Source organism: Pelmatolapia mariae, linkage group LG1 (genome assembly GCF_036321145.2).
Source record: "Pelmatolapia mariae isolate MD_Pm_ZW linkage group LG1, Pm_UMD_F_2, whole genome shotgun sequence".
Classification (NCBI taxonomy): Eukaryota; Metazoa; Chordata; class Actinopteri; order Cichliformes; family Cichlidae; genus Pelmatolapia; species Pelmatolapia mariae.
In genome coordinates, this window is record NC_086227.1 from 34864494 (window position 1) to 35007757 (window position 143264).

The 143264-nt window shown below is 39.2% G+C and overlaps 6 protein-coding genes across 19 annotated transcripts; 4 read left to right on the forward strand and 2 right to left on the reverse strand.

Moving 5' to 3' along the window:
• Positions 1-6776: 6776 nt before the first annotated feature.
• On the forward strand, positions 6777-55841 carry kif13ba (kinesin family member 13Ba). 6 transcript variants are annotated; one of them, XM_063479779.1, is made up of 39 exons: positions 6777-7007; positions 7116-7472; positions 13342-13435; positions 26000-26012; positions 26454-26514; positions 26642-26734; positions 27271-27451; positions 28736-28823; positions 29527-29661; positions 34326-34438; positions 34659-34770; positions 34874-35086; positions 35169-35279; positions 35437-35571; positions 36095-36225; positions 37446-37532; positions 37673-37863; positions 37947-38226; positions 38348-38510; positions 38596-38751; positions 38871-39020; positions 39522-39647; positions 39768-39941; positions 40087-40244; positions 40324-40456; positions 40589-40744; positions 40859-40958; positions 41106-41232; positions 41640-41695; positions 41785-41909; positions 41990-42265; positions 42349-42501; positions 42655-42732; positions 42842-42892; positions 43817-43973; positions 44793-44923; positions 46892-46954; positions 49121-49700; positions 49785-55841. In XM_063479779.1, exons 2-39 carry the CDS (start codon positions 7403-7405, stop codon positions 49988-49990), a joined length of 5427 nt encoding a protein of 1808 aa, XP_063335849.1. In that variant the 5' UTR covers positions 6777-7007; positions 7116-7402; the 3' UTR covers positions 49991-55841. The 6 variants fall into 6 exon arrangements, with proteins under 6 accessions (XP_063335849.1, XP_063335839.1, XP_063335875.1 ...); XM_063479769.1 differs by having other exon boundaries at positions 6777-6887; XM_063479805.1 differs by having other exon boundaries at positions 6777-6887; positions 49397-49700.
• Positions 55842-58205: 2364 nt separating this feature from the next.
• LOC134631460 (homeobox-containing protein 1-like) lies at positions 58206-77283 on the reverse strand. Of its 6 annotated transcripts, none has more exons than XM_063479847.1 (10): positions 77111-77283; positions 71340-71831; positions 69541-69626; positions 69328-69438; positions 66923-67079; positions 66754-66836; positions 66237-66332; positions 65717-65805; positions 64679-64762; positions 58206-64578 (listed from the first exon to the last, which is right to left on the reverse strand). In XM_063479847.1, exons 2-10 carry the CDS (start codon positions 71828-71830, stop codon positions 64246-64248), a joined length of 1530 nt encoding a protein of 509 aa, XP_063335917.1. In that variant the 5' UTR covers position 71831; positions 77111-77283; the 3' UTR covers positions 58206-64245. The 6 variants fall into 6 exon arrangements, with proteins under 6 accessions (XP_063335917.1, XP_063335907.1, XP_063335898.1 ...); XM_063479837.1 differs by having other exon boundaries at positions 65717-65808; XM_063479828.1 differs by having other exon boundaries at positions 65717-65811.
• Positions 77284-79474: 2191 nt separating this feature from the next.
• Positions 79475-90562, reverse strand: tdp1 (tyrosyl-DNA phosphodiesterase 1). Its single transcript, XM_063468498.1, has 16 exons — positions 90435-90562; positions 87829-88422; positions 86922-86965; positions 85482-85537; positions 85180-85276; positions 85019-85053; positions 84188-84280; positions 83727-83897; positions 83187-83265; positions 82815-82991; positions 82349-82397; positions 82120-82186; positions 80846-80953; positions 80391-80493; positions 80180-80285; positions 79475-79921 (listed from the first exon to the last, which is right to left on the reverse strand). Exons 2-16 carry the CDS (start codon positions 88418-88420, stop codon positions 79848-79850), a joined length of 1851 nt encoding a protein of 616 aa, XP_063324568.1. The 5' UTR covers positions 88421-88422; positions 90435-90562; the 3' UTR covers positions 79475-79847.
• A 1194-nt stretch (positions 90563-91756) lies between these two features.
• Positions 91757-112952, forward strand: eprs1 (glutamyl-prolyl-tRNA synthetase 1). 3 transcript variants are annotated; one of them, XM_063479886.1, is made up of 36 exons: positions 91757-91933; positions 94303-94387; positions 94506-94605; positions 94686-94842; positions 94955-95091; positions 95352-95446; positions 95529-95655; positions 95777-95969; positions 96072-96243; positions 97440-97673; positions 97761-97845; positions 97971-98030; positions 100343-100363; positions 101752-101862; positions 102250-102386; positions 102477-102684; positions 102757-102869; positions 102971-103088; positions 103923-104108; positions 104287-104454; positions 104722-104949; positions 105849-106052; positions 106159-106395; positions 106474-106733; positions 108678-108729; positions 108814-109023; positions 109704-109776; positions 109893-109972; positions 110065-110166; positions 110263-110418; positions 110505-110702; positions 110860-111033; positions 111163-111323; positions 111589-111667; positions 111765-111829; positions 111949-112952. In XM_063479886.1, the coding sequence occupies exons 1-36, from the start codon at positions 91891-91893 to the stop codon at positions 112097-112099; spliced, it is 4980 nt and encodes a 1659-aa protein (XP_063335956.1). In that variant the 5' UTR covers positions 91757-91890; the 3' UTR covers positions 112100-112952. The 3 variants fall into 3 exon arrangements, with proteins under 3 accessions (XP_063335956.1, XP_063335970.1, XP_063335964.1); XM_063479900.1 differs by lacking the exon at positions 104722-104949; XM_063479894.1 differs by lacking the exon at positions 100343-100363.
• A 1171-nt stretch (positions 112953-114123) lies between these two features.
• Positions 114124-118973, forward strand: glo1 (glyoxalase 1). Its single transcript, XM_063468577.1, has 6 exons — positions 114124-114271; positions 117332-117414; positions 117592-117732; positions 117934-118001; positions 118115-118204; positions 118539-118973. Exons 1-6 carry the CDS (start codon positions 114203-114205, stop codon positions 118628-118630), a joined length of 543 nt encoding a protein of 180 aa, XP_063324647.1. The 5' UTR covers positions 114124-114202; the 3' UTR covers positions 118631-118973.
• A 17716-nt stretch (positions 118974-136689) lies between these two features.
• LOC134631504 (putative gonadotropin-releasing hormone II receptor) lies at positions 136690-142550 on the forward strand. Of its 2 annotated transcripts, none has more exons than XM_063479911.1 (4): positions 136690-136878; positions 137428-138035; positions 139966-140170; positions 141151-142550. In XM_063479911.1, exons 2-4 carry the CDS (start codon positions 137487-137489, stop codon positions 141597-141599), a joined length of 1203 nt encoding a protein of 400 aa, XP_063335981.1. In that variant the 5' UTR covers positions 136690-136878; positions 137428-137486; the 3' UTR covers positions 141600-142550. The 2 variants fall into 2 exon arrangements, with proteins under 2 accessions (XP_063335981.1, XP_063335988.1); XM_063479918.1 differs by having other exon boundaries at positions 136690-136818.
• The last annotated feature ends 714 nt before the right edge of the window (positions 142551-143264 follow it).

Genomic DNA, 143264 nt, shown 5'->3' on the forward strand with positions numbered 1-143264 from the left:
CCGAAAAGGTACATAAATATACCGATGTGCAGGGTTGAACCTTCATTTGCTTTCAGAACTGCCTTATTTATTTGTGGCATAGATGCAATAAGATGCTTGAAACATTCCTCGGATATTTTGATCCATATTAACATGATTGCTGCTGACTTGTTGACTCCACATTTATGATGCAAATCTCCCGTTCCACCTCATCCAAAAGTTCCTCTATCATACTGAGAATTTGTGACTGTGAAAGGCCATTTGAGGACACTGGATTCACTGTCATGTTTAACAAACGAGTTTGAGATGATTTGTACTTTTTGACATGGCAGGTTATCCTGCAGCCATCAGAAGATGGGTGCACTGAGGTCGTCAGAGGATGGACTTGATCACCAACAATACTCGGGCTACTCAGGTAGGCTGCGGTATTTAAATGATCAGTTGGTACTAAGAAGCCCAGTGTGTGCCAAGAAAATATCTCCATAAATACACTGGGTTCCTGACATGTGATTGGCTGCTTAAATATTTGTGTTAACAAACAACAGAACAGGTGTACCTAACAAAGTGGCTGGTAACTGTATGTTCCCAAACAGGTGAACTGTTTCTTCTTGATTCTGAGGTGCTATATCAGAACACAACACTCAAAAAATAACTTTTGAATGAACATTAAAAAAAAATCATGGAATGGATTTCCATACAATTAAATTGCTTTATTTTAGCATTATGCAGATCTGTTATTTCAACTTATTGTACTGGAGTTGGAGCTGATCCAACCCATGCAAATTACATTAGTCCAATAAAAATACTTAATGCTAATAGAAAGTCATTTATTAATGTGGAAATCCTTTCCATTATTATTTTAAGTTCAGGTTTTTTTTTTTTGAGTTTTCAATAAAATCTGGTTAACATAAAACTTTAATAGATTTATAACAACTTTCACATAGTTGTCACTCCAACCATCCTCTTGTCTTTATCAAGGTTGTTTGTGGTTTAACCTCATCTTTGGCAGGTTAAACCACAATAAATAGCAATAGTATACACATGTGTATGCTTTTCTGCCTCTTATATCCCCAGTGATTCTGCTGTGGTTTGAAATCTCACGTGATCTTAGACTCTCACGAGTCCAGGCAACCACTCTAACCACTCTTGCTACATTGTATCATGTAATCTCAAAAAGAATAAATAAAGATAGGTTGTTTAATTTCATGCAGATCCTACATGATTTAATTACGTTCACCATAGAAACATGAAATTATTTTTGTTCAAATTACTAGTTAGAGTCTTGTAAATGTAACAACCACCCATTTTTTGAGTGTAGGCCAAGCACACTTGGACTAATTCATAAACCATTTAAAAACATTTAAATGTTAAAAACAAAAAAAAAGGAGCTTTTTTAAAACATAAATAAAAGAACAGTGTTCACCACAATTCAGTGCTACTCCCAATAAGGTACAAAACATAAGAATAAAAATGCCTAATACTGATGTACCCTTAAATGTACAAAAACTACTTTATTTATTATTATTGTACAATTGGAAATCATGACCCAATCAGGTTCCTCGAGTACCTATTGTGTACGCCAAAATACAACAGGTATGCTTGTGAGAATCTCCAACACCCATCTCTCAACTAATCATCACGCACAATGAAAACACACACAAAGCAAGAACATACAAACAAACACACACACAAACCATCTCCTGCACTGGCCTGATTAGTGGCCGGAACAATTACTGTAATCATGTCATCTTAACAAAGGAACAGATAAGGAGTCAGTCCTTCCCCCTCCACCCTCCTCTCTTATCACTCAAATCACCACGCTCATGTTTACCCAGGCACACACACACACAAAGCCAAAGAAACACTGGTGAAAGCATCATTTCCTACAGATGTCCATCATCCTTTTCAGGTAGGTTTGGACATTTCAAGCGATTTCACCTAAAGCTGGGAGAAGAAACAATGAAACAGTTTGACAAAATTGACCTCACACAGTGAATTAATGCAGGACACAAATGTATCAATCTAATATTTGTAGTCCCAAGATGATACTGTACTTCCTGTTGATGATAGGTGGCTGACTTCTTCTGTAGCATTTGTTTTGGTGATATATGACAGACTGGTGTGAAAGTTACTTGAGACATTCATATCGTTCTCAGCAATAAAAGAAACAAGATTACTGTGAAAAAGCTTGTGTTTAGGTTACAACAGGAGTGTGACTGTGTAGCCTACAGTTTCAGAGTTGATAACATCTTGGATGTTATAGTTAACATTTTGCCCTTAATAACTCTGTCACTTTGTACCGGGTTTACAGAAAAAGGTTATAACTACAGTAAATGCTAAAAGAAGTGAGACAACACGAAACACAAAGGAAGCTTATAAGTAAATTTCAAGGGAGACAGGAAAGCTCAAAAACTACATACAGTATGCAGCCATAATTTCTGCTGTGAACTTTGACTAGCTTGCCTTAAGAGCCTTTTCTTTATTGAAGAACCAGCAGTAGAGGGGTGCAACATGCAATAAAGGAGTCTGACCAGAATCAAGCATAGGGCATGAAGCCGGTTTTTGGTTATTTCAAAATTTTTCAGGCGTATTCATTCAGAGATAAAGGGAATAAAAATCAAGTGACCATGCATAGTAATAATAAACAACTGTTTAAGAAGTAACCAAACAAACCTCTGAAAACTCCGTTATAAAATGTGAATGATTGTTCTCTGTGGTCTCTTCCCAGCTGCCAGGAAGTCAGCTGACTCCCGACCTTTCATTCCTCATTGCCCTAAATGGAAGGTGTTGATTTGAACTGAAAAATGTAGACAGTAGGAGTGTTTTAATAATCTTTAAAACTCCTGCCCTTTGCCTAGGAAAACCCCTTGGTGGTCTTAATCATTCTTGGCCCTCCTAGTTTCTTTCTGTAAAAATAAGTAAGTAAATAAGTAAATAGACGGGTAGGACATTAAGTAGGGTGGTTTTTTGTTTTGTTTTTTTAAATCCAGTCTCTTGTGACAGCTGTGACATCCTTGTCTCCTCTTCTCCTCTGACTCCCACCTCTTCTGTTTCAGTCTGCTATTTCCAGTTCTCCTACGTATAAGAGGAGGGGTTTGTTTCGGTAATCATTTGACATCTACTCAGTCACTCCTGCTTAGCATTTACGTAGGCACATACGTCATATGAGTGGCAAAGTGAACGGACGGAATTGTGAAGCAGAGTACTAAAAATGAAACATATGCACACCTTTAACTGAGAATAATAAACAATAAGTCCTGTGTTTTCTTGTACTTATTTATCAATTGATTTCCTGTTATACATCACAATTATATAAGGTCACAATGAATTCTGTGTAACGCATGCTTCCTGGGCTAGCATGTTGTTGGAGAGTCAATTAAATGATGACAGAGGGATTCAGAAAAACTGCAGAGAGATGAAAAATGATGAGACAGTGAAGCAAAACAATTACAAATGGACATAAAGAGACCACCATAACATTAACAATTACAAAGAAGCGCAAAACAACTACAAAAGATTAGACAATGATGAGACACAAGAAAAGGAAAAAAGAAACACAAAATTGCCAAAGACAATAAAAAAAACAATTAAAAAGAAACACAAAATTACCACAGTTATAAAAACACAACAAATAAAGCCGAATAATCAAACAACTACAAATTAAGATGGTTATGCAGACAAAATATTACTAGAGAAAAACAGAGAAGAGACATAAAAATACCAAAGACATACAAAAATCAATAACAGACAAAAAAAGAGGATTAAAAAAAAAAACCTTAAAATACAAAAAAAAGAAGCAAAACAACCTTTTTGTATGAATTTGTGTTCATTGTTGTGTTAGGATTCATATGATTTATAAAACATAATGAAACCTCAGGCAGCAAATGAGAAAGAGGGGAGAGAGGAGATCATCATCAGAAGGTCATATATATGCCCTTCTGCAAGTTTCCCATTTTACCAGTCTGATCACACAACTTTGGCTTTGCTGAGTTTTATGGTAGTTGGTGTAATAAAAATGTTTCCTGTACATCTGATTTATTTCATTATGATTAAAGTGTTACAAGTGTCAAAATGATCATAGTGGTTGTCAATCAATATAACATTTCAGCCTCATGGCCTTCATCAGAGCATAAGACAAGTTGGGGGTCCTGTCACTTCCATGCACTTACTTACATTTGACAGGTAGTTGGCTGAAAGAGTCACCTGGTAATTCACAATCTTTGAGAACTCAGCATTGGAGTTACATAATCTCCATTTAGCACAGCATCTTTTTCACAGATTTAGTTTCTAAATCTCATTTTTAGTGATGCTTTAGGTGTGTGTTTCCTTCAGCACCATGTTACATGTATTCTATGAGGCATTAACAACAAGGAAAAAAGAAAAGTCTTTGAGATGCTAGTAACGACAAAAGATGATGGATGTCCTAGTAAATATTGTCAGTATTGCTACTTACAATTTTGCGTTTACTCTGACCTTCTGGTAGCTGCAGACCGACAGATCTTGTTAGTTTATTCTGATTGTGAAGGTCATATAATTTGAAAATTTTCTCATACAAAGTTAGAGTTAGTAAAGACAAAAGAAACCATAAAATCAGCTCAGCAAGGTCTTCTCTGTTCTCCAGTGCCTCACCTTTAGTGCTGCCACATCTTGAGGCAGGGCATCCTCTAGTGGTCTGAACCATACACCACTGATTTATGTTCAACGACCATAAACAAGAAATGAAACCCCAGACTTCACTTTTTGTTGTTGTTGTTTGTTTGTTGTTGTTTTCTTGTTTGTTTTTGTCATTAAAAGGCATGAAGACTGAGCCATATTAAGCTACTTTTAAAATATATAATAAGGCAGACACATTGTGAGAAATTTGGTTGGAGCAAGAACATTTGATGATACAGCTTTCTTTCCAAAAAGTAAAATGATTGTTCTTAGGAAGGCTCAAATCCAGAATTGTATTTAAAAGTCTTTTACAGTCCTCACTATAACCGATGTCCTTTATCTCATTTTGCAAACTTTAGCTCCACCTAGCTTCAACTCCAGAAACTTCCTAGCAGCCACAGTGGAAGCAGATCAACCAAAGTCCTTTTTATAAACACATCTCACCCTTTGGCAGCCATGTTCAAACGACCATTCTATAATAGTGTGATCCCAAACAGAATGGGGACACACAATCACCCCCACTCTAAGTTATATTTCTACCACTGTCTTTGCTGTTCCACATTTCTCCCTCAAATTCAGTATTAATTTAAGCGCCTTATGATGTCTCTGGATCAAAGGTTTCAACTTTATCCTTTCAGTTTCACAGACCCAATGTAAAAATGAAATTATTCACTTACAGGATGATGTAATATAGTGTCATATTATTCATATCATTGTACAGTAATGAAACTATGGTGTCATGAATAAACAAATAGCTGTTGTTAATATAATTTTGACTTTATCCTGCTCCACACACGAATTATTATTACCAACAGTTCAGGCGTCTTTTTTTGCTTGCAGCTCCACCTGTGGCCACTAGGTGTCAGAAATCTTCCAGCACGTTCAAAATCAAAACTGACAGTCCTTTGTTTCATTTAAGGATGTGAACTGACTTCCGTTACAAGTTTTTAAAATTAATAGTCAGTCAACCTCGTTTTTTGTTTTTTTTTTTGTTGTTTTTTTGCAGATTTTTTCTTGAGGCATTAAACACTAATAATATGCATAGGTCTTTCTGTATATCTAATATAAACTGTTCACGCTGATGAAATTTGTTGCTTGTTACTGGTCCTGCCTGTTCAGTATTTTCCACGGACGTACTCAGATAATTACCATCGAATTATTTAATTATGAAGTGCTGTTTGCTCAGTGTTTGGACAGGCCATCTATTGAGTAGGTAGGTTCTTACAGAAAAGCTGATCGCTACACTGATGTTTGGGTACAACTGTAAAATTATTAACTGTACTGCATAGCTAATATTTGAAGACATATTGCTTTCTGTGTTAGCTCTTAAATGTTAACTGTATTTATTGATTTTGCTTTGTTTATTTGTCGCGCCTGAATTTCGAGTTTGATTTTGTAACGTTATGTTATGATGTGACTTAGGAACATAACCCGAAATTGCAATGAGTGTCTTTTGGATCACTATTAGTGTGAGTCAAAAGGAGTTGTCGTGTTTTATTTTGGAAAAAAAATATCGGAAGTATCACGTATGCTGCCTTTAACTTGACGGTGATCACCGGAAGTGTCGCGTGACTGACTGAGTTGCCGGGGTCTTGAACAGTTTTGGTAAAAGAGTACTTTTTTGTCAACACTTTATCCAAAAGATTGTGGCATTTGCTGATATCTACTATATTCACGCTGGTTATAATTTAAAGTTATAAGTTAGTATCTTAAGAAGGGAGCTTGTTGTGTGGCTAGCGTGCTGTTAACGGACCCGGCTGGGCGTGTTGATGACGTACTGATAGCTGAGCGAGGAATGAACTTTAAATGATGAATAAAATTAAATTGAAGCCCACTGATGAATTTGTTAAAATCCGGTGCAACTAAAATGAGTTTTTAAAGTTTATGCGTAAAGGTAATTGGTATAAAATCATGAAAGCAGGCGTAAAGTGAAGCAGCTGAATTTTAGTTAGTTGTCAACGTGTTGGGTATTTTTCCTTATTTGACCTTTACTGTCAGTTCGTTATTTTAAGATAATTCGGTGTACTTAGTCGATGTTTGATAGCGGCGGGATAGAACAACACTGTGGGGCTTTTATTATGAAGGGAAAATAATTAAGCGGAAGGGCGGATGCTGCTCGGTGTTTGCAACTCGACGCAAAGGGAGGACAGCGGATTCCGTTGGGAAGCTGCATATCATCGGCAGGCAGTTGTCATCGGATCATTTCGCTTTTACTGACAGGTTAACGGTGTCACATCTGGGATGAATTCCATTAGGTGTGTAGCTCGTAGACTGGGTGTTGTTTTAGCATGTTATGGAGTAAAATGGTAGGAAAGATTCAAAACTTGCTCTTTTCCTGCCGCTGCTCCCCTTCAGTTTGCCTGGCAAATTAGCTGGTTAGCCCCCCTTTTTTTCTGGCTTTGGAGATAGCATATGTTTGCTCAGTCACAAACCCCAGCTACTGTAATATCTTGCTTGATTTACATTTCTCCTTCCTCTCCCAGCCTCCACGCCCCGGCGGATTTAAATTAGCCTGGAATATGAACAGAAGAAGAAAATAAGCAGCAGCGGCGGTGGTGGTAGTGGAGGTGGCTGTCTTCCTGCAGGATTTCACCCAGGCTTTTTGTTTTTTTCCCGTGGACATGCCTGGTCTGTGGAGCAAAGCTGAGAGAGGCTAGCCGGCCCAGAGTCCGGCTAGCGGAGCATTTCCCGAGTTTTGGATGATTGTTCAGCTGAAAGGCGGATTTATTTTGGACAAGCGCTGCTTTCCCTCCCCGGGTAAAGAGACAGCATGGGGGAGCCGAGCCTGGACGACTCCAATGTCAAGGTGGCTGTTCGTGTACGGCCCATGAACAGGAGAGGTGAGAGGGTGGCTTCAGTCTGCTATGACTGGGGTTGATATCCATACAAAAAACTTTTATTTCATTTCTCACATTGTTGTCCATCCCAGAGATATAATCAGTTGTTCCAGTGTTTCTAGAAAGAGTGGGTAGAATCAGTTGGCTGACACATCAATTTCAAACATTTGGTGTGCACTTGTGTCTTTAAGGCTTGATCAGAATCCTGAATGCATCTCTGTGTGCCACCTGAGTCTTTGTCAGCTGCAACACATGTTCTCTAAAAGGAGGGCTTTTGACATCATCTGTACACATACAGCATGGTTGCTTGTGCAGAGAAATTAAAACACTGGCACTGCACATCATTCCTAGTTCTTCTCGACATACAGTAATGTCATGTTGGCAGTCTCACACTTTTATGCTGTATGGATTATTCACAGGAGCTGACTTAACTGTTCCCCTTTTCTTTTCTTTTTTTATTTCTTAGGAGTAGGATGGCAGTCAGAGATTAGCACCCATTAGTGAAATGAGCTGGATGGCACATGTTTGTACAGTGCTGCCATAGGGCTTCCCTGATGGCTGCCTGCCATCCAGCCAGATTTAAAGCTGAGCTGCTGTGTGAAGATCTACTGTTTGGAAGTCTAGACGCTTTGTCTCCTTTACTGGCTGATACAGATGTCCGTAGCTTTTTGGCTTCAACTGTCACATGCTGAGGAGGCATATTTTTGGTTCATTTAATGTAAAGAAACCCAAGAAGGCTGACCTAATGATGTTGGAGCACAAATTTAGGCTTTTGTCTTTGCATCTCCCACAGTCTCTCCTGGGCTGCTAACATCTTAACATCTACACGTTGTTACATCTCTAATTTTAGAAAAGCCTGGATAACAAAAGCACAGTATTGCACGCTCGAATGCGCCGGTCAATTGCATTCCAGATTTTTTTTTTTCCCTGCACTACAGGAAGGAAGACACAGATGACATTTCCTGGTCAATTTCCAAGTTGTGTTTGTGCCGTGGGATACCATGTGTCCCATAAAAGGAGGAGAAAGAGGAAAGCTGCTGAGGCAGAGTGGTTGACCAACAACCGGCAAAATGAATCACGTGTGTCCCCCCCCCCCCCCCTTGAACTGGAGATGTCGGTCACAAGATCAAGGCAGTGGATCACCACACTGTTCTCACTGTGAACTCTAATGTAGAGTAAACTCTGCAGGGAGAAAGATGATTTTTTTTTTTCTTTTCCAGTGATGGCTCTCTGTAAAATTAGAAGTAAGTTTTCCACTTTAAAAAGTCCAGTTTTTCACCAACAGCTGCAAGGTAGTTGACAGGGAGTGATGGGAATTTACTTGAAGTACATTTGTCCTGTTTTGTCTTAGATTTCTTCAGTTTGTCCTCATTCAGTTATCCCTTTTCAGTGTGATATCTGACCTAACGGGTACAGCTGATATCTATGAGGGGATTTTATTGATACTTGGAGCACAGTCTTTAATGCTCTTATTATTGATTCCATAAATAATAAAGGCTTGTGCAGCATTTTGCTGAGAATGCAGAAAGGCTTGCATGTGAGTCAGGTGTGGAAAAAACAAACATAGTTTCTAAAGTCACAGTTACTTTACATGATTGCTTGTAGACTTGTGGATTTGTTACACTTAACAAGGTGAATTTTAATTCAGTGGATTTCCTTGAACTTTAACAACATGCCCATCAGCCACAGCCACTTTAGATACACCTGTTCAGTTGGTGGTTAACATAAATAACTAATCAGCCAGCCAAGACAGCAGAAGATTGGAAAAAGATTCCCTGGTCTGATGAGACTTAGTGTCTGTGGTGACATTTGCATGGTAGGCTCATAATTTGGCATACACAACATGAACATGGAAGCATGGCTCCATCCCGAGTCATGTTAATGGTTCAGACTGGTGGTTGTGGCTGCTTCCAGCTGGATAATGTAATGTGCCAGGTCATAAAGCTTAAATGATCTCAAATTAGTTTCTTGAACATAACAATGAGTTCACTATACTCAAATGGGCTTATATTTTCAAACCACTAAAAGCAACTTTCAGATTTAAAACTAGATCAAAGCCAGCATCCAGGTCTCGTAGTTAGTTAATGTTGTACATAAACCAGTTCCTGTATTCATCCTCTATCTTCCAGCAAGTTGAACCAATTATTATTTTGGCAAAAAAAGGAACAGGCAGGAAAATTGAAAGTTTGCTAAATGCAGTGGGAATAGGTTTGGAACCGGCAGTGCCACGTTTCCATAAGGGCCTTTTTGATGGTTTCTCTGTCTGAATGGAGTTTCTGTTCACATCTACCAGCATTCAAGTAGTATTTTTTTTGATTTCATAAAAAGCAGTGGGCAAGAGTCACTCCAGGAGAAGTGCACTCACAAATCCTCTCAGATCTCAGAAAAATTGCTCTGTGTGGTTTTCCAGTTCACACATTCGCACCTTTGATCTGTTCAGCCACAGCTCTTACTCTGTTCTCCACCATCACACAGCTGTTTCAGGAAACAGTCATGGTAGTTAAGGGAGAGCACTTTCCTCTCAGATTTCCCTAGCTGGTGTGGTGATTCAGAGTCTGAAATAATAAGCAGGCCCCTTTAACCCGAGGCCACTGTCCCCATGTATCCCAGGTTGAGGAGGAGAGGTGGTGTAGCTGCCTAGCTGGACAAAGGCAGGAAGGGAGTGAGTCTGAATGAGTATTTGCTAACGTTGCATAATCCTGCATGTTCCCATGGCTGTGGACTTCGAAGAACAGAGCAACCTCAGGCGTAGCAACGGCAACACCGCGGCCAATCAGCTTCCTGGCTGATGTCAGTGCTGTGGTGCCAAACCTCAGCACCGGTAGCCCAGGGAAGGCCAGTGGAAAGTGGGAGCTGGTTATGGAGCAACGAGAGGCAGATAACAATGGGTACATTTATCCTCTCCATCATGCTACATCACACTTTCCTTTCTGCTGAGCAGAAAGTACAGCTGCTGCACATGGGGCACATGGGTAATGTAGGCTGCAGCAACAGAAGGAAAAAGTAGAACAGAAAGTTTGCATACTAAAAGCTGTATGTCTGTGTCAGCCCCCTTGTTTAACGTTTGCTCTTTCTGTCTGTTATGGGCTCTCTGTTGAATCAACCTGTTTTTTTTCCTTGCTTTCCCTTTTTTTTGCTTTGTACTGCCCTTGACAGCAGAAGAATTGGAGCGTGATTCAGGTTCTCTGACCTTTGACATTAAGTTTCCATGGCTCTACCCTCATGCCTGAAACAGTAGTGCAAGCTCCACGAAGCAGACAGTTCAGCTTAAAATACATAATATTTCTAATTTGAATGACCACACTTGGCCTCCCCATCGGACGTCAGTTTTTCCAGCATACAGTAAATTTTGGTGCCGACCAGACAAGTTTTGCCCTTCCACCCACGGAAAATCACAAGGCCTTTGATTTTGAACATCTTTGTAAGTTAGACTGATTTTGCTCAAGCATAAAGTACATGTTATTTGTCAAATTAACAAAAATTTCCATAAAATGCACTGACTTCTTTTAAGTCGAGCAATACAGCCTTCTTGTGCCAACTATATGTGGTCCAATCATGCTTGCGTGCATAACCCTGTCCACTTTAAGCCAGAAAAGCCCGAAGATGTACAACTACACACATTGGGATTCCCATTTGTATCGTATGTAAGAAATTGTACCAGCTAGATAAAGTGACTATTTGCATCTTGTTTGTTAGGCAAAGGCAGCTATGCTAATAATTCAGCATGTAAAACCACATACAACCTATTCACCAGCTGCACAGCAATTGGGAATGCCCTTTGCTAAAGCGTGTTTTTATTGCTTTATTTAACTATAAAGCTAACTTTTCATACTTGGTCACCAAACCATGAGAAAGGCTACCACTGTCTTCTGTGCACTAGGGTTATAAATATTCTGAAACTGGTTTACCCTCCCAGCTTTTAATCCTGTGAAATTAATTAATGTTTAAAGGTCATTCAGGTACCAATTTACCTAGAAATGTATTAGAATAAGCAAGTTTATTGCTTTGTGATCCTATCAAGTGGATTAATTAATTGCAACTGTGGTTCAAAAATTATTGTATGGAATTTTGGATTTGGAAGATATTGTTGCACTCCTCTCATAGTGATATTGAATTGTTGGTTGTGAAGCTATGATTTGGCACATGGTGAGCGAGTGTATGCGTCACCCTGGCTTGTTGATTATACCAGCAGTCATGCCTTGGTTACAAAAAAAAAGAAACGACTGAAGAAACAGCACTTCTGTAACGCTGCTTTAGACAGTTCTTGTTGCAGAAAGGAATTGAAACCACAAACTGTTTTTCCTGTCCTAACACATTTGCTGATGATCGAAACATCCCTACATGTTCTTGCAAGCCTACTGCACAGTTGAGAGGTTATTGACAGTCGTCTATTTCATAGAATGTTTGTTTAATAAAAAGTCTAACAGCCCATATCTAAAGATTTGGCTGAAGTATTTACTGAATATGGTGGTAATTTGCACAGCAACTCTGTAATAAAACTGCTACTCTATCATGCATATGTACGCATGGCCTGAGCAAGGTCATATGGTGGTGGTGGAAGGATGGTATTTATTATCAATAAAAATGACCTTGAGCAAATACTGATTTGCATTTTAAGGAGCCCCGTTGTGACCTCTGATCACAGGGTAATTTTATTGATACTTTAAAGAGGATATCCTTACCAGGGAGAACACAATTCCCAGCCATATATTTATGGTCTTAACAAATATGCTTCCTGCTGACACAGAAAGACATCCTATTGATGTGGTATGTAGCTGTGTTATTATTATGATTAAACATGAATTTATAACAAACTGATTAATTATGTTTATTCAGTATTTTGTGGCATTTAACCACAGTCTTAACTATAGTAATAATTTGTAATTGTACACAGTGGTATTTTTTTTTTTTTTTTTTTAAGTTCCAGTGACTCTAATGAAACTGTTATATTCTCTTATGAGTACATGTTTTTTAATTCAAATAAACAAGCAGTTCTGTCAGATGTTGGATGCCCAGGATATGCTGGCAGCACCTACTATGCGAGTATGCAGACAACTATTATTAGGTCTCCTAAGGACGGCAGATGAATGGAGAGACATACCAGTCTCATTGTATTTATTGTTATTTTCCAGTGTGGTTACTTTTACAGCTAGCTTTTTTTTTTTTTAATGAAAAAGGCATCAAGACCAGTCCCTATGCATGATTTTGATTTAATCTATATAGTGTCAACTCATAACAAGTCCCCTCAAGTTGCTTTATATTATAAAGTTATGGATCTTACAATAATAGCGAGACAATCAAACGCCAAGAATCGATCCATCCTAACTATAGTGTGTCATCTGATCTAGATTTAAGTATAGCCTTTATCAAACATTTTAAGCCTAATCTTAAAAATAGAGAGTGTCTGTCTCCCGACAGACATGCTGAGTTGGAAGTGGTCAGTGGGTGGTCTGAAGGCCAAGTGTTACGTCACTGCACGAACAGGCCACGGTCAGAATGGAATGTCCTTAGTTCTGTATGTGTTTGTGTGCCCAAAATAACCAGGGTATTGATTAGCCAAATGGTTACTCTAAGGTAAAAGGTCATTTTTTCTGAGTCTGTGATTGCTTTCCTGCACACACAATTGTTTAAACATAACGTTTGTTCCACAGGAAATTACGGCTAATATCTGATGCAGTTTAACTCCTGCTTGTTATGCAGAGAGGACGTGGCCATCAGAGCAGTGTTAGTAAAAGTTACTTGGTGTCAGCCATGTATATAACACTAAGGATTTTGGGTCCAAATATTATGTTTGTTTGTGAATGGTTGCATTGACTGGGATGTGTGAGGTTTTGAGCTTCAGTAATAACACTTTGTGTTCTCTGATCCACAGAAAAGGAATTAAACACTAAATGTGTTGTGGAAATGGTGAAAAACCAGACGATCCTCCATCCTGCAGGAGGTAACCTTGGAAAAGGAGACTCTAGGTAAGTCTGTTTAGAGTGTGACTCATGTCAACAGCTGATGTATTTTCTTCACTGGCACTTAATTCCTTCCCTTTCCCCCCCCTTTTTTCTTTCTCAATGAGGGCTGCAATGCATGTCTTGTGCAGCAGTGAATGAAAACAGTCATTTCACATTGTTGTTTGTTGACACATGAGGATGTGGGTGGAACAGACTTGAGAAATTCTCAGAAAATTTTCTGAGGACATTACCTACTATTTTGATTTTAGTAATCAATGGGAAAAAGATGGCTCTTACAACTCTAGAACCTGCCTGAGAATACCCCTATTTGACTTTTATTCTGCCAAAACTATCCAGGGGTATTTAAGAAAAAGGAGCAATTTTTAGCCTGGATTTTTACCAAGAAGTGAAACTTTTTTGAGTGTCCTAGGCCAAAATAGGCAGCGTGTGTGTGTGTGTGTGTGTGTGTGTGTGTGTGTGTGTGTGTGTGTGTGTGTGTGTGTGTGTGTGTGTGTGTGTGTGTGTGTGTGTGTGTGTGTGTGTGTGTGTGTGTGTGTGTTTGTTTCGTTTTTTTGGGGTATTGTGGCAGAGAGTGAAACTCCCAAAGAAATCCCGTACAGGCATAATGTAAACTCCACTCCAGTGGTGTCACATATGTGACCTAGTCATTACCTACTGTAAATTCATCAGATAAAGTGCAGTATCATGCCTTTTATGGTGATGTCAGCCTTACTAAATATGTTTAGATCTAGAAAAGTTTAAATCATTAACACTTAAAAACTATTGGTATTTAGGGTATAGGTTTCAGCACTCACACCAGAGACCCAAGTTCAAGTCATACACTTTATTTGTCATTTTAGAAGGTTTCAAGCTCTGCTGTCTTGACCGCAACAGCTACATGTCCACACTTTGTCTATTCTAAACAAAATACATGTTGCGGACATGAAATTTAAATACCTCCGTTACAAAATTGCACGAACTGTAATGAATAACTGTAATTTAGTGTTTATTCACTTGAACAGATTGTTGTTTTGTGATATTTATTTTCTCTCTTCTTTATAAGTGAGTTAACTCTACACAGAAGGGTCCTGGCTGTATTTGAACCTTTAGCTATGAGGCAACATTGATAACCATTGAGACACCATGCTGATACGGGCTGAATAGACATACTTTTAATGGTTAAGCTTTGCCAAATTGTAAGAAAATAAAGGATAAAATAATATTGATGTGCTTTCAGTGTCTTACTTTTAACGGCCTTAATAGTCACACATCTAATGAGCTGCCAGTAGCCCTCTTCTATTGCCCTCATACAGATTTATAGTTGGCTTTTTTCTTATTCTTTTTTTGCCCTTTACCTTTTGTCTTCTGAGAGGCTTGCAGTGCTTTGGGAATTTTCTTATATCCTCCCTCTAATTGCTGTTTCTCAAGAGGTCTTGTCTCAGATTTGTCTGGAATGTCCTCATGATGTAGTTTTTGGCAGGAAGCAGACCAGCCACCTGTTGGGCCTCCTCAAGGCAGGTGGATTTTAACTCACACCACTTGTCACTTGTTTTCCACTCTTGGCTTGCCCTCTGCCTCATCTTGTTAACCAGCTGCCGTTGGTGGTAATGGCATAACTGTGCTCGGGGTGTCTGAGTTCCTGTACTGAAAGAATTAAGATGTGTTAGATTTGGTTGTAAAACACAGAACAGGATTGTGTGTGCGCTGTGAATTTGTGTCCAAGTTGTTCCAGACTAATGGTGAGATCGCTCAAACTGCGTCTCAAATTGATGGGAAGTAAGCGATTTTAATTAACCTTTTTTCGTCTAGTCTGATGGTTTGAGATCATCTATTAATCATTCTTGACTATGGATTCTGACTACTGACCATACTGGTGGAAGCCAGCTGTGTCAGAAGAAAGACCTCCTTGTGACTGCTGAAGCCGACTGCAGACTGCCAGATCAGACGCAGTGAATAATGGCTTCAGGCTGACGTTCATGAGCAGACAGCAGCACTGTGTGTGTGTGTGTGTGTGCGCACATGTGCGTGTGCACGTGTGCGTGTGTGTGTGTGTGCGCACATGTGCGTGTGCACGTGTGCGCGTGTGTGTGTGTGTGTGTATGAGAGAGAGAGAGAGAGATATGCCTAGAAGAAAGACTGCACCATCGAGATGCACGCAGACAGAGAGAGTTATATATATATATATATATATATATATATATATATATATATATATATATATATATATATATATATATATATATATATATATATATATATATATATATATATATATATATATATATATATATATATATATATATATATATATAAAAAGACAGACTTGACTCCTGCTCAACTCCTTGTGCCTGGGCTTCCTCCCTTTTTCTCAACTCTTCTGTTTCCTTAGCAACGCACGAGGAGGTTAACTCTGGGTCACTGCCAGTGACCGTGAAGCCCCTTCCTTGATTGAGGAGAAGATGGAAGAGGGGGGAAAAGCCTCATTTACACGAGCATCTGTCGCCCATAAACTTCCTAGAGGTGACTTTTATAGTGGCCTGAACAAGAGCAGCGCTGCCGCTTCTCCCACTGTCTGTCAGTGACAGAAGGATGGGCTGACTGAGTGTTGTTTACAGATGCTGTTTTTATTTTGTTTGCTTGGGTCCAGGTTTCATTGACATGGTGTTTACATTTGAGGATTATCTTTTACTCACCAAGTTTCCTGGTTGTTAAGGTTTCGAAAGACTGGAGTGGGTGCAATAAAGGTTAGGGTGTTGCAGGTGCGCACTATTTGTTTAAGTTACTGAGTTATAAAGGTCCTCTGTTTAAAGCTGGGCAGAAGATAACGTCATCTTTACTGATAGCTTTATCTGCACAAGCTAGCTTTATTATTATTATTATTATTATTATTATTATTATTAGACTCTCATTTAAATTTATTTACTTTAATTGGCATTATTACTGCACTTGTTAATATAATTCAAACAATAATAACAATGTTAAACAAACCACTACAGACTGTCAGAACTGTGGCTTAGACTGTAAAAGCACTTAGTGTGGAACAATAGGCAGCTTGAAAATTGGACAGGACATTTGCTATACAAATGAGCTCAAGGAAGGAAGTTTTAAGTCAGAGGTCATGTGACATGTGGCCTTCACAAAAGGATTGGGATCATTTTGCTGGGCATCTACAGAGCAGTGACAGGTTTATTTAACTTTAGGGTATCTCAATATGTATTTATATACAGCCCACTAGTACAGTATATTATCAACATAGTGTTGGTGGGCTGAAGGATGAAGGCTGGTGTATATTCTCATTTAAAGATTTATTCTCAGTTTCCTTAACCTAAGGCTGCTTTCTGACATACCATTAGCTGTGCACGAAAACACACTGCCTTGTTATTAATTAAAAAAGAAGCTGAAAACTTCACCTGTGGAAATGTTCGCCTTCTAATGTAGTAGACCCCTAATCTCTGCCGTGAGACAGTTTTCAGAAACGTCTCCAGCAGTGTTTTTGTGGGGGTTTGTTGCCGAAACTCAGGATTAGATCTGTTTAAATACAAATGAAGGATTTTCTTCTCTTAGGTTGTCAGGACCTGTGTTTCTAACCAGGCAGACAGGGGAAAGTCATGGCCACTGATCTGATTACTTGATCTGATATCTAATGGTAGCTTGGGAGCACAACTTCCATTTAAAAGGTATCTGCTCTCAAGCTTACTCCTGATTAGTAAATGCTTGCATCCAGATGGACTTGGTGCTGAATGCCTTACAGTTGATGCACAAGCACCTAGGGCTGTTCGATATAACGATATATATCGGATGACGATATAAAAACGTCTATCGTTTCATTTTACGCTATCGTTTGTTTCGTGGTGTCGCAAAATAAACTGTTTACGGCAATATTTTTTCATCATTTTGATGGTCACTGTAGCAGCTATATTAATTTCTTAAAGTTCTCTCTTTCTCTTATATTTAATATAACCACACTACAGACAGACAAGCACTTGTTTTTATGCTTTGTCGTTAGCAACAACGACGGTAAAACCACGGCGTGTCCGCTTGTTTATTTTCCACATAAACCTTTCACAATAAAGCTCAAGATCCTGTTGAGACTTTTCAAAATAAACTGAATCACGTGAAAGATGCAGAGTGTTTACGGATGAGAAGCAAAAAAGAGCCATCAGGTGCTAAAAAAATAAACCTTAGACTCAAACGTTAGAACAGACTTTTCCCCGCAGCACGCCGTGTAATAAATACTCAGCCGTTACAACCTATGTCTAAAAATGTATTGTTTCATGCATCAGTTAATACACTTGACTCCAGGTCCATGACGCCCAGCTGGAAACACTTCACGCAAGTCGAGCTGCCCGAGATTCACAGAATTTACAGAAAATGTTGCATTTTTGTGAGTTATATCCTTATCGGACGATAGATGTCTTAATATCGGGATATGAGATTTTGGTCATATCGCACAGCCCTACAAGCACCTGTCGGTTGTTTCAGTTTAGACATATACCTCCAGTTTAATGTGGGTCAAAGCAGAGGACACTTTTTTTCAAGGCTAAATGGCGATTACTTTTTGAAGACTTCAGCATATAGAAATATAAGGATTAGGACTTTTCCAAATGTAACTTATGTTCTCATACCTGACTTTCTTGTTTAATGTGGAAGGAAAGAAAGGCAGCCAGCAGACGAGGTTGTGTACAGGATGGGTTAATAATAATAATAATGGATTGCATTTATATAGCGCTTTTCGAGACCCTCAAAGCGCTTTACAATTCCACTATTCATTCACTCTCACATTCACATACTGGTGGAGGCAAGCTACAGTTGTAGCCACAGCTGCCCTGGGGCAGAATGACAGAAGCGAGGCTGCCATATCGTGCCATCGGCCCCTCTGGCCGTCACCAGTAGGCGGTAGGTGAAGTGTCTTGCCCAAGGACACAATGACCGAGACTGTCCGAGCCAGGGCTCGAACCGACAACCTTCCGATTACAAGACGAACTGCCAAATCTTGAGCCACGATCGCCCTAAACCTTAAACAAAATTAACACAACAGAGCTTGTCCTTTCTGTTTAGGCTTACTTGCAGCCACTTTACGACAGCCTGTACTACAATAAAATTATTAAAGCACAAGTTTTCTCTGCTAGCCGTTTTTCAACATTGGACTGAAAGACGGTTCATTTACAGGGTGTTCACTTACCTGTTAATGACTATGTATTGTAATTATTATTATTATTTTAAGTTAAAAATATTTTATTACACTACTGGTGATTTTCTTTCTCCCCTGGGTAAAACCTTTGAGGGAGGCAACAAAAACAACTAACAAAAATAACCAAAAAACAACTTTGTAGTGCGGATACCAACTACAAGTATTTGAAAGGACTCAGCAGGCATTTCCTTATTTTTTCCCTTTCAGTTGTGTGTCCTGTGTGTGGTTCTGATTCAGTTTTTCCTGGGCAGACCACAATTTAGTTGTTCAGGGGACCACTCTGTGACTCACTACAATGGTGATACATTTTTGATTGAAGTCAGAAATTTCTTGACCATCAAAGATACATTAATGATGTGATTATCTACCTCCCTATTCACTCTGTCAACCAAGGTTAATGAGTTTTTTTGTGGGGGATTTTTTGGCCTTGTTTCGTCTTATATTAAATCTCTCATTAAACTTAGTATCCTTAGTGTTTTTCCATGTGTCCTTTCTCACCAGAGATGTCCTTACCTCCAGGATCTGCATTGCTTTGCCAGGGTACTTTGCACTTGTGTGTCTGATAAGCAGGCAGCTAACTGCCCTACAGCCATGTCATCAGTCACTGCGGTTTGCATGATGACCTGAGGCTGTTTGCTTTGGACTCGTGAAGCTGAATGTTGACACACTCTGACAAAGATCTGTCTCCCATCAGATGTCAGCGAGGCAAATACAGGCGGCTTGGTTTCCAAGGCGATACACAAAAGTGGCTATGTGGCCCCTTATCTTGAATTGATGCTGGATGAGGTGTGTGTAACACCATATGTCTGAGGGCAGTATAAATTGTGCTTGTAAGAGTGGTTTTATTGTGCTCGCTAAGATTTGTGTTGGGAGTGAATGCTCTACAGTGTTTGTGTTAATGTAGAAAAGATGGCACTTGAATGTAAAGTAAGGGGTGTGAACCAACCATGTGTTGGGGGTCCACTAATAAAATGTCTGCATTAGAATTAAGATGAAAAAGACTGGCACACTGGCTTATGACTCCACATTATTCCTGCTCTTGCAAGTAGAGGTGATACTGATGCATTGGCTTTGTGAATTGGAAGGAAAATGTTATGTAGTGTTCATTTTTATTTTCCAAATAACAATCTAAAAAGTGTGGCGTATTCAACCCCCTTTACTCAGACAACCCTAAATAAAATCCAGTGCAACCAGTTGCCTTCAGAAGTCACCTGTTTAGTAAATAGAGTCCACCTGTCATACTTGAATCTCAGTATAAATACAGCTGTTCTGTGACAGCCTCAGAGGTTTGTTTGAGAATTCAGAATTGATTCAATTTTTCATTTATATAGCACCAAATCACAACAACAGTTGCCTCAAGGCTCTTTATTTTGTAAGTTAAAGACCCTTCAATAATACAGACAAAAGCCAACAATCTGATGATCCCCTATGAGCGAGCACTTGGCAACAGTGGGAAGGAAAAACTCCCTTTTTAACAGAAGGAAGCCTCTGACAGAACCAGACTCAGAAAGGGGCAGCCATCTGCTGCAACTGGATGGGGGTGATGTGTGGAAGGCTGGACAAAAGGCATGCTGTGGGGGAACCCCCCCCCCCCAAAAAAAAGAAGATTAATAATAACTAATGATTAATAGCAAATGGCATCATGAAGACCAAGTAACACACCAGACAGTTCAGGGATGAAGTTGTGGAGGTTTTAAAAATGTATTCCAAGCTTTGAGAATCTCGCAGAGCATTGTGCAGTCCATTAAAGCAAACCTACCAAGATATGGTCATCCACCTAAACTGACAGTCCAGGCAAGGAGCACAAAGTAGAATTTCCAGTAGTTCAACCACACCAAACCTACAGTCAGAACTACAATGTTGCGTATTACAAGCATATTTGTGTTAGAATGGCCCAAAGTCCAATAAATCCTATTGAGAATCTGTGGCAAGACTTGAAAATGGCTTTTCACAGACGCTGTCCCTCCAATCTGACTGCACTAGAGCTATTTTCAAAAGGAGAATTTGGGGTGGAGCTTGTGTTGTTGTTGTTGTTGTTGTTGTTGTTGTTATTTTGTTTTGGTTTTTTTGGTTTTATAGGAGGGACAATGTACATTAATAAACATTGCTGTAAATTTATCAGATTTAGCCATACACTAATTTTTATCTATTGTCACTGCCCAAATCTTAAAAGTAGATACTTGGCAGTTGAGAACTACCCCCAAAAGACTTGTAATTGCCAAAAATTAAAGGTTCAAAAAAGAATTGACTCAGGAGGGCTAAATACAAAAAATTAATTTTCTTTCCACTTCAGTTATGGGCTACTTTGTGTCTATCACATAAAATACATCTGTTTGTGGATGTAACAAGAGAAAATTTAGAAATGTTCATCATCACTTTATTTCCAAAGCACTTTAAAAACAACATAACAACTGACCAAACTGTCAATGTAACAATTAATCAGCTATAACTTAATTCATAGAAGATGGGGAACATTTGAAATGGTAACGGTACATACAAAGGGTAAAAATTTAAGACGGATAACAACTTACTCTAGGTTGAAAGCCAAGGAGAAAAGGTGTGTTTTTCAATAGGTTTTAAAAGCAGCAAGAGAAGGAACCTGTCTGACCTCCAATGGCAGGCCATTCCACATCTTAGGAGCCAAAACTGCAAAGACTGTCTCACTGGATGTATAAAATATCTTTGGGACAGTCAAAATCATCTAGTTAGCTGAACTAAGAGCATGGGATGGTGTGCAAGGGTGAAGCAACTCAGAGAAATAACAAAGGGCAAGACCATTAAGGGACTTAAAAAAAATTATGAGGTCAAAGCTTCATCTCATTGGAGATTTATACTCCTATCAGATCATTTTAGTCATCTTTTGCAGTTAAGTGAAAACCTTTACCAAACACACAAACAAAAGGTGTTGGTAAAGGTGGTGTTAAATACCTCCAAACTGTTTCTGCTTCACTGTTAGCTTCCTACATTAGCTCTCCTGCTAGCTCCTGCTGTCACATGTAATATAAAAACAGAATACGTCAGTGCAAAAATAAGTGCATTGTGACCAGTATTCCATCAGGCTACTTTTGAATTTGGGTCGAGCTGATCTTTTATCCGAATGTCAGATAGGATTTAAACAATAACAGCGAAGTTCAAGCTAACATGTTCATTTGCTTTTAGCTTTAATATTTGAGAATACAGAGTTAGGTCCACAGCAATCTTTAATCCATAAGTTTTGTTGTCTGAAAGTGACAGCCATAAAAACTAAAATTAAAATGTGTGAGAAATTGAATTGTTTTGGTGTACTGTGAGCAGTCGATTGAATATTTGACTTTTCCATCAACATCTTGGAGATAAATGGACTTTGTTTGGCCTGTAGTGCACCGATAAGAAGAGAGCTTAAATGTAAGCACATCAATAAATTGAGCATACTTTACCTGCTTAGCACCAGAGGGAAGCAGGAGAGCACTGGCTGATCCCACAAATATATAAATAGACTGCCACCTTTACTATATCCTCTCCCAGCTGTGGATTTTAGTAGTAGTAGTAAACTAACCCTGAGTGTATGAGATGGTGGAACTTAGTTATTATTCCTGTCCTAAACATCAAACAATCTGCAGCCGTAATTTCAGTGTTCATATCAAAGCCAAGCTGCATAAACAGCTTTGTCTGTCTTATTTGTGTACAAATTGCTCCACTGTTCAGTTGCCTGATAATACAAATGCTGCAATCTATTTATATTTTGTAGGTCAAGTTTTCTGTCATATTGCTGCAAAGGGTTGAATGCAGGCAGGGAAAGTACCCATCCAGAACTCCGCTAAAAGTGCATCACAGGGATTGAGAAACTGAACTAGATATACTTGGGCTTCAATTTGGTTTTGGGGCTTAATGTCAGCAGTACTTACATGATCACTGCAGACACACTTAAACTACAGTGAGTCATGAATGTATGCATTTTCAGAAGGTTTTTTTTTCTGGCTTTGTTTTTTTGGGGGGGCTTGATTCAGCTAACTGGTTAATTAATTACTCATTCAGAACATCGAGCAGTAAGAACTAGGATGGAAACAGCATATAGTATTTGACTTTTGCTCATCTCAAGAATAGCAGCTTGCTGTTGCACATATACAGTGAATGTGCAGAGGTTTAAAATGTGCTATGTATAAAACATTGTATGCTGTCTGGAGAGTACAGTTTGTTAATATAGGAGGATAAATTCAGGTCACTTAATCATTTACACACCATGTGAGGTCCAGTTGTTCTATAACATACCAACCTGTGTAAACTTTACTAAAACTGTTGTCATGTGCCATCAGTATGTGCCGTGTTGCTCTTATGTTCTTTGTGCTTCAGCTTAACATTCCAGTCTCAGACTCAGGCTCTTTCCTCCTTAAACCCCTTGGCTACCTTCAGCCTTCTTTCCATCATCCACTCCTGTTCCTCCCTACATCGCCATGGATGGTACAGTCCGAGAGAGAGAGTGAGAGAGAGAAGGAATGCAAGAACAGAAGAGAGAGAGAAAGGAGCGGGGGAAAGCAGCCATGCATTAAGTTATTTTTTAAATGACGGCGATCAGAGCAGAGGAGTAGGCCGAAGCAGGGAGGGACTAATAGAAGTGCACGAGGCGGGTTCACAGCTCTCCTGACTGCTTCATTCTCCTCGCTCATTGGTCAGGGGGGGTCCCTAGCTTCATATCACGCAAAACATGGGTGACCCTTCTTGCCAGCAGCCTTTGAAGCAATTGTGACAGCTGTCATCACTGTGTATGTCAAAACCTGTCACGTTAGCTTCATCCTTGAATTGGAGATGCATCTGCAGGGAGACTTTTTAAAAGCCCCCCAAGAATAGGATTTAAAAGAAAAAAAGATCTGAAAATAAGGGTGTGGATGACAACTATAGTGTATAAAATTACTCCTACCTCATCCCCTTTTTTGTGCTTTAAGAGAGTAAATGTTATTAATGAAGTTTAACTTGGCAACTTAAATAAACTTCACTTTTTAGCATTAACAAACCCTCTAAAACATTTGTAGGAAGTCCTGATTGGATACTTATTGAAGAATAGCTACTGGTATCAATTACACAGCAGATAGGAATCGGTCTGCGTGCATCTGCTCTCTGAATGCAACACATCAGCAGTGGAACGTCTGTGAAATATGAAGTGTTACAGATTGCTGGCTGGTTTGTGCAAGAACTGCAGCTATAGTGGTTTATAAAGAATGTGCATGGGTAAAAGGAAGCAGGTGTGAGGATGTCTTTGTTCAAGTGTGTTTTCTCGTGATGCCATCTTTATGAGGGCCTAAATGTGTTTCAGATATTTAGACAAAGGATTAATGCTAATGGGAACAGTTCGGTTAAGCAAGGCTTTCATTGCCGAATGTTAGGCTGTACAGTAATGTGTTTTAGAAGGAAGCCGGTGAAAGGTTGTAGGCCTTGGTGGCAGAAGTATTTCTGAGTGTGGGTTTTTAAACCGCTAGAAATCTCTTTCCTCAAGCCATCGAGTCAGATGATGATCTGACTTGATGCAGCTCTTTGGCTGACAGCTGCCCTCACCCTTTGGGCAGCACCACCACTGCACTAATGGAGGAAGAAGGTGACAGGAGAGGAGAGTTAAGATGAATAGAATAAAGGACAACAGACAAAACCTTATTGTATTTGAAGTGAATATGAACTATGGTAGAAGTACTCACAGGCACTGCCAGAGACTCCCTCTCTCAGGGAACACCAATCTAATCAGTGCTTGTGGCTTCACACTGAACAATCTTGATCTTGAAAATGGCAAAAAAAATCTGCAGGCCTGGGTCACACTAGTATGCTTTGAGAGTTCGGCCTAACCACAGATTGGTAGTCCTGTGTAGCACTGTGAGAGGTTCAGGGTAGGACATGTTAATAGATAAATCCTGGGACAAAATTCAGACAGTGTCAAATTTAGGATGACTGTCTCATGCTGTGAGCCCTGGTTTGACCCGTGTCTACTAACAAACCAATAGGAATGCAGCGTGAAGTGCAATGCTGATCAAAAGAGATTGGCACTTAGAATGGGTGCGAGTAAACCATATAAAACAAAATGATTGCGATTCCTCCAGAGTAGAAAATCCAGTTGAGTTGCTGCAGTAGAATGTTTTGTGTATGGCCTCCAGCTCTTTTTCTTTCTCACTAAGTAATAACGGCGTCTTGGCACCACTTCAGTAAATGCGTCAAATGCGATCGCTTGCCTAAGTTTAAATGATCCATCTTGTAAAATGTGGCCTGAAGTGAACTTGCATAATTATTGTGCTTAAGTACCTTAGGAGATTTGACAGTTAAGCTGGCTGCTAGTAACCTTACACCAGGCTTGATTTACCAGTATTCAGTCATACTAATGACAATTCTAAAATGATTGGTTTTCTCTGCACGCTCAGATTCACACATTTTGTTGTGTTTTTTGTGGGAAGTAAGAATGATTGAACAGTCTACTTTTACTCCAAGATGTGGAAACTGGAATCACATGCACATATTTACAGACACATACTCATTTACTTCATGCATATAATAATGTAAAACCATGCTCTAATTTATGTATTTCTTATAATCTCTGGAGCAGGTTGATGTCAAATGTTTATGCTTCTGTAACTTAGAGTTATTGATTTGCCAGCTTAAGAGCTTATAATTCATTTTCAGCACATACTATTTAAAATTAGGTTAGCCTGTACTGACATTTCCTCATATGCAGAGAAAACCAGATGGAGTTCCCGTCTGTTTACTGGAGGAAACCATTTTGAAGGACATAGCTGTTGGCTAAAAGCTCATGATGTCTGTTGTGTGTATGACTGAGGCTGCTTGTGTTTATATTTCCTTAGTTTTTCTGTAAAAGCTTGCACAGATATACAGAGCTGTTACACTTCTTTTTAAAGGTTACCGTTTTTTCATTATTTTTCCCACGTGCCACCTTTAATATCTGCTTATGACCTCAGCCCAGTAACTGTTCCACATCTGAATGCAATAGACAATGTCAACACTCTGCCAGCTTCAGTACCCCTCTATCTCACACATCCAGTGCTATTCTCACACACGCATTCCTGAAACGATTTACTACGCCCTCAGAGATGGATGCAGCGCCCACCCTAACACCCAGAGACACACCCAAATCCCCCGAGAGGCTGTTTTTGACATGTGACACAGAAGCTGTAAACAACTACAACAATGGCTATGTTTTAAAGTAAATGTTAAAACAAGGAAAGCCTAAAGCAAATGACTCTAATCCAGTCTGCCTGTCTGTCCACCCACATATAAATTTCTTTCTCTTTTTATCTCTGCATACTACACATTAGGGTCAAAATTAGCCTTGAAAGCCCATCCTACTGCATCCTTTTAATTTGCACTAAATGCCGTCTTTCTGTCTTTCCACATGTTCCTGTTGACCTCGATCCTCCCAACATCATCAGGAGTCAGTCCAAGGTAACGGCACACAAATACACACACAGACATTTTCAACACTGAGCTAATTCCATGGTTGTGAATCATCTGTTTTAAACAAAGGCACCGCTGTACTACTTCAGCTCAGTTTCTGAGCTGTGTGCAACCATACAGGCAGCGATACAAAGTAATGATTTGTAAAACCATTATTGCCAAAATGGTTTGTTTAATTTATGAACCTTTATTTTAATCCTGAGGCAATACTTGTTCCCTAGGAACTGAATGTTTTTTCCCACTGGTTCTCTTTGCTGTATGTGATTATTTTCCATTGTCGTTTGAGACTTGATGGTTGCTATGATTACACAATTTGAGCATTTGATCATTTAAAAACATAATATGCACCTTTTTATTGTGGTGGCTTGTGCGACTACATATTCCAGTATAACATCTCATGGTGGTGCTGTTTTGTCTGTGTGTTTACAGGTTTTTGCCTACGATTATTGTTTCTGGTCCATGGATGAGACGGATAAGGAAAAATTTGCAGGTATGTAAATTTTTATTTTAATCATTCAAAAAGAAATTGCATTAAAATATCACTACCAGATGTGTTAACTAAATATATACTTCAGTTATACCGACTGACTATGTCTGTTTGTGCCACTTAACTGCAGGTCAGGAGGTGGTGTTCCAGTGCCTTGGGGAAAGTCTTCTCCACAATGCCTTCCAGGGCTACAATGCCTGTATATTTGCCTATGGACAAACTGGTAATTTACACTTAGACAACTCACATATTTATGGTGAATCTTATTTTATGACAGAGCTTCTAACTTAACAACAGGGGTTGGTTACAGTATGTGGCAGATTTCTATCTATCTTTTATTGCCTTAAAGCTTTTTTAGGAGTGTCTTTGTGGACTACCACTTGTACCGACTTGCATTTCTTCAGTACAAATAAGACACAGAAGTTAAAATACATGCACATGTTTCAGATATCTCATGTCCCATAATGTGTAGAGCACTTATCATACTCTTACTTTACATATAATCTTGACCCTGTGACAGCAAGTTGGAGCTCATAAATTGATCCACTGTCTACATATGAGTCATAATGAGTCGAACCCTTTACTTGTTTGTCAGGTGAAATCATTCTTTAATAATTTCACAGTCGTACCATCATTACTTTGTGCGTTAGTGGCAGTGTTTTGTATCAGCTGCCAGAAAGACAGGAAATTATTTTACATTTAACTATACCTGCTGCAGTCAGTCTCCTTAAATTGGAGTATTTGTCTCCGTGTTTGCAGGCTCGGGAAAGTCGTACACTATGATGGGCTCAGTGGATCAGCCAGGGCTGATACCTCGACTGTGCAGTGCTTTGTTTGAACGGACACAGAAGGAACAGCGGGAGGAGGAGAGTTTCACTGTTGAGGTCTCCTACATGGAGATCTACAATGAGAAGGTCCGAGATCTGCTCGATCCCAAAGGGTATGATTTCATTCCTCAATCAGCCCTTTTACAAATGTGTGGGTGGTTTCGTTTTTCATTTGAAAGGTGTGGCAGCTCTGATAAATCCTAAACAATTCAGTAGTTGCCTTTGGTTGAGTTCCCTTCCATGAGCCAAATTTAAATCAATAGAGTATTAGATTTACAGAATGTTTTTCTTTCGTTTCATATCCTTATAATGCAGATTCTGCCTTTCTAATATTAGTATCCTGTTAAACTAGATTCGGCATCTTAGAGCTGACTCACTGTAAAACCCACAAAGGTTGTAACAGCACCAGCAGATGTAGAATTACATCAGTCTTAGGTGTATTTTCAAATGCAAACTCATTTTTACATATTTAAAAGAATGTAAACACAGGCACTGAAGAATTAGAACACATTTTAATTTACTGTTCAGTTTATTAATAAGTTGATTCTTAGAAAATGCATGTGAAACTGTTTTGAAAGTCTAGAATTGTTCAAGGCATTCTTCAAGCAAAAATGATTGAAGATATTCTGTATTTAACATTATTGTATATTGAATATCTGGAGAGTTTGACCTGCATGTCAGGCACAACCCCTGAAATTGTTCTTGGAGAAACATTGATAGAAAATGTTTTATATTTCTAATATTTTAGATGCTAAACGTTTTATTTCCAAATAATTTGAAAAAAAAATGCACATTAATAATGATAATGACAATTCCAATAAACTAAAATACATCTGCTGTAAGTCTACTTTTCTGGTAAATGACCAGCTTGCAGCTCTGCTCTAACATAAACTCAGATTAGCTGATAAATCAGTGAAAGTCTGTCGTTTGTTCTGGATCCACCAGCTGCTGTGGTCAGTGCATAAAAAGATTAGCATTCTGCCCTGCAGTCACTGTTTTTGTCCAGTTCGTGTCCAGCAGGTCAGCTGTAAATCAGGACCCCAGGCCTGTGCCTGCTGTCCCAGACACTATAACCTTTGACCTTCACTCACTGCATGACCTTTAACCTCAATAAAACGGACCAAAGACTAGCAGACCATCTGACTGCCATATGCGCTCTGCTGTGGGTCAGATAATGATGAAGTTCTTAGATCTGCGGCAAGTTAGAATTGGGGTCAGAGAACCAAGTGCTCACAAAGTGTGAACTGTGCACTGTGGACTTCTATTGGTTACCAGAGCAAGCCTAGCCTCTACTGCCTCCCCTGCTTGGACATCATTGTTCAAGCATTGGATGTAACTGGTCATGAGTGACCATGTTGCATGTCTTTGTTTTAAACCTCATTTTCTTCTATGCCCAGGGGTAGGCAAACACTGCGGGTGAGAGAACATAAAGTTTTGGGTCCATACGTGGATGGCCTGTCTCGACTAGCGGTGGCCAGCTACAAGGTAAAAACAATTCACTGAACAAAAAAACCTTTCATGCATTTATGTCACCTACTACCCCAAACATCCAGCATGCAGCACTGCACCACACATCCTGTCTGATCAGTTCTTCAGATTTTCTGTGACACTTGAACAGAGTTTCTTACTGCCATTTCCTCTCATCGTCCTCTTTGAGTATTTATATCACTTGAAGTACCAAATGTTAGTAGTCTCACCAACCAAATCAAAAATGGTGATAACATTTTGTTGTTTTATATTGTGATTTTCAGGCGATTCAACCGCACTAGTTATAAATTATAATCATTATAAAATATAGAAATAGGCGAAGACTGTGCCGTGTAATTTATGGCCATGTTGACAACTATTCTTTGGAGTGAGGTAAAGCAAGTTCAAATAAAAGTGAAACAAACAATTTTATAATTTACAGCTAAATGTCATGGTTACAGTATCTCTGCATCCATCCATCCTCACTCATGAACTTGTCACTGCATAAGTATTAAAGGTTGGAATTTGAGCTTTGTAATGATGCTTGTCACATTTTCTCTTTTATGTGACAAAATAGTGATTTTTATGAAGGCATGGCAAAATATTTTAGCATTTTCTTTTTTAGTAAAATACTGTCATGTAATCTGTTTTTGAAATTAAAGCAAAATGGGAAAATATGAAAATGATTGTATTGTTTGTTTATTGTCTCTTCTTCCGTCAGGACATTGAGTCTCTAATGTCAGAGGGCAATAAGTCACGCACTGTCGCTGCTACCAACATGAATGAGGAGAGCAGTCGATCGCATGCGGTCTTCAACATTATTCTCACACACACACTCAAAGATTTAAAGTCTGGGGTAAGATATAACAACACAAACACACACATGCTCACACAGAACTGATCTGTTATTTATAAAGATGACTAGTTAACATCTGTTCCAACTTGGATTCATACCATGTTCCCTCAGTCCCCGTGCCATAATCTCATCCGTGCACCATCAAGCTGCTGCATCATCCACCCACTTCTGAGCTCTCAAATATGCTCTACACTGTCTAGCCACATCAATCACACATAGATTTTCTTCAAAAGGCCTGCAAGGATTTGCCGGGCACGAGAAATCTAAAGCTTTAGAAATGATTGAGACTTTACTTTTTAATCATTATGATTGCTGAACTTTTTTAGGGGTGTGATAATGTTTCTGCTATTTTTAATAATAACTAAACCACAAGAAAAAAGAAAACTACCAAAAGGGATGATGTCAGCTCCGCCATGTGACCAGGCACTCTAAGAAAAGACTTAAATGACTAATTCTCCGTCCTGACTGACCCACTTAGTCTCTCCTGATCCTTGCTCTTATTTCCAGCCAGAGTTGCTACCAGCAAGTCCTGTTAATAATTCACAGACATGACTGTGAGTTTGTCAGTTGATACAGCCTGCTCTCCTTTCAAGTCACGCCCAGAGTCAGTCACTGAGTTGGCCAGACAATTCGCCGGTAGGTTCATCAAGCTGAACAAAGTCTAACAGACAGCAAACGCATAAACTGTGTAGTCAGTGAGTGAATCACTTAGCTGACACATCCATCTGCTACTTTTAACACTATATTTTATTGTCCCGTCATAAGTGAACATCAGATTAAAAATCTCTATTGGTTTGTGTTATTCCAAAGAACACAATTTTGACCATTCAGTGTAATTTGAGTAATTTTGTTTCTGTTTTTGCAGTGCTGACTGCAATATTTAGGTTGGTTTTTATGTTCCCGTCTTGTTGCTTTGTGATCCTCTGACTAGCAGAGCATTAGTCATTAGGGGTGTTGGACTCGTTTCATGGCACTGAAACCCTGTTAGGCAGTGGTAAGCAGTATTTCTGAGACCCTGAGAACACCATTTAAGGTAGTCAACTTCAATATTCAACACGTATTTAAGCTTCCAAGTTTCTTCAGGCTAAAGATATAATCTGTCCCCAGTTTTAAAGAAATAGTGACCGTTGATCTTTGAATTGGAGCTCATCTCCACCCTCAAATGACGCAGCCTGTGTTGGGGGCAGGTTAATAAGAGGCAACCTTTGACAAGTAGCAGAATCACCTGTTGCTGGATGAGTCATTCTGACACTCAGAATTTTGTCACTGGTTTTCCTTTCAGTATCCTGTCCTGTTTGGACTTTTCAGCCACGCTTTCAACTCAAAGGTCAAATTTGGTTGCGCTTTGGCCATATGTACCTGTCTATATCTCTATGGTTTCCTGATGTTTCTCTGTGTCATAAAATACTTTGCAGGCTGTATAGTATAATGCAGAGTTTTTAAAATGTATTCTAGCAGTTGTTTTTGAACTGCAGAGTTGACCCTATTTCTTACCATGTGTATCTGTGTGTTGACGCCCCGACACTTGTTTTATGAGCAGATACATTACAGCATTACATTTGTTACTGACTCGAGTATCAACTCCCCTGCTTTAATAATAAAGTATTTCCCTCTTTTTACTATTCGAATAGCTAGTTAGATGTTAAGACTCGAACAAGACAAAAGTGTCAGGGTACTGTAGACTTTTGATAGAGAATGGTTTTTATCTCCAAGTCTTATATTTCCAGGCTACAGATCCTATCGTTGATGTAGTAAGGAGCTAAAATTACTGAATTACAAAAGGTTGTGGCTTCTCATGTGGTAGTGCTGTTCAGTCATCAGCTTTGCCTCCCCGCTCTCTGTAGCTGTCTAACATGACTTCTCAGTTCAGGGCATTATTTAAAAAAGGTCTAGTTTTCTGTTCCGGATAAACATCTCTTGTTTGTTTAACAATTTGCTCAGTCCTGGGGGATCTACACTTGTGCTGGTGTGAGGCTGATCTGTATCACTTGTCCCTGAGGGTGAGCTTTATCTCATAAGCGTGTCTTTTCAGAATTCAAGTTTGAGTTTGTTTTACCTGAGATTTCAAGGTGACAATGCAGTGAAGCCATTTAAGATTTAAGATTGAACTTATCCGCTTCTCAAGATAAGGTTCTTTGCTTTCCAAGCACAATGAAAACCCCTTTAAGTAATGTTTATTTTATAGTAACACATACACATTCTCACAACTACAAACAAACTGCTGCAAAATGTAGTGTAGAAAAGCTTTCTGTATGTAATAAAAGAACACATGTAACAGAACACATGGCTAAAGTTAGCTTATTATGATTTTCCTTATTTTCTTTCATTTATATATCCTGATAAAATAGGTTACAATAGTGTATTCTCATATGAGTCATGGTTCTTTTTCTAACCATGACATCACTTTATGTGCTCGAAATCCTTCTTAGCCGAGAGCTCAAATTTCAGATTGCCCTAAACTCTGTTTCAGAGGGTTTTTTCCTGCTCAGGTGTAACTTGGCCAGTGAGCATAGCAGCCCCTACGGCAGGGGTGGGCAACTCCAGGCCTCAAGGGCTGGTGTCCTGCAGGTTTTAGATGTCCTTGATCCAACACAGCTGATTTAAATGGCTTGAAGTTCTCCAGAGGCCTTGTAATGAACTAATCATTTGATTCAGGTGTGTTGACCCAGGGTGAGATCTAAAACCTGCAGGACACCGGCCCTTGAGGTCTGGAGTTGCCCACCCCTGCCCTACGGCCTATTGTTCAGATTTTGGTTGGGTTTTTTTTGTTTTGTTTTGGTTTTTTTGAGGGTCAGCCATTCAGAAAAAACACAGAAACACAAATAACAATATTGGTAATACTGTCAGATATATAGAGCATCAGTTTTTTGTTTTTCAGCTTCTAAGTTGCTTCTAATGGCTTAAAGCAGCGGTCCCCAACCCCCGGGCCACGGACCGGTACTGGTCCGTGAGTCGTTTGGTACCGGGCCGCGAGATTTGGGGCTCGGGTGTGAAATTTATGGTTTTCAAGATTGGAAAAAAATAATGCTAAAAAACAATAACAATCTTTTTTATCATTAACTCTGTTTCCTTGGGTCTTTTCCCATATGATATGAATAAATCTTTGTTTTGGCACCGGTACTGGTTTTAGTTTGTTTTATTTATCCGCGACACCTTAAAGGCCTTTCTGTGAAAATATTGTCAGATATAAACCGGTCCGTGGCGCAAAAAAGGTTGGGGACTGCTGGCTTAAAGGATGCTAAAGTCGCTTGTTTCAGACAGTAGGCGAACCAGATTCAATAAATCTCCAAGAATAAAAGCTAAAAATCCTCATAGTAGGTCAGCTTTAAGTCTCAATAGTCAAGCTTGTTGAAATGTTGAACAACTTGTAAAGATTTTGATGAAAGTTTAGAATCAGAAAAAATGATGAATATACACTAAAAAGAGAGAGCTTGTTTTTGTTTTCATCAAAACCAGTGATGTCAAAGAATAGTTAGGATGGTGTTAGCTGAAATTTTGCTTTGCAGTCCAGAAGAGCCTAAAGGTCACAAGACTGAAACTAAAGCAGTAGAAGGTTAAATATATTCGGCTTCACCCGTAGCACAGTGTGAATCATGTAATGAATTTGGCGTTTTGTGTACTGGGGTTACTCTTCTGGTAAGGGAGCAGGTAGTCTCATCTTGTGAAGTTGGCTTGTTGAGTCTGCAAGGCTGCAACTGAAGTGGAGCAGTGTGGACTTGATAGAGATTTATGGAGTTATGTGGGAGTGGGAGTGAACCAGTTCTTTTACAAGAATACCATTATCATTGTATCTGTGTGCACATTCAGCCAAAACCTTTTGGAGGCTTGACATAAGAACACCTGGTAGAGTTCAGACATGTCACACCAGAGATCATCAGCCGCTTAGCTGATCAGTAATTGCATGACATTGTATGTGACTTTGTTAAAACATTGATGTGTGCAGAAAAGCAAGGTGCTTGACAAATGCACAGTTGACACACACGGAGGACTGCATCTGCTGATATTTAGCTGATGGGCTGCTTTGGCTTGTCAGCAGGTGTTGATCAGGTGTTAGATTCAGCCTTGTCAGCTGCTGACCTGTCACATTCAGGAGTGGATGTGGCATACAGATAGAGATGTGATATCCACCTCTTCAACAGCCCTTGGGAAGACACAGAGGGGAAACTGTCATCAAGACACTGAAAGATAACGGTGTGCTCTGGTTGGTAGAATTACAAGAATCAGAAGTATAGAAGACAAGAAATGATATTGCTCAGTTACACTTAAAAGCATGCAAAAATGTGCCCAGGTAAAAGCTGCTTAAAAATCAGCCTCCTTAGTAAATTAAGGGTTATTAGAGATTTGTCAGACCCCTTGTGGGTCAGTGTTACTGCTTTCTGAAGTAAGTGAAGTTAATTCAGATGTGCCTAATCATCTTTACTACAGCCTGGGAACACCATGGCTTTTTGTTCCATTGCTTGTTACGCTGGGGGAAAAAAACATAAGTGGAAAGTCAGAAGAAGGAAGGGGAAAAAACTGAATACATTTTACATGGACAGAAACACCAACGTGGGTTGCAGGACCCTGCTAGAGCATCTCTAGTGCATAAGGCATCATGAATGCAGCAACAAATGGGACAATAATCAGACTTTCTTTTTCTTTTTGCTCTTTCCGTATCTCTGTAGACGAGTGGGGAAAAGGTGAGTCGGCTGAGCCTAGTAGACTTGGCTGGAAGTGAGCGAGCAGCAAAGACTGGAGCAGCAGGAGAGCGCCTGAAAGAAGGAAGCAACATCAACAAGTAATGAAAGCAATTAAAACATGGATACAGAGAAACAGTACATAAACAGTTTTTTAAATGTTTTCCCAATAAAGGTTAAAAATATTTTTTCCAAGGTCATTCAAGCTTGACGTTAAAGTATCTCAACACACAAGCAGACAGAGAGCTACATGATTGCTATCAGTCCATCAGCTGGTAAATTATAGGAAATAAAGTGTTTGTTTCTCTTTGTGTTTGCAAGGTCCCTCACTACTCTGGGTCTAGTGATCTCAGCTCTGGCTGAACAAGGAACTGCCAAGAACAAGACCAAGTTTGTTCCTTACAGAGACTCTGTTTTGACATGGTTACTGAAGGTATGATAAACATAAACGACCACCTGAGCAAAACACATTTTATGGCATTTTTTCCCTATATTTTACTTTTTTTTTGTCCCTTATGAATTCTGTTTATCTCCAGGACTGCCTGGGAGGTAACAGTCGGACAGCAATGGTTGCTACTGTGAGTCCAGCGGCAGACAACTACGAGGAGACGCTGTCAACACTACGGTATGCCGACCGAGCGAAGAACATAGTTAACCATGCTGTTGTTAATGAAGATCCCAACGCTCGCATCATCAGGGAGCTCCGAGAGGAAGTCGAAAAACTACGAGTACAACTGACACAGGCAGAGGTGAGAGATCTTCACAATCTAAGCAATCACCGTGTTGAAGTATTTGCCTCACCTGCTTCTCCTGTGCTTTTTTTATCACCAGTCTTTGAAAGCTCCAGAGCTGAAAGACCGTCTGGAGGAGTCCGAAAAGTTGATTCAAGAGATGACGGTCACATGGGAGGAGAAGCTTCGCAAAACTGAGGAGATTGCACAGGTGAGACGCACAAGAAACATCAAATGTAATTGATTTTTTTTATTCATTGCAATAATTACAGTGCACAGTGTCTTTATTTTCTCAAACTGCGTCATTTAGATACTTTAGAAGCTGAAAGTGTGATGTTTTTTGTTTTGTTTTTTTTGTGTGTGTGCAGGAGCGTCAGAAGCAGTTGGAGAGTCTGGGTATTTCTCTTCAGTCTTCAGGGATTAAAGTTGGAGACGATAAGAGTTTTCTTGTCAACCTTAATGCTGATCCTGCACTCAATGAACTACTTGTGTACTACCTGAAGGTTTGCATGAACACACACACACACACACACACACAGTCCCCATCATGCTTTACCTAATGCCTTCTAAAGTATTATGCCTGACTTTTTTTTATTTTTTTAAACTGCACTTTAATGAGCGATCAGTCTTTGTCCTCTAAACACTAAATTTGATCAGATGTGTCAGAGATTTTTTGTTTTATTTTTTTTACACAGTTTGAATCATAGAAACTGAAGTTTAATTTTCCTTAATAGCAAGCTGAAGAAGAATCAGTTGTCATGTGACTTGCACTGGGTTCTTGAAAACGCTTAAGAGGAAATTGAATTCATTTATACGAAACGTGAAAGGCAATGTCATGGAAACATAATAATGTTGCTGTTTGATGGGCTTGATTAGAATAGATAAAGTTTAAGGAGTAAAATTTAGATCAGTTGTGATTGTAATTATAACTGGAACATCCCATAGATTTGTGACATGTTCCTCTAGACAGGCTCTTTATTCCCCTTTTGTTTGGGTCAGCTGATTGTAACATGTTGAACATCTCAGGAACACACAAAAGTGGGCTCAGCAGACTCCCAGGACATTCAGCTGTGCGGGATGGGTATCCAGGCAGAGCACTGTGTCATTGACATCACAGCAGAGGCAGCTGTGATTCTCGCCCCCTACCGCAACGCTAGGTAAGGAACGCAAACGTAACACAACAAAAGTTCAGAGAATTATACTGCAAGGTTTTAATTGGGTAACTTTGGATTAAAACCAGGGGTTTTAAAGTTCTAAAGGTGTTTTATTTCTCACTGGGACTTTATCACCGTAGTAACTTAATGCCACACACCTAATGTCCTCCAGAGCAGGTTATATTCAAGATAAGAGATCAGCACATACAAAACCACTGTCCACTGACCAGCTGGATTCTCCCTCCAGCCTCAGTGCACAGAGAGAGAGTCAGTAGTTTTCAGCAATCATTCTAAACCTTGTGTTTTTCCCTTATTAACTTGTGACCAGTGGAGTGAAATTTATATCCTGATTCTTTTTTCCCCTTCCTGCTGGCTACAGAAACAAATAGTCCTTTTTCTGGTTGACCTTTATGTGGAATTTACAGGTCAGCCTACTTACCTGTTGCTCTCAAATAGTTCGGCACCATCAGTTAGGAAAAGGTGCTAAAAGTGTTCTAAATTGCATAAGGATATCTTTATGCTACACAAACCCATATACATACTTTTTTTCTCCTGTCTCACACTGACTGCTTTATATCTAGTAAGACTGCAGCAAATATGTTGCTAAACTGCTTGTAATATGCATTTGGCTTCTTTTTATTTTACTGAAGTTATAGCTGTCTTTTCTAAAATATACAATTTGTCACCCTTGTGCAAAAATGCCTAGTTTATGTGAACACACTTGTAACTACACTGGGAAACATTAGGTTGACTTACTTAGTTAATAAACGCCTTCGTGTGAGCGTTGCTTATGTTAGAGTAGTTAAGTTTAGTTTTACTCTGTATTTGTCAGGGACTGTTCACAAAAACATTCTCATGAGAGAAACAATCCCTTGTGCTAGATTTAGCTACTACCTAATTGTATGTGCAGTCCCTGGCTGGTACATCGGTGTTAAATAAGCTATAAAATACAAATACATGTCCAACATGTAAGATTACAAAGTAAAGCCAGATAAGGAAAAGATGTCCTGGTTATTTGGAACTTGCTACATTATACAGGCCCTATGCTGATGAGGCTAAACAGAGTGTAGTTAACCCCACCAGGGTTAAAGTCCTCTTACCAAAAGAGATGTTTTCTTCAGTCGGTTACTTCAGCTTCTGTTTGAGGTTCTTTAAAAATATAAATGCAACTCCCAACTATTGTCACCCCTTTTTTTTTTTTTTTTTTTTTTTTTTTTAAACAGGACATGTGTTAATGGCTCTCCAGTAACCAGTGCTCTGCAACTCCACCATGGGGACCGAATCCTCTGGGGAAACAACCACTTCTTTAGGTAACTGCTGTTCTTTTTATTTAATTTATATTTTAAGTCTTTAAAAAAGAAAAAACCTCCCATCAATCGGTTTGGGCTATTTGTTAAAGTTACATAAAATATTTTTGAGTCATGGATGAATGCATTTAACTCACTTTCAGGATCAATCTGCCTAAGCGGCGCTCTCGGGCTGCTGATGATGAAGAGGGTGAAGGTGGCGTGATGAAGAACAGTGGTAGCAGTGAGCAGCTGGATGCAGATGGTGATACAGCCAGTGAAGTGTCCAGTGAAGTCAGCTTCTCGTATGAGTTTGCCCAGACAGAGGTCATGATGAAAGCCCTGGGCAGCAATGGTAAGATGTGTTAGGACACTATTATGGAAAACAGCATGTCTTTTTCACTTCCTGTCTGACTTCTCAATGTTGTGTCAATTCAGACCCCATGCAGGCAGTCCTCCAGTCTCTGGAGAGGCAGCACGAAGAGGAGAAGCGGTCTGCTTTGGAGCGACAGAGGCAGATGTACGAGCAGGAACTCCAGCAGTTGCGTAAGAAGCTCAACCCAGAACGCCTGTCCACAGGTCAGTCTGGAGGGCCAACAATTGGGCAGCAAGGTCCAGGACAGCAATCTCACTATCGCAGCATGGAGAGGCTCAGTATAGGAGGGATGAGCCATTCAAGCAGTGCTCAGAGCAGACTGAGGCAGTGGAGTGAGGACAGGTGAGTGTCTTTGAATTTTAGGAACATGCATAATGTGCTGATTAATACCAACTTGGTTTTCCTAATCCATCCGTTCGCCTTTCTCCTCTCATGTTGTTTGCCACCTCTTGTCCTTCTGCAGGGAGGCTGTGTTGGTGAGGAGTCTTCGGAGGTTGAGGGAGCAGATAGTCAGGGCGAACCTCCTGGTACAAGAAGCCTGTTTCATTGCAGATGAGCTGGAACGGCACACAGAGTACCGAGTCACTCTGCAGATCCCATCAGACAACCTTAATGCAAACCGCAAGGTCGTAAACACAAACATGAAGACCTTACATGTGGGTGACCTGTCCTCTGGTGTTCCCAAAAGCTTATAAGTATGTCTGTGTGTAGAGGGATGCAGTTCTGAGTGAACCAGCGATCCAGGTTCGAAGACGGGGTCGGGGCAAACAGATCTGGAGTTTGGAGAAGATGGAGAACCGTCTGGTTGACATGAGAGAGCTGTACCAGGAATGGCAGGACTACCACTTAAATCATCCAGACGACCAGGTGAGTTAACAGCCATATGCCACCATGATAGCTTTATTGTAAACTTATTGGGAATCTTATGAAGTCAAACATAATAAGCACATCTATAACATCTGTCTATTAAAATTTTCCTTGTCCAGGTAATGCGTTCATATTTCCGCCGAGCGGACCCGTTTTTTGACGAGCAAGAAAACCACAGTCTGATCGGCGTCGCCAACGTCTTCCTTTCCTGTCTTTTCTATGACGTCAAACTGCAGTACGCTGTTCCCATCATCAACCAGAAAGGAGAGGTAGAACACAATTTGTCACCAGTTTAATTCCTAAATTTCTTCTTATAGGAGAAGTAGCCCTGACTTACAGAAACAGTCTCTAGACTTGGTATGGTATTACGCTTTTCACTGTGACTCAGGAAGAGTTTCAGTGAGATCAGAATTTAAAAGTAAAGGTTTGCATGATATTCAGGGAATTGTGTTGGTAAAATGTTAAAAGATTGATAGCAAAAATTGACTCCAGGAAGCTGATGTAAAATTTCAGCTGATTTTGATGATTGCATTTGAAATCTGAATGGTGAATGAGCAGCTATAGAATAGAACAGCCAGAGATACAGGCAGTCTTTGGGGACAAGGAACAAATTCTGGGAAAAATTTACATGCTGTTCTCATTTTCAAGTCCGTACTTTTATTCATGAAGTCTATTAAAACAACTTTGCATCTTTCCTAGTTCAAAAAAAAAAGTATTTTTCTTATACTAAAGGCTAAAGGATGTTTTCTCTGTTTTCTTGCTGTGTTTAGGTTGCAGGTCGCCTGCATGTGGAGGTGGTAAGAGTTGGAGGGGGCTTAGAGGATAACATGGCTGGAGGAGATGAACCTGACAACAACCAAGACACTGAAGTTCAGGATCGCAAACTGGTCTGCATGGTAAGACTCATAGCTCATCAGAAGATTTAGTGCATTCAGACCATCTGAATCTTCCCAATACTTCCAGGACTATTAGGTATGTTTAGTTGACATCTCATTTTTCCTGTTTGTCATCCACAGATTAAAATCCTGCAGGCTACTGGTCTTCCTCAGTACCTGTCCAACTTCGTCTTCTGTCAGTATTCTTTCTGGGACCAGCCTGAGCCTATCATCGTGGCACCTGAAGTTGACACGTCATCCTCATCACCCAGCAACAAGGACCCACACTGCATGGTGGTGTTTGACAGCTGCAAGGTAAACATGGGAGGGAAGACGAGAATTTCAAGTCTTACAACAAATCAAGAAGCTTTCCTGAGCGGTGTCTATTTTGATTTCTAGTTGTGTGAAAATGTGTTGGGGATTGGTCTGAATGGCACTTGTTTTTTGGGGGCTTATGTAGGAGCTGGCTGTGTCCGTAACTGAGGAATTTATCGAGCACCTTACAGAAGGGGCAGTTGCCATTGAGGTGTACGGACACAGACAGGCTGATGCTGGAAGAAACCCCGCACTGTGGGACCTCAGCATCATCCAAGCTAAGACACGCACATTACGAGACAGGTAGATATAACAGAAAGAGTACATATAGACTCTTGTTCTGCAAAGAGCACAGGTGTGCAAACAGTGTCTGATTTTGTAGATGGAGTGAGGTAACACGTAAGCTTGAGCTGTGGATTCAAATCCTGGAGATAAACGAGAATGGAGACTTTGTTCCAGTGGAAGTGGTACCTGCCAGAGATGTGTGGACCGGAGGAATCTTCCAGCTTCGGCAGGTGAGGATGACACGTCACAACAAAAACAGCCAACCTGTTTGAATCAGAAAACTGGAAAAGCGGGCTTCTAAATATTCTAACTAGTGTCTTGTCTTCTTAATCCTCCTCAACCTTCTCCTCATACTCCTTTAGGGTCAGTCGAGAAGAATCCAGGTGGACGTACGCTCAGTTCAGGATTCTGGCACTATGCCCCTGATCGCAGAGATTGTGCTCGCTGTATCAGTGGGCTGTGTGGAGATCAGAAACACCACAGCAAACCAGGAAGCAGATGAGATGGACAGTTATCAGGTAGACCACTCTGTCTACAGTGTGATTTACTCTTTCATTGAGTCATAAATTACCTTTGAAGTAGCTGACTTGAAGAAGAAGATGGAGTGATTAACTGAGTTGTTTGGTGGGCAGGAAAGAGACCTGGAACGGTTACGGCGGCAGTGGTTAGCTGCTCTCACCAAGAGACAGGAATACCTTGATCAGCACCTACAGAGCCTGGTTATCAAAGCAGGTAAAAATACGTAGATTAGTATGCAAAATATTTATATGCACAGGTATTTAACAACTGTTTCTGATCCTAATTCACAGTTACAGCAAGTTACACTTTGCAAGTGGAATAAGGTGAATGAAATGTTTAATGCATGCATGTTGTGTACAGAAAAAACAGAAGATGACATGGAGAGGGAGGCGCAGCTCCTTGAATGGCGTTTGACTCTAACTGAGGAGAGAAATGCTGTAATGGTGCCCTCTGCTGGCAGCGGCATTCCTGGAGCACCTGCTGAATGGTACAGCCCATTAAATGATGTTCTTATTGAAAACAGCTGAAGCCCCTGTGGGCCTAAAGCTGCAGCTTCAGACGGCTTTAAATGCTCTGTATCAAACCGCTTTTTAAAATTTTAAACGGCTCTTTGTGATGTCAGTGAGTGCAGATATCCCTAATATGGTCAAATAAGGCACACACTCTGGTTTAAACACAGAAATCTCATCAAACCTTCTGTTTGCAGTTTGTAATAACTTGGCTTGAAGGGAGATAAAGCATCTTGTTTGAACTGAGGAGGTGCATGTAGGCCAATTGCAAAGGATTACTGTCTGAGAACAAAAATATTGAGCTGGAAATTAGCATTCATTATAACACTTTAAGACACAGAGGTTTAAATAACAGATACTTTGATAACAAGGAGTTTTTTTAAAGGGTTCCTCTGCCTGGCATGGAGACTCATATCCCGGTCCTCTTCCTCAATCTCAAACGTAAGTCAGTCATTTGCAAAATTGTGCAGAATCTCACAAAGTGTTTATTCTTTTATATAAGTTAATTTGAAATATCTTTGATTCCCCAGCTGATGACCTCAGCTCTCAAGACCAGTTTGAAGTTCCAGAGGCTGGAGGTTGGGATGCTATCTTGAATGGAGAGGATGAGGATGACTTTTTTGATCTACAGATTGTCAGACACTACGATGGAGAGGTGAGGATAAACCTGTAATTCTCATAAAGGAGGCCTTTTCATTAGAGACCCTTGTAGTAACTGAACTGTTCACTCCACAGGTTAAAGCAGAGGCATCATGGGACTCCACTGTCCATGAGTGTCCTCAGCTCAGTCGAGGGGGATCATATCCTGAGCAGCGTGTCTATCTGACCGTACGGGTGGTGGTCCAGCTCAGTCACCCTGCTGACATGCAGCTGGTGCTGAGAAAAAGGATCTGCGTCAATGTTAACCCGGGCCGCCAGGGATTTGCCCACAACTTCCTCAGAAGGATGTCAACCCGCAGCACCGTACCTGGCTGTGGGGTCACCTTTGAGGTGGTTTCCAACATCCCTGGGGTAAGGCCAATGGGAAGAAGCATTGTTTTGTCAAGCATATTATTAAACATGTTGTTAATCTTTATGATGCTTTGTCCCCTTAGGATGCTCCTGGTTCAGAGGACAGGGAGATGCTGGCCCGACTCGCTGCAAGCGCACACAACAGCCAGTCCGGTGATGACGAGGCTGCCATTGAGAAATACCTCCGGAGTGTCCTGAGTCTGGAGAACATTCTGACACTGGATAGACTCAGACAGGTAGGTGGAGATAAATAATAGAGCTGTAGATTGAATTTAAAGCCACATTATGAATAGGCAGGCATTCATCCAGTCACACAGCTTTTTTTTTTTTTATTGATGATCTTCTAATATTTTCTTCTAATATATACATTAAAATACTCTGTGTTTTAGGAAGTGGCCGTGAAGGAGCAGTTGACTAGCAGAGGGAAGAGTAACAGACGGAGCATAAGCTCTCCTTCTGTTAACAGGGTAAAGCATGAAATATAGTGGCAGACCATCATAGCACAGATGGCATTACATTATATTGCAATAAGATGTGATTTTTCTCAACATACTCTTTGCCTGTCCCTTCTGTCAGCTGTCTGGAAGTAGACAAGACCTGTCCACAACCTGCCTGCTGGATGATAAGGTAATACGCACTGTTCAACAGCATAAAATCATGAGTTTCTGTACCTGTGTACCTGCTGGAGTGTTGTCTGTGCAACGTTGGAAGCTCTCTTCATTAGCGTGCATAAAGAGAGCTAAGAGAGCTGTGTTATTATTGCATGAAATCAAAAACTTTACCTCTTTGTATTTAACACTGCATTCAGTTATTAAATAGACCCGATAATTATATGTGGTCATTTAATTTACTTAGTTTAATTAAAAGAAGAACCTTTTCTAGCTAAATGTATATTTTTAAATGTATGTACTTAATACTAGTCAGATTAATCTCAGCACCAAACACTAGAGTTCAGTTCAATTTATTGGCAGTGAGTTTTGAGAAAGTCTTAGTCTGCTTATTTAACTTTGTTTACATTTTATGCTTCAGCCAACATGCTTCAAAAGGCCCAACTTTAATATCATATCATAAAGTGCATTAGCACACTGGAACACAAACCATGTTGAAAGACCAACAAACAATATTTCAAAAGGTTTAGGAACCCTGTTTGAACTTTTTCAGTTTAAATCAACAGAAAGACCTGTTTGCTTTTACCCTGTATTTGCATAAAAAAATTAATGATTTGTTTACATACGGGTTACCATGTATATCTGAAAGAGGGGTATTTTCTTGTTTTATTTGTTTGGTTTTTTTGCTGTTGTTGTTTTTTTTGTTTTTTTGTTTTTTTTAAGTAATATGCTTATTTATTATTTAAAAATAATGTGCATTAGCACAGGTAGTACATTGAAAGTAGAAACTAACCAACTTGCATCTTTTAGTTGACAAGAACAGCTATACACAAATTATACTTTGTGCTTGGAGCAGTAATTTGTGTGCTTTTACTTGTGGATGCTGTACGACTCAGATATTTCATTCTTTTAAATCCAACATCATCTCTGTCTGCTCCCTCAGGGTCGATGGGAGAGTCAGCAGGATATCTTCATGCCCTCTCAGTTTCCTCGCACCCTGCCCCGCCCAGCCTCCTCCCCTTCCACCTACTCCACCTCCCCGTCTTCATCACCTACTCCCTTCGGCACTCCTCCTCCACAGAACCAGGAACCAGAGCAAGGTAAACCCCCTCCTTCTTTTCCCATCTCCTTTCTCTCTTCAATAAAACACTTTGGGCTCTGCTCATTACTCCATCTTACTCCCCCAGCCATTCTTTTCTCCTCCTTTTTTTCTGCCTGGATTCATCCACTTGAGCTGCTCACAGATTTCACCTTACTTTCTCTTCTACCTTGTCCTCTTTTGTCTGATGTTCCAAGGATATTTAACCACACCATCTGATGTTTCATTGTTCACATTATTAAATGCTGGATCCTCCATGTCCAGTGTGTTATCACACTATCTACCTGCTCTCTTTGTATTCATTTCTAGTGTAAAAGTCTCCATTCTCTCCTCATCTCCTTGAACAGAGCTTTTTTTTTAATGTCTGCTGTGATTAATCTGAATATTGTCTGTCAGTTAGCTGATTCATAGTGATTTCTTGTTAGTGTCAGTTTGAATCATTGTCACTGTGACGTCCTTCAGCATAATTCTGTTTTGAAAATAAACAGAATTAATGATGTTTAAATAATTTCTCTTTCACAGTCCAGTAATTTAGAGTGTTTATGAAATCACATCCTAATGGCTAAAATCATCTTTGTGTTAGTTTGTTTTATTTTAGTGGGGTTTTTCTTTTTTTGCCAGCTTCCTCTGTTAGTCTATCCCAGTATTGGGGTTTTTGCCATTTTCTGGACTCGCTTTCAACTTCCAATCTTAATCTTTCATGCCTCCTCTACCTCCCGGACCTCCTCTTGTTTCCTTGCTTCCTTCCCTCTCTTCTGCCTCCTCCCTTCTCGCCTCGTCTTCCTCCTTCTCGCCTTCTTCCCTTCTTCCCCCCCTCCAGGTCGTTCAGGACTTGCTGCCTCTTATCTTTCAGTTAAGGCGCTGGTTCCCCAGATGCCCAAACTGCTCAAGTCTCTGTTTCCAGTGCGAGATGAGAAGAAGGAGCTGAGACCTTCGCCGCAAAACCAGCAGGTCAGCAGATGGTCCAGTGCAATTCCCTGGAAGCCTTGTATTGAGTTTGTTACATATCTGCAATAGATATAATATCACTTTTTTATTTTTCAACTTTTTTTTTTAATATTTGAACCATTATTGTAGGATCCTTACCTTACAATATAAAGCGCCTTGAGGTGACTGTTGTTATTTGGCAATTTTAATAAAACTGAAATGAACTGAACGAAATTGTAGACAGGTTAATCAGAATTGATTTCTACTCTTTCTGCCCATTGAAATAGTTTATTGATTGCAGGTGACATTTTTCACTCCATGTTATGAGTTCACACATAACCATACAGACTTATGGTTACACCACTAAGCAGTTTTTACCTACTTTTCACACACTCACGCTGCAAAGGGTGCATCAGTAGCAATTTGGGGTTCAACATCTTGCCCAGGACATTTCAGCATGCTTTAATAAGCTGTAATGCTGTAGCTGCACTCAAGACCAGAGGTTTTGGCAGGCACAATTTTGTTTGTATGCTTGTTTGTTCTGTTGTTGTTGTTTTTTTATTCTTTCTTCAGGGTTTCATGGTTTCAGTAAAATATTGATGAATTATAATTGACAAATTAATGACTTGTGTAATTTTAAAAGAAAGTGTGCACTGTGTTGTTCTGTGTGGCATGCTGGCTATCAACTTATTGGCCAGATTTAGACTACTGGTGATCGATTCCTGCCATATCAGTGGTCCTAGCTGATCAGTTTGAGGATTTCTACTTACCCCCCACTTTTTAGAACTTCAAGTTATGAAAAGGAAGGGTCAAAAATGTAAATACTGACTCTTCATGTGCCAGTAAAGTCGTTGTTTTTCACTATATCATAGAAGCATCCATCCATTTTCTTCCACTTATTGGCTGCTTTCCAAGTCCCACAGTCTAACCAAGCCTGATAGGACTGCTCCTTCAGGCTGGGAGTTGAAGATTTCGTGGACGGTAGCCTCTGCCAGGCATTCCCAGTGCAACCTCACAGATCCAACTCACCACCAGCTGGTGATCAGTTGACAGCTCAGCACCTCTCTTCACCAGAGTGTCCAGAATGTATGGCTGGAGGAGCTAACCCCTAACCCCATTATGACACAATTACAAAATTGATCATCGAGCTGCCTAGGATGTCCTGGTGCCCTAATGGACACCCTTATGTTCAAACATGGTTTTCTGTGGACAAACTGTGGTTTGTACAGAAGTCCAGTAGCAGAACACCACTCAGGTTCAGATGTGGCAGGCCAGTCACACCTCTCCAGGTCTCACTGACAGAATCCCCAGGTGGAGCACCGTCAAGCACTCTACCAAGGGACTCCAAGAAGGCCAGGTGCTCTAAACTGTCATTCGTTGCATAAGTGGAGATGACAGTCAGGACCTGTTTCCCGACCTGAAGGCTCAGGGAACAAACCCTCTGGTCCACTGAGGAAAAACTCTGTACAGGAAGCCATAGGGATACTAAGAATGCCCACCACACTCCGCTGCCTCTCACCAAAGGTAACTCCAGAGTGAGACAGATTCCAGCCCCTCTCGGGAGCCCAAGCTGTGTGTTGAGTTGAGCCTGACTATCTATCCAGCACTTCTCAACCTTACACATTAGCTCAGGCTCCTTCCCCACTGCTAGCCTTGGTAGCCAGGAATCGGCCCAGCACACACTGCACCCAGCCCTTCTTGTGGGTGGTGGACTTACGAAAGGGTGGACCCATGGACTAAGGCCAGGCCACCAGGTGCTTGCCCTCTGGCACACTTCCGGGGCGGGGAAGTGAAGGAACAAAGTGTATGAAATACAAATTTTAGCAGTCTGAAAACTTTTGGCCATGACTGTAGTAAACGATCCTAATAATCATAATGTTGCATATGCAGCATGACATGATGTTAAATACATAGCATTGATTCAGTGCCATTAGCCTGCCACAGCCTGTTTATTTGCATTTCTTTTTTCTCTGTTGTGTCCTTGTCACTCAGCAGCACGTGCCTCGTATAGTGACCTCATCAGGAGGGGACGACAACAAAGGCAAGACCGAGACGGTGAGATTAAATCTCGTCTTATCCTTTACATGCTGTTTGGTTTATCAGTAACTTAATTTTAATCAGGTTTTTTAAGATTTTGTTTGAGATCAAAATAACATGAATACCTTTGATTAGTAATTTTTATTTGTAGTTTAATCCACTTGGTTCTTTGAGGAAAAACTGCATTAGGTAACCACAGTCTCTGTTTGTTTTCGGTTTGCAGAATTAGAGGATGATTTCACTTTTTTTTCCAAGTGTATTGCAAAAAACAAAAGTTGCCTCCATTAATCCCTGCTGTCCAAACTATCAACTAACACCCCCCCCCCCTCCCCCTTTGAAGGGTCATTGCAACAGTCTGATAATGTACTTTTCACGCAGTCCCATAATACAGTTCTGTAGTAGAGATGGACCGATCCGATATTAGGTATCGGTATCGGTCCGATACTGACGTAAATTACTGGATCGGATATCGGCGAGAAATTAAAAAATGTAATCCGATCCATTAAATATCAAAAAAGCACCTCACAAAACTTGCGACACGGCGTAACTTGGCTCATAACCGTACCACTCGGAGCAGTATGCATCACGTGATAGAGCGGCTGTGTGTATTTGTAGCCTCGCTAGCAATCCAGCATTTCATCTCCGAGGAAGTTATCCCAGAGAGAAGTAAAGCAAGTGTGTAAGTTCATCTCTGAATGTTTGTAAAGCGTACCCACGTTAAGCTTAACAACCGATATATGGAGCCTCTTCTCTCTCCCTCTCCTGCTGCTACTTCAATCATGAAACTGCTTAATGATCAGCTGATCGGCTTTTCTGTCGCGAGTCCGTCTCTCTTCTTTGTTTTTGCCCCACTTTGCACCAGAAAGAGGAAACCAGCGGCTGAATAACAGCAGCACGTTTAAGCTTGATAAGCTGTTGTTAGAATTTATTTAATATTACTTTCTACACCAGGATCTTTTTCTACGTAGCTGACGGCTGGTAACTGTGCAGGGGCGGATCTAGCAAAGTTTAGCCAGGGGGGCCGATACAGGGAAAAGGGGGGGGGCACAAAGACATACTTTTCTTTCTTATTATCATTTAAAATGTCTAGCTTTTAATAAATAATTATCTGAATCTTACACCCAAAGTTTTAATCTGATGTAAAATGTATAGAAGTCCATTACTGTATATAGTAACTGTTAAGTCTAATATACCCTAGTAAGCTATAGTACTTTTTCCTTTGGGAAGATACCATCTGTGCAGTCTGCAATTCTGTCGAAGAAAGATGTTGAATATATTTAATTATTCTTGAAAAATAATTTATTTCTGTGCATTTTTTTTCCACACTGCATCAAATTAAAGTTGATTACCTCGATTAAGCATCATAGGGTGGAGGGTGGGGGGTGGTTCCCTTTTTTTTTTTTTTTTTTTTTTTTTTTTTTTTTGCTGGGAGTTTGCAACCCTATTAGTTAGGTTGCTTAATATTTCTGCTAAGTATTCTTTAAAATACCAGAATAGGAAGGATGGAGTAGGTTTAAGTTTATTAGATTGATCAGTTTTGCTGAACTATGAAATATTTTGGGTGCAGTGTATTTTTTACATACAGGTATAACAGAATAGCTTTAGTGTTGTTGTTTATTTAAACTTGAGTATGAGCTTATACAAAATGCAGCAAGATATTAAAAAAACAGTTTTATTGATTAAAAAACACACTATATCGGATTAATATCGGTATCGGCAGATATCCAAATTTATGATATCGGTATCGGACATAAAAAAGTGGTATCGTGCCATCTCTATTCTGTAGTTCTGTTTATTCTCTTCTTTCTCTGTAAGATTCATCCTTACTAGATTCCAATTCCACATCGGTTCTTAATGTGGTCCCATTGTAAGTTTTAATGAATTGCTCTTTATGTGCAGTTTAAGACCTTTTCAGCGATTCACTCATTAGCGTAATTGCATTGTGCTTGATTTATATAACTGCACTAAATCTGTGCCGTAGCTCACCTTGTACACAGTAACGTATGCTTTAGCCTGATATGCACCTTGGGGCTCTATAGGGAGTCAACGCAGTCAAAAGATGAGATTAGCAGACTCTAGACTTCTTCCTGTCAAGTTTTATTTTGAAGGTTGATTACTGTTGTTGATTACTCTTTTGTTTTGCCTTGTCTGCATGCTCTTATCTGTCCCCCCGGTTTCCTGTAGACTGCTATTCTACGGCCCCCAGCCAAAGACAGACGGGCAGAGCTCCCAGAAGTCTCTCCTCTTCCTGTGCATGACCCGCATGACACCACTCCTCTCAGCCCCCTCAGCCAGTCGTCAAGCGGCTACTTCTCTGCTAGTGTTTCTACAGCTACCCTGTGTGACGTTCTCCAACCCTCCTCCTCATCCTCCTCCCTCCTGGCTGCCGAGACCACGTTACCCACAAACCCCCAGCAGCAGGGCGCTGACAGGAACGATATTGTGACCTCTCCTTCTCAGTTTGGTGCCAAGGTGTCAGTCGTCGCTTCACCTGCTTCCCACAACTCAGCCAATCACAATAGCATCACATCCGACATCTCCTCTGAACAGAAGCTGATAAACTCCAGAGGAAGTGAAGGCTTTGAGAGACTAGAGATCTTTGTGGATGATGATGAGCGAGGTCGTGAAGACGTGCTGCCTGATTGGCTGACAGAAGGAGCATATGTTACAGTAGGGAACAATAAGGCGGGGACGGTGCGCTACATTGGGGTGACACAGTTTGCTGAAGGAGTTTGGGTGGGGGTGGAGCTGGACACTCCTGTAGGTATGTATCCAGTTAAAAGGATCAGCGCAGTCCACCATAGTCCTAAATGTCTGTCGATTGATGGAGATGACCTTATGTTTGCAGGTAAGAACGACGGCTCCGTCGGAGGTCAGCGGTATTTCCACTGTAAGCCGGGTTACGGGGTGCTGGTCCGCCCAAACCGGCTGTCCTCCCGCGAGCGGACCCATCGGCAGACAGGGGAGTTTACCCCTTCTGCCCACGTCCCCATCCTGCGAGGAGAAGCCATTGTTGCACGCCGAGGGGAGAATCGCAAATCCTGGAGCAGCTGAGACATGAAAACTAGGAGCCCACAATCGTCGTCATCCTCCTCTCAGCTATGCAACAGGCTCAACTCTACAACTGACCTACTGCCTAACCTCCTACAGTTAGATTCTACACTCACTGCATCCATTCATAGAGTCTGGATGGATATAGAATAAACACGGTAAAGAGAACTTTCAAGAACAATGCAAGTAAGATAATGAAAGACTATGCAGGATATTTGGAAGTACATGGAAGGACCAGTTATCATGCGGGAAGATGATGCTACTTAAATTAGCAGTCAGTGGGAAGACTGCTGAGACTGAATGAAAAGCAGAACTATTTGGACCAGGAGTGAGGACTGAACCCTGCAGGCTGGATGATGCTTTCTTAGCTGATATACAGGGATGCAAACATGGGGCTTTTTTGTGGTCACACTGGGGTAATTTGGTTGGGAGCAAGGTATTTTTACAGTGGGATGGAAGACTTTCAAAGGACAAGGCTAATGGATTTACTGGCCTCATCTTATTTTTTTTTTTGTTGTCGTTCATCTTTCACGATTAATTGTCAGCCCATAATAGTTGTTAAAAGAAGTCAAAGGATCCTATTTGACCATAAAGATTTTATAAAGCTGACTGTTAGGCAGTGAAGATTGGCGTCACTTTTCTTTGACATTTTATTTATTTATCTCAGTTCCTGAGTACCACAAACCTCAAATCATATTGTGGCAGTCGATATTTGCTGCGTTTTCACACTTGACATGTTTGTATCCCTGCATATGATGCCTCTACTTGATAGTCCAGAATTTAACGCTACGGTTGCCACCTTCCTGAACTCTCCAGGTCCAATTTGCAGACTGACACTTTGACTCTCCCTCTTGGACTCCTTTTTGTTTTTTTCCCCATTTTCTTTTGAAGATTGATCCTCCCAGAATGTGCCTTCACCATGGCTTGGTTTGCATTTGTCTGTATATTTAACTCCTTGTAGCCGTGTTTGTGTTGAAGAGAATGCCTTGTGTTAAGTGTGAGGTGATCTCAGGGACTGCAGAGGGGAAAGCACAGTGTGTGTGTGTGTGTGTGTGTGTAAATGCTGTACAGTGTTGCCCTGTGTGTATGTTAATGTTGCAGTCGTGATGGTGTTAAAGATTAGCTGCGTACAGCAGGAATAGTCGTGACAAAGCCACTATGAAACTGGGAGGCTTTAAAAGTTGATTTTTGCACTGGAGACGTTGGATAAGAAGCTTCTGTACGTGAACAGAACATGTCTGTGGTTATGATGCAGCGACCAGATAAGGTAACGAGAACAGGTTGGCTTTCTTTGGTGTCGTCTTTGTTTTGTTTGTTTTTTTGTTTTATTCTTTTGTTTGTTTGGATTTTTAATCCCAGTCAGCATATTCCCATGTCCCTGAAAGTGACTGATGATATCCGGACACCAGGAGGCGCTGTTTGGGGAGCACCTTAGTGCTGTGGAGGTGGAAATGGGCAGAGTATGTGCTGAGGAAAAGAAAGTGACTTAAGCTTGAGAGAAGGGTGAATTTGCTTCTATGCATTTGATCTTTTTAAAAGTAAGTTTTTAGTCCTTGTTTCTTTATACTGACACAAATGGGAGAACGAGCTATGAGTACATTTTGGGAAAGTGTTAAACCCAGAGGCAGTCCTGACTGATCTGTGGCAGAAAATTTAAAAGATATCGTAGACATGTGGATTATTACTTTTTTAATTAGGTTTTATGAAACATTCCAGAGGGATGATGACATTTTTACACTGAATTCTATTCTTGTGATTTAATGTGATTTAAATCGTTTCAGTGCACCAAAGCACTATTAGGAATGAAGATGGTATATGTGTTTGCAGTGCTTTTACAAGTTAAAGGACACCTATTATGCTTTTACTCATTTCCTGTAATGTATATACTTTCACAGTGGTGAACGATCATATCTAAAATAAATGTTTGCACAAGTAATCCCTATAAGCCAAAATCTAAGGCTTTAAGCTTCTCAAAATGCTCTGTTTCAGACAGTTTTTATATTCTTGGCTCTATATGACCTAATCATCTCAGGTTAATCTCAGGAGCCAATCAGGAAAGACATCCTGAAGCGAGGGGAATGGAGCTAAAATAGCTTATTTCACTCTATGAATTGAGGGGCTGCACCGAGGCCAACTATAATATAAATATGGGTTATTTTGAGTAAGTTGTAATTTAATCTGTTACATGATGGAAGTCCAAGGAGAAAAGCAAAAATTTGAAACATGTTAAATCTGTTTAAAGAGTTAAAGTGTCGGCCTTTCTTTTTAATTGTGACTCTCCCCCGAGTTTATGCAGCTTTCACAAGAAGCCTGACAAAAGGATGATATTCCAACATGATAAGTGATACAAAGCAAACTGTATGCAGTCACATGGGAAAGAATGAAAATCCTGGAAATGAGCATAATAGGTCTCCTTTAAAGGGCCAATCCAGTTCAGTTCTCATTGAAAAGTTTTACTACCTGTGAAAACGTCCCGTAGCTCTGAGGAGGAGCTTTATACACCTGAGCAAATGACACTTTTCTATAAATTTATACAGTGAAGCCACAGATGCATTAATCTCGTGGTGAGACTCTAATAAAAGCTGCTACGGAGTTGCATTATGGGAGATGTTTTTTGGAGGGTTCTGGAGTTTTGTTGGCTTTTGCTTTTTTAATTTAGGCGGTCCTTTTTGAAAAGGCTACACTAAATCTCTGGAGTAATGTCGAGACTGAGGTGAGGAAGTGTTCAGTTTGTCTCAGAGAGGGAGGATGAAGCACGGCCAGATGGTTTTAAAGGTGGAAAATAATTCATTTTGAACGTTCTTGGGATATTTTAGCTCTATGGTTCCTTTAAAAGAGTCTCCCAATGAACTGATTGTTTTATTGAAGGCTGAGGCAGGTTTTTGGTGTCTGTAATGGTTTTCAGGTTCCTGGTGTTGATTATGGAACGGTTATCTGGATTACTGTGTGCTTATACTGTAAACACACTATGTCTGAACACTATCGTCTTTATGGATCCATCAGTGAAGTTACTATTTATGTTTAAATGCTTGTGTGCACGCAGTGATCGCACACAAGCTGGTAAAGCCTTTTTATTTGAATAAATAAATGTTGCACAAATGATTTAATTAAAATCGCTGCTATTAGCGTTGTAAATTTACCTGTAAATGAATCAGTTGATTACTCGTGTCTCATACTGTATGATAGATTGGATCTCAGTAGTAGTGTTTAATTCCCAAATTAACAAACAAAACTAAAGTCCGTGCTCCTGGTTCAGTGGCCCATATATTTTTATGACTTAGTAAAATTCTTACGAATGAGGCACTTTGTCGTATGAGCCTTGAAGAAGCGATGGGCAGGATATTTTCTGGGTGAAGAATCACTTCTGTACAGGAAACTAATTGAAATCTAAGATGAGGCTCCACAGTCTATTTTATTATCTGTGTATTTATTGTCTGGCCATAAAGTCCAGACCTCTGGAGTCCTTTGATTGGCTAGTTTCTGCCTGTTGTGTCATTAGTTAGCAGGTTGTGAAGTGCTCTGTAGGTTAGTTTTCAATAATGTGGTCTGTAACAGTTCGGTGGTATAAAGGAAGTGTTCCTGTGTGCGTTTGTGTGTGTGGGTGAGTGTTGAGTGCACCTGTCTCTGATTCAGTTGTGTCTTTGAGTCGTTGCCAAGATGGGAAAATAACCGTCAGCGGCCGTTTCACGTACATTTCCTGGGACTTCAGCATTGAGCGGCAAGCCTTCGCCCTCGCTGCTCTACTGGCAAAAATACTAATTCCCGTCTCTGCGGCCGGCAGACTTTCCCGTCCTGGTGTCTGCTCTGCTTTGTGGGTTTGAGATCACTTCAGGCTTCTGGATGTTCTTTTATGTTGTTGTGCCTCAGAAACCATGTATCTTCCACACACTGTTTTCATATCAACGCTTCAATTCATTTGCACAAAGGCCTCCAGAGGGAATTGAAGACTTAATTTCTGGAATTATTGTACATGTAAGAAGAAAAATACAAACTTTTTTTTGTTTGTTTGTTTGGTTTTTTTTAAAGATGAAGTGGGGTTTTTTGTTTCAGATTACCTGTTTTTCTTCTCCTTCTTCTAGTATGATTATTTAAGATTACTCACTGCTTTCCTCCCAGAAGTTAAACTGTAAAATGTAGCGCTAAGCAGAGCTAAGCTCCAATGTAGATGGACTTATCTTCCAGCACAATCTCCTGTTTAGCTCCCCATAGCAGTGGATCAAGTGTGATGAGGACATAAAGCAGATAAGAATACAGCTCTGTAGACTGCAGGATGCTCAGGATCCACACGTCAACAAGGGTTGATTTTTATTTTATTTTTTTAAAAGAAGAACTGAACAAAAGGAAGTGTAGCGTTAGTAATTGCTGTTTGGATGAGTTTAATATTCTAGCTTCAGTTCAATAGGCTCCATCTCTGCTGCAGTAGTTATAAAGATTAGAGGTAGAGATTGTTTCCATGACACTTCCATCAGGACCTCATTTAATTCTACTTGTATTCCTGTGATATGGATCCAAGCATAGCCGTCTATGCCGGTCTGGACGAATCTTTTGTCCCTCACAGTTTCTTTTTTAAGGTTTTTTGCTTTTATTTTGCTCATTTTCAGTCCCATGTCTTTGCATCGTCTGTCGTACTGCCTGCAGCTGCATGCTGAGTATAGGATCACTGGTTTTGAGCAAACCCCCGCCTGCCTTAATGTGGCCTTCAACCTGGAGCCAGACTAGTTTCAGCAGCAACAATTTCAGCTCTGCTCTGTACTAAACTCAGCAGTATTCAAAAGGGTCATTCCAAAACCACAGAAAGCCAGTCTGGTTTAATTTTTAATGGTTTGGTCCACAGGAGCTGTCAGGTTTTATTACTCTCTTCCAGTTAAAGGAAGGCTAATGTGTCGCCCCCTAGTGGGTACCATTCCTGACTTCCTCACAGGGAATTTTCTATATAGCTAGACAGTGAAATTTAACCCACCACTGCCCTGCAGCAGCAACCTAACAGTTACTTGGGATCAAATCGCATCTTCGAAATTGTATTTTCTTGGATTTGTGTTGGACAAAAGCATATTTTCCTGCCTGGGTAGTTAGTTTTCACCTTGAAACTACCTCTGGCCTTGCTTATGCCACCTCCTGCTCCGAGGCCCTTTTATAGTTATTTTTTTACAGCCTTTCACTGCTGGCAGCAAGTTCCTCTTTTCTGTGCTAGCATAAACTGCACAAATGAGCAATATGAGGGCATCGGGCGATGCATTGCCGCCTTGTTGCATGTGCATCATTTAAGATACAACTTCTGCTGGTGTATTTTAAAGGCTGTTATCAATATTCCTCTGAGGTACCAGCTGCCATATTTTTACCGAGCTGAGCGATTGGTGCTTGCTGAGTCAGAGAGTTTACTCCTCTTGTTACTCCTGCAAAAAAACGACAACAAAAAAATTCTTTTCAGTCGTGTATGTTTTAACCCATTCAGCTGAAAATATTTAAATATTCAAGTGTTTGTTTATTGGGCTTCAGCCTGGTCAGCAGTATTAATAAAGCCCATCTATCATCTTAACTAATCATTATCAGTCACTGCTACTATTGATCCTTTAGGGCGGGTTTGTCCTGATGTGTCATTTGTATGTGTGAGTGCACCATCCAAGTGCTTGTTCGATGTATGTATGTGTGTGTATATATATATATATGCTCATATTAAGAATTATAAAAGAAGAAATCTGAGCACAAGTTTGGGTTTTGATTAATTTAATTGTTTTATGTAATTCTATGCTGCAATCCAAAGAATAAACATGTATTATAATAAGTGTTTTCTTTTTTTAAAACCATCTGAAGGGTAATCTGATAAGATTAAATTAAAAAAAAAATAAAATAAAAAAGAGGAATATTAACAGAGTATTTGTTTGTTTGTGCCTAGAAGATTTGATGCTTGAAGTTTTTAGAAATAACTGCATTTTGTTTGTTTCATTTGTTATCTCAAAACACAGCTGGCACCACCAGTTGAACTTTTTTCCATTTTCTGTAACTTTTCCTGTAATTTTACAGATTTCCTGTTGTGTTTCTTTCATGTGGAGAAACGGGTGTAATGTTGAAACAGCACTTATTTTGCTTCATCTCAGACTTTTCATTATATGTAAATTATTTCAGAGTATACATAAATTCTTAATACTAGAAGACACCACAACTTTTTTTTTTTTTGGTTTATTATGGAGTTGTTTTACTGGTCAGCCCATTTAAGATCAAATAAGGTCAAATGAACTAAAGTGAGTCAGTCTTGTTGCCAAGTTTTCGTTAGACTGTGTAATTTGCTCAGATTATAGCACAGAATTAATCGTGCGTCCTCCGACAAACACTCCCCTGATTTAAAAATGTCACAGCTGAAAACTCAAATATATAAGTTAAGGCAGGATTGTTTACACCACTCAAGGCCAAGACAAAAAGTTATTAGGTACTTTTAAATCACTTTAATTCCAGTCAGATTCCTTACAAAACTAATTTAAAGGATACCTCAGCCTTCAACTTGGTGTATTAATTGATGTGTCTCAAACTGCTTCAACTACAAATAAGTCAAGTTTAAAACCGATTTATTTCTTCATGTAGAAAATATTTATTTTCTTAAGACTTCAGAGCTCCTGCTTTTTCCAAATTGGTAACTCTGAGCCACATTAACAGGAAATACAGAAGCTTAAACTGGAATTATTTTGTTAATATGTCTTGATGCATTCTCAATCATCCAGGAAAGTAAATCTCCAAAAGTTGATTCTGTTCATCTGGACGTAGCGTTTTGTGGGAGAAACGTTTCGTCACTCATCCAAGTGACTTCTTCAGTCTCAGCTGACTGCAGGTTTCCCCAATCTTATAAACAGTACATTTGCATAATGACTGAAACCAGCCCACTGAGGAACAATGGGCTGGGAGGTCAGTTCCTTAATCATAATTATGCAAATTCTCATGACCGTTGATCAACAACCACTGACCAAAAAACACTGATCAAAGAACACTGATCAATGGCCATGAGTACCACTCACAGAGAGTTGGGGAATGGCTGCAATCACAGCATTGTAAGATGGCGAAAGATGTACCCTTAGGCCCCCTCCTCGATTTAGAGATGGTCTTTCCCTTTTCACATAAATGTGCCATTATGTGAAAAGGGAAAGACCATCTCTAAAGCGTTTTGTGACGAAACGTTTCTCCCACAAAACGCTACGTCCAGATGAACAGAATCAACTTTTGGATATTTTGTTAATACTGTGGAACATATATTCCTTTGACCCACCACATGTTAATACACGTCTCTGCATTTAATATCTGGCTTTCTTCCTCTTCATGGCTTTTGTCTCGTCTCCTTCATCAATCCAACCAGTAGTGGCAGATGGCTGCTCCATCCTGAGCCTGGAGGTTTCTTCCCGTTAAAAGAGTGTTTGTCTTTCCCACTGTCACCAAAGCTCTTGCTCATATGGGGTGGTCTGATTGTTAGGGTTTTCTCAGTATTATTTTAGGGTTTTTACCTTAAAGTACAACACGCTTTGAGACAATTGCTGTTGTGATTTGGAGCTATACAAAAATTCAACTGAACTGCTAATTATTTATTTATTATTAAAGTAGTAAGACTACAGAACCTAGCAGGTTTCATATTTCGTGTCATTGGGCAGGGCTCAAGTGGGAAAACACATATTTGCAGCACTTCAAGGGTAAAATGCTTAAATCATAATGGTATGAGTGAAAAGGGAAAAAGCTTATGGACAAACAAAGTCAGTTTTCCTATTTTCTGGTTTCCTTTCTTGTTGTCCAGCCCACTGCACATACTCATTAGTTTTCTCCCGTGGTTGCAGGCACAGATCACACTGTACGCATAATGCAATTACACAAAGCAGTTTTACAGATCTTTTAGATCAGTGGGGTTATTTTTTCCAGTTCCAGTACCACAAATGACTACTTGGGAAATTAGGCAGCAATCTAATCACAACCTCTTGGCCCTCAGGAAGCAGATGACCTTATTTGGATGTCAAATTCTTTTACATGTGCTGGTTTTATTTTCAAAATGTAACTTAAAGTGTTGCTTCAGACTGTATAGTGACAAGAGCAGACACTCAGGTCAAACCTGATGACTTGAACGCATTTATATCTTAATAGTTAGTTTGCTCACTAGTACCGGAGATTTCATCCAAAGTCTCAAATGCCTTAAATATTCTGTAGTGAGATGTGCAGGTAAAGAAAGCACAGCAGCACACTCATGGAGTCTGATCAGTTTTTATTCCCTTGTAAATAGAATATCAATAAAAACACACCTTAAATATAACATAAGGTTTATCCAACAGATGAAAAAGTAACAAAAGGCCTATGTAGAGTTTCTACATAGCGATTACAGAACAGTCTACTGTCCAAAAAAGGCACTAAATCCTGAAATAGAAAAGAAGCAAATAAACAGAAAAATCAATTTAAACTGATACAACAAAGATCCTGCTGAGGTTTGATATTTTTCATTTTACAGAGATTTATTGAAGAGCTTATTGCCACAGTGAAATGGCAACCACTGCTTGTTTTCCTCCTGGCTGATTACATGAGAACATCAACACCGGAGCGTCTCCATTTCACGTCGACCACATGAATGATAGATGTGTTTTTCACCTTAATTTAAAAAAAAAACAAAAGAAAACCCAGCTTTTTTTTTTTTTTTTTAACTCTTTAAACGTGAAACTGCATATCACAACACTGAGCAATGAAGGAGGAATGAAAGCACCTCACATGAGAGGCATCAGTCTCAAATCAGCTCACAACCTTAACATGCACCCTGATTTTGTTAAAGGAAGCATCTCATATCCAAACTTTCCTGTTGAACAAAGTATTTGCTGTACTATGTGGACCACCGGCCAAACTGACGGCGGGATATGGCACAGGTAAAGACGAGTCAAGGTGTAGTCAGTGCCAAACATATGCACAGGTAGATGTTCCAAAAAAAGAAAAACAGTTCAACAAGGCAACAGAGGACTGAAGGCAGATGGATACACAAAGCATTAATGGCCTGACAGCAGCACGAGCAAAGGCTTTTCTGTTTCTGTCCTACTGTTTTTTATTTCATGAGAACTTTAACTGTATTAGGCAGTTTCTGGCACAAAAAGAGTCCATTTAGATCAAAACAGACAAACAAAAGCACAGCAAACACCAGAAAAGACTGAGGTTTCTGTTATTAGAAGCAAATATGGGTTCTTTATGTAAGGAAGTTTAGCTTATTTCTTAACGTTTAAATCAGTGTTTACTCTCAATTTTGTAAGGTCTCCTGGTGGTGCTTAACAAATTATTGACACCGTTAGATCCACCTCAGATGTATCTATCCAATCGTTTTATTAGACTGCGATGGGTAATCAAACTAAGACGGTGACCTTGCCTTTATTTTTCATTTGCAGTTTTTTTTTCCCTTTTTCTTATGTACAAAATAGCTAAAATGACACAAACTCACACTAACTGGCTGCTTCAGACCTCCAAAATGCAATGTCATGAGAAGACCATGAAGGCAAAAAAGAATAATCTCAAAATAGCACAATGGCCTAAATGAATCCATAGATTCATTTCAGAAAGGCTTCTGCTTAGCAGATTAAAAAGAAAAAAACAAAATAAAAAACGATCTGTAACCCTTTGGTGGGTTTGTAAATTTTGGTGTAAATCATTAAATGACAGAAAGCTACATAACTGACTAATAATGTCTCAAATGCTTAAAGCAAAGACACCCAGGACAGCTCTGCTGCCGCACAATTAAAGAAATCCTCCACCATGCAACAAAGTTTCTCAGACATTTAGCCCGAAACACTGAAATCCACCAGAATGACAGAGAGACTATTTCGTATTTTATGGACCCTGGTGGACGTTGGAGCTCATAAATGAGTAAATTCCCTTTAAACGTGATATTTACTGGCTCTAGTTTGAGGAGAAATTTCCCTTTTGAAAAGCCGCTGACGCTTCTGTTGTCAGCCAGCGTGAATCATCTTTACGGCCTTGTCACAGTTTGATCCAGACGGGACTGACACAAATCAGCTCGACAGTTAGTTTGAAGCTTTGATTCACATTGAAGCAGCTGTGAACAAACCTGCGGGGAGTAGCTTATAGCTGAATGGGAGGGAGCGAGGTATATATGTTGAGTTTTTAAACTCTGAACTAGTAGCTTAGCCTGTAAAGCACCTGGTGACGATGAACCGGTTTGAATGAAGCCGCTTTAGTGTAACAGAACATCATGTTATTAGCTGTAGTACAGTTAAAAATGTACAGCCATTGTAGAAGTCTGCTTCGTGCACTGATCCTCCGTTAGTGCGCTGAGAAAAATGAGGCACTTAAACATGAAGCTGAGGTGTGCTGCACCTTCGTAAGCATTTAGGTTTCTATCAAGTGTTACACTGCACTGTAGTATTATTAATGTTTTAGCCTTTAAGAAGGTTTTAGTGTCAGCTGTAAAAGGTAAGCAAATGTAAGAGCTGGACTGATAGTGTTGAATGATAGTGTCAGCAGTGATCCCCCACTGAGCTACACTCACTTTTTTTATTTTGTTTCAAAGGTTAGTAAGTGTCTGTCTGTGTGCGTGTTGCTCATACTGGAAACTGCAGTCAGTCTTTTCTCGCCTACAAACTTGAGCTTATTTTCAGCCATTGCGAGTCAAAATTTTGTCAAAATCGTCAGTTAAAAACCTGGATCCTTCTATCCCGACAGACATACTTGTGACCATATATCTTTCAATTATCTTAATGTTCATCAGCGGAACATTAAGCAGCTGAGGAGCCATGTCTCCTCCTGGACTCTGATGGAACAGGATGTACATACAAAGCTTGGATCACTATGACATTTCTGTTAGTGTGGTTGAAACGCTCAGAGCACGGTGCTTAGTGTGCAGAACATTTTGGGAGTGCATGACTAGGCTGGCGTTTAAACCAAAAGCCCCAGAGCCCTTACTCACTTTTGACCGGTGGATGATTTTGTATTCACTACAAAACTGATCTGGAAATTATTTTGGGGTTCTGGAGCTTTGACAATATAAACCACGAGCAGTTTAGTAAAGACGGATGGCATCGCTGTGACGTCACCCACATCTGGACTTCTTCGCCATTATCGTCTTGGGTGTTTTGAACCCAGATGTGAAGACCAAGGAGTGTATCTGACTTAAACAGTTAAATTATGGCTTATTAGATGCTTCCATGCCTTCAGTTTTTAAAAATACTTTTAAAATTGAAAGGTTTAGTTCATTTCATGTTGAAAATGTTAAACAGTTAAAAATCTCTTAGACTTCTACAATGGCTGTACTAACCTTAAATATCTTCGATTTTACCTCAATCAAATATTTAGTTGGTTTTTTAATTATTATTAAAGGAGAGTTCTTCTTATGGTGATTTCAAAAGAATTAGCCTCCTCTGGCCTGTCAGTCAGTCTTAGTGACTAGTGAAATCTTTCAACAAGGACTCAAAGCACCATAAACAAATTAAGTGTCATTCAAAATGAAAATACATCTTAAAAGTGACAGTGTGTGTTTTGAACACATGGCATATCGAGCACAAACACAGATATACCTGAAAAAGTAAAATATAAAAATGATGCATTTTGCTTGAAATAGTTTTTGACACATCTGATGCGTCTTTGATTAGCATATCTCAAACACACAGTTTCATCCATGATTATCATACACTCAGAAAATACACAAAATTTTAAAACTTAATACTTTGGCTAATGTTTCACTCATCTTTCACCAACATGATAAGACTCATACTGATAGTTTCTCTCATTTGAAGCTAATATGTCTATATAGTGTACAAAGAAATGGATTTGGATACATATACTGTATTTAAGTATAGTCTGTGTGTCTACGCACACACACACACAGAATAGAAAGATGGGTAACAAATTAAAGGAAAAACCCAATGTCGTGTCAAGGTGTTGGCCCTTCATGCGCTGGAAATTCAGTGATTCTCCAAATTTCTAAAACTCTACTACAGGGATTAACAGCATTCCTCCAAAACATATTCCCTCATTTGGTGTTTTCAGAGTCCTCTCTAACTAGCCCACATTCTCCCATAGGTGCCCAAGTGAGTGTAATTCTGGTGACAGTCTGATGACTTCACAGCTTACAAGAGTCTGCTTTCTGTTTTCAAAAGCCTAAAAAAGGAAAAGTTGTTTTCTTGGCTCATTTTTTTCTGTTCATCGGCTCACACAAAATAAGCACAACCCAACACTGCCAAACTGGTGAACGTTAAATAGACCTGTATTCATATAGTGCTTGCATACTATGGGCCTTTAAGAATATGGTGCAAACACTCGCACTCTGATAGATAAATCGGGGGCAATGATATTAGCCACTTACTGATCTATTGCATCAGCACTTACAACAGCAAAAACGTTTCAAATACCTATGTTTGGTACACTGCAAACACAAAAAACAGCTGATCCCAGCTGAGAAGTGCAGAGCGTAAACAAGTAAATAAATAGCTACACAACAAATGTTAGAGAAAGAAAAAACATATGGGCCACTATAGTTGGAATATCAGGTTTTTTACATTACTAACTATCATATCAGCACCCGTATTGAACATCTCAAATGTGTTAATATGGGGTTCAGCATCTTGCCCAAGGACAATTTAACATGCAAACTGAACCACTAATCTTCCAATCAGTTTGTGAATGGGTCTCTCAGCCACCAAGCACCAAATGTTTACCACTCAATGGCCTCCAGCCAGTGACATTAACACCAAAAATACTTGCATTTTCACCTCAAAAGATAACCATTTTAAAAAAATGAAAATCAAAAGATAGATCATGTTTAGAAAAACTTAAAGCACGTCTGAAAGCTATATGCACAGTGCATGCCTAAAGATACAATGCACTGCCAACCTGGAAGAGAACACCCTTATTAGGAAAGTAGAGTTATTGTGACCTTTCCCTCTACAGGGACAAATAGGCCCAAACTGGATCCTAACACTGTAGGGGTCAGTGGTTCAGTTTCCTTTAATTTATCACCCATCTGTATTTATTCACTTTACATTTTAATCTTTAGTATTTAAACAGCTTTATGACACTACTGACTTCCTCTCAGCTGAATGATATGTGTTGATTATTAATTATATAATCCAGCAGGTAACTGGGTACGAATGAATAAACATCACCCGGTCACAAGGACGCCCAGGTTTCTAGTTTTCATACAACTCTCTCAAAAAACGAAAACAAAAAAGCGAAATAAAAAAAAAACACTTGTTATCGATTTGGAAGCAAAGTAAAGCCATACAGGATTTAAATTCTCACTGGAAACTGAGGCCCAAATTAGTTTAAACGCTACTAAATTCACAGTATTTAAATATTTATAAAGGGTAATTTCACTATTGTAAATAGAAATAAATCACATTTAAGTCCAAATTAGTGCCTGAAAACCTCAGGCGGCTGAATTTTCAATATAAAATTAACCACACGAATGCAAGTAAAATCTGTGAAAACAATAAATTCTGAAAGATTTAGTAATGATAAAATTGCATTATCGGTGTTTCAATCATTATGGCCTTTCGCTGCTTCTACACATTGAGTTTATCTTATCAGGCAGGGGAGGCTCATACTGTTTTTCTCTCTTTTTTTTTCTTAAACATTTTTCAGTCATTTTGGGCCCAGAGAGATATTACTTATATACTGTTACCCTAAGATTAAATATAAAATATAAAGAACTGTGATGAAATGTGCTGCAACACTTTATAACTATCAGTTAATATAAACTAAAATGAACGCATTTATCTTTTGAGGCTGTTAAGTTGTGTTGTGATCACAGTGCAAGACCCTGAAATGTTTGGAATTCCATGTCAAATACAGTGTTGTCCTGCTGTGAAAAAAAGCAGTTTTCCAAGAAAATCTGCACAATGCATGAAAGTCCTGTTTATCAGCCTTCTGTGGAAGATTTAAAATGCCTCAACATAAACAAGTCAACAAAGAAAACGGACAGCTACAGCATGTGTTCCCTTATAGGTGCGTCCTATTTCACTTTCTTTGCTGGATTTGTTTTTAGGTACATTTTAAATTTTCCACAGGTTGCTGGGGAACACTAACAAATAAAAGCTTATTGTTAATATTATAATTAGAATACAATAATAATGCCTATACGAGCGTAGCAGAGCAGGTTGGTGGTTGGAGGTAGGGTTGGGAGGTATCTCAGGGTTGGACTTTACACGACTTTTGGTCATTTTTTTCCACTTATTATTACATTCCTATAAAATCTGCTTGCATATAATGACACCTGTTTATCGCTCCGACAGCTCTGATATCTGCCCCTCCTTTCAGTCGTCCTCCAGAGTCTCCGTCTTGATGTCATTCCCCACACTGCACCCTGCGCCATCCCCCTGATTGGTTACCGCCGGGCTGCTGTCACTCACCGCCGCCGCCTTCTCCAAACTGACTGGATCCTGGGGCTCGGACAGGGCACTGTGAACTGTGGGCTCGTCCTGGAGAGAGGGGGAGGGAGGGGACCAGGAAACACCTGTTAGTCTGGAACCTTCCATCTGAGGAACCGCGCCTGATATTAGGGAGCGACCAATCAGAGATGTGGCCCTCTGTCCAGACATGCCCCCTCTACCCAGGGCAGAAAACCAGCTGGGAAGCAGTGTGGGAACCTGAGTGAGGGGATAAGAAAAAAGAAGGTTGAGTGGATCTGTAGCTCCGTGTGGAATCGCTGATAAATGTAAGGCGGGTGTAGATGTGCTCCAGCTGTACCTGGGTTGGAGAGGACAGGTCAGCTCGACTGAAACTGAACTGCCTTGCTGAAGCTCTCTTATCAAATAAGGACACCTCACAGCCCTGTGAGAAACCAGCAAAGAAGTTATACAGGGCAGAGGCAAGTTATCGGTGTCACCATATATTCCTGTGATTTTGATCATTCGCACACTGGGGCCAAACATTAATTTTTATTAAACATACAAGCACTATGAACAAATTCCCACGCTAAGTCGACTTATCAGAGGGATTTCTCCTCATATTGGAGCAATACGAGCGAGTTAAACTTGTGTTTTGCTATTTTTTCATGTGTCAAACACTTTTTATTGCCTTAGTATGGACCGACTGTAAATAAAGAAGATCATCAACACTCTGTTGTCTCTAACAATCTGTGGAGTGATTTCTGTGTGAAGGACTGTGACAAACATTTCAGTTTTCAACACCAAATCTGACCCTGAACTTTCTTTCTTCGGCAAATACTTGCTAAATGTAGTGTCCCTGTAACACAGATTACATGCAATCGGTTTCATGTGGGAGAACACTGTCTTGAAAGGATCAGGTAGACCATTTCATCCAAAGGCCTTGGGCTGATCAAGTAATTTGCTAACATTACAAACTAATCATCCACAGATTTACAGAGCTAAGACGCAGAACTGCTACATGCTTTCTACATAAATAGTCAACATTGTGGCAGTTGTCATTGTAGTGATACAGAGTTGCTGAAGGCACAAGATATATGGTACATACAACAGTCCAACACAAGTGTTGAGAAGCAAAAATCTAGCACAAACACAAGCTGTGCACAAGTGAGCAACATAATCACAACAGCAACAGCTGTGGGTGTCATTAATAACAATGGCTTATTGAGGTTATGCCGAGCCCCTTGAAAAGAAATTATGCAGACCAGGACAGTTCTCATGGGGAAAATCAGAGAGGCAATTAACTTTAAAAATACAGAATTCCTGCTTTGTTCTTTTTAGGGGGTTTGTGTTTCTATGTTCAGACATTAAGATGTAGGAATTCGCGTATATAGTTTACCTGGTCAGGGAAGTCGTTGCCATCCACATCGTCGCTGTTGGACTGACCTCCTGGACTCTGAACCTCGATGCCATGACTCTCCAAGATGGCTGCTTCTTCAAAAATACAAACGTCATCATAGCATATCGACTCAGCTACAAAACAGCAACACACTCAAAATAAGGACAACAGTGATTCAACTATTCAGAAGCTGCTCTTCTCGGAAAGAAAACAACATCCTGTTTCCTCTTCAGGTGTGCGAGAAATTTAACACTGTCTATTGTGATGACCAGCAATACTAGTGTGAACTGGGTGACACAGAAAAAGAACCTCACACAATTAGGATTTCTGTTAAAGTGAAACACAAGCTCTTGTGCGTGCTACTTGCACATAATGCTCTTAAGCACATAGATACAGTACAAGTGATTTCCTGTGGGTTCTTTATTTATTTACACCAAACCATACTGTAGTATACAACATCTAACGTGTATCTCTCTTTCACTCCCACACACACACACACAAATACAGACGTAGACATTACCAATATTAGCACGCCTCTTGATGTCTTTGCGGCGGTTCGCAAACCAGTTGTAGACCTTCAGGGATGTTACCCTCTCCAAATCAGACAGCTTCTTTCCTGTAAAACACACACACACACACACCAGACCCATTCAGTCTGCAACTGCGTTTGTTTATTAAAGTGCATTCAAGCCCCCCATATATCTTAAAACAATGTAAAGTCCGTTTTATTTATGGACAACAGCCATCTGAAGCTCAAGTGTTTTTAAAATTGTATGGAATTCCAATGATGACAGTGGGAAGATGAACTTTTAACTTTGAACAGGAAGACAGAATCAGTCTAGCACATAACTAGCTTTACAATGCAGTTAGAAAAATTAAGTTTGGGATCCTGCAGTTCTTCTAATTAATAAATACATATTAAGCCAAAGAAGAAGTTAACATATTTATACTAAATAGCAAATCTAATAATTCGTTTCCCCAATCACTAATATTTAATTTGGGATGCAATTCGCAACCTTTCCCCAGTAAGACTGTACCTGGTTTCTGTATGACAGCATTGCAGGCAGTGGCAATCTCCTCTCTCTTGGCTTCATCGGGATACTGGTTATCATTGAAATAGCTGCAGATACACAATGCACTTTGTTACTTTCACTTCTTCTTACATCAGTTCTACAATTCTACATCAGTACCCCTCCTCATCCTCACCCCTCCATGACAGCCAGACACTCCTTCCTCCAGGTAAATCTGCTCCCTCGTCGCAGACGGAAGCCACCGGGGGCCGAACCAAATGTAGGAGGAGCTTGATTCCAGTCCATCACCTCCTCCAGTGCTATGGGGGTGGCTCGCATTGCCAGAGTAGCACCTGGAGCATCAAACATGACACAAGATCAATGAGATTTACTAGGTTCTGTAAATTAGTAGGTTCTGGAAGTCAGTTTCGTGCCATTGGAAGCATTTACTGTACATTACCATAGCAATCACTGTCTAAATCAAACTTTTGTCTCTGTATAAATCTTTAGACACATAATACACTGATCAATGATCACTAACTTATATGTCATAGTTGGTCACACTGATAGAAAAATGTCAGTCAGAGGTGGTGATGATGTGAATAACTAACTTCTAACTTTCAGATGAGGCTGAAAGGACTTTAACATTCTGAACTAAATATATTTTAAAGCGTTTATTTTTCAATATGCAGCTGCAGAGAGGATCATGGATTCAAGCCACTCCAGGCTCTAGATCCAGTCATTTCCCAGCTCATCTGATCTGCATCTGTTTTGGACTTTTTTTGGCCCAGCACAATCTGTATTTATTATTTGATATTGCTCATCCTTCCCAGATAACACTGAAATATCTAAAATCTAGCTGATTAGCATGTAGATAGCTCTATAAAAGCTTACACATTTCTTTTAATACGCTTACATTAATGTTAACATATGTTATAACTTGAAACAGCTACTATCACTTAACACTTAGTGTTAATCTCTGCTATGGTTGTAAGAGTGCCCAAATTATAAATGCTTATACTGAAAAACATTAAAGAAGACTTTTTGTAAATCTTATTAAGCATTTCTTATCCAGTAATGGCAGAAATAATGAACTCCACCATAAAACATAACTTTGTTTCAGCCCACTGCTGGTCAGAAACTATTCAAAAAGCATTTTTTTTATTTAATAAAAACTTCCTTTTGACAGGGAACCTGTGCCAGAGTCTGTTGCTTTCTGTGTAACTAATAGCACAGGCATATCAGTAACCTGTGTCCATTTTCCCAGAATTTTATCTCCAGTTTCTGTCACAGACATTTTATCCCTGTCAGGTTACACCTGATTAGATTAGGTAAGAAAAATTTGATATAAAAGTCAAATGTAAAATTCCAGTTTCATCCAATGAAAATTCAAGTTGGGTGATGATGACCAGAAACTGTTTAAAAAAAATTATATTGTGGTCCAAACTAATTAAAATGTCTTCTTTCTCCTGTCTTGTATTTATAAAGATAAACATCATGGCCCACACTGAAACATAATCATATTCCTCCACCGGATTAAAATGAAGGCTCCGCTCTGTATTTACCCGTTGCCATGGTGAATCCTGGTATCGGCACATTGATGATGGCTTACTGTCTCTACTCACGCACACGCTTAACTGAGGTTGAACATGCTCAGAGTTGTTTGAACTTACTGTGATCAGCCTTTCTGGAATGGGAAACTCTGAGTTGATGACAGAGTTTGTTGAACCTGCTTCCAGGGACAGGTCAACTACATTCTTAATTCTTAAGTTGTATTTTTTTCAGACCGACTGGGAATCAGTACTTTATAGAGTAACAAGCCAATAAGGCAGATAAGAGTCATAATATCTGGAAGAAGCACCACGATAGTTTGTTTTCCCTATAGGGAGGTCACATGCTAACTAGAAGTAGACTCCACTGTTTTTCATTCTGTACATTCCAATATGCTGATCCCATGTTTAACACAATGTAGCCATTGTTTATTCCACAATTTATTTCCATAACTGTAGCCTTCTCAAGATTCCTAAAATGTAAAAAAAAAAAAGAGAGAGAAAAACAAGTTTTTTTTCTTACAAAAGAATTTACACGGATACTATCTATCAATGCAAGTCCCACAAGTCGTCTGAGCTTGGCAGAACTCTTCTATGCTTAGACCACCTGGAATTCATTACAATACTCCCTTTAGAGTGAATGCTTTAGTAATTGTTCAATTTAAATTTGTCGTCTTCTGTCTTTACCAGTTTTGTCTCTCAATTAATTGTATTTGTCTATTGTTTTGTTTTACTGTGAACCTTTTAATCCAAAGTCTTATTATTTATTATTGATCTATTACTGGTTGTAAGCTTCTTTTGTAATTTTAAATATTCAATATTAGTTGTTGACTTGAGTCTAAACATCTCTGATTCTGATTAAGCCTAAAAAAAAATCTTTCCGCTCTTGCTGAAAAAAAGACAGCACAGTGAGTCACACACTCAAAGCAGAACACTAGTTATTAAAAACCTCCCTCCTACTGTTTTATTTTACAGTATTTTTTCCACAGGTGGAAAAGTTAGAGAAAAGTTTTATGAGAACTGTGGAGCTGTTGGAGAAATGAGTTGTTACCAGGATTGGTCTTCTCCAGCTGGTACCAGCGGAAGAAAGCTCGCTTCTTCTGCTCGCTGAGGTCCGATCCCTGCTGTAGGAGCCAGTGGGAGATCCGGCTCTGACTGATCCCTGGAGGGGCGGGACCAGAGTCACACTTGTGGGGGTCTGGTGCTTGTTCACACACCAACATTTCTGCTTGTGTTTTAGCAAACAGATTACATTTATACTCACCTGTTACCTGAGCAACCACAGCCTGGGATATACGTCGGTTCGCTAGGAAGGATTTAATCTCTTCCTTGATCACAGCACTGTCCCTCCTACAAGAAGGGAGAAGAAAAAAGTACAACACATTTAAATTTTCAACATTACAAGCCTGATATTAATTAACACACGGCAACACAACAATCACTATACTTATACCAGATGTAACTGTCTGCAGTTCAGATATACATTACAGGCTGTTGTACCTGAATGTGTGCTGCTGTAATATTCCTTGCTCTCTTTCTCCTTTGATTTCATTTTCACACATCTTCAAATCAATACTGCTGATTGCTGCCGTCTGGCTGCAGACTACAGACGAGAGGCACTAGACTGGATGTGTGTACTTGTGTTCAATTTGTATGTGTGAGTGTTTGTTTGGCAGCAATCATCACATCATATTCATATTCAGAGTGAGCTACAAGCAGCCTTGTCAGGAATCAGGACCCTCTGTATTAACACATACCCTCTGCTGCTGCAAATTACTGTACATGTGTCTTTAAAAGCAACGTGCACCTATCTGAATTCCAAATTATTACCGTATTGTTTTTGCAGTAAACTAAAGAAAATAGTGTTATAATCTTTGTAGCACTAAATGCAGTTGGTTGGCAAGAGTCAGTTTTCCGTCACTCATTACCAGGACTGACTATCAAAATATCATACATGCAGGTTCCTCCTCTGCTGACTTTTCCAGTTTATTTACAGGTGACATGTTATAAACATATACAAAGCCCTATACTTTACATGATAACATAGAAGATACTGGAACACAACAAATACATCAACGTCTCTGCAGGGCAACAGTTGAAGTATGACAATAGTTAAGTGGCGGTGCTTAAGCGGAGCATCAAATCCTCGACGACATAAAAAAAGCAAATATATCCACGGCTGTCTATAGACAGATTTCTGTGATCAGGGATAAACAAAAGCCTGTATATAGACAGTGTCACAGATTATTGCGACACCATCTGTATTGTCCTAAACAAAAATGAGGACATGCCTTAAACTTTTGAATCTAAGCACCTCAGATACAGACATCAGGCTCTATACGGGTTTTTCACATCGGATTTATACTTCTGCGTTAAATCTACGTTGTACATACATTATAACTACAAACCCCTCTGAAACCTACACTGTTTTTCTTCTTAAGGCTAACCTAAAGGTTAATTTAATTTTTTCAAAGTTTATCTAGTGTCTGATGTTATATTGTTTAAGATAACAATTGGCTAAAATTATCTTCTTGCTCTGAGGATTTTTCTTTTTACTTCAGGCCAATTCAGTGTACATGCAAGTATTACATGTATGTATTTCAAAAGTATCGGTAAAACCATTTTATAAAAAACAAATTTCTAGGTGTTATTTTATTGAATCAAGGGAAGGCTGGTTTACTGGCATTTACGGCATGGAGTACCAGACTAAAACACTTAACAAAGCACTTGTCTGCTGTGCTTCATGACGTAAGTTTGCTAGATGTAGATCTGGCAAACCAGCCAGTTACTCCTCAGTCTTTAAGTCTTTCATTCAAACTAACCCTTTCAATAAACCAGAAATATCACCTTTGTGAGTCTTTGAAAGGGAAATACAATCATTGCTGTCTCTTGTAGTCAACATTTAATACAAATTAAAACAATAAAAAAAAAAAGCTGTTTCCTAATCCTGTTGTCTGAATGCACACCCTGAAAAACAACCTCCAAAATAACTTTCTATAACACCTAATCTGCTCTTAGCTGGTGTGCCCTCGTTTTACCTGCCATTTAAAGGGCTGTTCTTACCTCATCAAGTCCTCCACCTTTTCATCAACGTCTATGTCCTCTTCACTAGCTTCAAACGCATAACCTGGTGTGGTTACAGTAGCGCTAACCACCCCAAGAGGAAACCGGGGTGGTGAAAGCTTCCCATTGGTAACGGCAACCAAACCGTTTGGCACTACTGCTGTTATGGTATTAGGTGAGGCTACTGGAACAGGCAAAGGTGGGGAGGTGGTGTCAAAGTTGTTATTAGGGGACAATGAGAGGCGGTTGTTGGGAAAACTTGTCTGAGTGGCAGTAGAAGTCATGGAAGAAGAGGCGGCGACAGTGCTGGAAGATGAGGGTGGCATATAGGAAGGTTTATGGGTCAACTTGTGCCCATGCTGCCGATCCAGGTGATCCAGGGTGTCCAGAGCATGGAGAACCTCTGCCTGGGTGATGCCCGTCCTCCGTAGCCTCTGGAGGAGGTCAATTTGCTCGATGGTGAAGCGAGGCTCCTCACACTGCTGGAACATCCTGTAGGATATTTTAAAACTGTTTAGTAGAGTTGTCTGAGCTAACACTGGTATAAATTTTAACATTATATAAAAGTGGCATATTGCAATACCTTTGCTATAGCAACGCCATGCATTTACAGTCCCTTATTTCAACAACCTCCAACAAAAGCAAGAAAACTGTTTCAGCTGAAGGTGAAAACAACAAACAAACAACCAGTCTAGGAAGGAGAGATGCTGGTAGTCCGATGTGCAATCCAAATGTAAACAAATGATTCAACCAAGCATTGCCAGTTGAACTCCATATGACGGGAAGAGCAAATGGCAGATGGAAATTACTGATGCAGTTCTGGTTAAACTGAAGTGTTAAGCATTTATTTTATATTTAAAATCTCCAGAGAAAACACTAAAAAAATAAAAGAAGAAACACTGGCTTACATTTGACTTATGCCATGTCACTGCATATAATGCTGTGTCATCACTATTGCACTATAATGCCCTGCTGCTGCTGGTAGCTTGCTTCAATAGATTCACACTTTGGATTAGGTAGTGTGTCATCAGTGATAGCAGCTCACTGGAAAAGAGAGATGGAAAACGCCCTTTATTTGGGTACACTTCTAAATGCTGTTGGCAGCAAGCTACAAGCATCAATAAAACACAGTTCAGTATTTTTTAACATGATGAAAAATACCATTATTGCACATTTTCATGAAATATTGTGATATAATTTTGAGGCTATATCGCCCACCTCTAGCTGACAGTAATCAGTGCCCACTGCACAGTAACACTATCCTCATGACTGCTGTGAAGTGTTTGCAATGCAGGCATGCGTAGTGCTTCTATGTACTGACAGCAGTACTAAACACTTTAGAGGTGTTTAAAGAATGCATAACTTGAAATGACTATTCAGAAAAATAAATGCTTTCAATAAATAGTGCGAGTTTTATGAAACAAAATGAAAATCACTAGTTTTTAGCTCATTGCAGACTTTTTTCTGCACAATGAGCTTCACATCTCTGAAAGAATCACAGAAAAAATGCCAGTACAGTCACATCTGGTAACTTCCTGCCTGCAGATTTACAACACACACACACACACACACACACACACACACACACACACACACACACACACACACACACACACACACACACACACAGTAAGACGTCACCACTCAGCAGCTGCTGTCCAGATATGAAGCGCATTCCTACACATTTAATAAGCATTTTATTACAGCTGATGAGCTTTTGGTTCCTCTAATCATTTAAAGTTACACAAATATGTTATTCACCCAATTCACTGTGTTCCATTGTATGATTTTTAAATCAAATGCATTCCCCCCTCAATGCAGCCCTGGCGCATTAAATTTTAATTCTTATCTATAACTGCACAGTGAATTTGTCATTTCTGAAAAAAACTGTCATAACAGTCACAAGGCTGAACCGAGGGGGGAAAGCGGGAGAGCAAGAGAGGAAGATAAACAGAGAAATAAGAGATAAAACATCTGTCTCAGTGCTTTTCTTTCTGGCGCAGAGAAGAAAAACAGGCCACAGCAGAAAATCAAAGTCAGCAGGCATATCAACACGTACAGATATAAGAGAGGGAGGTTGCGGGTGAGTGTGTGTTTGCATGTGTGTGTGCATCTTGGGAAGAATGCCAAGAAAAATTTACATTTCAGGCAGCAAAGCTTCATACTTTCCCTCCCTGCTGCAGAGGATGACTCATACTGAAGTTAGACTGATACACAAGATCAATAAAGAAAACGTTACCACAAAAACGATTATCTAAACTATTTATATACTTCATTTAATTTGATACTCACTGATCGCAATCACCTGTGCAACATTTTATTATGCGTATTCAAAAATCAAACATATTTTCAGTTGTTTCACACAGTCTGTTTGCTGTACTTGGCTTTTTTTTTTTTACTTTTAACACAAATTCAACACAAAAGGAAACATCTGTATTCTTTACAATGTGCCTTAAAACCAAGTACCACTGGTAAATCAGTTGATCTTTGTGCACACTAAAAATAGATGTTTATTTTGAGAGGAACTGTCTTTCACACATTCACTGCAGCTCTGCACTTTTTCTCCTCATTACTCAGCGGAGCTGTAAGTGAGAACGTAAATGTCCGACTCAATCAAATTGAGCATTAAAAACTCTTTAACTTGCCAGCTCCCTAGTACAAAGTCCTTGCGACGTCCCATTGCGCCTGTATGAGAAATTAAAAAGAGTAATTGTCCGGAGAATTCGGAGAGAGCAAGTGGACGCCCTCCTACACGCTCCACCCAGGCATCACCCTCACCTGAACCAGGACTGCCAGTAGTGACTGCATCCAGTCAAGGCATTTTCAAAGATTTCATGTACTGTAAGTGCAAACTAGAAGAACTCATCAAAGTCTGGCTTTAAAGTCTCAAACTGAACCTCTCTTAACATCCAGCGGGTCAACAGTGAACTGCTCAGGTGTAGCACCAGGGTTGGCATTGCATTTTAGTTACATAACAAAGAAGCATAATTTCAGAAAGAACAGAAGACTCTTGCATTGACTATAGCTTTTCTTTTTAATTAAAGTTACAAAATGCAAAGAGCAGCTCTGAATCTAACCCTAACCTGATCACTGCTCGCCAGCGGGACTTTAAGAGGTTTAAGAAAAAAAAAAAGGAAAAAAAAACCCTCACAAAAACCGTTTTAGCTAACACAGATTTTTTTTACTTGTTGTATTAAGCATCAGCAACAGAACTACTTCTCTGCAAAGTCAGGAACAGACAGACAGAATTTTAAATATACAATAACAACATGTGATGAGGAGGCAAATGAGAAAGTAATCAGATAGAGGTCAATTAACAATGCCTAGCAGACATGCCACCAAAAACCCACCTTTCCTTTCAGCAGAGAACACTAACAGTAAACCATATTAAGGCAGGAAACCAACATTTATTCGCTGTATTTGAAACTGTAGCTTCCATATCAGGTTTTCATCCAGCCAGCTGAGGTTTGCCATTAAAATGTTAACACCGTCTGGCAACCACACTAACTTTGGTAAAAGGATAACGCCGGTAAAGCACAGACAAGGTACCTTGTTAAAGCAGTCCAAATTTAATCTTCAACAGTTGTAATCATTGTTAAAACAAAGAAATAGCAGATATATCCAGTAAATGTACACTAGCACTTTACTGAAGTGGATTTTAATGTACTTGTACTTTAAGTATTTTTTGTGCTTCTACTCAATATGATGCTCTTTGCCACATTTTGTACTCCATACAATTTATTTTAAAGCTGCATTACTTCATATTCTGAAGCTTTTAAAAATATAAATTACATGATATTATGCTGTATTATTATCAATAAAGCTACTCAGTGGCATATAAAGTATTTAAAAGCATCTCCAGCTAAAGCATTAAAATGATATACACATCAAAGAATCAATAATTGTAATGTGATAATATAACATCTACGATTCTGCAGGTATATTTTGATGGTAAACCTTTAATACCTTTGTGTTACTTAAATTAAACTCATAACCCTACTTAAATAAAGGGTCGGTTTAATACAAAACAACGCCCATTGAAACATTGAAAAATCTTTCCCAATGTTTTCTTATTTACTTTTTATCAAATATTCTGATTTTCTGTGGGCCCCTCCTGCCTTGTTCTTCTTTTGTGCCACCCCATTTAAACAAAATCAGAGAAACGCCCTTCATAAGATGCCACAATGCCAGTAAAATACTATCCCTCTGTCTAGCTTTTAAATGGATGTGTGTAGCTTTGATAGTCTTTGTCACAAAACCAGCAGATAAATAACAGGATATGTGTGCAAGTACAGACAGATTTACCAATAATTGAATAGTATTTGGCACTGTGTCATGCCTGCTAAGCACTGTATGTAGTACATGAAAACACACATATGCACACACTTCCTTTTTGAGGTGCAGACAAGAACAGTGCCAAATATGATTGATTCGTGCTGTATGTAAAAAAAAAAAAAAAAAAAAAAAAAAAGCAAATCAACGGTTGCTCTTTTTAAGGAAGTTCCTCGTTTTCATTATATATGATTTGCCACTCTCGTTGTGTTAAAAACAGAAGCAAGCTGGGCAAATCTGTCAAGGTGTGCTCCAAGATTGCTGGTGTCACCCTTAGTGACCTTCAGCATCTGGAACAAATGTTACGGACCATTTTGAACCCTTAGCATCCTTTGAGTTGCAAATGCTACCTCCAAGGTGAAGGTTTGCTCTCTCTCCAAACTTAGCCTCAGAGAATAAATTCATATTCTTACTTATTCCATCTGCTATTTCTTAAACAAATTTTGAACCATTCCCTCTTGAGACTGTAGGATACCTGTCTCTTTGGGGCATTAAAGTTTTACTCTACAGATATTTTTAAATAATAATCAGTCAAAAAATAAATAAATCCAACTGTCTCCCTGAAAAAAACAAAAAACAAAACTTCAGCCTGCGCAAATGTGGGCTATGACTTTTCTTTCTTCAAGTAGAGCAAATAAAGTCAAAGACATTAGGAAAACTATTACCATTCCTGAACCCAGTGACCTACTTAAAGTCCTATCCAGACGTGGCATGAACTGGTAGCAGACATGTGCCAGCTGTGCACATGCACAAAGTCCTTAAATTACAGTAAGAAACTTTTTAACTGGACTCTAAACCTGAAACGCAAGACAAACAAAACAACTAGTCGACTGTTGTCACCAGAGGTTATACTGTAACAGCCCCGTCTTAAGGTAAATCCGATGCAGAGGTCCGTCTTTAGATCGTCAACTTCAACGCCGAATCGCGTTAAAGAAAACTGGATTTTATTTTTTCCCTGCTTCGAGGAAAACACTGACTTCTCGATAGAAGATGTCCTAATACGTTTTACATATAATGGATAACAATACATGAATTCGGCATACATCTTATAAACTAATTCCTAGTAAACACAGTATAATAGGGCAATTATTATGACTTTCATTATTCAGCGTAATTACGACGCTCTGCTGGAATACACCGTGCACCGCATTAGCGAGCATTGTACAGCAACTGGAAAAGTTGACATTATTTTTTATTAAGTGACTCTTGGAGAACTACATACCCGCCGAATGAGAGCCCGAGTCGTTATTTTTCAGACAAAACCGTTAATATCAGTTTTGATAGTGTGAAACTTAACCGCCGCGGGAAAACACCGCCGCGGTGGCACTGGGGATTTTTTAAGGAGTTTGCAGTTATCAGACAGAAAAAAGGAAATGCATCGGGCTCCTGGCAGGACCGTTTGAAGACAGCAGTAGTTGGAGCTGGAGGACTTAACTTACCTTATTATTCCAGTCCAAGAGCCTCCGCGGATGTTTGTTTTACCATATATCTATCGCCTCGGGGCGCAGGGACACACAGACACTGACAGTTTTCCCAAAATGTCTCCTCTGCTTCTAATTGGGCTTCAATCCGCCGTCAGACAGATTCGCCTTTTGTCCGGCAGACAGGCGCCATGTTGACACACCGACGCAAAGAACGACGGGAGTCGCAGTTTACTGAACGTACAGTAAATAGAGTTGCCAGTTTATTAGAGACACCTGGCTGCAGATATGATTCAGTACAGTGGCAGAGAGCTGTTGCTTGGAAGCAGTCCTGTGGGATGTTTCTAATAATTTGGTCTGACATATATTTTTGGTTATACTTCTAAACAGGTTCAGAGCCAGTTTACCCATTTGTTCTACTTTTTTTACACTCACTAAATTTATTAATTTTCATTGCTGTTTGTGTAGTTTCAGATTCCTTTTTTCCTCACACTGCATTTCTTTGCTTTCCCTCCCTCCCCTTTCCCTTCCCATTGCAGTATGTCTCACACCTTATTTAAGAACTGCACTCACATTTGTTCTTGTTCACCTTCACACGGGTGAGAAGTTATGCTATATTTCCCCCTATGTTATGTAGTTTAACCAGTAACTTTATTAATCTTTCTAAACATAAAACCAAGCAACACAAAGCAACAGACAATCCACAAGATAGGTGAAGAAGAGAGTGCAGGCAGGGTGGAGTGGGTGTGACAGAAGAGTGAAAGGGAAGGTTTACAAGATGGTAATGAGAGCTGCTATGATGTATGGTTTGGAGACAGTACCACTAACAAAAAGACAGGAGGTGGCAGGAGTTGAAGATGCTAAGGTTTTCCCTTGGCGTGATCGGGAGGGACAAAATTAGAAATGAGTATGTCAGACTGACAGGTTGAGCTGCTTGGAGACAAAGTTAAAGAGGCAAGGCTGAGATGCCTTGAACATGTACAGAGCAGGAAGAGTGAATAAACTGGATAAAAGAGATGTTGAAGGTGGAGCTGCCAGGCAGCAGGAGAAAGAAAAGAGGATGACTAGAGGGCAGGTTCATGGATGTAGTGAAGGATGTAGTCTGATGTGACAGAGGAGAATGCTATGGATAGGGTGGAGGTAGCTGATCCACTGTGGCGAGACAAAAAATGAAGAAGAAATTTGAAACCCAGTAGAAGCTGAAAGTACAATCTTGCTTCTTGTTCTGTTTACACACTAGGGAGTACATCCCAATGTTTACATTCCCAATTGCAATTGTTTCTAAGCTGTAAAATAACTTTTTATACACCGAATCCTAATTTAACTCCTAATTCAGACCAGATACTCATTGTGTGAATTTACAGGTGTAGCGTATGCATTAACTCGTTTAGGAAACTTATTACAAATATAAAGAACATGGATCTACAGACTAAGCAGAAAGATTGAATTGGAAAGGATGTGCAGCCTAATAGAGATGGAAATGTACTAACAAATGGAGAGCGTGTCTTGAAAAGATGGAAGGAGTACTCTGAGGAGCTTATGAATGAAGAAAGAGAGAGAGAGAAGCCTGGACAAAGGATCAGGAATTATAGAGAATTAGAAAGAAGGGCAGATATGAAGAGGATGAAGAGTAGAAAGGCACTTGGTCCAGGTGACATACCTGTGAAGGTATTGAGATGTCTTGAAGAGAGAGCAGACATCTTTGACCAGATCACTTAACGCAATCTTGGAGAGTGAGGAGATGCCTTACTCCCCAAGACACTTCTTCCCCAGGAATGGAGAGGAAGTGTCCGATGCTGGAAAAGATGTGCAGAGCTGTAATATTTACTGTGGGATGAAGATGATGAGACGATGTTGGAAAGAGCTGTTGAAGCTAGGTTAAGAAAAAAAGGGTATTCAGACAGCAATGAATAGTTGCTTTTTAATGCACCCTGGGTTTTTAAAGATCTAGGGAAAAACATACTGTATTTGTATAGGTGCTAATTTGAGGTTTCTGGTAAATATGTTTAATTCTAACCAGTGTAAATATGTAGCGAGCTAACATTAAAACACATGAAAAAAAGCCATCTTGCTGAGATGAACTTACCCAAGTTAAAGAGAGAAAATGTGGTTGTGGCTCTTTCAAACTGCTTAATCAGTAATTAATTTACCCCAAGGGGTACATATATGGATATAATCATTAACCTGATAGTAAAAAAAAACCCACAAAGTGCTGTAAATCCCGACCACCAAGAATAGGAATGCGTGCAGATCTGCGATTAAAAACAAAAAACACGAGCCATTAATGTTCTCCCCAAATCCTATACAAGCTTTATCCTTTATGATATTACGAAGCAAACAAACTTATATCTTGAACATTTATGAATCTGTGCAACAGGTTTCACTTAAAAGGGATGTTTCATACAGAGCTGTCACTTTAAATTAAGTAAATTTACACAGAACCTCGCCCATTATGCCAAAATAAGATCACATCAGACCTCTCCTGGGATTCTAAATTGGAATTAGATATGAAGATTTATAACTCAAGCTATTTGAGAGCAACCTCTTATGTTTAAATCTTATTCTAATGCTGAAAAACAACAACTGACATTGCAAATACACAAATCTAACAATATTTTATTTATTGGTAGAAATCATATGAGTATATGGTACAGTATAAAAATATTTAGAAAAATGTTAATGACCACTAACAACTAAACACAGTAACTAACAGGTACAGACAGCAGACTTTCAAATGAGACGTGTGTGCGTGTGATCAGGAGGGAACCCAGATGTTGCCATGTGTGTCGGGAGCCTGGCTGTAAGGAATGTTCCAGATCCAAGGCTGATCTGAGAGCAAAGAAGGAAAAGAGTGAAGTAAAATTCAAAGTGTTGATACTTTGATTTACCAGATAAAAAGGAACATTATGCAGGACATAGAGCCAGGACTGGTGGGTGCTAGATCCATACTGATAGTGTTTTCAGAAACTATTAATGTGGATGAAAACACGCAAAAACCTCTAGGACTAAAAACAAATACGTCAACGTTGAAGTATTGAAAACTACAGTTCCTGGAGTCTGGTTCCAAAGCCAGAAAACACCCTGTACCTTTAGTAGTGTAGGATGTAGGGGGGAGATCGAACGGCACAGGGAAACCCGAGAAGGACGCAGAGACCGGAAATGGATTTCTGTCAACAGAGAATGTCTTCATGCCCTGTAGGGAGACATCCATCATGTTACTACACATCACGTCTTTTATAATAATGATAAAGGCAATAGAAAATTTTTTCTTCACAATTAAATTGTATGTTGCTCTTACAAAGGCGGACGGCAGATAGAGGACTCCCAGCTCATACGAACGCACCATCATCTGAGTGTTGTTCTTCTCTAGCGCACCCCATGCTGCCTTGGAGAGATTCGCACTGAAACCCACCAAAGACACAAAGTGAAACTTTTTATTACAGCTCAGGCGACCAGGAAATGATCAGACTAATGCCAAACACAATAATACAACACAAAATGCAACCATTACACAAGAATATGTTATCACTGATTATAGAAAACAGAACAACTAATTTTATCAAACACATAGTTGTATTACTAATTATATAAACACAGGAAAAGATAACTATAAACGCATACAACTCTTAATTCTGCAACCCACAAGAAAAGCGTATTTCTAGTCTTGCATGAAAATGTAATTCTGCCTGTTTTAGCAGTAAATGCTATATAAGAAATAAAAGAACAGATGCAAAGACACACACTAACACAAACCTTGTGACAAGGAACCAGGCAAGCTGAGAGTAATCTTGAGATGCCCTCATGTATGTCTTGATATGTGGCATGGCGTGACTCCTCCCTGTTGCTTCTGCCTTCCAGCGGCTAAAAACAGCCACACACAAGAATCCACGGATCACTTAAAAGATGTGTGCAAACTGTACCAAACTCTTTTGGATACAGGAACTGGTTTTATTTTGTTGTATTTATCCGCGACACCTTAAAGGCCGGTCCATGAAAATATTGTTGGACATAAACCGGTTTGTGGCGCAAAAAAGGTTGGGGACCGCTGTTCTAAAACATACAGAGAACGCCAAGAAGCAAAAGTCAAGGCCTAGTTACGGCCCACCTCATGCATGGAATAACAAATATAACCCAAAAGATAACAGAACAAACCATATGTGGCCATCACTTCAATGTTTTTCCTGTTTTTGGGAATGTTATGTTATGCCTAATCTAAATACATTTTCTCACATCTCAATAATTGCCTTAATAGGCAAATCCCAGCGTTTCTGCTAGACCTGAAAAACCATTATAACTCTGGTCATTTAGCTGTGTTAGCTGATCACTGCTCTTAAAGTACAGCTGCTCAGCAGCAGCTCTGAAACTTCTAGACTTCAGGCTTTCCACCTCATTAAAATCTCAACTAAAAAACTTTTCCACTACCAAATTTCAGACTAGCCCCAACTTCAAGATTATGATTTGTGTGCAGTATTGACCACGTCTTTAGATCAAATATTGGGTTTAAATGTTTCTCATTTGTTTAAAGAGTTTAGTAATGTTAAATTATTAAAACTGTTTTTAAGCACCTCAGTCTGTTCATCTGTTTTAATTTCTCCCCGATGTTCTTCAACACTGTAGTTGCCATCTGTTGTGTTTGTGCTACAGTAATAAATTGTGGTCCCATATGCACACTGAAATTAGATACAAGCTGATCATCTTAGATAATTCTTTAGTCCAAGCCAACTGTTTATTTAAACTGGTATGTGCAGTGAGTTATTTGGAATCAGCTGCACTATTTGCTTTCGTTCTGGTGCTCCTGAACTTCTCTGATTCTTCTGAGCTGTGTTTGTTTTTTTGCTTTTATTTACTGATTTGTTCTGATTTGTGATCAACCTGAAAGATTCTGTGTTAAAAACAGATGTGACAATGAACAAAAAAAAAAAAAAAAGGGGGGGGGGGGGGGACTGCAATCATACTTGCACACTAGAAGTGACTGATTACTGCTGCACCCTAACAGCAGGACTGAATTTTGCTTTGGTAGAACTTACTGAAAGTAAGAATGGAGCCAAAGTTGTTTCTGAGCTGTCTGGATACTGTAGGGAAGAGAGCCTCCAGCTGGAGGACAAACATGTTTAGATTACAAGTAAATTCACAATAACAAAAACAGAAATATTTAAAAGCGCAAATTGAAAATACTAAAATTAAAAGTATTCTGAAAAAGTTTTGTTTTTAAATGAATTATACTGTATTTGAAATGTGAGTAAAAAGAATATTTACCTGGATATCCCTCTAAACTCGTCCTCACATCTTCTACTGATGGATAAAGCTGCAAAAGAAGGTCCCATTAAAAAACTTGTTTTAGAAATATAGAGCTTTGTAACTTTTAATAAACTGTTGTCAAACATAGCAATTGCCTAGTAATTATTAATGCTAAAGAACACAAAAGTCATAAAGCTAAGTGGCTCAATAATGCAAGCTGGAGAAATATCTTCTCAAAGTTTTCTAACAAAAGGAACGACTGGAAGTAAGAGTGGAACAACAAAACCCTGAATATATACGAAGTGGGCAACTGCTTGATTGAGTATTTAGTGCTAAAGTTTTCAAATATATAAGGAAAAAAAAGTCTGAAAACCTGAGTGAAAAAGTTTCCTGTCTTAATAAACTCAGTGACTACATCAGCAGACAGTTCTTTTAAATCTGATCATGCAGCAAACAGCATTATCTTTGTTGTAGTTGGACAGACCAAGTGCATAGGAGGGTCTGGGCGAAGAGAGGATTTCCCTAGTGTGGTCAGGGTGCGCTGAAATTCCCCCGCCAACCACTTAGATTTATCCAATCCCATAGAGCCGATGCTGGAAAACTGGCCAATCACTGGCCACCTTTCCTCGCCAGGAATAGGATTTGTGTGCTTGTACAACAGCTTAAAAACAAACAAACAAAAAAACAGAAGAAGGGAAAATCCAGTCATATGTTTTGCATATTTTAGCCATTTTCCTTCTAATCATTTGCATTTTGCAGAAAATTATCTATTCTCTCTACATTATAACCCAACTTTTTAAAAGCAACACCTCAGTGGTGATATAGTCACACAGTAAAGTTGAAGGGAAATCTTTACCTTCCTCAGCCTCAGGTGGCCCCAGCGCTCCATATCTGAACCTACATATCTTCCTGGGGTTGAGCCAACTAAATATACCCTGATAACAGAAGACAAAGGTAGAACAAACTGTAATCCGGGCGTTATTGCACTGATTATATTGTTCTGTCTCTTTGCATTTCAAAAAATAAGATAAGAGGGTATAAGATAAGATCGGATACATTGTCAGAGCTAGGAAGCTTCTTCGTTACAGAAACCAAAACTTAAACTACTTATAATAAAAATTAAACTTATACTCCCAGCCACTTCATTTCATTTATTTCACAAACTGCTGCTCTACTGGGATTTTCCCTCACAGCCATCTTTTTCAGCTTTATAGAGAATGATCCAAAAATGAAAAAAAATATCCAGTGACTGGCAGTTTAAAAAAAAAAAAGCCTTGTTGGTGCTAGAGGTCAGAGCAGAAAGACCCCAGACTGCTTTGAGTTGGTAAAAAGGCATCAGTAACTCAAATAGCCACTTGTTACAACCATGAAATACAGAAGAGCATCTTGTGTATACCTGGTCTCTGACAGGTCATGCTCTTTGATTCTCTGGATCCATTCTTCAAGTTCTGGAGCGCGGTACGATGCCAGATACTCCAGCAGGTCCCTCTTAAAGAAGGTGGGCGACTCACCAGCGCTTGCACTGCTTTCCTTTGGTAACCGAGGGAACAGAGGGCTCATCCACATCCTAGGTTGGGAAAAACTGATTTAAGGACATTTTCACAACCAAGCGAAACATTTAATCACAATATGATTATTATTTATGAGTCTCTATACTTTTAAAGTGGCTCATAAGAAGTAGGGCTAGTAGTCTAACTTGCAGACTCCAAACCCTTCTTGAACTAGAAGGGCTCTTTTTCTCTGGCGATAAACCACATTGCTACCAAGCTGCATCAAATTTGGCTTGGTAGTCTTCCCATGTCCTTGATAACAGACAAACAAACCACAACGACAACAATAAATAAAGAATAGACGTACCCTTGTGTTTTCTGGTACCAGTCAGCTCTGATGAGATTAGAGGTCAAAATGATGACTCTGAAGCCTTCCTCATACCACAGCAACATCATTTTCCTGATGACACACAGCAATACAATACAACAAAGAGCAAGCTAAAAGGCCTGTAATATCTGCAATGTGGATCATATAAACGTAAACATAGTTTCAATGGACTGTTTGCAGTCTTGTGAAAAGTCACGCCCTGATTAAGTAGCTTGTAAAACCACTTTCAGCAGCAATGACTTAAAGTATTTTTTTTCTGTATGACTTTATCGGTCTTTCACATCATCATATCTCACACCATCTTTACTTTAGTGTTTATCGCAGAGCTTTTAATACCACATAGAATAGAATTTAATACAATTTCTGACAAGAAAACAGCCAAAATGACAACAATGATGCAAAGCCTGATATGGTTACATAACAGTCATGCTAGTTTGTAGTCAATAAATTTAGATTGACTTTTTATGCTCATTTACAGATGTAAATGAGCATAAAAAGTCAATCTAAATTTTTTATGCTTAAATGTTTTATTTTATTCTTCTAGGGTAGCTTTGCATGACTCACATTCATTTTGTGTATAAAACAAACGGTTTTAGCTCTTTCCTCTTTAAAACAACTTTCTTCTTATTGATTTTTCCTCACAAACAAAAGCACAGCAGCTGTGTGGGGCTTCTATGCTTACAACCTGGCTCTGTATAATGTCATAGACATTGGAAAAAAAACAGTTTGAAATGGAGTGTAGATAGGTGATCCAAAGCCTAAGGCTTTAGATTGCTCTCAGCACCCCTTTTAGACATCAACAATGCTTACGTATGGTGAGTTCCAAAAGCAATGTCCAGCTTGGCCTGCGAAAATTAAAAAATTATTACAAATAAAAACATTAGCTCAACCTAAACGGCAATCCAAAGTGGACATAATATCAACCATTTCCCTTTGATAAACAGCTGTTTCCTGTGTGGGCCAGCCTGTACCTGGCAGAAGCGCACATGTGGAAAGGGCTGAGCCTGCTGGATGAGTCGAGCTTTGGCCTCCCTCTTATCACCATGTACGATCAGAACTGGGCGATCCCTGAAAACATAAACACAGAGTTTAGCTTTCCCTGCACCATTACCTTCGTCCACCCCAGTGTACCTTTCACTGCTCAATGGTCTGACTCATTCCTCTCATTTTACTGTGATTTTTAAGTTAATAACGTTTTTTTAAATATGGACATCATCAGACCTGAGATCTGGGAGTTATAGTACAGTGACAGGAAAGAAGAAGCAGAACTTACCTAAACTCTGATGGGTACTGCTTCACCATCCAGGCAATATCAAAGCAATAGTTAAACTATAAAGAAAGAGAGTGGAGTTTATAGCCATACTTTTACTTCTTTGCAAAGTTTTTCACCTGACACATGAAAAGTAAAGTCATCAAATTCATCCTTAGGGATCTGTCGCATGTTTTATTGTAACCCATCCAACAGCTGCTGTTTACCACATATTTCATCTCCATGATGAATTACCGCATACACAGTCTGGAGACCAGGGCTGTGGTTGGCTAATCGGGTTTGTTTAGGAAGGATCCTAACTGAGTTACATGAGGCATACATCTGAAGGCATTAAGAGCCAGTTGCATTTTCTAAGAGCTTAAGAAATGTGTGTCAACACCTCCTTTATCAGCTCCTTAGGCAAAGAACACACTGGACCATCGCTTATGAAAGGATAGAGGATAACATCATTTCACAATTTACCATCAGTCACCAGCATGACTGATAAGTTATGTTGGTGACCTAGATAGAAATTAATAGTGTGTTTTCAGTTTTGTTCATAAACTGCTGATATGTTTTAAGCCTTTAACGGCAGCCTGTTAAACCCACAGGTGAGCTATGAACATTAAGCTGCTGTAATAAAATCTGCTTCTCAAGAAGTTATGATCTTGCGTCAAGAGCGTAGATTTTTATATATAATAATAAGATATACTTTCTATTATATTTAAAGTGCATTAGTTCTGCCCTCAGCTAATGCAGTGCAATATTTTGACTTCAGACTTCACAGGAAGTCTGAAGGAAGCTTTAATAAAAACAGGAGTTACACTGGAACCATCCCACTGGGATGTGAAAACAGGAGTGGACAGGATGAGCAAATAATCTCAACGTGGCAAACATTTCATTTCACTTTATAGCCTGTTTCTTCCACAACACCTACTGTCATATTATTAAGCAGGTTTTTGTAAGCGCAGTTGGATTCTCTGATCACCACAGTTGTTTTTCCCCCCCAACTCCTTATGAATTCTCCCCCACACATCTTCCCTGGACTTCATTTTCCACTGAGGTCAAGGGAAAGTGATTTGGAAAATACACAGGGGTAAAATTTTTCAGAAGCCCAGTAATCTCTGTTTCGGTCTGAACACAGTGGATGAGAGAAATGATTTCCAACCTTTCACTAGAAAGAATAACATATGTACAGAAAGGTAAACATTTTTAAAAAAAAAATGTTTTTGAGGCTTTTTTGGAGTTTTGTAGGAGATGTGAATTTAACAGGAAGTCAAGCAGACATGCATTTTTTTGATTTGCTGCCCTTTTTTCTGAGTGGACTTTTCTTTTGAGAAAGTGGATTGCCATGTGTGAACTATCAGGGATAGATTGTTGTTGCTTTTTGTTTGTTTTATCACTGTTGTTTAAAATAAAAACATCTGTGGAAAAAAAAAAGAAGGCATAATTATTTTTACTCACCTGAACCGATTCTTTCAAGGTGCCAAATAATGGGGAAAGAATGTCTAAATAAAAGGAAAAAAAGTTTGGATTATAAGTTAAAGCCAAACCATTAAGCCTGAGGAGGTTGCAGCAGAGACATTTCCAAGGGGAAATCACAAAAACAGGGGAAGTGAAACTAAAACCAAGGTTTCAAGAGCTGAGCCGCAAATGGCAAATATAACTGCCAGTTTCCCTTTTTTGTTGTTTTCCTTTGCTCGTAGCATTGTTCGTTGTGCCTTTGACAAAGAATTGGTCACTTAGCAGATGGCTGCTCTCTTGGGTCTGCCAGATGTTGCTTCCTTTTAAAAAGGGAAGATGTTTTATCTCCCTGATGTTTGCAAATGACTGCTGAAATGGGATAACTGGACTTCTCGCTACATTACTCTAAGGTCTTCACCACAAAGGATAAAGCGCTTTAAAATGGTCATTTTTGTGAATTGGAACTGACACACAAACAAGACTAGTTTGAGTCTACATACTGCCACACAGCCATGAAATTCTCACCACAGAATGCAAGAACTAAGTCCTTGGATCCAGAAGTATGTGGTTGTGGATTAGTTTGTGATTATGTCATTGAAAACATCGAGACAATGGTTTTTAATTTTTCCTATTTCCATTTGATATGTATATAAAAAAAATACCATCTCACCATGGTAAAGAAAGGTTCAAAAAAGTTATTGCATCCACTCCTAAACTTTTTCAAATAAATCCATAACTGTCTGAGTAAACCTGCTAACAAACAGAGGGGAAAAACAAACCAATCACATAAGCTCTTTGGTGAAGGTAATAAAATGAAATAAAAAAAACTTTCCCTGCTAGTTTGAAAGCTCTAACCGGTAACCTGTCTCTTCACCAGTGTCTGAAGCTTTGTTCTTTCTAAACTCACCCCGGATATGCAGAGCGCCATTGTTGTACTTCTTTTCCAGTCCTGTGACTTTGTTGAGGTAAAACCTGTAGGTGTCGTTTAGTGGAGGAAGATGAGATTCAAAGAAGTCATCGGGCTCATCGATGTAGTAAAGTCGGCCGTGAGGACTTGGAGGACGCTCGCTCTCCACCTTTGGCTTCTTTGTTTTGGGGTTTGGAGGCGCCTTCTTTGGCAAGTCACTCAGACTCTTTCCCTTCACCTCTCCATCATCTTCATCACTATCAGAGAGAGCCCAGCCCGTGCTATCTGATGCCACTTTCTTGCGTTTTCCAGCCAGTGAAGGGCTGGTTTCATACTTCACTGGATTTAACTGGTTCTTAGCGGCTGACTGCCTGGCTTCTGAGCCAACAGCGAGAGAGGACACCGGTGGTTTGGCCGGCTCTGGTTTCACCTCCACGGGTGGTGATGGAGTAGCAGATCGGTAGGAACTGTGACTGGACTCAGTGGGTTGACGGGAACCAGATGTTGCAGTCCCTGAAGGAGGAAGAGCCTCATCGTCATCATCATCACTGCTGGAGATGGTCCACTTGCCGTGCTGACTGTCCTGAGACATGCCTGAATCATAAAAACAGAGAAGCCAAGTCTATGTCACACACAGAGACACAAATAGCTGAAACATCCACTTTGATCTTCCTTTATAAACATATAATCTATGAAATTGGCAGTAATTATACAATTTCAAGTGAAGCTTAAAGAATTTTAGAAATCTAGTGGGAATCATTACTGACAATGACAATGGTTTGCAACTGAGCAAGAGTCTTTATTTTGCCTTATCTACACTACTGGGCAAAATTCTTGAGCCATCCCTGATTTCTTTATATTTTGCTTCCAATGGAGCCAAACCCCCTTGTAATTTTTTACGAATTGAGCAATACTCCTCCAGACTCTCTAAAGGTGTTTTAAAGTTTTTGTTTTTCACTCTTCTTCATCCAGTCTTTGTACCTGACCATGCTTAGAGGAATGGTTAAGCGACTGATCCATGAGTCACTTAAGCACATAAGAGCACATAATTTAAGGAATGAGCGAATGCTGTATCTACACATTACAAACAACTTAGCAATAGAACAAATATTAAACTGTATCTTTCAGCACTTTGTTACTGCCACCTATTCACAAAAACACAGAATTTACTCCCATTTCTTTAGTTTAATCTATAAAAAATGCCAAAGATAGCAGCTTGACAGGCATGAAATAGTATTATTTCATGAACAAGAACTATTCCAAAGAACTATTACCCAAAAACCTGGGATATCTCAGCATAGTGTGCAGAGTGTTCTTAAAGAAAAATGAGGAAACTGGACAAGGGGAGGATAAAAGAAGAAGTAGCAGGTCTATAATTCTATTTGCAGTAGACGAACAGTATCTAAAAATAAATCCCTTAAAAAAAATTAAAAAAAAAAAAACCCAGGAAAAACAGAAAAAGGCCAGACACAGGCCCCGAGAAATGTATCTGGACCCTCGGGTGATCCATCTATTCACTGTGTTCACTCAAGCCTCATCATAAATGGTCTCAGCCTAAGGGTGGCTGTCACGAAGCCATTCTTGAGGAAGGGAAATAGGAAGAAAAAAAATACACAGGAACTGTACTGAAAATCAGTGGCAACAGGTCTGTGTAGAGAAGAAGTCAGTGAGTATCTACAGCATCTGTAAAACACAGTGGAGGCTCTGCAGTGGTTTGAGGCAGCATTTCAGTAGTGTCAGGTATCTTGTCAACACGGATGGAATTATGAACGGAGAAAAATACCATCAGATTTCGATCCAGCATGCAATACCATCTGGAAATCATCCGATTGACATCAGCTTCTTTTTGTTCCGCATGACAATGATCCTAAACACACTGTCAGTACACTACAGTAAAAGTATACCTGGATATAAAAACACGCAATAAAGGACATTAATTGGCCTTCCTAGAGCCTGGACCTCAACATTATTGAAGCAGTGTGGGATCAATTTGAGAGAAAATAGAACAAAATGCAGCCAGCATTAAAAGAAGAGCTTTGAGTGTTTGTTTCTGAAGACTGTTTAAAGAAAAGACAAGAACGCTTGCCGAAAGAGTTCAGGGTGTGCTGAAGAATTAAGATAGAAGAATAAAAAATATTGACTTTCACGCTCATTAGATTTTACAAACTCCACCGTTGCCTTATACGCTGCATTTACATCCAGGTGTTTCAATTAATCGCTCTACCTATTTCCCATTTCACTAGCAAAATATATAAATAATATTAATAATAATGAAGATTAAAAAAAAAACCGAGGGGTGGGTCCAAAATCGATATACAGTACTGTAAATAAAGACAAATAAAAAAAAAACATAAATAAATAACAGTACAGAGAGTGCATTTCCTGTGATCACACTGTTGTATTAAAAACAGGTAAAAGCAGGCCTCATGCAGTCGTGCAAAACACCACGATCAGACTAAATATTTGGCTGGCATAAGAATGAATAAGTGCATAAATTCACACAGCAGAGAAAGCAAGACGGCATTTATGAATCAACAGTGCAGAGGTGTGCAGACTGTGGCTGAAAGCGGCACTGCTGTACTGAACGAATGCACTCCTTGTTTTACCGGATCAGATCAATGCGCAGTGGCGCGGGTTGTTTCTGCTGGAAGAACAGACTCTTATCAATCCACCGTTACCAAACTTTACACAAAACATCCATAAAGAGAAACCACGGTGCAGGAGAATCACAAGCAGTGCGAGTCCGTGTGGAAACTTGCGCTCTGTCTTTTAGTTCCGCCATAAGGACCGGATCCAGATGCAAAAGAGTTACAGGTAATGCATGTTGTAGGTACCAAAGATTGTTTGAGGTTCATTAATTTTTCTTAGTTAACAATAAAAACCTGCCTGAATACGTTTCTCACCTGTGACTGTGTATAGATGGTTCTGTTTTGTATGAGGTGCCAAAATTACTGTTACTGCAATCCAGAAATGCAAAAGTCACTTATACCTATTTATTTGTCAAGTGTGGATTGGTTTAAAGTCTTTCCATACAAAAAAATGAAGTGCAGATAAAACATAACAGAAATACACTAATATTTCAGTGAGATATAAAGTTAAAGCTAAATGATCAAGGATTAGCCAGTTAATGCAAACTTGAAGCACTGTTTAAGGTTTAAGTATTGTAATTATTCTTTGATAACAACGTTAGTCGGCATGTTAGAAAAGACAGACCCTGCACAGGCCTAGAACTGAAATGTCGGTATGTAAAGATGAAAAAGAAAAACATGAAAAATTGTATTGAACAGAAACTATTATACATATTAACATCAATATAACATTAAAATAATTTTATGGGTCATATTTCCTGCAAAAATACCAATTTGCTTCATCTTCTTGACCTTAGAGTTATTAATGAAAGTCAAGAGAATTGCAAAAGGGTTGATAAGATACAAACTGTGAAGGTGCGACTTTTGGCTCTTGGTAAATCTTCATAGTCTTTTAAAGTTTTACAACTCAAACAACTAATTTAATTAAATCATCATGACAGGGCCTGCAATATAACAGACATATAGATAGGAATCAAATTAATTAATATTAAAGGAATTAAATTATTCATCCAAGTAGTAGACAACTCATTCTATCTCCTGAACCACCCCAAACTGTGTTGTTTGATGGGTTCTTCATGGAAAATGAAAAACCCAAAATGAAGAAACACAGAAACTTATGTTGAAATAATGAGTCACGTGATTTTTCTTTTGCTAAACATTGAAAACCGGTCCCATAGATCTTAACTAATCTAAGTTGGTAAAAACGGAATTATGTGAAATAATTTGATTTGAACAACTGTATAGATCACCTAACAGACGATTGACCATCACAACCAGAAGAGGGCAGTAGTGTAACTCAAAGGGATGTCAGCTGCCGTAAATCGCAAAGGAAGGCGAAGAAGAAGAAGAACGACTCTGGTTATTCTCTCTCCTGTGTCTGGAGTAGTGTTTGCTGTGCTGTGGACCTCTTGTACATGACAGTTAACTTCAGCTGGGTCTCGTAACCACCTGTGTGGAAGCCGGATTTTGCAGTATGGCGTTAAATCTCACCATCAACACAAGCAATCCTCCTCTCGGTGAGTTACAGCCTGAGATCCCCAAATAACGTGACTTTCTGCAGTTAGCCGTGTGTGTGCATGCAAGGTTGCGAGTGACATCAGCTTTCTTACACCTGTGTGTCATACTAAACTGGAAAATATATAATTATAATATCAAAAATCAGTTGTTGTGATGAATCTTGTTAAGACAGACATGAAGATGTGAAAAGAAAATAAGTTGGAGTTTTATTTTGTAATTAAAACGACTTATATTTGATCATTGTACACGACCCGAATTTAATAGCAGATGTTGTAAAGTGTTAAAATATCGTGAAATAGGTAGTAGCTCTTGTTTCAAATAAAATATGAAATTAAGAGTGTGACTTCATCCATAAATCAATGGAGATTGGTGGGCTGTAGATGCATACAAATACTAGCTAAGGCTAGCTAGCCAGTAGGCACTTCTGAAACCAAAACCACAATACGTGAACAGTTCACGAAATGTTCTTTTTGTTCAAAACAGCGGTTCTTACGCCTTATCCACCTGCTTCCACTGTAACATCTACATATCATGAGTACATTACACAGAAAAAGTCTTTTTGAACTTGGAAATGAAACACGTTGGTTGACACGTTGACATTAGCTAAAGACCGGCCGGTTAGCTCAGCTGGGCAGCTTTCGGTTTTTATAAGCTGCTGAAACTGAATGCATTGTGGCTGTCCACTCTGACACGTTTAATCAACTGTGGAAAATAATTTATAGGGATTATTTTGGTGAAGTTATTTCCAAAAGCAAGCTAATGAAATGAATAGCATTCATAATTGCTGAACAGCGCCCCTGTGTAGCTATTTTTTACTGAGCACAGCAGGCTGATGCAAGCATCCTGAAACGTAGTAGAACTGGATGGGGATGATTACTCCTGCACTGTGTTCTTTCGGTTTCTTAGAAATGCAGGTGCTTGGAATGTATGCGAGGGCACAACAAATTCAGAGAGAAGCTTTCCTTTATAATGGTGATATGCCGGAATTCACTTGTAAACATACAGTTACAGCTGTACATACATGCATATTTATACAGAGCATTTATACACCAGCTGTAGACAGGCCAATATATGACTATATAAACCTTACAATAAAATCTGTAGGTATTTAGATACTTTCTTTACAGCTTCGCCTCTACATCTAAAAATCAAGATGGTGATTGAAGTTCAGACTTTCAGCTTTAGTTCAGGAAGTTTAACAAAAGCACTGGTTTGGGTTTATCGCTGTTTTTATACATAGTCCTCCATTTCAGATGCTCAAAATTAGTTGGACAGGGAAGCACTTTTCATGGCCAGGTGAGGTCTGCTCTTTCATTATTCTATGACAAAGATAAGTACACAGTAAGTATCAATTATTTGTACTTCAAGAAGTTGGACTCTGTTGCCTTATCTAAAATCTGGAGGAAATGGGGTACTATTTGTTTGGACATCATTTATATTTATATTATTTAGATTTCTTATATTTATATTTTACTGCAACTACAGCAGACAATTAAGCTCTAAACCCTGCTCTTCTTTTGGTCTTTACAACTTACATCATTTTTAAGGACTTGTGTTCCACAGTATGAGCAGACACCCACCACACAGCTTTAGATTTTCTATGAATGTTAAGCCATTTTCCAAGGGAACCATGACTTTACAATATTCTACGAAATGGCAAGGGTCCATCTTCTGAATCACTCTGGTCAAACTGGCAATAGGAATTGTATGTTGCGGTCACTAGTGAAGTGTGGTAAAAATCCTTAGAAAGTATTCACGGTAGCTCTATGAATGTTTGGCATGCTCATCAAAAGATTACATCAGTTATTCAAAGGGACGTCACCTCTGTGTATGAAATGTTCAGCAACTCTGTCTCACGGGCTTGTTCAGTGTAGCAGATTACAGAATTTGGGGGGTTATCTATTTGAGTCCTTTACCAAGGCTTGTTATGAGCTCAGAAATAAAAATGAATTTTATTGGCCTCCTAGATTAACTGTGGCATACTGTTACAATATTACTGTGAAATTGTAAGACCTGTAACACAACTAATAATGTAATTTTGTCTGTATGTGAGCTTATGCCATTGTTCGGTTTGTTTTGTTTGAAAACAAATGAAAAGAAATAAGCAGATAAAAGGTCTGGAGTTGAATATAGATTCAGTACAAAAAGCCTTTGAAGCAGACTGAACTTAAGGTAGGTGTTGTTCAGAGTTACGGGAAAGATTGCAGTTTGCGTGCTTCGTGTCACTGGACCAGTTCACCTGGTTGTCAGATTTCATATCTGTTTGAGTGTGCAGGTATGCAGTGATCAAATTTGACTGTTTTCTGGAGTTTTGGAGTGTGAGAGTAAAAACACTAAAAAACACTGTGTTGTCTTGTCTGTCTTGCAGGGGCACTTCTGACAGCTGAACATGTGAAGAGCAGTGTGCAGGTATCAGTGGAGGAAGGCAAAGACACGCGGCTTCACATCTCAGAGTAGGTGCCACAATTATCGAGCTGCAGGTCGAGTTTAATTTATATGCTGTACAAAATAAAAGATGTGGAGTTTACATTCTTTTATCTCAACTGTCTCTTCTCATTTTCCTTCTCTCAGTTCAGTCCAGTTCAGCGATGACAACTCTATCTGTCGCTACTTGGCTCGGGTTGCTCCTGCTCTTGGCCTGTATGGATCCAACATGATGGAGCAGACTGAGGTGTGTATGTTTGTGCATATCTGTGATGTTTTGCAATTGTTCTGAATGCTCATTTAATTTTTTCTTCATGATGTCTTCAGGTTGACCACTGGCTGGAGTTTAGTGCTCGCAGTCTGTGTAATCAGCCAGATTTGACTGTGGCACTGGCTGAACTGGACAAGGCTCTCTCCCTGCGGACCTTCCTGGTTGGGCATGCCCTCACCCTGGCTGACCTGTCTGTCTGGGCTGCTCTCAAAGGTCAGTAACATCCAGGATTTAACAGCTTTTTTCTCTGTCTGATTTTAGTGTGAAATGTATGTAACTAAACATTTTAAAATCAGCACTACAGATTGTGACTCTTTATCCACAGATCATGGGGAATGGCCAAAGCAGGGCAAATCCTTTTCCCATGTCAGCCGCTGGTTCTTCTTCCTGAGCTCACAAGTTCCTTTCACTGCTGTGGGCAACAAGTACGCCAGTAAGAAGGCTTCAATGAACAAATCCAAAGTAAGTGTTATTTTGTCAGTGTTCATTGTGGCAAACTATGATTGTAAAACTGGGTGAGCATGACCCGAAGCCTTAACCTGAAGATACAAAGAAAAAAGAATAGATGTTAAACTGTCTCTTTAAACTAAACTGGTACATTAAACTTTGATATTTGAATGTTTAATGCTTGATTATTACGTTTGTGACTCATGTCTAGATTAAGATTAAAATATAAATGCACCTTTTAATTCCATTCCTGACTGACTGTGTCATTTTCACAGTTGGAAGGGAAAAAGGCGGATGTCGGGAAGTTTGTGGAATTGCCAGGAGCTGAGATGGGCAAGGTGGTGGTTCGATTCCCTCCTGAGGCCAGCGGGTACGACTTGAATCTGGAGTTTAGAAGAAACGTTTGTTAATTTACTAGCTTCCCTAACCTTTTCTCTGCCTCCCTTGGACAGATACCTGCACATCGGACATGCCAAGGCTGCCCTGCTCAACCAGCACTACCAGGTCACATTTAAAGGCAAGCTCATCATGCGCTTCGATGACACCAACCCTGAGAAGGAGAAGGAGGACTTTGAGAAGGTAAGATATTATTTATTTATTTATTTTGTTGTTACTTGGATAAATAAATATAATAACAAAAAAAACATGAAGTGTAAGTTTTGTGTTCACATTTCTGCATCTTTGCTGTGCTGCTCTTTAGGTGATCCTGGAAGATGTTGCCATGCTCCAGATCCATCCAGACCAGTTCACTTACACCAGTGACCACTTTCCCACTATAATGAAGTTTGCAGAGAAGCTGCTTGCTGAGGGCAAAGCTTACATCGACAACACCCCACCTGAGCAGATGAAGCAGGAGAGGGAGCAGCGTGTTGAGTCCAGCTGCAGAAACAATTGTACGGCTTAGGACGGGACGATGATGATGACCTGTCAATGAATGCTGAAGCCTAGCAACATGTGATTTTTCTATACAACTCCTCTCTGTGTCTCTCTTGCAGCCGTGGAGCAGAACATGAAGATGTGGTCAGAGATGAAAGCGGGAACAGAGTACGGTCAGACCTGCTGCATGAGGGCAAAGATTGACATGAACTCCAACAATGGCTGCATGAGAGACCCCACCCTCTACCGCTGCAAGAACGCAGCCCACCCTCGCACAGGAAACACCTACAAGTATGTGGCTTTATTCTATTATTAGTCTGAATTGTGGCATTTATATACACAGAATAAAAAGAAAAGCGTAGAAAGCAGAAATTAGCATTAACACGAACAGAGGAAGTCCTATTATTCAAAAACTGCTCTGGTATTAATAACAATTTTTATTTATTCCAGTAATCAAAATCCTAAAATTGATGAGGAATTAATCTCTAGTTTCTGTGGCATCCAAAATGTTGACTATAATATGCACTTTTTCAATTTGTATTAAAGAAAATGTGTGTTGCATACTTGTTGTCCTGTGATTTTGCACATTGTGTTGTAGGTTTATTTTAGTTGGTCAAATTTATCATTTTTGTTTTCTTTTTTCTTTTTTTGTCATTTTGCGTTAACAAAAGAGAACAGCACGAAACCAAGGTTGTTTTTTTGTTTGTTTTCTTTTTTTAAATTTAAATAGGTGGAAATTTCTGAGCTTTATTCACAGCCTTTGTAGTGGCTCTTCTTCACATTTATCACTTATCTCATGAGATCTGTCTAGATGTTAACTGTCCACCTAGTGAAAATGGAGACACACGTTTTTTTTTTTTGTGTTTTTTTTTGTTTTTTAGATGCATGCTAAAGTAACCAGCAATGCTCACTGACAAAAAACAAGCCACCATATAGAACTTGGTGATAAACGTAATACATCCAGGGGTTTAACCCTTTCATGCATGAATTCTGACAACCTCAATCAGGGTTTTTTTCTTAAGTATTTTTATTCATCTTTAGGCATGAAAAAAAGATTTTTGAACTTCATTTTTTAAACATGTACTTTTCAAAGAGTTTTTTACATATCCACGTAGGTGGATAACTGATGTGCATGGAGTGACACATCAGTGTCCAATGCAGTGGTAGATGTGCAAGTATACTATCAACACTGACACAAATACAAGAAAAAAGCCATTGAATAGCTGTCCACTGTAGTGACCACTATGCATGAAAGGGTTAAATTGTTTTCTAAAGTTGACTGGACCACTCAAGTTGAGTTAACGGGTTGGTCATTACAGCAGCAGTCGGTCAGTGAAGGCCTTATTGTTGAGCATAACAGAAGTCACTCTGAATTTGCTGTGTTTTTGTGTACCTTTGAACAAATCACGGTGTGTGTGTGTGTGGTAAAAATTGAGCACATTCAGATAATTAAGTTTGATAATACATCTCATCTTCTTTGCTTTCAGCGTCTACCCAACATATGACTTTGCCTGCCCCATTGTGGACAGCTTAGAGGGCGTTACCCATGCTCTTAGGACCACTGAGTATCATGATCGTGATGAGCAGTTCTACTGGATAATCAATGCTCTGGGCCTCAGGAAGCCCTACGTCTGGGAGTACGCCAGACTCAACCTCAACAACACGGTGCTCTCCAAGAGGAAGCTCACCTGGTTTGTTGAGCAGGGATATGTTGATGGATGGTGAGTTTGGCTTAGTTTGTTTTGCTTTTATCTCTCTCTCTCCCTTTAAGTGCTCTTTTGACTTTTTTGGGGGGTCTTGTCCTTCAGGGATGATCCTCGGTTCCCCACTGTCAGAGGAGTGCTGAGAAGAGGAATGACTGTGGAGGGTCTGAAGCAGTTCATAGCAGCCCAGGTGCATTTTAAAGAAGATGCAGTAATCTGTGCTAAGTGAAAACCACAATGTTGATGCAAATGAGTACATTCTTAAATAAAAATATGCTTTTTTTTCTATTTATTAATCCCTGTTTTTCTCCCTAGGGTGGATCAAGGTCGGTGGTTAACATGGAGTGGGACAAGATCTGGGCCTTCAATAAGAAGGTAAATTTAAAATTTTGTTATATTTCATCTGTGTCTAAATTTTTGTCAGTAGAACATTTAAAATGTTTCTGATCATGAATTTTAATCAGTTGTTGTTAAAGCCTGTTTAGCTTTGCTGCAGCAGCACAAATAAATGTATTTATTGGGCTTATATGAGCACAGTGAACATAAGTTTGATATATTAAATTGCACACAAAATAACTTTATTTCCTGCTTTGTGGATTAGTTTTGGATTTTTCTTCAGTCAAAACCTGACTTATATGTTAGAGATGTCACATGTGAGCATAGAGGTATAAGTGTAAATCTACCAGCGTACAAGTATATGTAATGAATGGATCTGTAGTAAAAAACAGGCTCTGCAAATTCACTGCTGGCATGGCTTTGCTCTTTTCATTCTCTTAAGTGCTTTCATTTGCCACCTCCTCTCCTGCCTCATTACCTCAATCTGAGCCTGCTTATTAACCCCAATAACACCGAAAACCTGAAAAACCAAACTAGGTGCTTCATTTCATGTCCCACATATGTTGGTATTCATGATTTGATGTCTTCATTTTCAACTGTCTGGACGTTAGTGTTGCTTCCTCTGTGTGGTCTTCCTTGCTGGCACTTGCTGCTTCATCCCAGAGTCAGGAAGAAGGTGTGAACCATCAGTTTAAATGTAAAGAAAGTGAAAGCAGTTTTTCTTTCTCAAAAAAGAAACAAAAAAACAAAGTCAGTTTTAAACTTATGACCTATACAAGGATTTATATCCAAGGGTGGTTAAATTCAACAGCTACCAATTGGCTACCAAGTGATCATGTCGCAGTGAGGTCGATTTAAAGACAGCTGTCTCTGTTTTTGCAAAGGTCTCATGTGCATGTTCAACTAACCAGCTGCTCCTCGCAGTTGTCAGATAGTTACATTATTCTCATAAACTTTCTTCATGCTAGCAAGGGGATGTTTTAAGGTGGCTGTTTTTTTTTGTTTGTTTGTTTTTTTAACAGGTATTTAAGAGATGAGTTTTGTCTAATTCTATTCTGCTAATCAAGACTTTGTAACTGTGAGCAGCCGTCTGCTTTTAATTCACTTTTTATTTTCCTTTTATTATATAAATCTTCAAATATGGTGCTTTTTAACAGTCAGTTTACTCACCAGTGCCTCGTACTGTTCCCACCATTCCATCCTAGTGTCTTTGCAGACATTTGGGTTTGAAAGCATTTGATTTAGCTTTACTTATTTACTTATGTTTCAAGCTCAACCAAAATCAAGTTAAAAATAGGGCATTAATGGCCAACACAATAAATCTCACATTTTCTGTCTCTGGTGATGAGTTGTAATGATAATGATAATAGTAATAATAATAATTGTTACCTGTTACATATTTGTTAATGATCACTTTCAGTTTTTGTTTTGGACCACATGAATCTCAGGGAATGTGATTCCACTGTGTGCTTTAGTCTTATGTGCCAGAACAGGTTAGTTCAGAGTTTTTAGGAACTCTACACTGTGTGGTCTGTTTGACAAGGCTACAATATTTTCCTGTTGTTGAAGTAATATACCTGCCATTTTTAGGCGTTTTTGAATGGTAGCCATTTTTCCACATTGTGTAAAATCAAAACATGACTTCAAAGCTGATTTCTAGGTGTGTATTGTATCTTTGGACTGTACTGCAGTGGTTTTACATGGTTAATAATCCAATATAATCCTTATTCATCTTAAACTCGACCAATATGTAGCTAATCAATTCACCCACGGTAGCTCTTGACCCTCCATTAAATAAGCTTTATTCTGATTTCTGTTAATAAGGGGCAGCCAGAGTTTAACAGCATGTGGGAGGAGCTTTTATGCTGACAGCAAACTGATGACCATATTAGCAATATCCACAATTACTGACATCATAGAGATACATGCTTAATGGGTCATGCACCACTGGTAGATAAAACAAGGAAAAGCAGAATAAGTCTTCTTTTATTGAATGTAATGGATAATTACACCAAGCTTAGTGAAATAAAGTAGGCTCCATATTAGCCACAGTTTATTCTTTAGTTGCTTATTACTCTCATCACTCAGCTTTCACTTCCTCTTCTGCTTCCCCTGTTTTGATTTCCCTGTCGTCCATTTGAAAATAATAATTCACTATTTTATCATACATGCATTTGTGGTCAGGACGTTGGACGTTGACATAAGACACAAACCAAATCGGGAGGGTGTAACAAAGCAGCAAGGATAAGTTCTGTGAATGGATCATTCTGTGTAAATGTGTCTGTCTCTTCCTCTCTCTCTTCCTCTATCGTATCTGACATTAAACAGCATCTCACTCTTCTGTTTCCAAGCTGCCCGTTAGCTGTCTGAAGGTACTCCTCCACCTCCTGCTCCTCCTGCTCTTCCTCATTGTCACTCTCCCTGCTTCCATCATGTGCTGGTTAATCTGAAAGCCTGCCAATGGCTTGCGCTATTTTACCAGCCCAAACAATAGGATTTCAAAGAATAGGTTGGCACAATGCAACAGACAATTTTAAGTCAATACAAAATAAGGTTTTTAAAATAGTGGTTATTTAGGGTCGCATGACTGTTGGCTTCCCTTCCCAAACATTCTGAGTAAAGTAAATATGGTTGTTTTTATTCTATACATGTTTACACAGATTGAACAAATGTCAAATCTAAAGCATATTCACTGAAGATACAGGAAATGCTTCAATATATTCCATATTAACTGCCCTGAACAGCATGTTTATAACCAAAAAGGCAGTTTGTCTTAATCTTTCCTTGAATCTGTTGTCTCTTTTTCATCCTTTACGCCACTTCAGTTTTATTTATGTACTTTTTGTGATGAAGAAGTTGGCCTTTCATATAGTTAATCATGCATTACTGAGTGAGAACACCAGAGTCTTTAATTTGTGAACAGGTCACAGGTCTTCCAGTGGCAGATTCATAAAATGGTACATATTGGTAAGACATTTTGTAAAGGGCTTCATACAGAATGTGTATGAAATCTTGATTTTTATGAAAATAATATGTGAATTGTTACCCTGACAACTTTCAAAACCATGTTTTGTTTTGTTGTTTTGCTTTTTTTTCTCCCCATTTTAAGATTACATTCAAGCCCACAAGGGCTGATTTTCTAATCAACCAAAGTTGTTGATCTTTAACATAGTAAACTTGCATCAGAGAAACCAGTGTGCCACTGAAGCACATCAGTGATGGTTGCAACTTTTCTGAATATTTTTGTTATATTAAAGATGATTTTTTTAATAGACAAAATGACTCCAAACTTTTTAGCAGTAGTATCTGTGAGAAATGGTGACTTTTATGACTAGATCTTCAATAAATAACTTTGTGGAACAACATGAAAAGTGTGTGTGCGATACTTTATAATCTGTTATGAACACTTTTTTTCAAATCCTTCAGTTGTCATTTACATCCAGGCTGGCTGGTAAAATAGTGGAAGCGGATAGCGACTGAGTAAGCAGCTGAATAAAAGCTTGTATCCCAACTTGCATACAGTCATTATTCACTCTTGAAATCATCTTTTTTTCCTCCTCCTCTGGCTTAGTTTTATTTATCGCTTACTGAGCTGAAGCGTCTCTGTCCAGATTTTTGTTTATTTTTGGAGAAGCCTTCAAAGTTGCATCATATTTTGCTTTTTTCTTGCATTACTCAGCTTTTTGTATGTGAAGTGCAGATTTTTCTTTTACTGACCTCTGCGTGTGTATATGTGTCTCTCTCTGTGTTGGTGTTTTAGGTTATAGACCCGGTAGCTCCCAGGTACACAGCTCTGTCCAGCTCCTATGTGGTGCCAGTGTCTGTCCCAGAGGCTACAGAGGAGATGAAGGAAATTGCCAAACATCCCAAGGTTTGAGGGGGTTTTTTGTTTTGTTTTTAACAGTTTGCCGCCAATTTTTATTACTTACTTATTTTTGTCCAGTTTGTCCCATCAAAACAGCTGTCATTTAAATCTCATTGTAACTGATTTTATTCCTAAAAATCTTTTTAGCTCTAACATGCCTTGTGTTACTCTCTTTTGGGAAGAGCACCTTGGTTTTTAGCTGAAACATCTCAGTTAATAGCATTAGGCATCTTTTGCTATGAGGACTGACTCTCCCTTACTTGAAAACCAGCCACTCCAGGAACTGCAGTTTATGTCACTTGACTATAGCATGAGTCAGTTCACTGATGCATACTTACCAGTGTAGCTTTGCTGCAGTGCTACTGAGCTGATGCCATTTCTGTGCCTATCTAGAATGCCAAGGTTGGGATGAAGGAGGTTTGGTATGGTCCTAGAGTTCTGATTGAAGGAGCCGATGCTGAGACTTTCACAGAGGGAGAGACGGTTACTTTTATCAACTGGGGCAACCTCATCATCACCAAGATCAACAAGTATGACCATCGTTTAGATGATCTGTATTTCTTTTAAGAATCAGAATTCCCTCTGATCTGTTCATGCTGTCGCCCTTTCTTATCACTTAGAGGGGCTGATGGAAAGGTTTTGTCCATGAAGGCACGCTTGAATCTGGACAACAAAGACTACAAGAAGACAACAAAGATCACATGGCTGGCTGAAACAAACAATTCCCTCCCGGTGCCAGCCATCTGCGTCAACTATCAACCACTCATCTCCAAAGCTGTCATCACCAAAGACGACAACTTCAAGGACTACATTAATGAACATAGCAAGGTCAGTTATTTGCTCTGTGTGTGCATTATACTGCATGGATGTGGTTATTTTATTATCTGTTTTTGATCTCAGTTGGAAGAAAAGATGCTTGGTGACCCCTGTTTGAAGAACCTGAAGAAAGGTGACATCATCCAGCTCCAGAGGCGGGGCTTCTACATCTGTGACCAGCCTTATGAGCCAGTCAGGTAAAGAAGTGAAAACCCGAATCTGCTCAGTACCAAAACACCTTTTGGGCATGTATCAATTTTTTTTCTTACTGTTTTATTAACTGGGGTTGTGTCTGCAGTCCCAACAGCTGTAAGGAGAGTCCTTGTGTGCTCATCTACATTCCAGATGGCCACACTAAGGAGATGCCAACAGCTGGATCCAAGGAAAAGAGCAAGACTCAGGCTTCTGACAACACAGTGAGTATTCACTAAGGGGTTTGCAATTATACTCCTAATGTTCCTGTATGAAAGACATTTGCTGTTCAACTGTAACCATAAAGTCATCTGAAATACTTAAACTTTAGTGTGCTCTGATGTTTGCATTGGATGTACTAAGACGGAAACAAAAAGCACACTACAATTAGTGGCAGTAGCAGGAACCTACACTATGAATGCTAACTGGTTTAACCAGTAAAGCAAATGCTAGACTAATAATAGTTGAAAACTAAACAAGGTTCAGGCCCAGTTTGAAAGCTACCAGTCGGCCTTTTATATTATTATTTGTTATTGCCTGAAAACTGACAGCTTCTAGCTGAAAAGTTGAATATTAGTGAAAAGCTAGCCACCTTCTGTTATACTTGTTGGTCACACAGGGTGTGAAGCATTTTATTCTGGGAATTTTATGTGGATTTTATTCATTCCTACTTTTGAAGAGAATGTATTGTGTGTGTGTTTATGTCCTAGTGTGTATATACACCAAAGGAAAGTCAAACCTGTCTTAATTATTATGGATAAAAGATAAACGGATGGTTATCTGCTAAAACTATTAAGTCATAACACTTTTCTGGTTCTTTACTTCTTCAGAGTTTTATCAAGTGTTCTTTTTTTATTGTTAGCAACAGTAGGCTAACAATATTTATGTTTGTAGCGTCTTTCTAAAAATAAAAGTAAATAAATAAAATTCCCTGGCATCTAGGGCCTTCAGGGCATCAGCTTAGCATGCAAGCTTGGAATAAAATGGGATAAAAATCTGAGACATCTTGGATAAACTGGTAACTGACATTTTCTTCATCTTCATCTCTGTTGTATAAGCCTGCCAGCCCTGCCAAGGCTCCTAAAACCTCTGTGCCAGCCCCAGCCTCAGCCCCAGCCTCAGCCCCAGCAGCTGACCTGTTCTCAAGCATTGTAGCACAGGGCGAAGCTGTCCGCCTGCTCAAAGCTGCCAAAGCTCCCAAGGATGAAGTGGACAAGGCTGTTAAGCAGCTGCTTTCGCTAAAGGTATGCTGGCTTTAAATAAAAGTATTATAAAGATAAAGACATGCGCTGAAGTGATCCTTCTGATCCTTCTGGCAAATACTAAATCCCGATTCTCTTGAAATTGTCAGGAGTTGATGTTCAAAAAGGGCTTTGCTTGAAAAACAAAATACTGACAGTCTCATCTGTTCTTTATCTGCAGGAGCAGTTTAAGCAGCAAACCGGTGTGGAATACAAGTCAGGCATGGCTCCTCCTGCCTCAACACCAGCCCCACCTACCTCTTCCTCAGACTCCACGTCCTGCCCATACACTTGTGTTGTCCAGCAGGGCGAGCTGGTCAGGAAACTGAAAGCAGAGCAAGCACCAAAGGTAAAGGGCATTTTCCAATCCATAATCACATCCTCATCTGTTTGTCAGATCATCGTTTTATGCCCCACGTTGTTTGTCCGCTCGTTTTTTTGTGTCCCCTTTCATTATCCGTTGAATTCTTGCGTCAAAAATCACTTGTCTGGTCCATCCCTCGTGATGTCCCACATGACTTGTCCAGTGACCGTTCCATCTCCTCGTGCAATTTGCATGACAGTCAAGCTTATTCTGAAATACCCATTACTATAAGATCACTTTTAATGGTACCAGGACCAGATTGACGCTGCAGTAAAGCAGCTCCTCGCTCTCAAGGCAGAGTTTAAAAAGCTGACCGGTCAGGATTATAAACCAGGGATGGTCACACCCGCCCCCTCTGCTTCATCTCCCGTGACTGCCACCTCTTCTTCCTCGCCACCTTCTTCTTCTTCGGGCCTGTATGAGCGTGTTGCACAGCAAGGAGAGGTAGTGAGGAAACTGAAGTCGGAAAAAGCCCCCAAGGTATTCAGATGCATGATGAATACAGACAGTAGAAAAATTCTTGCATTATTCATATGCCACATTCCAGTTACCTCGGAAATCGGATGTCAGAAATTTGGAGTTAGTTAGTCTGAAACCACTAATACTTATTAATGTTACTCAGAGACACACACAAGTGTTAAAATAAACAATCCGTCCAATCATGGCTTCAGTGCAGAACCAGTTAGATTTATTCTTGGAAACATGGCGTGGTTCCTGGTAACAGGGCTGGTACAGATAATTGTACATTTGATTATTTCTTATTTTGCCATGAATTATGTGTCACCACTTAAAAAAGAAAGAAAGAAAAAAATTACTTCTCTGACTCTTCTTACAAACACCCTAACTGACAGTGCTTTGTCTTTATTTGCACACATTTTCTGCACTACTTTAACTTTGTTTTAGGTTTTTAAATTAATTTTTTCCAGTAAATGTTCCGTATCGGCATGTGCTTAACATACTTGTTTCACATAATTATAACAGTGCTTATATTAAAAATGTGTGTATTTGCATTTGGTTTGATTTCTTATTTTCATATCCACATATTACTTTTACTACTATTGCTATTACCAAATTACTTATTTCCTCTAACTGATGTCTGCGAGAGGGTAATCCAGAGGGATTGTACCGATCAGAGCGATAGCTGGATACAAGGCTATAGGCAAAAACTGCTAAATGTCTGAATTAACATCAAAAATGCGTGACCAATCTTAGGTAATACAATGATCTGACACCTGATAAAAAAAACTGATTGCTGTCGCCAGCATGTAAATTGTGGGAAAACATATTCACCATGCACTGGAATGGGAATATTTTTACCCACAAAAATCATAAACATCGTAATAAATTGGGTTACAGTATCCTTGTTTCATCTTCTTCAGGACCAGCTTGATGCAGCAGTGAAACAGCTGCTTGCTTTGAAGGAAGAGTACAAACGTATCACAGGCCAGGAGTATAAGCCTGGAGCGGCCCCACCTCAGAAAGCACCCGCTCCAGTCCAGAATGGCTCCACCAATGACCTCTATGAGAAGGTCGCTGAACAAGGAGAACTGGTCAGAAAACTGAAGGCTGAAAAAGCTCCTAAGGTGAGATTTTACCATTTGCCTAAATTTTAGGGGCTCTTTAGCTTTCAGTAGTCCTTGAGGTGTTCACTTTGACTTGATGTTTCTCCTTCTATTTGTTATTTTTCAGGATCAAGTAGATGCTGCAGTGAAGCAGTTGCTGGCTCTGAAGGCAGAGTACAAACAGAATACTGGAAAAGATTACAAACCGGGATTACAAGCCCCAGCTACCCCAGCCCAGACCCAAACCCAGGCCAGCTCTGCCTCCACTCAGTCTAACTCCTCTCTTCAGGCCCAGGAGCTGTTCTCACAGGTGTCCCAGCAGGGAGACCTGGTGAGGAAGCTAAAGTCTGAGAAGGCCCCCAAGGTAAGAACTTACAGAGTGGTATTAAATACAACTAAAATTGCACAGACATAAACATAAACAATCACATCTCCTTTTTAGGACCAGGTGGACGAAGCTGTGAAGACTCTACTGGACCTGAAGAGCAAGTACAAGACTCTCACTGGACAAGACTACAAACCGGTGGCTGCTGCTGGAGGTACAGGAGGAGAGGACAAAAACCGGAAGGAGAAGGAGAACAAGTCTGAGAAACAGGGTGGAGGAGGGAAGAAGGGTAAAGGAGACAAAGGAGGCCAGAGCAAGGAGTCCTCCGGAGGAGCAGGAGGCGCAGGAGAGGGTCAAGGACCCAAGAAACAGACACGGTGAGAGACTGGAAGTACTCCTTCACCCATCTCTCTTCACATATTTCCAAATGCAGATGAACTAGCTCGGGCTTAAATTTCAATTTCCAGCTAACACAGTTTTTGGTTTAAAATGGGTCTCCATAACAACAACTCTGATATGATTTCAGGTAAAATGATAATCCTTATTACATGCAATACCATGAACATTGAATATGGAGGAACATAGTAGTATTTTACTGTTTGCATTGCATACAAGTTATTGTTTGTCTTTGGGTTTTCAACACATCAAAATTTCTTCTTCTGGTACATCTGACTGTGATGAGTGGGGGAAACATTTATTGGGGAAGAAAGCAGATTTTTGTAAAAGAAATAGCACAGCTGTCTGCAGTTGGTTGTCCTTGAATTTGCTAAAAATTGACAATAAATGGAGAGTTAAATTAAAGCATTTACACCTGGTCACATTCTCAGACATCTGATTTGAGCTCATTAGAAGATGCACTGTTTGGTAAACATGTATTTGAATGGTTGTACTCCAATGAGTAGTACATTTTAAGCAGGGCTGTAGTTGGTATGAACACCACCAGCTCCCTGTCAGGTGTCTTGCCTTAGAGCAATAAACACACACACACACACACACACAGGTATTTGGGTGTGTTGATTTGGAAACCGAAGATGGTTGAAGCACAAGCCTATGCTGCTGTTTCTTACCGACTGAGGAGGGTTTTTGAAATCAGATTCGGTGAGTCTGACGTGGTTGCTTTTTCCTGCATATTCAGTGCCTGTTGTATGCCGTCGGTCTTAAAATTACTGGCTTTAAGATGGTGCTACATTACTAATTTTTTAATATTCATGATTTAGCCGTTTGTCAAGAGAGGGCACTGTTGCCATGGTTGGTCCAGATTGAAATATCTGTTTTCTATGATCACCACAGCATCAAGAGGTTGATATTTTTGGCTTTTAGTGAATCATCTTGACAACTACTGGACGTATAGTGATGGAATTTGTTGTAATAATATAATAATAATTATAGGTTCTGTCTGAATTTGCCCCTTGTTTACTGTATAATGCACTACGTTTAATGTGCCTAAAAGTTATCCAATAAAACAAATAGTAAATGTCTAAATATAGTGAGTGGTAAATAAGGGGCTAGTAATACATATTACTTAAAAATGTAATAAATGGCAAATATGATACAAATAAAAATGTTTTAAATTCTCCTATATGTAAAATATTATCTTTTTTTTTTTTAATTGCCATATGGTTCAATAAAAGCTACATTTTAAAGAAGTTGCATTTTCTAGCAATTGTTTCCTGACAGTCGCTCTGACACTCCCCTCAGCCTGAGCAGTGTTTTGTGTTTAGGATCACTAAATGCTAACCCACTGAATTAATGCTTACCATGTTGCTAAAGCTAAAGTTCTAGACTGTGAGTACAAAGCCTTGACACTAACATGGTTTTAGGCTCATAGTCTTGTTTTTGGCACTTTTTTTTTTTTTGCACAGTTGAAACTGTGAATTGGAGACCTGCTGAGAGAGAAAAGGGTTTATATATGTCTATATGGATATATAGAAAGTAGATTTTGTTCCTCAGGCAGTAAAAGTGTCATTGTGCCAAAAAAAAGAAAGGAAAAAAAAAAGGATTATCATTTTGCCCTCATGCTCCGGCTCTGTTTTGTCAGTTAGCTTTAGAAATACAGTTTGCTTTAAGCAGCATGATGGACTTGACTTGAAATTGCAGTCATTACTCTTGTGTTTGTGCACTCAGGGGCAGTGATCACTAACCAAGAATTACCCGATTGTTGTGTTCATGTTTCTCTGTCAGTGCTTCATCACCGCTTTCTCAAATTTGTGAAGAAAATAAATGAAATTCTGTCGAAGAAACACATGATTAACAATAAATTGTGCTTAAATAACCTATGAAATGTTTCTATAACTCTTACTCATTTGTATATCTCCTGTCAGGTTGGGTTTGGAAGCCAAAAAAGAGGAGGACCTGGCTGACTGGTACTCTCAGGTGAGTATCACCCTTTACTCCAACAGCACAATTTGCTATGTCAGTCAAAATCTTCTGTTAATATTCTTCTCTTGTCCTCCTCAGGTCATCACTAAAGCTGAGATGATTGAGTACTATGACGTCAGCGGTTGCTATGTGCTGCGACCCTGGGCTTTCTCAATCTGGGAGTCTATTAAAGACTTCTTTGACAAGGAAATTAAGAAACTGGGTGTGGAGAACTGCTACTTCCCCATGTTTGTCTCTCAGGCAGCCTTGGAGAAGGAGAAGTCCCACATTGCAGACTTTGCTCCAGAGGTAAATGAGACTTTGTACGGACATCTTCTGATGTTTACAAAAAGCAAACTGGGTAACATAAATTAAAGAAATAAGCAACTACAAGAAATCATAATGATATGCTCGCGCATGCATTTATGGATCAAGCACAGTCTTGATCCATAAATGTTACTCTGTCATTATTTTTATGGTCTTCCGCCATTTATATCCTAGTGATGTCAGAAGTAGGTTAATTGTAAGGTTCAAGTCCTAACATTTAACCTCCTAAGACCCGAACTCTTCCACGGCATGCATTTTTAATTTTAATTTTAATAATTTTTTTTACCTTATTTTTGTTTTTATGAAAAATCAGAGCCACATATGAGGATATTCATTTAAAATTTTGATAGAACAGTAGCAGTATAATGTCCTCGTAAATGGATATCAGGCCCTTGAAGAGCAAAATTGAGTATTTTGGTCTAAATAACCCAAAATGTGATGTCCACATATGTGGACGGCAGGTCCTAGGAGGTTAAGGTGGCTGTCGTAAAAATTCTCTCAGCAGGTCAAAACAGTCAGTCCTAGCTGGCCAAACAGACGAGTGCTCTTTACAGAAAGAGCATGTATGAGATAATCATACAAAGATAAAACTAGTAGTAAAAATATAGAACCATAAATGTGCTATATCCTGTTATTACAGTTTTGGTTTCCCTTTTTTTAAGGTTGCTTGGGTAACTCGGTCAGGAAAGACTGAGCTTGCAGAGCCCATCGCTGTCAGACCCACCAGTGAAACAGGTCTGAACCACAGCTCTTTGGTTAACATAAAGCTATGCAGACTCACATTCAGCATATAACTTTTAAAACATTTAACATTGTTCTTAACCCCATTTATCTCTCTTTATTCACCTCAGTGATGTATCCAGCCTATGCAAAGTGGGTCCAGTCTCACAGAGACCTGCCAATCAAACTCAACCAGTGGTGTAACGTTGTGGTCAGTGTTCCCTTCTTTTCTTTAGTTAATGGTTGCAAGATTGCTCATGGAAGAGCACCCAGTTTAGTGTGCATCTCTTCTTCACTGTATAGCGATGGGAGTTCAAACATCCCCAGCCTTTCCTGAGGACAAGAGAGTTCCTGTGGCAAGAGGGACACACAGCATTTGCCACAAAGGAGGAGGCAGCTGAGGAGGTAATATACGTGACAGAATGTAAAACAGTCGTACCTAGGCAGACATATTCGAGTACAGTGTTTCTGGAAGGCTGTTTATGCGTCATCTGTATGCAGGTTCTGCAAATCCTGGATCTATATGCCAGGGTGTATGAGGAGCTAATGGCCATCCCTGTGGTAAAGGGGAGGAAGACTGAGAAGGAGAAATTTGCAGGAGGAGATTACACAACAACCGTGGAGGCATTCATCTCTGCCAGTGGCCGAGCCATTCAGGTAATACACTGGCTTTATTCTCTCAATCCTCTCACTCAAGTAAGCAAGTAAACATTGCATTGAAGCAAGAGTCCCCTTTCCCTCAGGGTGCTACGTCCCACCACCTGGGCCAGAACTTCTCCAAGATGTTTGAGATCGTGTTTGAGGACCCCAAGAGGCCGGGCGAGAAGCAGCTGGCTTTCCAGAACTCGTGGGGAATCACAACCAGGACCATCGGTGTTCTCACCATGGTCCACGGAGATAACATGGGACTCGTGCTGCCACCCAGAGTGGCTTGCCTCCAGGTGAACACTCAGTCACATGTACACATGGGATACAGTACAAATTTTCAGATTTTTATTTTTGTAACAGATGAAGATGTTAAGGTCCTTTTTTTATTCTATTATATTGATGTAAACGATGCTGCAACAGCCAGCCTAAGATTTCTCTTTCCTTTCCCAGGTTGTCATCATTCCTTGTGGGATCACTGCAACCTTGCCAGAGCAGGAGAAGGAGGCGCTGTTGGCTCAGTGCACCAAATACCTGAAAAGGCTGCAGGAGGCTGGTATCAGGGTGAAGTCTGACCTCCGAGACAATTACTCACCTGGCTGGAAGTTCAACCACTGGGAACTCAAGGTTATTAAAAACATGATCATAATCCTTATTATAGTTTTAACCTGATGCAGAGAATATTAATTGGAAAAAAAAACAGATGTCAGTTTGGTTTCTGACTCCTTGTTCTGTATGCTGGGGTCTCTCATCCAGGGAGTTCCGATCCGACTGGAAGTGGGCCCTAAAGACATGCAGCAGAAGCAGTGTGTCGCAGTGAGGAGAGACTCAGGAGCAAAGGTGACAATACCAGAGGCTGAAGTGGAGAAGAATCTGCTCAACATGCTGGAGGACATCCAGAACAGCCTGTTCAAAAAGTATGTTATACTTAGTACACTGAGGTTTTGTTACAAATGGACACATCCCCAGTCGAGGACAGTTCTACCACAGGGCTTTTTGTTAGAAGAGTTAATAATTGATACAAGTGTCAAAGTTAATACACACCAAACAACTGGGGACAATGTTACATTAAAATAAGTGTACACATAAGTGTACACAGATTCTGGCACAGACCGTTTGAATTCTTCCAACAAAAAGAGAGATTACATGGTGTCTGTAAAAACGTTAATGTCTATTTGTCAGAGCTTCAGATGATCTGAAGAGTCACATGGTGGCTGCAGACACAATGGAGCAGTTCCAGAAAGAGTTGGACCAGGGCAAGGTGAGTAACACAATCAAGCCACAACAGCTCAGACATCTCACCGTCTTTCCTCATCAGAGTAAATAATTGATATCATATATTTTTCTTTGCTTGATAGATTGTCCAGATCCCATTCTGTGGAGGAATTGAATGCGAGGACTGGATCAAGAAAACCACTGCTAAGTAAGTCTGACATATTGGTATTGTATACATAATGTTTCCTGTGATTCCCCCACAGTTTGCTTGTTGTGCTCAGTGCTTAATTTCCACCACTGAAGGACTATTTGCTTTATCTTTTTTAGGGACCAGGACCTGGAGCCTGGTGCTCCGTCCATGGGAGCCAAGAGTCTCTGTATCCCATTCACTCCTCTGAAGACCCTCCAACCTGGACAGAAGTGTGTCAGCGGCAAGGAGCCGGCCCAGTACTACACTCTGTTTGGACGTAGTTACTGAGCACCTGCTCTTCTGGGGCAAGAGAATAAGCATCTTAGTAGAAAAGGGCTTTCCCACCTTCTCTGTAACTGTTTTTCCTTCTTGGTGTTTAACTTAAGTGAGGTGACTAAACTGTGGGATTCAGGAAGGGAACATGCTCTCTTTGTTTTTGTTTTGGGTTTTAAAAAAAAAAAAACATGTCATCATTGTTACAACACTTTGGAAATGGAGAGGAGACAAGAGATGTTTACTCTTATAGCCGTTAATATCTAAATTGTTGATTATCCTCTAAAGGCCCTGTCAGAAAGAGACTCGCTGTCCAGAGGTGGGGCACAAGAATGGAAATGGCCAGGGGTTAGGCAGGTGTGTCAGCATGAAACATCTGATGAGTGAAAGCAGCATTTGTACTTTATCTGGACTTTAAAACCACTTTCTTGAGTATTTTTCAAACTCCATACCTAAAATGCAAGATTTTCTGTACTTGAAAATTGATGAATTAAGGATGTTTGGCCTTTTTGTAAAACTCTCAAAGGAGAATGTTACTGATGGGGAGGGGAAATCCTGAGAATTACAATCTGCAACAATCTGTGGGAAAATGTCTCTTTGCCTGGCAACAGCCCCATCTCCCTCACAGCCAGACTATCTCAGGAACTCTGCAAGCACTCTTGCTGTTTTGCAGTTTTGTCAGCCCTGCTCTGTCTGTATGGTTACAGTATGTGGCTTTATATTTAACGGCTTAAAAAATCTCTTATCCACCAGAGCCAAATGGTGCAGTTGTGATGAACCATGTGTATGGTCAATATCGCCTCCTATCTCTTCTCTCACATGAAAGATCTCTGCTGCCTGTCTAAAATAAAGTAATTTCCATGGCAAACTATCCAGTGTATGTGTGTGGTTTTGTTTTGTTTTTGTTTTTTTTAAGCCTGGGTAAAATAGGGGGAGATAATCAAGTCCAAGATGATCTTTTTCTATTTTTGGAAAGCTGCATGGGAAAATAATAGTAACTAAAAAAAACAGATACATTACATCGGTGCCAGTTTTATGCATATCAAGGCTTGCAATCTAAATGTGCTGGAGAAGTACTTCAACAAACATGCTATCAATAAACTACAATCAAACAGAACTTGTATAATAATATTTACATTGGGTTTTAAATTATTGTGCGTAAGCTGTTTACTGAGCATAAGGAAGTATGTAAGGTAATTACAATATTCACATGATAAACCTTATCTGTTACATAACGAGGAACTTCGGTCAAGATTAAAAGATTACACTAATTGTCGGTTTTCAGAATAAAAGTGTTATATGTTCACTTACAGTTATTCGAGTAATTATACTTCATACTGTGAGCTTGCTTTTCTTGCACATTCTGTGTTATTTAATAATTAAGAGATTATAAGTAAGAGACTTTTGGTGGCTGTCCTTTGAGTTTGCAGAGATATTTTTCCTGCAAAAAAGCAGATGGAGAATAAATCACTGAAGCAAAGCAAAAGGGAAAATGGTTGCCACTCTTGTCTTTGTGTAATTTTGGCAGAAATTACTTGGCTTTTCCTTAGTTTCTAGCATATACACCATTAAAGTGGTGGATGATGATGTGAAATGTCTCTAAAGTTTAAAATCATAAAAACATCTTTATGAACAAAAACACCAGCCTGAAAATCCCACTCACGGTTTTAGGTATGATTTGGGTAAATATTCTGTTTTTAATCGGGACCACATTTAAAAATTCCTGGAAGCACTCCTGGTGCTGGGTTTCAGTCAGTCAGTCAAATATCTATGAATATCTTTAATATGGCCATCTTAGAAACACACTTCTGGTCCCACCCACTTTCTATTCACATCTTCTTTTTGTCAGTGGAAGCCAGTCGGAAGAACCACTAAGAAGCACCGAGTCCCAGTTAAAGATGAGTAAAGTTTATTTTGAGCTGTGAATCCTGCAAAGCTTTAAGAATAAGACTGTGGAGCAGGAAACGAGCGGTCCTCTCTGCATTTTCATCTCGGTTACTGTGCCTTTTATGTTGAAATCTTGTGCCGGAAGTATATTTTCCTGGAACTCCCTCTGCTTAGTCCCTTTCCCTGTCAGTCAGTCTCTGCCGAACTGCACTCCAGCTTCTTGTAGCAAAAATGAGCGATAAAGGTTTGTCAGACGAGGCTGTGGCAGCAGTGTGTAAAGATGGAGACCCGATCACTAAGGTAAGACCACTGTAGCCCCTCGTGGAGGTGATCTAAATTTACATATTGGCAATAATTCAAACCCAACAGGATAGCAGCTCCCAAACAGGTTAACCCGCTTTTAATGCTACATCCATTATCGGACACATTCCTCCACAAAATTCGCGGTTTTGCTCTCGTTTAGGGGCGATTCGTTTCTCTTCCACACGGTTTAAGGTGCTTTAGTTTATTATGTACCTAAAAAAAAAGAAACCAAAACCCCATGTGGTTTCATGACAGGCGGATGTGAGTTAACCTTTCTAGGTGAACCTTCCAGTGACTGCTGCCGTATGAAGATAGAACTTGTCATCCAAGGCGTGCGTAAAACAAGTCTGTGCGTAATGGAAGAGCCGCCTGTACTTTTTAGAAAAGCTGCCATTTAGGTGCGGTGAGACCAGAATATACTCCGCATCCTGTTGCGAAAAGTAGGCAGGAATAGGAATAGCTAATGTGGTCAGCATGTGTCGCAAGATATGGAAGCTGTCCAACAAGTAGGCTCACCAGGCGTCCCACTCATGTTTCGTAGTTCCACGTTTTGATTTTGGTTGTAAATCACAGAAATGACACACATTTGAGTCTCACAAGAAACCTTAAAAAGAGCTCCACTGTTGAGCCTGTGGTTCCCAAACGGCGTGCATTTATAAGGAGTAGGTGTGAGGTGGAATTGAGGAGTGGTTTGAGGTGTGGCTTGGGGTTTTATGTCAACCACATATTATTACTATAGCTGTACAAAAAGCAGTGAATGAAGTTTACAATATAAGTACACGTAAAAGGCTCTGATTTGTAGTGAGGAAAAAAAACCCTGCTTGCTTTCTCATGAAGAGAAAACCTCTTAAAGAAAAACTGTTAGGAGAAACTGCAAACTAAATTACCTGTATTAAGGTTTCAGCCAGGCTAGGGATTTCAGCAGCCTTCAGCCACAGTGCATCTTTGGTTGGCAAGAGTGAAATAATGCCAGCATGGTGCCATGCAAGTTTAATCGGCACCTGGAAACCAGAGAAAAGTTAGAGACTTAGAGAAGCCTAAAGATGGTTAACAGACAGAACAGCATAGGAAATAATATATAAATAGTTAATGATAAGCCCTTGATAGTTAAGGGCTTATTATTAACATAATGACAATAGTCTTGATTGAGTCCAAAGGCCGTCAAATGAACTTTATGTTGAATCTATGCATATAAAAAGTAGCCAAAAATGCATTCAATTGAACACAGCTTATTCATCCTTCACAGGTTTCATTCCCAGACCTTTGTGAGGGTCATCATTCGTATGTTTATTTTTTAAGATTTATAAAAATGGGCCTTTCAGCAGTAGCAATGCATCCCACATTGCCCTGCATTTCATTTATTGAGTTCTTAGTAACTTACTGTTCATGTTATTCACTGGATAGATGCTGTTCGCTCCACTCAGTCTGTTTCTGAAATCACTACGTTAACGTGCTGCAGCCCACTTACCTTCCTGTCTGTATGGCTTCAAGTGACAGTAAATACACATATGAAAACAGAAACAAACCTAATTGCTTAGCGGAACAAAGCAGTTCCCTCTATTTCTCTTTAGCTGTTTCTGACTTTTTTGCTCTGGCTGGCACTCACATGCTTTGAAATTGTAGTTTGGGGTTTGCTCCCACGTGTAAAATATGAGGTTTGACCTGAGAAATAAAAGGCACTTTCATTTTTCAGGGGCTTTCCACTTTTGCTTTGTTGGTTTAATGTGTGCTGTATGAGTGATGAACTACTAGTACTGAATGTAGCTGGAAATATGAATGCAGCTATGATGCTATCTGGGGAAATATATTGCAGCTGGGGTGTTTGTAGAGTTTCTATAGATATGAAACATTAACACAGAAGGAGGAAGGGTACAGGAAGGACAACACACAGAGATAGGACTTAACTGTGAAATGCAGTCAAAGAGCAAAGTTTGGTTTTCATACATTTCAAACACAGAAATATTGAGGGTAAAAACCAGACGACCACTTTACCACATTTACAGCATTTTCTTTTCTTATATTAACTCTGATAATTTCACTAATCAGGTGACACAAGATTGTTTGAACCACTGCATATCCATATGTTAAACACCTGCTTGAAACTGAAAATGTGTAACACATAGTGGCAGTTTGTCCACCAGTAAGGCTTGTTTGACTTATACCAAAAATAATTAAATTAATCAAAGAGATAACCCCAAGCACTGAGTAAAGATTCAGTTTACTTCATGCTGTGACTGAATGCTGTAATTTAAAAAGAAAAAAACAACAAATTTCTCTCCTCCCCAGAACAACAAAACCACATCAATCTAACACAATCTGACAAACTGTGTGGAAAACAGAAGTTTGTTTTTGAACAGACAGAAGTCCACGGTGACATGTCAGTACTGTTTTTATACGACTTTAAAATCTAATTTGAACTGAAATTGAAAAGAAGTACAACAAAATAAATATAAACAAGCAAACAAATATCTGTTAGCAATCAAACTGTTTTCCAGTTTCTCATTCTTTGTGTTTACACAGTGATGGTGCGACAGTTTAGCAATGCGGACTGGACCGCATTCTAGTAAAAACTCGGGTCATCGTTAGATGACTTATTTGAATTTAAAATAAGGAAGTAAATCTAACTGAACACAGGCAAATCTGACACGTTCAGCGCTATGATGCTGACCGCGTGTGTTTGTGCGCTCGCTAACACAGAGGTACAGTTCGACTGAAGGTCTTTTTCGCCGCTGAGTGCCAGGATACAAATCTTTCTCAGTCACGTCGCTAAACGGAGCCAGAGATGAGGCTGACTGTCTCACACAAGAATGAAATGTACAGTGCTTAACATCATAAAGAAATAAAATGATTGTCTTGTACTCTGCTCACTGAACTCCCGCCACTCTTGAGCAACTAAATGTAACGTGACAATTTGAGTTTGTTTTTTGTTGAATGAATCTGAATTCCTCTGCAGTTTAAGGAAACATTAATTTTCATCCCTGTCATATTTGTAATTCAGTTATACTGTTACTTACCTCGAAGACTTGTCCTTAATCTATTATTATGTTTTTGTGTTAGGATTTCATGATGCAGCAGACGATGCTGAGGGTTAAAGATCCAAATAAATCCTTAGATTTCTACACCAGAATCCTTGGAATGACGTGAGTATCCGTGCGGGCTTTGGTTTACTCAGATCTTGAACTGAGTTATATTTGTTTACATCTTTTTATTTGTCACTTCAAAGAGAGACATAAAATTGTTAAATGTGTTTTCAAAATTTGTGTGGACATTTCCTGACTTTGTAAAATGTTTTCTCTCCGATGTGTGATATCTTGCAGGCTCCTGCAAAAGTTTGACTTTCCCTCGATGCGTTTCTCTCTCTTCTTCTTGGGCTATGAGGACAAGAAGGAGATCCCTGCAGATGTGAAGGAAAAAACGGCCTGGACCTTCTCAAGAAGAGCCACCCTCGAGCTGACACAGTAAGGGTGGATGTTCGATACTACCAGGAACAAATTTATTTTATTGCATTGTGTGCATCTTCTTCAACTGTTATCTCCCTCATCCAGTGAAAATGATCCTCGGTTGTTAAAATGTAGTCAAAAACCTAAAGTTAGTGTTGTAAGCAATCAAAAAGCAAACCAAGCTCAAGTTGGAATATTTACTTGAATCTGTTCTTCCAGTAACTGGGGTTCTGAGTCCGATGACAGTCAGCCTTATCACAATGGAAACTCGGATCCACGTGGCTTTGGTAAGACTGCTTTCTTGTTGTGTTGAGTTGATAATGTATGTTTGTGTTGTGTCTGCTGCTTTTTGTGGATACTTGTGTGTCTGTCTGAGCACCCTCTCCGTTACTCTTGACAGGACACATCGGAATTGCAGTTCCTGATGTCTATGCAGCCTGCAAATTGTTTGAGGAACAAGGAGTCACTTTTGTTAAAAAGCCTGATGATGGTAAGATGTGACATATTTGTTCAGGGTTATGATACTTTAATCATAGTTAATTATGTAGTAAATCAATATTTTTTCCACATAATAATTCCTAAAGTAGCTACATCTTCCGCACAGGGTTACTTTAATTACTTTTAATTTAATGACATGTTGATAGCAGGTTTCTGTAAACCTTTAATAGCTAATATTTAATATTTGTACTAATATGAAATTGAATTATCTTGTATTCAGCCTGTCTTTGTTGCACATGTCTGAATCTGAAGTTTAACTTTTATCCAGTCAGTAGTTACAGTTTATATTCACCCCCTCTTCTCTGTTATGTTTTTCCCCCCTGCAGGTAAAATGAAAGGCTTGGCCTTCATTCAGGACCCTGATGGTTATTGGATTGAGATCCTAAGTCCCAACAATATGGTGTCCATCACCTCCTAAAAATGAACCCATGTGACCTTCTTCAGTGTGGAAGCTCAGGCTTGCTGTGGGTTCAGTGGGAGAAGATAAGATTTTTTGGGGGGGTGGGGGTGGGGGGAATGAAGAATTTATCAACATCTGCTGGAGAACTGAGAGCATACGGAGTGGGATTACTTGCACAATGGCAATCAGTCTGTCCAAGAACAAAATGGACTGTTATCACACAGTTGATCAGCATTTTGGTTACCTTTGTTACCAGCAACTATTTTCCTGACTTTGTCATGTCATCATGTTCTATTTTTTCAAAAAGTGATGTGCAAGCAAAACGGTATTACTTTGCAATAAACATGAAAGTCACAGTTGATACGGATTTCTGATTATTTTTCTTTCTAAAGGTGAAGTAATGAGTAATTTTTCATAACCAATTTACATTTAGGTCAGTCACACTCACGATTTCACCAAGGAGCAACAAGATAATCTGGGTATTTTATCCATACTTATCAAAGTTGAAAATGGATGTTTTTTTCATGTAGGAATTAATTGTTTTCTTGAGAAAATTAAAATTACGTCTTAAGGGGACTAAGGCTGCTGTTACTAAATAATGATTGGTGGAAACATTTGTGATGGTTTGAGAGATTTTCTGTGATATAATTTACACTAAGTCAGTTCAAAATTAGGCAGTAACGACTTAACTGAGGTTGTTGTATGTTAGCTCACATTTTGAAAACGTTTCCTAAAATTATCTTATTTAGTATTACTTTGAACAATTTGGATGTATTTCGCACCAAATAATTCCAAAGAAAATCGGTGTGTCTGTATTTTTGCTGAAATAAGAATGTGAGATTTCATAAGTGGAGTAATTTGATTTTGATTTGCTAACAGTAATTTAGACAAACAAATTGAAACTACTATGTGCACTTCAGTTATTGAAGTTTTTGCAGCCTTCCAAAGTGTGCACTAAATTAAAGGCGTCTGCACATTTTCTCTTTGATTTATTCCTGCCATGAAATTTCTTCAGGACTTACATTTTTTACATCTTTTTCTCATTACTTTTGTTTCCTGGCTTTGCAGCATAACACTTATATAACATTTTTGTCTACACTCAGTCTGTTGGCATATTTGCCCTCACATTTAAAGAAAAAACATCAAAGCATGCACATCACAACTGCTCTTTGTATCTTTATATAATTAATATACAAGCAGTCGTGATGTGCATAACTAAAATGATCCAAAGCAACTGAACTAAGTGCTGATGTTGATGTGACCAAACTTATGGATTAATTTGGGACATCTATTGAGGGACTTTTACATCCACAAACTATAATCACAATTTCAAAACTATGTGGTCAAAGAATTGCAATACAAATTCTGTACTACTGCATCTATACTCATTATTGCATTAGAGTGTTGTGACATATAAAGGGTCTTCTGCTTATTGGGCCAGTGGGGCTTCATCTTAATTGCCTAGTTGAACAATGACAGAAAAATCTGTTTGGCACACTAGCTGGTCATAAGTTTGCGATTCAGACCCACACAGGATCAATTTGACTGTATTGTATAATGCTCTTAGGCTGTGTGTTTTTTCCATGCAAGCTACCAGCTTCAGGCCTAGATGTATTGTTATCTCTGCTTTCCAGCAGTGTGAATTCATTTAGCCTACAGCATTTTAGCCTGACATTACAGGCAAAACATTAAAACAAGATAACTTTAGAGCAACATAAATGGCTCTGTGATAAGCCGGTAACACTTGTTTGAACTGTCAGAAGACCCCAGGACCAGTCCAGAAGAGTGGCAATATGATTTCCCCCCTTTGCCCCCAACACCATTGGTGAGGAGTGTCACCCTTCCCAACAGCCTGACAGTGCCAATCATTGGATCTGAGCTCTGTTGCTGTCTGTACACGAAAACTCAGTTATAAAGTTTTAAATATGTGAATAGGAATTTTGTTTTGTTGGTAATGATCTGTTAGATATGGTGTATGGTGTGATCTTTCGGATCTTTGGACATGCATATCTACTGAATATTTGCTTTAATAGACACCAGAAAAACTATTACTATAGTGAGTGTTTATTTCTGCAGCCCTCCACTGTTCCATTTCTGTTTGTACTATGAGAAGTTGTAAGAAAATCACAATTTTGGAGGATACATTTTTTGTAATTTTGTTTTTAATTTATATTACTATTATTAATGCCGTAGTGTGGTTGAGGAATGGTGGGCCTCTTGCACCCTCCGTTGTCCAGCCATATTTTTTTATGTTCTGTTTTTTTAACCACATGGTTTCATTAGATTGTATTCTTCACAAATTGTCAGATATCGACGGCTGTTGAATCTATGATGGGTTAGATTCCCCCTGTGACACTTTGGGACACCTTTATATTCTTCCTTTTATTTAACCAGTTGGAAGAGATCTGAAGAGAGTGATAATCTGGAGGTCATCACCTACAAACAACCTTTTCACGCTTTGGAGTTTTTATTGGGAAAAGGCAGTGTTATCCTAAAACTGAGGGCTAATAGATAAGACACAAAATGAACCCTTCCTTATTTATTTGAATATGGCCTCCTTTACTTATTTTAAAACTTCATGAACCTCCGTGAAATTTTTCCAATCAATACCAGATTCTAAGATTTATCTCGTAAAAAGTGAATATCAAGAGAAAAAGATTTTTTTTTTATGGTTTCTGGGTTTCTTCATTATTTACCCTTAAATCATATGTATGTGAACTAGGGTGAGTATGTCCTAAAACATGATGTTGAGATGGAAGGTGATGATTTGTTATGACATAAAGGGACCAACAAGAAGTTGAAGAGTAAGAAAAAGGTTTTGTTGCAAACTATAGAAGTAAATATTTACATTTTTGTAAATTGCTTTTCCCAACAAAGCAGGAAAAAGCTGTGGAGAAGGAAAATTTGGATCCTACCTGTGTTTGTATAATTCAGTCTCTCATATCAACAATCCAAAAATCCATAAGTCAACACTAGCCATTTACATGTATAATGTAGGTGTGCTTTAGGTTCAAGGAAGGCCCTGTTTGAGCTTGTGTGCCACTAGAGGGTGTTCTAGTACTAAATTAATTGGACATTCAACCTCCTACTGTGCTTTAGAGAAATCTAATACTCTTGAATATATCCTAATTTTTACATATAATTTTAAGATCTTCATTTACATAAATGTGCCTCCCTGGTTTGCTTAAATATGCAAAACTAGACTTTTTTTGTCAGCATAATTTCAGTCACATTACAGTGAATAGCTATTCTTCAAGAGTCAGAGCCTCAGAGCTTCCTCTGCACATCTCGTTCTTGTGTTTTTAACATTATATGATTTGTTATTGAAAATGATCAGAATCTACACTGTGATTGTAAGTGTAAAAACATTTAGAATGTTATCTTAAACTCAAAGAATCATCTCCTCTGACAGCCATGAACAACAGGCTGCTTGTCCAGACATTCCCTTCCAAGTGAACTTTACTCATTTGCACCTTAACTCACGTGATCCTTGTGCAACTTTATGGGTCATCAATACTCCTCGTGCCACAGTAAGAATGACAGTTTTAAATGTGTATGACTCTCCTCCAGTCTATAGAGTCAATGAAGATTATAGTTTATATTTCCAGATAAACTGACTTAATCGTAACTCTGAAAACTTAACAAACTGATTCAAAAAGAACGATAAGTTCTGTGGCTAAGCAATCTAAATGGGAGATGTAGGAGATGCAAAAAAAAAAAAAATCTCCATTATGGACAACATCTCACATCCTCTGCACAGTGTTGTGGTTACCCGGCAGAATGCTCTAAGCCTGAAACTAAGGGATTGGTTCAATGCCAAAAGTGGTCCATCCTTCTTTATTGCATCTATATAAATCAACTTTCTGCTGAAGTTGTATAATTTCAGAACTTCCACAAAAACTAATTCAAAGCTATTTTTTTCTTATTCTGAAATTAATATGGCATTATAGGAACCATCTTAACCAGAGACTGACTCATATTAGGATGCAGATGTAAAGGTGCTAAAATTTCCTGACTGTATGTCAAGATAAAAACCAAGCCGTAAAATTAAAGGAGGTCTCGGAAGCCCCCAGTAGTAATCATGCACTAAGACACTGATCAAGCGTAAGTTAAAACAATCACCTCCAAAGCTTTGTTTCAAGGCTTTAGAGAGGATTTTTAACCACAAGAAGACCTCCACGTTGTTTCCCTGCTTTTTCAGTAGCCACCTGTTTGTGTTTGTGCATTTGTGCAGTGATTTGGGTGGGGTCTCTGTTATTCTGGCTCTCGGCTCCACTCACCCTGCACAGTTGCTTGCAGTTAGCTCATTATCTCCTCATCCTGCTCACCTGCCTCTCAGCTCAACACTATGCAGTGCATGTACTCCTGCTCCTCAACTGTTCTCTGGTAGATTGTTTTTTGCTAGACTAACTAAAACTCCTAGTAATTTAGCTTTTAATGTTTTCCAATGTTATCTTCCTTTAATTTCATCACCTATTTGCTTTCTCTCTGCTTAGCTTCATGGCTGTTTGTTAACAACCTCACTGTGCTGTGCCGATCCCTCGCTCCACACACAGTCCGACCTCCAGTGCTGTCCTTCCTAGCAGCTATTGCCATCTGAGGCTGCTGTGCTCCTGGGAATGCTCAGAGTAAGAGTTTCAAGTGCAAGCTACAAACACAGCAGAGAAAACTTTAATTGAAGAGTTAATAAGGTGGAGAGTCCAAAACTGGGGCGTAAGAAAGCCAAGATTTGAAACCAATTGTTCTCTTCTGAGAGCTGGCTGTCTCTCTAAAGTCTAAACTGAGCAGTCAGACAATAATAACCTTGGTTGAGGAGGTTGGGTAGAGCTAAAAACCAGTGACTGAGTTCTGTAGCAACTTGCAAAGCACTCAGCAAAGACTAGAGAACCTGCTAGATGCATTAGCCAGAGGCATTTTCAGGATTTTTTAAAGGTGAGGTGTGGCAAAAGGTGGAATAAGCAAAGCTGATTGAACAGGTCTTCGTGGACTTTAACTGAAGAATGAAATTGTAAAAGTAAAAATGAAAAGTAAAAGGGATTTTAAAAAGATCAAGATTTTCTGATGAGAGAAGTTAACATTTTTATTAACTTGCTTCTTTTCTTGCTATCGGATATTTTTATAGTTTAAAAAATTAATGAAAACAATTCTAGCTGAACTTAACTGACAACAACAAACATTATATGCTGCGCCACAGTTTGTTACTCTCCCCTGCCCTCTTTACTGAACCTAGAACATTCCTGTGTCATATCAAAGTTGACTTGAACTTCTTGTGCGTTTTATGACCAAACAACACGATGACGAAGTGAGTCAGTGCTCCAAACCCTGTGACTCAGCTCAACACATGAAACATCCAGCTCAGCTATTTCTGTGTTGTCCCTCTGAACCTGAGATGACCTGCTCAGTTTGAGTTATTGCTTCATGATTCCATGGAGGAAGGACAGCAGCGAACAAGCTTTGGCTCTCTGGTGAAAGTGAGATTAGACTAAAAATATTTTTAAAAGGGCTTTTTAAATTTAGAAGCCTTAACCACTTGCTCCTACTCAGATTAGAACTGGAAATATGAAGAACATTTTCTGACATGTTTGCCCACAAAATGTACCTGATTTCACAGTAAATAAATGTAAACATAACAGTAATAAATGCATTTTTTGCTCATTGTGTGAATTTGGAACTATATCTTATATTTAATTTTTTTGTGAGAACATAAACAATTTCAATTATACTCAGTCTTCCTGTTATTTTAACATGACCTTTGGATTTGTACATCCATGTATTCTATACATAGAAATGCATATACTGTGTCTCCTCTTTCCAGGCCTCTGAGTGTTTGCCCACATTTTAATTAATGAATTACAGCATCTTGTTTAAAGTTTAATTTCTTCCAGTGTTTTGGTGGATGAGGTTGCAACATGTGCTTGCATTTTGTGTTTCGCAATTTAAGTTGCTGTAATTTTCCTCCTGTGGCCTCTTTAATCAAAAACTATAATTGATGATGTAATTAGTCATTTCAGTGTTCTTCAATTTAATCCTTGGTTGAGGAGGTTGGTCAGAATTCTGTCCTTCAGAATTCTGAGATTAAAGTCAGAATTCTGACTTTTTTCTCAGAATTCCGAGATTAAAGTCAGAATTCTGACTTTTTTCTCAGAATTCCGAGATTAAAGTCAGAATTCTGACTTTTTTTCTCAGAATTCAGGAAAAGAAGAAAAAAAAGAAGACGTGCCCACTTTTTTTTTTCCAGTGGCCCTAATCCTCTTCCGTAGTATCACACTGTCATACACTCTCAGATTTACATGGTATAACGAAAGTCAGTTAAACTGTAACATGGGTAGATACTGATGCCATTTAGGCTGACACTGGGTAAGTATCGATAAGGATGACTTTTGACAGTTCAGCCTCTTCAAGAGTGAAAACATTTCAGGAATATGACAAAAGAGCAGAGTATGAGAGAGCCTTGTTTGTCAGTCAGCTGTGCAGTTAGTGCTAACAAAAATGTCTCTGACGGCTTTGAAAAAAAATACTATAGCCTATCAAAGCGGTTTCACCTGAGTAAAGACTAACAGAAATAATACAAAATCTGTAACTCTATAATTAAGTTACACCGTCTTCGCATGCCTCTCTTTTCTTAACCACTTAGCCAACTTGAAAATGGGCCTGAGTGGGTGAATTTGTGGTATAGTGGTCTGGCAGAAATCATGTGAACAGAAGTGGCGACGTGAGGAAGAGGAATCCCTGACTAGTATTGTTTGTATTCTAACTTGTACAGTACTTTAGGAGCACCCTTGCACTTTATCGCACCTTAAGCATAGATTTGCAAATCAATAACGTTTGCACACAAGAGGTTTAATTATTTATTGAATATTTATTGAGTATTTTAATAATTAGCAGGTAGCCTTTTGTTCCAGGTCCTGCACAGCTGCTCCTCATCAAGAAGTACGGTGGGGGTTTTTCCTGTGAGGAGGAAATAAGCTCTACTATTAAGGAAAATTTAGGCAAATAATTGTGCAAAGTCTAGAGGTAAAGGTGGCACAAAGAAGTTGCTGTTAAGATGTGATAACTCACCTGTTGTTACGGTGTCCTCTCCAGGGTGCTTGGGGAAATGTTTCCCAGGGGGGTCGTGACAAAGTGGGTGAGCAGTTGTAATGCTCTCAATTTCTCCCAGATGTGTTGACCTTTTTCTTTTGCATATTATGCACATTATTCTGTCTCTGTATTTATTTGCTATGATTTGCTATTTGTCAAAGTAACATTGCTGCACTAACTATCCCGGGTTTGTTTATGTAAGCATTCTGTTGCCGGCAAATCAAACATTCTGCAAATTAAAGCAAATACTCAGTTACATGTTTCTTTATATTTTATTATGTTACAGATTAAGTCATTTGTTCATACTTACTTTGATCTTTCTTTTTAGTCTTCATGTAGGTCAGGTGCGGGGAAAGGCCCGCCTAGCATTTCCCATTTTAAAGTGCTGATGACATCACACATGACATCAGCAGGTTGAACCAAGAGGAGGGGTTTCTTTTACCATAGAAATGCTTCCTTTTGTTTGTTTCCAGGTCCGAAGGGATTTGTTGAATCTTATTTTTTCTATATTTTTTTTGTCAATACAGCCATTTAGTTGTGTAAATGTGCTAATTAGAAGTGTGAGGAGGTTTTTGTCATTTTTAGTCAACTATGTAGAGTTTTAGATCTCTCAGCTCAAATGAGTGGTACTGGCTGGACTAACTGAAGGAAGATTGATGGCCCTATATATAGTCAGTCTCTGGCAGACTCAGATGAGAGAGGAGAGGTGAGCTGTGTTACCAAAGCAATGTACGTTTGAGTTTTGTTAATTAAGTTACTTTGGGGGGGTGAAGTTTTGTTAAGTTTCGTGCAGGATGGGGTCCACTGTAAATAAATTGCTCACCTCTGAAAACCCAAAATGTCTGCTGAGTCTGCTTCCCTACCACCTTCCTTGACGTTTGAATCTGACTACTTCACAGAGGTCCAGACACCATTTAAAGGTTCCAGGAGAGGCCATGGGTTAAGGGCGTGTGGGCAATTATTGTGCATGGGGTTTGGGGCATTTTTATAATGATTGTTGAGCTGTAAGGGTAAAATATTTAATCATGTGAAAATGGTAAAATGTTGGTGGAAAGTTAGAATTTGGAAAACCCGACTGAGAGTAAAATAATGGTTTAGTCCTTAACAGATGAGAATATTTAAGGCAGCCAATTGTCATTAGACAGGAGAGTGATTGTTTGTGCTGTGAGAAGGCTTAACATGCCAGTGACTGTCATGGCCTCAGAGCTATATGTTTATATAAATGCCTCTTGCTTCCACTGTACTGTGTCTTAGTCTTCTTCACTGTAAATCCAGCTGCTAAAGGCTGCCCTGTTACAGGTGATCAAGTTCAGAAGAAAGAGGACGGCTACACAGCCTGTATCTATCATGGGATAGTACACTATATTAATGTGGCGGAGGGGTAGAAGTACCCGGGTGTTCACATTGACAGGCTGAATTGTAAGACAGTCTACAGAGGCTGTATACATAAATGGGGTGAGCAACCAACATTTCTTAAGTAAGTTGAGATTTTTTTTTACATGTGCAGCAAAATAATGGAGAGTTTCTATCAGCAAGTTCAGTTAACTTTAGTGATATTACAGTCACTTCAAAGATCAGTAACAGCCTGATTCAACTTTACTGCTCTCTCTTTCATACCACATGTAGAAACTCTTTATATTACTACTTCAGCTGCTGTAACAAAAGAATTCCCTAAATATGGGATAAAATCTCTTATTAAATAGCCCACTCCTGAATGCTTTTAAGTGAACCAGAGATTATATTAATTTAGTAACAAGTAGTTAAATGAGATATTAAGCATCATTACACCTCAGAAAGGAGCTTAGCAAACTCCTACAACTGTGGTGTTGTTTATTTATAGCCTGAAGTTAACGATTTACTTTTAGCAACAATATCTTGCTGAACATAAACATTTGGAGATTATTTTCTACAATAAAAAAACAAAAAACAAACAGGGTAATGCTAACTTAATAAAATAAAACCAGGGCTGTGACAGCACCACATGACATCATACATGTGACTGGCTCTGCCACTGATTGCCTAGCAACAGGGAGGAGAAAATGGAACCACTCCTCATTCACTGCACTCACTCAGGTCGCAGCAATACACCTGCCAGCTTTAAAAGTAGATCGCATGAATGATTGTTCAGGCGAGATGAACCAGCAGATAGTGGTATTTATATGTTTCCCCTCTTTGCTTTAAGTGTTACAAATGTCCAGATTGCAAACACTGTGATGTTCACGATCATTTTTCCTCACTCTACCCCCCCTCAAATGTGGCAGCAGAGTGCACTTCTTGCCATCATCTTCATAGATTAATTTTGACTTTGCCAACCTCACATGATTCTTGCTCAGCTTGATTGATACACAACTTTCTGGACCTGCTGCTGCCTGCAGAAAAAAGCCACACTACAGACAATATTCCATATTCCTGAGGATTTTTTACATAATGTCCACGGAGGTCTGTAGACCACAGCTTATGTTGAAATGGACATGTTAATTATTTTGCTGTCATTGTACATCTGAGTGGTAATTGGAATGGATGGCATAAAGCTTTCTCCCTGGCTTGGAGATAATATGATATGGACAACATATGTGAGCTGTGAAGGCGGGCTAGTTGAAGCATGTCATTTAAATTAGGTTAAATAGGACAGCTTAAACTGCAGTTTGTTAAATAATCAGAAACACGGCTGAAATAAAATTACTGAATAAAGATAAGGAGGATATTTAAATAAGGTCACAGAGTGAGGAAGCATAAAATAGATGCAAATTTACATTGCATCTGGGTTATGTTGTAATGCAGGACAACATCTCTGAAAGCCACTCATGCTATTATTCTGTTCTGCTTAAGACTTCTTACTGAAACATACATATCCTGCAGGGGTTGTCCTGGGGTTTGGTAAAACAGCCCTGCAGAAATGGTCTGATATTTAAGAGGGCAAAAGCAGACAACCGTACAAAGTCGTACATATTTTATTCATTTTTTTTTTTCTGGAATTTTTATTTCTGTTGGTAAATTTTGAATTCCAGAGTGATTAGTTAACATGACAGCTTCTTAAATTAATATTACCAAAGCATTAAAATACTTGTATAATAAAATTGAAGCGCAGGACTATAAAAGGAGAGTTTACTCAGTGACAGACCAAGACAATGTTATAGAGCTGGCCAGGTTGAGAGCATTAAGTACACTGGAGAATGAGGGATAGGCTCCACCTTGTGCTTCTAACTTGGTTAACTGGTTAAAGAAATGAATTGGTGCTACTCGAGTTTAAATGAGAATGTTGTTAGCTTTGTATTGGACTTTACAAATGGTTGTGTTGGGTGAACAAAGGGATAATCAGTCTGTAGTTTGTAGTGTTCGGCCCTTGGCTCCTCTTCTGCTGCTATACCCACCATCCTTTACATTTAGCTAGCATATGAAATCAAATATTTGTTTGTTGATTGTTTTTGTTCAGTTCAGTTTAAAGAAGCAATTCTGTAAGTACTACTGTATTTTGTTAATTTATTCATTAAATGTTAACTGGTTGGTTTTAGTACCATCACTTCAAAGATCAAAGATCCTGCATCACAAACAACAAAGCCACATTTTCACATTTTTAGTATCTGTAACTTTTACTTTCAGGAGTTTTGTTAAGGTTCTTTTAGCCCATTGGTTGTTTGTTTCCACCACAGTTTAAAGACCTTCATAGTAAACACCCCTTGCACTGATTAAGTCTTTTCATGCTTCCACTTGTCTTGAGAGACCATTAACTTGAAAGTTACTCCCCTAGACCCTGTAGACCCTGGTCCCTGGGGCTCAAGCACAGCTTTCTTTTATACTTTTGTGGGAGAAATGGAAATGACACATTATTCTCTTGAGAACCTTAAAGAAAGGGACCTCACATCTGAGGAACCCAAGAGTGTCATCCTATTGGTTTGGAGTATAATACCGCATACATGTACTAGTATCATACTTTCAGTTGAACATAAACATTGATTATAAATAAAATTTTCCCGTCTATTTCCTTCATTTATCTGAGTCTGATTGCTCCTCCTCAGCTAATACCACATTAAACACAATCAGATTATGTTTTTGTTATTTGGTATAGTTTATATCTGATTATTGTACTGGCACTGGCATGGTTAGAACTTTTTTCTGCTATTTCTTGCCATTTGTTAAATAATTTGATTATCCATTTTGTCTTATGGATAATATGTGGATTATCTTGAAGTCTGAGAGGTAACACTGCAACACTTGTTTCCCCATCATTACATTATGAATACAAGAATAATCTACAGCTACTGTAAATCACTGGCTTCATAACACATAGTAGTAAAATGTCAGCTGAGCTACGAACTAAAGACCGTCTCTAATTAGTGTACGTTACGATGGGCTGTGAAGCTGCAGTTTCACTTAGTTGGCTGTCTTCTCCTGGCAAGCCTTATCTACAATGTGATTACACTGCAGTGTGAAGAAAATCTTTTTGCATGGTGTATGCTGCCAACTCAGCATTTAATCAAGGCTCATGCCTATTCTTCAAGTTAACTACATCACTCAATAAAACAGTTTGATTTAGGTGACCTTCAGGTAAAGAAAATGATGGTACTGAAGGAAAGATGCTCATATGCTGATGTTTATTTTTTGTATCATTTTAGTATCGTATTTTATAGCAGCAGTAGATTACTAGAAAAAAATCCTATGTTTGGCAATTCTGTAGGTAGAAAAAATTAAATTGCTGATGAGAGAGGTCAAAAAACTACAGCTGGCCTTGTTTGCACTGGCAGAGAAGCTATGATAAGTCAGGTAACTGGTCTTCACAGCTGTGATAAGTAGGAAAACAAAGTCTCAGTGTATCAGAAAGCACAACACGTCTGACCTTGAGGGGGGATGGGCAACAACAGCAGAAAACGATGTCGCATTGCACTCCTGTCAGCTCAGAACAGAAATCTGAGGCTGACATGGTTGGCTTTGTATTTGGTGTGAATATTTGGTGTGAACAGTTTTAATGCATGAAGCCAGCCTGTCTTTTGTTATGTCCAGGTTGCCAACTGTGATGTAATTCTGTGGAGAATGTTTTCTTTTCACTTTGGGTGCCTAAATGCCATTTTATAAAGATTTTAAAGCCAAATCCTCCTTGAGAATTGTTCTTGCATGTGCGTCCCCTTATGGCCACAGTTTTCAGCATCCTCTAGTGGCTACTTGCCATGAAAATGAACCACATCAAAGCAAAAATCTTCTCAAGCTAGTTTCATAAACATGAAAATGAGTTCAGTGGATTTCAGTGACCTCCCCAGTTGAGAGATCGGAATCCAATAAAATACCTTTGGGATGTGGGATAATTGGAGATTGACAGCATAAATGTCCAGATGACAAATCTGCAGAAACGATTTGATGCAGTTCTGTCCAACCCAGAGCAGAATTTGAGAGGACTGTATCAAATATGGAGTGTTTAAAGCAAATGCAAGCCTTGGCATTCCAACAAACTGCGAACTGGGAATACTTCAGCTTTCCTAGATACACACTATTTTTCCAGATACTTGGTATACACAATGGTGCTTGAAAGTTTATTTAGCAGAAAGTTTGATTTTTCAAGTAGTGAAGTTTTTGAGTATGCACACCTGTTTAAGGAGAGTTGTCTCAGGGTTGTGAAAGCAGCAGCTGCAATTACATGTTGTGGATTGCTGAAGTGGAGGGATTCATAATGAAGCAATGACTGATCTCTTTTTAAAAATGCCCAGGATTCACCTGTCATCCATTCATCCCATTCTTTATATCCTGGCTGAATCTGACTCTTCCATTGACAAACTTTAATTCTGACCACAATTATGAAGCTTATCAGTGTAAGACCTCAGTTTTCTCTATATATTTCTGGAGATAACACCTATCTGTGTCACAGCAGACATAGTCATGGAGATACAGAAAAGTTTTACCAAGCAAAACCGTTTTTACCAGCCAAGATTTCAATGACTTCTTTCCAGAAATGACTTAATCTAACTTGTGATAATACTTGAGTTCAGTACAAGCACAAAAGTCACTGTGGATTGAAGTGAAAATGAGTTTAATGTCTGTGGAGCTGAAAAGGTTGTGGCCTGTTTGGACAGTAGCCCAGAGTGTGTCAACATAAGCCAACAGCAAGCACCAATCAGCTTCTCCGTTGCTTTAAAAAATAGATAATCCTCCGCTGCAAATTATTAGAAAGTCAGGGATATCATGACATTAAGTCTTTCTATTCCTGTGCCTTTTTGTTCAAAACAGCACCAATAATTAAAATGTATCATCCAGCCTTTCAGTAATTATATGAAATATTTGATTTCCCCTGCATGAACAGACATGCATCTAATTGAATCTTTTATTTGACAGAACAGCTGGTATTTTCATAAAAGTTTTCTATAGGAAAACTATGTTCCTTGTGGCGCTTAGTAAAGCTGCAGCAAATAATTCAGAGTTCATGTCTTCATATATAAATTAACATCTGCATCTACAGGTCTTTACAACTGAAGTGCATCTTATTATAGCTCGCATTTTCTGCTCAGGTGCAACTTCCAGTGGTCGTAAGGGGATAAATAGATGCTTTTCTCTCCTCTGTTAAAACCAGATGCCTTATCGTATTGTTAAAACAATCGTCGCAAAGTGGAAAAAAGGAAAACAGGCTTAACAGCTTTCCCACAATTTCATTCTGTCTCATCATCATTTCCATCACTTTTTGCTCAATGCAAAGGAGTCAGATATTTTAACATGCAACGCTTTTGGTTAAATTGCAGATTTTCAATTTTGCAAAGCCATTCTGCTGCTAAATCTTCACGCAGTATCAAAAAGAAGGCACTTCCCCCCCAAGATTTGACACTGAATGCAATCTTGAGTGCTTTTATTACTTCATAAAAAGAGCACAAATTAAGGCCTTTTTCATAGTAGCTATACTTAAAATAAAGAAAAAAAGAAAAGACATATACATTTTGCGAGCCTGCGGGATGTGTTTGTTCTCACATTAATGTGCTGAGAAACTGTCGTGCGAGGAAGAAGCCAGCTATGTGTGAGGCAAAAAAGACTTCTAGCTAGAGGGTATATGTAGTAAATAAATGTATACTATATAGTATTTTTGTCATTGTTACAGGTAGTTTAATAGAATGTATTGATTTGATTTCAAGATCATTAAAATTGTGGTCAGGTTGGAGACATAGTCAGTGTCTTTAAAACCTTCTCAGCACTGACATTTTTTTCTGTTAATCTCTCTGCAGAGGAAACACTACACTGACAGGCTGACATTTCTATTAAAGAAATGGATCGGCATTTTGGGAAATATTTGTATTGATGTTTTTGCTGATACTGAGGAGAACGTTACTCAACTTTTTGGTGAAAATGAAAGAGCTTTCTAATGCTAATGACAGGGCTGCTCTCAATCTAGAAATAGTCACAACACCTTTTGCACTCTAAATACGTCAGTTTACCCGATCACCGGTTAAAGAAACTAAATGTAGCTTGTTAGTTACTGTGAGAAAGCATTTGTTGACAGTGTGAAGGAAAAACTCCCTTTTAACAGGAAGAAATGCCAAGAAAATCCAGTCTCAACAAAGGGGAGCCATCTGCCATGACCTTTTGGAGACGAAAGGACCAAGAAAAGACAAAAGACACACTAATGGAGCAGAGTTTAATGATAACCAGTGTTGGGCAAGTTACTTTGAAAAAGTAATTCAATTATAGTCACTAGTTACTAGTTAGTAACTGAGTTACAATATTCTAAAAGTAATTAATTACTTGAAAAGTAACTATTGCGTTACTTAAAAAAAAAAAAAAAACGTTTAACCCTCTGGGGTCCAGGGTATAAATGGCCATTTTTTACTACTTTTGCTTTTCCCTTCACATTTTACCTTTAAAAACTATTTACTTTGCCTTGTTTGGTATCATTCTTTTCAGCACAACCTCACGTGTCTGAATTTACAGTTATGTTTTCATGTTGACATGCTGTATTAACACAATTGATCTAAAATCAGACAAAAACCATAAAATCAGAGTAAAAAAAGTTATATTTTTACTGTAACAACCACAAACATCTTTAATGAATCATATTTCATAACTTTAAACGCAACTATAAATTGTCAATTTTAAAATCCTATGCACAAGTTTACTTTTACCCTTTTTTTAAATAACTATTTCAAACTATTTACAGAACAATCAGCTGTTCTGCATTCAATAAGATGCCACACAAATTATTTGTGCCACTCCAAATATTTCTGTCCACTATAAAGGAGAACATCACAGCCTGATACCTGCAGGTCTGACAGCAGCAGGTGTATCACTGCTGTTTCTACCTGGAGACAGCAGTCGCCTCATTGTTCTGACACACAACACAAAACTATCCACAACACTACACACTAACTACACAAGACAACACATGAACTACACACTCCAAACACGCTAAACGTCACAAATCTCTCACATCTCAAAACTCGCTCTCTCTCTCTCTCTCGCCGTCACTCCTAAAACTTCCGCTGTTTTTTTTTCTTTTTTTGCTCATAAGCAGAGAGTGCTTGCTAGCGCTAACGTGGCGAAACTATTGAGGAAAAAACGCCGCGTATATCTTGTTTATCACGACTCTGGTTTTACGTGGCCTATCAACACAATTTATAAACTGGTATATATCACCTTGTTGCTTTGTCTTTAAGTGGTCATGTGATTGGCTTACCACGACTACTTTATTCTTCCTCAGTCAAACAGCAGCACTCATGCGATTGTTTTGCCTCCTTAGCTCCAGGTGTTGCACAGTGATCGTGATTATCGTTCGCGGCAGCGCGCGCAGCTGCTTAAAGCTGTAGCGTCCAGATTACTTACAGCTACTTCCGTGCAACTGATATAAGATGCTGTAAGCTGAACACAGCTTCAACCGTCTGTTTGTTGAAAAATAGTAACGGACCGCAGTTTCTTGTTAGTAACTGTAACGGCGTTGTAACGATAGGAATAGTAATTACTCATTACTGAAAAAAAGTAACGCCGTTAGTAACGCCGTTACTTGTAACGCCGTTATTCCCATCACTGATGATAACATAGATTAAATGCAAAATGGTGTATTCACACATAGAGAGCGAAAAGAGATGGATGACGAAGAATCATTTAGGGGATCATGGGAAGCCCTGAGCAACCTAAGTCTATTGCAGTGCTACTGAAAAAGGGTTCAGGGTCACCTGATCTGAACTATATGCTTAATGGTAATATGTAGTTTTGAAGATAAGATTGTGCCTGATTATTCAAGACCTTGAAAGTGAGGAAAAGGATTTTAAATTTCCTTCTCGATTTAATAGTGAGCCAAAGAATAGAAGCCATTATGAGAGAAACGTGGTCTCACTTTCTAGTCATTGTCAGTTCTCTCACTGCAGCATTTTCAGGAATTTCTGATTTGTTTCTTTCTTTTTTTAGAAGAGCCAAAATATGCAGGGTCGTACACAGTGAGGATGTCACACTATTAACAAGATATTTGACCTCTGTTGGAGTAGAGTTTAAGTAACTGCTCTGCACAGTGTTGCCACATGCCATTGAAAAAATAACAGTGGAAGATTTACACATTTTTAGTGTAGCTAAGTTAACTAGCTGGGACCACATCCTCATTTTAACTTTGACAGCATTTCTAGTAGATGTGTATGCACGGTGGTGTGGACCCGCTCCTGAAATTCAGATAAATTAATTCTAATTACAGCACTTTCAGATAGACATTTACTGTAGTGAAATTTATTCCCCACTGCCATATAATCCATTATTATAAATTTAAATGTTATTTACAAACAGGAGGCGTTGTGCATTAGTAACATTCATGTGGAATCTTATCTTCAGTTTTCTTTTAGTCTTCGTTTAGTCTTAGCCTTAGCTTTTTGGTCAAACAGCATACAACATGCATCTTGCAGTGTAGAAGTCTGTGGATTTATTTACATGTAAGTGCACCGAGGCCTATTCCAGGAAGAAGGTTTAGCAAATAACTCTGAGTTTGTTGACACTAAAATGAGAGAAACTCATTTCCAGTGTTTGCTTGCAAGTTTTCTTCAACCATTACTTTGTGGCTAATTCAAAATAACTCAAACTACAAAATATTATACTCAACTGTCTAAAGTCTAGCTAACTCTACAAAAGCTTGGACCCATGTGTAGATTATGGAATTTAGGAAAATGAAACCCAGTTATGAGTTAGCTTTACTTGTGGAAATAGATTAAACCATATAATAAATTATTTAAGGTATTTTTTTTTAATTTAACTCTTGAGTCATTTGGGTGAGAAATACCCTCTGATTAGTACATAAGTTAAATCAACTTTTTAGCTACAAAACATTGCTGAGTGGGTGTTTTGTGCTACCTTTTCCTGCTTTACATCAGCACAGGAATGCTTTGATGAAAACGGTATCTAAAAGCTAATTTATATGTATTTTAACAGTCTAAATTGGGCTACAGTAGGCCTGCTGCATCCAGGAGCAAGATGCTGAAAACAACCTCATGTATAAGGTGTGTGCCTGCAGCTCAACACTGAAGTCAAGTTTTTTTTTTTAGTATTTTCCAGTTTCGTAATTAGTAATCGACTAATTACGTAATACTAGAATAGATTTGTGGGCTTCTTACCTGACGGGGAACATATAAAAAAACCCCAACAAACAAAAAGAAAACAAAAGGAAACAAACAAATAAACCTGTGTAGGCCATCAAAAGAGACAACTGCTATATGGAAGTTAATCAGTAAACATTAAGCTTTAGGGGGATGAAACAATAAAGCTTCACCAGCTCAACAAGAAAACATCATGCTTTTTATATTAACAATCTCACGTCGTTAACAAGAGCTGGTTTGGGATGCTGTGGATAACAGCGATGCTAATAGGGGCTGTAGTGCCTCATTGAATTAATTCAGCCAGAGATAAAATTAGAAACTTTGCCGGAGCTCGGGCTTCATTGAAACTGACGCCCCTGGATCGGATGCGGGGACCCTGGTGTAGCCGCGCCCACAGAGCGGCTGACGCGCTCACCGGAGGCAGTAATAAAAACCGAGATGAGCTCCTCAGAAGGGGTACGGAGATAAAACTGTGAGGGAACGTTTGAGATTCTTCACTGACTCTTCAGAGTTATTATTCAGAAGCTCAGCACTGCACTGTGCCTGCTGCAGGGACATGGAGCCGCACCGGAATCTCGGACTTCCATAAAACGAGTGAGCTTCGATTTGGTCACTGTCTGGAAAATACAGTGATCTGCAACACCAAAATTTGAGGTTTTTTTTAAAAAATTTTATTTTATTGTACTTTAATACTTATAAATGTATTTTTAAATTGTTTTTGTTTTCAGGCACAGTGCTGTTTTTGACGCTGACTACGACTTCTAATTGTTGATTTACATTTTAAATGACACACATATTATTAGACGGATAAAAGCCACAGCTAAGTTGCTTTTTTTCCACAAGTGACAGATGCTAAACTCTTAACTTTGTCTTATAAATATAATAAACTTAGTATTAGTATTATAGTAAGTATTTTTGACTCATAAAATTGATGCCATTGGGGTGTAATTATCTTGATTGGTTGTTGTTGATGCTGCTTCTATTCAGAGAAGATGGGTTGTTAGACGCAGTCAGCGTCTTTCCACCTCAGTGAGCACCGAGAGATGTGCTCTACGCAGCAGACTGCTCCCTCTCTGTCACCGACTGTATTATCACAGAACTAATATTTTTAGTCCTATTATGCAAATCAATGCAGATAAATCATGTGCATCAACTTCATGCATAAGCTCATGTATATTATATTTATGCTTGATCTCACTTTAGCAACTGCAGCCTCCTCATGTAGCTGAGCAAAATGCTGGGTTCTTGGTGAGGGTCAGAAAATGAACGGCTCCTCCTGCTGTGATCCTGCAGCTGTCATGTACCAGCAGAGATCAGGATTTGACCTCAATGCCAGCTGTGAATGGCCAGATCCTCACTGTAACTGGACATCAGTAGACGGTGCTCTGCAGCTGCCTACTTTTTCCACTGCAGCCAAAATCAGAGTGATCGTTACCTTCATCCTGTGTGGCATATCCACTTTTTGTAATTTGGCTGTGCTTTGGGCTGCCAATGGGCACAAGCGTAAGTCCCATGTTAGAGTCCTGATAATCAACTTGACTGCAGCTGATCTCTTAGTTACCTTCATCGTGATGCCTGTAGATGCAGTGTGGAACATCACAGTTCAATGGCTGGCCGGCGACCTGGCCTGCAGATTCCTCATGTTCCTCAAGCTTCAGGCCATGTACTCCTGTGCCTTTGTCACAGTGGTGATTAGTCTGGACAGACAGTCGGCTATCCTCAACCCTCTGGGCATCGCTATGGTCCGGAAAAGGAACAGGGTCATGCTAATGGTGGCTTGGATCATGAGCACCTTGCTCTCAATCCCACAGGTGAGACCAGAAGCCAAGACACGTGATTATAGTTTGACAGAGCATTTTTTAAGTAATTCAGAGAAGGTCTGAGTCATAGTAGTTACTTTAGTGCTGACCTTTTCTTCTGCAGATTCCTCATGCACTTCCTGTGCAAGTGCAACCTTCCTTGAATGATCCATAATCTATCGCAGTGGGCTGGCTATAGATCAGCTTTATAACTGGCTTTAGATGAAGATGAATATTGTGTCTCAGTCTTATCAAACTATAAAACTGTGGGCAAACAAATTTAAGAGAACATGAGATTGTGTTTTTACATTATTAATACATGATTAATCATTCTGTGTACCAGGGTGTATTTACATCAGATGTGGTATTTTCTAGACACTGATGCATGAACTTCTGCTGTGGGCTTTACGGGGGGATAAACCTTGGGGATTAATAGCTCTATCATTCAGATTTCTAAAAGATCAGGACCTGTTACCCTGGCTGTATGGATTTTTCTCTGTAAACAGCGTGGTAGTGAGTGCAGCCTGTAACACTTTTTTATCGTGGTGTAATGATAAACACAAATATAGCCCATCTTCTCTTCAAGCATGCTAGATGATTCTGCACAGGATTGGAAACATTTTGAAATGTGCAAGAATTCCTAAATGTGCTGATCATAAATAATAATTAATTGTAGAGAAGAAAGGATTACTTGCTTTATTGATTAGTTATTTTCTCAAACATTTACTGCTCACATGTTCTTAAACATGGACAGCTTTTCTTTCTCATATATGAATATAAGTGCAATATCTTTTGGTTTTGGGGCTTAAAGTAAGCTATGAAAATATTGTATTGTGTTGTCTGGAATGATCTAGTTGGATATTTCACATTTTTAACTGATAGCGTTGGGACGAAAATGAGTAATTTTCAAAAATGAAATGACTAATTATCTGTAGACTTCAACTTCAAAGGGGCAATAATTATCATTTAGGTATTCTTAATGTAAATTCAACCCCTGTAAAAGTCTCAAGTAATTTTTGAAACTGTGACAAAGAGAGGTAGACAAAAGCAGTCTTCCCATTTATAGCAAGCAACTGTTTATTTTGCCACCAGATATGAAAACTGCTGCTATCAGACTTTACAAGCTGGTGGATAAAATAACATGTTGCTGACTTTACGCTCCAAGCTGACCCATTTTAAAACATCTCTGCATAGGCACTTAAATGTGCTCTTGATGACTCATATAATGCTATAAAAGTGTATCAGGCGTCTGTGTTTTTAGGCAGAGAAGTACTAGTACACCTTACTAGCTAATGATCAATGTGCAGCTATAAAATACTTTGAAATAAAAATACCTAGTTTTTATAGGGATGTGTAGGTTGAATTTACGCACTGTTTCCCATATTTTCAGAATAGCTTTTTGCTTTTATTGATATAAAAGCAAAAAGGGTGGCTGTGGCTACAATGTAGCTTACCATCACCAGTGTGTGAATGTGTGTGTGAATGGGTGGATGACTGGATATGTAAAGCGCTTTGGGGTCCTTAGGGACCAGTAAAGCGCTATATAAATACAGGCCATTTACCATATAAGAGAAACTGCTTTTAGGTTGAGGACTGTGTGGTAAATCTTACATTCTTGTAAAGTGAATCGTTGTTTAGCTTCTACACAGTGTTAAGTACTTTAACCCTGTGCAGTATTTTTAAATATTAAAGTAATAATAACCACTGCTTGGGTTTTCTGAACTTTTAAACTGATTCACATTTCAATCCTGTCCCCAAACCTAAATATCTCTGGTACACTACTAATTGTCATTTCACGCTTATTGACTGAGGCATACTGGTCCATTTGGTCTAATCATTTGGATAATATTTTAATCTTCAAGCCAACAGTCAAATAAAAAAAAATGTTGGATGACAGCTACTGTCAAAATTCTAATTTTGTTTTTAACTTTTAATCCAACAGATGTTCATTTTCCATAATGTGACCATTACCTATCCAGCAAACTTCACTCAGTGCACCACCAGGGGAAGCTTCGTTACTCACTGGCAAGAAACCGCTTACAACATGTTTACCTTCTGTTGTCTCTTCCTGCTGCCGCTGGTTATTATGATTATTTGCTACACCAGGATCTTTATTCAGATCTCCAAACAGATGACAAAAAAGAACAGTAAGTGTCCAAGTAAATGGTATTTGATCCAAACATAGGCAAAACTACAAGTACTAAAAAATATGTTCAAGCTAAAAGGTGCTCGCAACATTTAACTTCAGTATCACCAATTTCTTTTCAGGTTATGTTTTTCTTGTTTCATCGTATTCTTGTCATTTTGCCCCATCAGCGCTCTCTCCTACCTTTTCTCACTTGAACATTTCTACTTGCCATGCAGTCACCTTAACATCTCCGCCACCAGCAAAGATTATGTTTCTACTACCAGAGTAATGTGAGAAAACACTGAAAATTTGACAAATGTGCATGTGAGAATGCAAATGTCCGATGTAGTGGAACAGACATATGCTGGTCTCCCCAGTACAAAGTCTGTGTGATGTTAGTTTTGCTGGATAGTTCAGCTAACTATCAGCTAACTAGTTCAGCTATTCCAGTGCTACTGACAGCACTGGAATAGGCTAATGATTGATCCAGTAGTTAACAACCCAGGAAAGTAGAAGCCTGTGCCTCTTTCCTGGAGTGTACATTAACTTAAGCAAGAAAAAAACATTGTTTTAAAACTATGTGGGTGGGCAGAAGACTTACTGGATGACAGCAATGCCTTTAAAGATGCAAACCACAGAATCAGAATCAGAAAGGGTTTTATTGCCAAATGTTAAGCAGATTTATAACATTAGGAAATTGCTGTGGCACTTTGTGCGAGACACACGATAAGACAAACACTTAAATAAAATAAAAAAGTGCTAAGCACTTAGCACTTTTTATACACATAGCTGTGTATAAAAAGGGTTTGTTTAGGGAATGCTATGAGTCTGAATCATAGACTGATGTATAAACTGTTCCAGTTAAAGAAAGAACATGATTCACAGCAGAAAAGTATAAATAAAATGATGAAAAGTGTGTTCTAAATGTACTTCTTCAAAGAAATACTTGATGTATTTATTCACAAAAAAATGCCAAATGTGTTCTTTTCTCTCCTATAGTGCCCTCCAATGAGCCACATCTCCGCTGCTCAAAGAACAACATCCCAAAAGCAAGAATGAGAACTCTGAAAATGAGCATTGTTATTGTGATCTGCTTCATTGTGTGCTGGACTCCGTACTACCTGTTGGGTCTATGGTACTGGTTCTTCCCAGATGACCTGGAAGGAAAGGTCTCTCACTCTCTGACCCACATCCTGTTCATCTTTGGTCTTTTTAATGCCTGCCTGGACCCCATCATATATGGCCTGTTCACCATACGCTTCCAGAAGGGGCTGAGAAACTGCTATCGCAAAGCCGCAGTAATGTCCAGCTTGGAGACTAATGCAGTAATAATGGAGTCCTTGAAATGTACTGGATCTGTCTTACCCTCTAAAAGAGGCATGACCAGTGGTGAAAAGGACATCAGCTCTGAACAGGCTGAGGCAAAATCCACTGACAACAGCGTCTGACTGTGTTTAGTTGCAGGGAGAGGGGCAACATTGGCATTTCGCTGTTTATTTACTGAACTTATTGGTTTTACAATTACAACATGCATGTGAAGAATAAGTCTAAAGACACAATCTATCTATCCCTTGTAGACAAACTATGTCCATGTGTCTGTGTAGCCTGTGTGATGCTTGAGGTTGTCCATATTAACTTAAGGTTACATAACCCATTACCCAGCAAAACACGTTTACCGCTACATGATATGTTTAACTGGTTTTGAGTCTGCTATGTGAGCAGACTTAAATTTGTCAGAAATTAGCAGGAAAAAAATATTTTGCTTGTCTGTGGGTCCAAGAAATGTTCTAAAATGACTGCTTATCAAATACGTCAAGATATTTAAAAAAAAAAGAAAGAAGGAAAAATCAGCTAAGATTATTTCATGTAGCATCAGGTGGCTTCAACAGCTCAAACCCTGTCTCATAATATTCTGTTAAATGAGCCCTGAATACCAAACACAAACAGACAAAGCATTTTGACCATGCAATAGACAGGGCCACAAATCACAGCATGTTATTTTCCCCCTGCACAACAGAATGAGTGTCTCAAAAAATTGAATATGACACAACCTTCACACAAAATGTGATACTGTAAGACTGGCTAACAATTACATTAAAGCAAGACAATAAATCTGAGCTAGGCTCCTAGTAAATCTTCTGAGTTACACTTCAGAAAGGGCAGTGGTTTTTTCACCCATTCATTGATTCTTCTTTTTATGTCTTTATGATCGCAGGGAACACAGTGGTGACCATAGAAGCGTTAGTATTTTGCCTAACTTCTGGGACTCACTGGCCTCTGAGAACATCAGCAGCAAGGAGTGTGAGCTGACCAAACCTTAATGAAATCAATCCTTTCCAGCAGGTTTTTATAACTTAATTGATACTGATAGTGCTGAAAAAAAAGAACACAATTTAGACTACAACAACAATTTATTAATATTAGGTTGTGTCTTGATTATATATCAATTTAATATATCATTACTCCCAAACCCTATATTATTTAAAGCATTTAAAGTATCAATGTACTTTGCCTGAGCCATAGTCATGTGCACATTATTCTGTACCATAGAAGTAGAAAAACAACTGAGTCACAAGAGATTTCACTGGACAATCTTTACCCCAGCCCCCACCCTTTCCTGTAGCCTGCAGCCTGTAGCCATGAGTATGGGACAGTAAAAAAAAAAACATGAGATGGTGTATTCAGACAGTCAAAATGATGTGTCACAGGAGATTACTGGGAAGCTTGTTAATTAAAAAAACAAAAAAACAAATGTCTATTGGTTCTGGTGCAGATGAAGGAGACCACCTGGATACCTTCCTGTGGGCAGAACAGAAGCTACCAGTGAAGGTAATCTAAGTAGACATGTCAAAGACTGCCGCTCCAGCTGGCAAGGGAGAATTTAGAATATGCAAAGCATGATGAATAGATACAATGTAAGTGTATGTAACTATATTATGTGAATTTTATATTCACTTTGTCAGAAAAGGCCTAGAAAAACCAACCCTAGGAGTTGCCTATGTGGGTAAATACCAGTAAGATCAGTAGCTGGTCTGAAATATTCAGACCAGCTCTTTTTACACCAACAGCTTCGCCACATTGAGAGTCACTTAAATAACTTTTCTTCTCCATTC

Bases quoted from the DNA above. Each gene is read 5' to 3' on its own strand.
- glo1 (XM_063468577.1), top strand. From the start codon at position 114,203: ATGAGCGATAAAGGTTTGTCAGACGAGGCTGTGGCAGCAGTGTGTAAA. The intron at 117,733-117,933 runs GTAAGGGTGGAT...CTGTTCTTCCAG, and splicing joins GCCACCCTCGAGCTGACACA to TAACTGGGGTTCTGAGTCCG. The intron at 118,205-118,538 runs GTAAGATGTGAC...TCCCCCCTGCAG, and splicing joins TGTTAAAAAGCCTGATGATG to GTAAAATGAAAGGCTTGGCC.
- kif13ba (XM_063479779.1), top strand. From the start codon at position 7,403: ATGGGGGAGCCGAGCCTGGACGACTCCAATGTCAAGGTGGCTGTTCGT. The intron at 26,515-26,641 runs GTATGTAAATTT...ACTTAACTGCAG, and splicing joins GGATAAGGAAAAATTTGCAG to GTCAGGAGGTGGTGTTCCAG. The intron at 26,735-27,270 runs GTAATTTACACT...CCGTGTTTGCAG, and splicing joins ATTTGCCTATGGACAAACTG to GCTCGGGAAAGTCGTACACT.
- LOC134631460 (XM_063479828.1), bottom strand. From the start codon at position 71,830: ATGTTCCAGCAGTGTGAGGAGCCTCGCTTCACCATCGAGCAAATTGAC. The intron at 69,627-71,339 runs GTAAGAACAGCC...CCCTTCTTGTAG, and splicing joins AAGGTGGAGGACTTGATGAG to GAGGGACAGTGCTGTGATCA. The intron at 64,763-65,716 runs GTAAACTATATA...GGTTTCTCACAG, and splicing joins GCAACGACTTCCCTGACCAG to GGCTGTGAGGTGTCCTTATT.
- tdp1 (XM_063468498.1), bottom strand. From the start codon at position 88,420: ATGTCTCAGGACAGTCAGCACGGCAAGTGGACCATCTCCAGCAGTGAT. The intron at 85,277-85,481 runs GTAAGTTCTGCT...TTATGTTTTCAG, and splicing joins CAGTACCCATCAGAGTTTAG to GGATCGCCCAGTTCTGATCG. The intron at 80,494-80,845 runs GTTTGTGTTAGT...GGTGGGTTTCAG, and splicing joins GCCTGGTTCCTTGTCACAAG to TGCGAATCTCTCCAAGGCAG.
- LOC134631504 (XM_063479911.1), top strand. From the start codon at position 137,487: ATGAACGGCTCCTCCTGCTGTGATCCTGCAGCTGTCATGTACCAGCAG. The intron at 138,036-139,965 runs GTGAGACCAGAA...TTAATCCAACAG, and splicing joins CCTTGCTCTCAATCCCACAG to ATGTTCATTTTCCATAATGT. The intron at 140,171-141,150 runs GTAAGTGTCCAA...TCTCTCCTATAG, and splicing joins ACAGATGACAAAAAAGAACA to TGCCCTCCAATGAGCCACAT.
- eprs1 (XM_063479886.1), top strand. From the start codon at position 91,891: ATGGCGTTAAATCTCACCATCAACACAAGCAATCCTCCTCTCG. The intron at 102,685-102,756 runs GTCAGTTATTTG...TTTTGATCTCAG, and splicing joins ACATTAATGAACATAGCAAG to TTGGAAGAAAAGATGCTTGG. The intron at 106,053-106,158 runs GTGAGATTTTAC...GTTATTTTTCAG, and splicing joins AGGCTGAAAAAGCTCCTAAG to GATCAAGTAGATGCTGCAGT.